The 144,179-nt window shown below is 38.0% G+C and overlaps 1 protein-coding gene across 1 annotated transcript; it reads right to left on the reverse strand.

The window, feature by feature from the left end:
• Positions 1-395: 395 nt before the first annotated feature.
• Positions 396-96,204, reverse strand: CFAP46 (cilia and flagella associated protein 46). The gene is made up of 60 exons (XM_063306572.1): positions 96,156-96,204; positions 94,862-94,986; positions 94,640-94,771; positions 93,631-93,695; positions 92,926-93,090; positions 90,801-90,924; positions 89,543-89,637; positions 88,208-88,309; positions 86,143-86,242; positions 83,754-83,852; positions 83,208-83,398; positions 81,131-81,359; positions 78,656-78,776; positions 76,053-76,176; positions 75,233-75,363; positions 72,518-72,660; positions 71,271-71,410; positions 69,396-69,608; positions 66,174-66,393; positions 65,422-65,571; positions 64,350-64,457; positions 63,254-63,435; positions 59,604-59,735; positions 57,349-57,517; positions 56,911-56,995; positions 56,637-56,775; positions 54,759-54,942; positions 53,620-53,779; positions 53,044-53,204; positions 51,855-51,956; positions 50,524-50,598; positions 50,275-50,439; positions 48,316-48,464; positions 43,146-43,244; positions 42,499-42,628; positions 42,090-42,236; positions 40,100-40,300; positions 37,455-37,561; positions 35,135-35,317; positions 34,151-34,286; positions 32,194-32,382; positions 30,777-30,965; positions 28,960-29,100; positions 27,541-27,720; positions 26,092-26,259; positions 25,454-25,551; positions 21,606-21,775; positions 20,657-20,817; positions 17,322-17,434; positions 14,974-15,119; positions 13,773-13,934; positions 11,718-11,773; positions 9,898-9,958; positions 8,848-8,883; positions 8,086-8,185; positions 6,604-6,716; positions 5,623-5,704; positions 4,472-4,608; positions 2,297-2,380; positions 396-792 (listed from the first exon to the last, which is right to left on the reverse strand). The coding sequence occupies exons 1-60, from the start codon at positions 96,202-96,204 to the stop codon at positions 659-661; spliced, it is 8,052 nt and encodes a 2,683-aa protein (XP_063162642.1). The 3' UTR covers positions 396-658.
• Positions 96,205-144,179: the final 47,975 nt, after the last annotated feature.

Here is a 144,179-nt window from a genome sequence, read left to right on the forward strand (position 1 = left end):
TTTCCTGCAAATTTGCAAGGCCTTGAGGTAAAGAAAAGGAAGAGATGGTGGTGATGGTGGTTGCAGCTGGACCTGTATGAAGTGGTTGTGGATGGATCGTTGACCTGCTGAAAATTTGGTCTGACCAATTAGAATAGTAGATGGAATTTTGAGAAGAACCATGACTTGAACAGATGTAGTAGGTATGGTTTCATCAGGCACACCAAGTGATTTTGTTTACTTAAGTAATGGGCTTATGTTTTAAACAACCATCTTGTATTTTTATTTTTTAAAAATATACTAAATACTAAATCTGTGTTTCAGTGTACTGTTACTATCACTAACTATTTTCACCATTTATGCTACTTGAGCAATTAACCCTGCAAATCTTTATCTCAAGGCCCTACTACAACAACCTTGTCTCAATCACCCGGTGTAAAAAAAATCAGGCCCCCATATATCACAACCTAATATTAAAACAATAAATCCTGTAACTGAAACATCTGATGCAAATTAGAGTAAGAGAAATATCAAGTTAAAAAAGAAAAGAGTTTAAAGTGAATGTCATTGTTAAACTTTAAAAGAACCATCAAGTACCAGCTTCTTAAAAACAACATCAAATGGCATGAAAACCTGTTCCCTTCACACTCCAAGCATACTTAAAGAAATATATTGCTAATCACGTAAACATCGTGTTGGGCAGCCCATATAAAACAGCATCAATAACCGAAGGGTGAACTGGAGTCTGGTTTGGCTGACTGGGACTTTTCTCAAGACTGTGGCCTTTCTCATCTCCAGGGGAACCAGGTGATGCTGCAGAAACAAAGCAAAATATTCCATCTGAGATACATACTGAAATTGCAAGATTTCAAGAGGCGTACCCTTTAAAGCCTGCCGCTTTAGGCAAGTCTTTTGAAGAACTTGATTGAGTTTTTCTACTGATATAAGACATTTCAAAATATTCGTGTTTGGTGGAATTGAGTCCAGAGTGTTTACTTTTGCTTGCTTCAACAGAGAGCCAGCGTGGTGCAGAGGTTAAGGCACTGGACTGGCGGCTGAGAGTCCCCCTTCAGCCACAGAAGCTCATGGGAGGATGTTGGGCCAGTGCTTCTCTCAGTGCTTCATATATAGCGCTATATATGCCTATGTACAGCTACAAGAGGAGGTTGTGTTATGTATGCCTCCTTGAGCTCCTGAAGGAAAGGCAGGATAGATATTGAATGAATGAATGAATGAATGAATGGTCCCATTCAAGCACTACATTATATACAAAGCCCCAATCCCCACTTCCTGTTCAGGCAATATGTGATTAATAAGCTTCATCTACCTGGGAAAGAGGTGTCATTTAAAGAACTATAGTTTTTTAGAAAATAAGGTAGTGCCTGTTTCGTTGGAAGAGGCACCCTGGTTTTTGCCATATTAGCAGGGATGTGCAGCCAATAAGGGCTCCCTGACAAGTGTACCAGCAAACGTTTGAGAGCTCACGTGTCCCGCTCACCTTTGCCATGTTTCAGTATCATGTGTGTAAAGGCACTGAACCTATTCTGATAGGCCATTGTTTCTTGGTTCAGGATTATCCAATTTGCTTTGCATTTTGGCATTTCACTGGTATTTTAGAAGTTACTGAAATCAGCAAGGACTGCATGTATTAAGCTCTAAAATCAGCTCATGGAATAACCTGGTGACCTGAAACTTTGTTAATACAAAGGTTAAAGTAGTGTCTAAATTCAATACTAAAAGCTAGGGAATATCGAAGGCCAGCTAATGGTAAGGTTACCTGTCATGAAACTCTGCCTTCTACCTGATTGCCAGAAATTGTCCCTGACAAACAGGACCTATTCTGAACTTACAGAAATCTCTGATCACTGGTGAAACAGAAACCAAGCAACATTTGTGTGACTGAATAATGCATTTCAAGCATGAAGTTTGTAATGTAAACCTAATGCTCATTTGCATTACAAATAGCTCTTACCTTTTATTTTTTCACCTGGTCAATGAGGGTAATAAAGTACCATGACTACCTTTATTTTTCACGTAAAAAAGAAATCCTACTTTCATGTGATCAGAGATACAGCAGTTAAAAGGCTCTTTGAGCTTCATGTGTGATAACAGTCAAGGACCAAAACCATCACATGGGACAGAGCTGAACTGGATTAAGAGAACAGTATTTTTTGTTCATATTATTTTATAATTAGCTTCCCTAATCCCTATCCCCAAGTTGCTACTTTCTACATGGATGAAAGTGGGTATTTTCTTCAATAGGACAAAGAGTACATTTGGGGAATGCATTTTTTAATTATAAAAATAAACATTTTACTTTTCAGTGACTCGTCTCTGAGCATCTTTTTCCTCTGAATAATACGAACAGCCTGTCCAGTTGTTCTGCCTACTTTTAAGAAACCTGTAAAAGAAGAGCAGTTACTAAAACTCACATATACATTAAAAAACATATGCAGATTAAACATACAGTCTTATATGTATAATACAGTGGAAAACCATTACAATGAATGGGTTTAGGATGCGAAACTACATGGTATGAAATTTACTATATATAAACCCCTCCCCCCAGCAAACAAGAAATAATTTCAAGCATCAATTTACAGGTAGTCCTCATTTAGCGACCACAATTGGGACCAGCAACTTGGTTGTTAAGCAAAGCAGTCACGAAGTGAAACAGTGACTCTGCTTCTATTCTCACTTCAGCTTTCCTTTGCTTTACAGACCTGCGAAGGTTGTAAATGCAAGGGTTGATTGCAAAGTTACTTTTTCATCACTGTTGTAATTGCAAATGGTCACTGTACAAGGCAGTCACTAAGTGAGGACTACCTGAATGGCAACCTTATTAGGGCAAACAGCAGTTGGGGGCAATGGTACCTTCCTTCAAAGCTAGGTCAGAGCTCTGACCTGGATTGTGACTATTCTCTGCCTTCCTTTTTAAATACAAGATAAATATTTGATACAAACATTTTTGAAAGTACAAACTTGATTGGACAAATGGCTGTCCAGAGTGTGGACATAATCAAAGAGGACCTGGACATAAAGGAACCACTTCTCGCTTGTTAGAAGCAAACCAGAACCTGAACTCATGCTGCTATTCATTATCTATTCTCTTAAGATCATGGATCTTGGATTCAAAATGGCTGCAATCAGCCTGGCCCCAGCCCACATTCACGGCAGTCGGTTCCGCCTCCCCACTCACCAACAAAAGTACAGTATAAACAACTTGTTCAAGCTTGATACTTTATATGAGCTAACAGGCCACATCTACATTCAGCCTGGACTGGTGAGGATAAGTTGATTTCTGGATTTGATTATATGTAGCAATGCTAATTTCCTAATAAGCATATTTAAGGTGGCAACCTATGTCCAGGGAAAACAAAGTAGCTTCTGGCTTGAGCTGTTAACAGAAGAGCCTCCCTACATATTTTAGCTATGTGACTAGTTAGGGATCTGAACCTTAAAGGCTTGTTATCAGAATGTTCTACAATTACCGGTAGCAACACGCTTGTCCCAGCATCCCTTTCCTTGGAAAGCTAGCATTTGGCAATGGCAGATACAACAGTAATGGCTGTTGCCTTGCACTTGTCTTTTGCAGGACCTGCTGACAATGGATTTGTTCCTGCCCTTCCAGCCTATTCAGACTTCAAGTAGACTGGAACAGGGAACCAGCCATTTATTCTTCTAGAACAGGGTTTTTCAACCTTAGCAACTTTAAGATGTGTGGATTTCAACTCCCGGAATTCCCCAGCCAGCTTGCTGTTCTAGGGATATAGGCGGAAAATAAGATGTTAAATTTCCAACTGGTTTCAAAGGCCAAAGCTTGACAAAAGGTTCTGTAGTTAGAAGGAACTCCTCTCCCACATCTTGTTCTTGGAATCTACTAAAGAACAGAGCAGCATACAATAATGCCTATGTCTTCAGTAAAAGGTGACCCCATTAATATTTTTTCACCATCTATGTAAATTAAAGGTGAATTTTTATTAAATTGATATTTAACAAAACCATCTACTACACAAAATGGTGTGGATACCTACCTATAGGACAGGAACACTGTTTACAGTTAACTCAAATCTGTGCATGCTGTTTGTATGGATCCACCAGTTTTAATAAACAAAGCATAATTGTTTGATAAGCAATGAAAAGTTATACAAACGTGTAAAGCACCATAAACACCTTGCAGTTTCTCCTCAGCTTCCATTGGATTTTATTTTTCTTGGTTCAAACAGTTCTGGAAATGTTACCGATTACATAACATTCACAGCTACTGAAAACAGTGGGTCTGCTGTTTTAGTTGTAAGTTATAGTTCTACTTGCTTAGCAGGTGCCCTGCATGGATTTAGGGAGTATCTGGACCACTTCCAGAATTCTTTGTGGCATACTGGGATCCACGGCAAATATGTAGAGTTAATATCTTAGAGATATTAATTTAATATTCAAACCAAAATGATAATGTAATAGAATCATGTTTTTCACTGAGTTTGCTTTTGCATACTTTCACAAAAACTATCTAGTCGTATTGAATTCTCTTCCAGGGTAGTGAACCATTGGTTGATTATGATGGAACGCACTCCAATAAGGCTTAGAATGATTGCAGTCTCTGTGGTCATCTCCAGAGATAAGCGTAAAGAACTAAAAAAAAAAAAAAAGCTATAAGGAACTTCAAATATAAAATTACATGAATAACCTGAATACAAAAGGCAAACACAGGTGTATTCAAATTTTGTCATTCAGCTACACTGCCAAGAGGTAACTGCAATTTTCTTATCTGTTCCTCATCAGCACATTGGGGATTAAATACGGGATGTGCAAGCTATGAAAAGCTGTAACACACTAGGCTGCCATTAGGGACACGCAGGAAACATGTAGTTTTGCTCAGGATAAAAGTGTCCCACCTGGAACGTTCCAACAGGCAAGTATTGGATCAGAACAAAATCTGGACAGCTCAAGTGCTTTTTCTGAATTCAAAACAACACTCTCAGAACATACATTCTGTTTTGCGATTGTAATACCTAAAACCAGCATGTTGAGGTTGGAGCTCCCTGTTTGGAGGCTGTTTTAACCAAAACAGTTGGAATAACTAAATTTTGTTCCAATCCTCAAAACAATCAGAACGCACACATTTTGTTTTGGGTTTGGAATGCTCAAAACTGCTATTCCAAGGTCAAAACATTTTATTTGTTCCATGTATTTTATTCCTAAGGTGTAAGAAGGTTATTATAAGAAACTCTGTTTACAGAAGATCTAGATGTGCTTAAGCCACAGATGAAAACAGTACTTTTAGTAAGTATAAACAAATGGCAGTCTGGCACCTATGACACAGCGTACTCAACTACATGTTTCCATAACTCTTCAATTCTACTCTAGATGGTAATGGATCTTCTGGGGTAAATTTGAGGATGCCCTACTAAAAGTAGCAGCTTGTTTGTATAATGTAGGATATTAGCCCTGAGATTTTAACTTTGAAAGAAAGGAGTGAGAAATTTAACTGTCGATAGAAGCAAACCTAATAGACATGTTATAAAATAGTAAAAATTTGTTGATGGATATTAAATAAATCACATCAAGTTTAAAATGAAAAGGCTTAATGTAACTTTATGTTCAGGTTTATCCTGCATTCTTTTCTTGTTGTAACATTTATTTTACCTTCTGCCTTCATCTTGATTTCTTAATCGTATAAGACTTGGTTTTGAATGCACCCGTCCTGAAAGTACAATCAACTGGCATTCTGAGGAAGAAAGAAACAGCAAAATTGATGTCATTTCAGGTGCACTTGAAGATGTGAGGGCAAACTCTACCTGCACCATTCTTAAAGATCAAGAAATCTCTAGAATCTTGTGGTATGTAATACCTGAGACATCAGAAGAAGGGAGGGCATCTTTTGGCAGAAAGTAATGGTGATGAGACTGGGCAAACAGAAGGCTATCAAGAGAAAGAAAGGAAGGAAGGAAGGAAGGAAGGAAGGAAGGAAGGAAGGAAGGAAGGAAGGAAGGAAAGAAGGAAAGAAGGAAAGAAGGAAAGAAGGAAAGAAGGAAGGAAGGAAGGAAGGAAGGAAGGAAAGAAAGAGACAGACAGACAAGGAAAAAAGAGCTAAAATAATCGTCAAAATCAAGCAACCTATGGGAAGCAATGCAATTTGGGGGCAACATTTCACAACTGTAAAGCTTGGTCAGAGCTCCAAGGACCCTTTGGTGGAATGATCACAAAAGGAAGCAGAGTATCTATTCTACTGGTGTCAGTCCTCCACTCCCCTCACCTCAGTTCAAGTGTCCCTCCATTCCCCCCACTCATGTAAAACTTCTGCCTTAATCTCTTTTTCTTCTAGTACTTGCTCTGCATTTCTGCAACTCCAGAAATTAGCAGGCAGAGGTTCCTTTTTCAGTTTGGAGAAATACAGAGAAAAGTCATCTAAAACGACAGAGGAGAGGAGATGCAGAAATGGGCAAGGCTAAGGCTAACCTGCCACAGAGAACCACAGTTCATTGCGGTGTCTCAACACAGTCAATATGGAATAGGAATATTCAAAATAAACTTGGTAATAACTTAATAATAAATTTAAATAAATAAAAAAGAAATCTATTGTACAGAGAAAAAAGGAAGGGGCTTTTTCCCGTTTCAGTGAATCACCTGGGATGTTCATAGCAACTAGCTTGTCAAGTGCTATATGGGAGAGGAATCTTGCCATTCCAGAGAAGAAAAGCATACTGCAGTTATTCAATATGTATTCCCACTCTGTATAACTGCAGGGGGAAAAAAGTCAAAATTTAATTTTAACAATATTTTCTATTTAGAGGGAAGACCACAACAAAGCATGCTAATACGACATCAAAATACAGCACAAGAATATGGAATCTACACTGCAGGTTACCTATTTTATTACTATTATGCTATGCTACTTTAAGAATTTTCTGCTGTGTGTGCGTGTGCGTGTGTGTGTGCATTTGGTGCCTTTTGCCTCCTTCCTAGGGCTGAGAGAGAGTGACTGGCCCAAGGTCACCCAGCTGGCTTCATGCCTAAGGGGGTACTAGAACTCACAATCTCCTGTCTATGCCAGATTGTTTACTCCAGCCAGTCTGGAATACTTGTAAAATTAATATGAAGTGGAAAGCAATTTATAATTCAATTTTTACAGATGTATAGGATATCAGCATTAGAGATGGATGTATACATATATACTTTAAAAAGTATTTGGATCTGTCTTTACAGTATATTATTACAGTTAGTTTCCTTAAGGTCCATTTCAGTGCTTTTGTCATGAAAGACTGCAGCACTCTGGACAAAGTACAGTATCCTAAGGTACCCTAAATCCGATTCATTTCGACATGGGTTTTTAAAAAATTTTCAATTAAAATTGATTAAAATTACTGTGACTCTATTAAAAATCCCCCCCTCCCATGTGGGGGAGATGAGCGGTGATAAAAATATGATAAATAAATAAATAAATAAATAAATAAAATAAAAAATGTACTATGTTCTTTTAAGACATTTTTTTTTTTGAGAAATCTCTTAAGAGTTCAAATATGAATTTAATTTCACATTCTAAAATCAATATATAAACTGAAACTTGGTTATCAGGCTGCATTTGTCCTTTTTCAAATATTGCAGTGCAGTTTGCCAACTAAAAATGGATAAAAGGAAAAGTCTGTTCAAAAGTGGAAATACCGGTATTGTGTTCTAACCTAACAACTGCTGGTAATGGAATCGCAGATAATGAGACTGTGAAAAATGCATTTGACACATGGGAAAAAGCCTGTACTTTATACCATTTTGTCCATTTTACCATAGATAACAAGGTCTGCTTTGAATTTATTAACCGTGGTTCCATAAAACTGTGAGCAACAGAACTACAGATAGCAAGAGCAATCTGTAGTCATGAAAATAATATGAGGCATATTATCATGGAAAATTCTTTGTAAATATATCCATGTTAGGCAAAATTGCAAACAAAAATGCATGACTGCAGAAATTTGCAGCAAAAAATACATAGTTTAATGCAAACTTTAAAAAAAAGCCCTCAGGTTTTCAACAAACCAACCTATACAGATTCACAAAAATGAAAAATGGAAAGAAACTGGAATGGATTCACCTATTCCTAATGAATGTACTTACCTTGGAAAGTGTGTGTCGCCCATCATGCCTTCCCAGTGAAAGGTAAATGGCTCATATTTTTCTAGGAATGCTCTAAAATTGTTTGCAGGATTTTCTAATTCTATATAAAGATTTTTTAAAAAAAAGTTAGATTAGCATTAGTTAGATTTTCCAGCTATAATTCTAAACAGTTGCTAATTAAAAAAATATAATAAAAGCAGGCTTGTAAATAAGCACACAAAAATTAGATCCCTGATTTTTTTTCTCTAACAGCCTGCACAAAGATTTGTAATCCTTGATTTCATACTGGATAGCAATAAACAGCAGTTGTAATCATCAATCTGCCCACATCAAAATGAGGTGACAAAATGCCAGCGTTGCTATTTATTCCTCAACAAAATGTAAGAAGCAAAATAAGCATGTTATATCTCTTCTAGCCTTATTTTTATTTTAAAAGAGCCATCTCAGATACCCAGCTACTGGGCCTAAAGTTTTGGCCCTGTCCTACTAGTCCTATTTGTTCAGTTGGGGGGAATTTGGTTACAGGGAATTGCTAATCACCTACAGGAATCAGGCAACTTATTAATGTAAGCTTGTAATATACTAGTTTTTCTTAGTATATATCATTTATACTGGGGGGGGGGCATAAAAATGACTTAATTTTTAACCTCAGTCTTAGCTTCGTTGTCTTTAAAAGTGATTTCTGTGACGTTGGAAAAGCAAACACAAAAGCAAAAAACAGGATGATTTCTCATGGTTAACAAATAATTTTACTAGCCTTACCATCTTCCCTTCCATCATTATAAGGATCCACAATATCTGAAACAAGCCATTAAGAATGTGCAAATGAGATGAGAAATGGGCCAGACTGAACTGGACTGCTCTATCAAGCTCCCTACCCACAAGATACCCCCAATCATAATATTCCCACTGAGGAAAATAGTCCGAGTTTGAACAACAGGCCAACAGTGGATAAGTGGTTCTATTTTTTTAAAAAAACCCTTTCAATGAAATATTAATATGGTACCCCAACATATTTGGCTGTGAATGTAACTTCATCAGCACCATCACACTTCTGACACTCTGCTCCTCCTATATGGCCTGAAAATCCTCTTTGTTCTTGACTGCCAGCAGCTTCCCATTCCACATGATACTGCTTGTGGCATCTGTTCTCCCACTATGAAATGGCCTCCCTTCACATTCTGGTAACAGAAATACTAACTAAATATTACTTTTCTTTTTCTATTATTCAAAGATCACACTCAATAATTCATGCCTCCTTGGCTGGAAGTACTATCAAACACTCACTTGACACTTGTATCTTCACCCTGACTCTAATTTTATCCCTGCTGAGATTCAAGAAGGAAGCTTAAAATGATCCTTCTTTTGCCAGGCTTCTGGATCTTAATCTACTGAGGGCTGCTGTTACTGTATTTTACCAGCTGGCTGGGTTTATTTGCTTTATTCTTTTACCATAGCTATGTTTTATAGTTTTGTTTTTTATTTATTGCAAGCTACCCAGAGTTGTATGATTGGTATATCACAGAAATAATATAAAATAAGAAACATACATACAATATGAGGAATATCTGTGTAGTTCTGCAATAGCCATTGGTAGGTCAGACATTTTGCTCTACTAAGGGTGTATTTTCTTAGCTCTGAAATTAATTTAATTCTTTTTTTCTTTCTATTTATTTATTTTTAAATTTTATTTAGAAGCTCAAGGTAACATACACATTACTCCCTCCTGTAGTAATCTTATTTATGGAAGTTCTTATGAAAAACTCATGGTTTAGGTATTCAATCTGGTAAACAGCTATTTTCAAAGGATACATTTCACATTGTGGACATCAATGGAAATACAATTGGGTGGCAGAATACGGTTAAGAGCCAGCTGTTTTGAAATAAGAAACAGTTTAGTGTGGCATGCAACGAACAAGCAAACAAACAAATCCCTCCAGGAAAAAAAAAACACTTCTGCAGCATACTTGAAAATTGCTTTCTCAGACAAAAACCTAAGTTTTGTATTCAAACTACGTTCAGCTCAACTGTGACTAATTTCCTAGCTCAGGACCAGAATGCTAAATCATTATTATTATGAACACATGATGCTGTTTTTCTTAAAATAATCAGGAAAATGCTACTGTAGATAACTCTTTGGGAGAATGTATTGTTCAGAAGAATACAACTACTATGGCTATGGGAAACTGATTCAAATATTTCTTGATCACTATTACTTCCTAGGTCCCAGGGCACCAAGCTGTTTTGCTGATCTAGGTGAACATAATTTTATGCTTCTCCATAGGTATTTCAATTTGTGAGAAAGAACCCAGTTTTCTTTTCTTGATAGATTTTCTCCAAAGACATCACATTTTCCTAGCGTCATTCAGCTGACAGGAGCGAAAAGGCTGAACTGGGCAAATCTCATGAGGAATATATTCCCTTAGAGCCTTGGGGTAAAAGAGTTGAGTGAGAGAAATTCTATGTTCCCCTCATATTGAATCTCCCTTTTTCTGCTCTCTATTAAGCACACATCTGCTGAAAATGTCTAATAAATTCAACTCTGAATAGGGAATTTAAAAGAAAACCACATAAAATGTTAAAAATATACTTTTCTTTTGCAATAAGAATTCAGTTGAACATCAGGGCTTCCTTCTTTTGTTTGCTACAGGTATTCCTCATCTAACAACCACTTGTTCAGCGACCATTCAAAATTACGACAGCACTGAAGAAGGGGGACTTACGAGTGGTCTTCAAAGTTGTAGCTGTCATGGCGTCCCCGCAATCACATGATTGCGATTCATATGCTTGGCAACGGGCTCGCAGTTATGACATCAGAGCATCCCATAGTCACATGATCGTCATTTGTGAACTTCACTGCTGGCTTCCGACAAGCAAAGTCAATAGGGAAGTTGGCAGGAGGTTGCAAATGGTGATCATGTGACTGCAGGATGCTGCGACCATGTGGGACGCTGCGAGGATTGTCCTAACGACAGCAACTGGGACTGCCAAAACTGCCATAAGTCAATGTGGTCATGTGACGACGTGCTTTATGACGAGTTCCTGGTCCCAATTACCGTTGGTAAGTGAGGTCTACCAGTATTTGCAACAGATGGCATATATACTACTGTATACTCCTTATCTCATTTGTATAGCTTGATTGCAAATATGGATTGGTTGGAAAGAAAGCAAATATGTTTGTGCATACATGTGCAGGTTGGAAAGAATGCAACTGACCACAGTATCTCAGACACCACTGTTGAGAGGTCTTGGGTAGAGGGAAGAATCATTTTCTTTTTTCTGGAATGTATAGATTATATTGAAACTCCTAAATTGCTACTGTTGTAAGATGTGATGTGTTTGGATGAAATGAAGTCTGCTAATCAGTTTATCAAAATAGCTTACTACTAGCTTGTACTTTTCAAAATGTAGTTATCAATAATGAGAAAAATTCTTGTGAAATTTGCAGTACATTTGCTACATAGATCTAATATAACAAAACTATGGAGCTGAGAAAACATGTGACTTTTTTATTAATAGGCATGTTCAAAATAAAAAATAAACCTATTAGAAACTGTGATTGTTTTGGATATTGACAATGGCATGAAGGTACAAGCTCAGAATTTCAGTGGAACTGAAGAATATATACTTACTGTTTTCATACTTCTTGGTTCATTTTTTGGTTTTGCACTCTTTTTTCCCTCACTTTCTATAAGCATTAAAAGCACCATGTAAATAAAACAAGATGTGTTTCCCTATAGCAGCATGCATGTTCTTTATTCTTGTACATCAACAGCACTCTTAGGTTATACTAATAAAGCAATAAATAATTAAGTTATTGACTTGTTTATTCATTTAACTTCACATAGATACTTCTTTAGGTTTTTTTTAAAGCCTAGATACAATTCTGGGCTTCTTTATCTTAGGATAGGTCTCTTGACAGAGGAATCTAAAAGGTTTGGGAAACCATCCAGATAAATATGAAGTTTATATTGCTGCCTTGGTTCCCTTATTTATTTATTTATCAAATTTATCACTGCCCATCTCCCAAAAGGGACTCTGGGTGGTTTACAATAAAACATAAATAAGAAAAAATATAAAACTATAAAATACTAGAATACATAATAAAATAAATATGATAAAAACCCCGATGGCTGGAAGTTCTCTGTGATTTGCAAGCAGAGCAGGGTCCTTCTAAGAAACTAACCATCTCCAGGAATGACTACTCTCTCTCCTGCCCCAGGCATGATAGCAGAACCAGGTCTTTAGTTGTTTGCTAAAGTCCAGGAGGGAGGGAGCCAATCTCACTTTCCAGGGAAGGATATTCCAAAGGGCAGGGGCTGTTGCAGAGAAGGCCCCTCTCCTGAACCCCGCCAGATGGAATTCTCTTACAGATGGGTCATGCCCTCTCTGCATGACCAGGAGGGACGGGTTGATATGATGGGGAGGAGACGGTCTCTTAGGTAACCTGGACCCGTGCCATGTAGGGCTTTAAAGGTGATAACCAACACCTTGAATTGGACCCAGAAGCATACTGGCAACCAATGCAGCTTGCAGAGCAAAGGGGTGACATGTGCTGATCGTGGGAAATCTAAGATCGCCCACACGGCTGCATTTTGCACCAGCTGTAGCTTCGGGATACTCTTCAAGGGTAGCCCCATATAGAGTGCATTGCAGTAGTCTATGTGGGAGATAACCAGGGCATGAGTGACTGTCCAAAGAGCCTCTTGCTCCAGGAACGGGTGTAACTGGCGCACAACACGAAGTTGCACAAAGGCCCTCCCAGCCACGGCTGCCACCTGCTCTTCGAGCAGGAGCCGTGAGTCCAGGAGGACCCCCAAGTTACGCACCAGGTCTGTCTGGGGCAATGCAACCCCATCCAGAACTAAAGATGACAATTTCCCAGAAATCGAGGAGCCATTAATCCACAGCCACTCCGTCTTCCCCGGGTTCAGCCGCAACCTGTTGTCCCCCATCCAGGCCCCCACAGCCCCCAGGCACTCAGAAAGGGTGGCCACAGCATTACTTACTTCACCCGGGATGGAGATGTATAATTGGGTATCATCTGCATATTGATGATACCTCACCCCATAGTGACGGATGATCTCACCCAGTGGTTTCATGTAGATGTTAAAAAGGAGCGGAGAGAGTACCAAACCCTGCGGCACCCCACAAAGGAGGGGCCGTGGGCCAGATCTCTCACTCCCTATCCCTTACCTTCTTTTGAGACTTAGCACATACCTTTTTAACACTGCTTCATAGATGGACTACATTTTCTACCAGCATCAGAAGAAATCAAGATCTGAAATGCTGTTAGCCTTATTTAGGTAGTATATCTTTACAGAGTATGTAAATATCTGAAAAGCATATGAGACATGAAAGAGTCCCGTGCGTATACAGTAAGTGTCTCTCAATTCTTGACTTCTCTTTGCTGAGCAGAGATTTGAAGGGAGCTGCTCCTCATGTTGTGAGTTCTACTCATATAAAAGTGAATCTCTTTTCAGACCTCGCTGCTGAATCCAGCCTTGCTGGGAAGTGGGAAGGCAAAACTGAGACACCTAAATAAGGCCAGTATGCACAAACCTAATTACACAAATTAACACAACTGGTTGTGCAGAACAACTTGAATAAGGTTTCTGTACTACCGTAATTAAACAACCACAAGAAGCTTTGATTATATTTTCAAATGTTTGTAAACATAGCTGTACCTCCTTCATCTTTACGCATCCGATTATAGACCATTTGGAGAGAAAAATCTCTGGACAGAGAACTTATTGCATCATCTTGAAAAATACCTAGAGCTTCCAAAGGTAATTCCATAAGATTTTTATCTACCAATAGTATCACACATTCTCCTATATCTTCAATACCTGATGAAAACAGGAAAAATGAGGTCAACCACTAACATACACAAAGGGATTAAGAATAAAATCTCTTCTGATATTTTCCGTCCTGTTCAGATGAACTAATTCTGTTCTCATCCCTAAATTTTTAACCCTGTCTGATAAGCTCAGGGGATATAGTATATCTTACAAGCTACAAAACCCTTTGGAGAGGATCAATAACAAATACTTAATTAACTATGTGGCAACACTTCCTTACCCACCTAAATCTAATGACTACATTCATAAACAATTGCAAACATGTTTTATTTTATTTTATGAGCATTACCAGATTTGAACACATAACCTGACTTGCAGCCTCTTCTGTCTTCACATTAATAAAGTGATTAGAAGCACATGTTCCTGATCTGAAGCATTGTGTTTTGTTTTGTTCAAACCTGTAATCTGTCTGAAAACTGGGATTAAAACACCCTTAAGGGATAGTTAATATAGTATAGTATAGAATACTTTATTGGCCAAGTATGATTAGGCATACAAGGAATTTGACTTTGGTGGAAGAGCTCTCAATATGTTTACATAACATCAAAAATAAACAATAGTAAAGTAATAATGTTATTTACTAAAACTATACAATCAAGAAAGAAAAAAAAATTGAAGGAAAATAATACTACGGCTATTAACTAACACACACTCATATTTAAAGGGAGAATTAAGGGACAATATACTGCATCTGTTGTCTAACATATGTTCACATTTAACAGAGCATTACCGGTCACATCTTAGCAGTCATGTCTTACCATGCAGTCATAATTTCTATGAACCAGAATTTTGGCTAGGACAAAAAGCAGGAATAACGTTTCTATTCTCTCTTCTCTTTACACAGATGAGTACAAAAGGACAGTAAAGATAATGAGCCTGTGGCTGCTCTTTTAAACCAAATTTCAGCCACTGAATGGTACCAAAAGAATCAATCCTAAGAAATGCAAAGGGTAAATAACATGCAAATCTGAAAATACAATCATTTTTATTCAAATTTAAGTGTTCTAAATATGCTTCGAAGATATACCTTGATTTAATATGTGTTTCTCCTTAGTTTTAGTTTTCCCTATCTCATTTGGTTTGGTTTTCCCTGAATCATCTGCCTTAGTTTTTCCTGGACTGCTTTTTCTGTTTTTTCCTGAGTCAGCTGGAGACACTGCTGGACTTTGGCGTCTGAGGAGATAAAAACAACAGAACAGATCTTTACAATATTACGGAGGACAGAATTTTTAAAGAATACTAATAGCATCCATCCATCCAGAGTTTAAATCCTAGGTTTTTCCTCCTATCTCTTCCAAGTCAATAGACATTTAGCCATTCCCTTTCCTTGGCCTTGAAAAGTGGAGGCAAGTCTTCCATGTTTACAAAACAGTTCTAGTCTCATTACTTCCCAACCTGCCAGCTTCAGCCCTTGTACCATCTTCCTGTCCATTTTCTCCATTCCCTCTCTGTTTGGACCTTGAGGTGCAAGGTGCATTTCTTCCAACTGGGCATTGTAGGAAGGAAGGGCATTATGTTTCTTCTTACATTTCTATCTACTGGGTGGGGCTCACAAAATCTCCTCCCCTTGAAGCCTTTCTACCACTCCCTCCTGCCTGGGGGAGTTTCTATTTCTTCTTCAGCAGAAGAGGTTTCCCCTATTTTTAGGCCTTCTTACTCAACTTCTTTTTGATATCAGAAGTAGAAAGCAGAGTGAGGGGGAGGTTTCCAACGTTTACTTCATCAGAGCTCCTTTTATTCCAGAAGTCTTCCTCTCAGCTTTCAGTCAAGCAGCCTCTGTCCTTCTTTCATTAGTTGTACAAACAACTTCCTCCCTTTCTCAGTTGTTGCTGGTGGGGGCCAAAGCCAGAATGCACCAAATAGGGAAATAGGCATTGGGGTTAATGGTCATTTGAGACACCTGGGTGGTGCCAAGGACCCTCCTCTACAGATGGTGGGTTGTGAATGCCTGTATGTAAAAGTGGGCTGTTCATGTGTCACCCACCTTGCTACATGGCAAGATCCCTTTTTGAGCCCCTGGATCTCACTGCAGGACTGCTGTTGGAATACTATCAGCTATTAATGCTGAGAAACTTCAGTCTCAGTGCTCTGCAGAGAGTTCTGGGAAGGCTCAGGACTTCATAGCCACCATGGCAATTATGTCCTGGTGTAGTAATATTCTGGAACATACTTAAGTTTAGTGGTGTGCGCCCATTTTCCTCTGTGCCCTAATGTAGAAAATTTCTCTTTAAAACTAAGATTCTTTTACAATAACTTTACATTTTCCATTCTCTTTTTCCTTAGAGAGCCACTTGGCTGTTTCTTATTTTGCAGTACAGTATAGCTCAGGTCAGGCTATCATCTATCTCAGAGATGATGTGACCAACTTTCAAGGCTAGCCTCCTATAAGTGGGAGGGTTTTAATACTGTTTGAAATATATGTTCGGTAGCTGATAAGTAAGTTAAGCAACAGATGGTTAATAAGTAGTACACCATGTCAATTTTGCAAGTGTTCTCAGAGATGAATTTCAGAGTAGGCAGATGCTATGTAACCACTGGGTTCCAGGATTCATCTGCTATTATCTGTGTGTGTGTGAGGGGGTGGTCCCAGCAGCAAAAGAGACTTGGGTTTTTTTTGTTAAAATTCTGTATCATTCTCTAATACATTCCTTAACTAAGAACTAAATGCCTTTTTCAGGGAAGAGGTGGTACCAACCATCTTGAAGGAGGTGGTGGCATACAACATTCTGAAGACACCTTTTCTGGATCTGGTTGTTTTTGATAGCTATCACCCACTAGCCCATCTTCTCCTTTTAGGAAAGGTCATTGAGAAGATGTTGGAACTTCAAATGCACAATGGGTTAATTAGCTCCTTTTCAGTCAGAGTTCACATCTGGGCATGAGACAAAATCACACTGGTTGCTCTATTGCATGATCTTCATCAGGTCCTGGATAAGGGAACTGCACTGTCTTGGTTTTATTAGACCTCTTAGATGGTATCCTTCTGGATCACCTGAGAGGGCTGGGAGTGGGGGGCTGTGGGAATACGCCACACATTTCTGAGTGGGAGGTTCCAATCAATGGGATTGAGGGGGTAGAAGTTGGCTCCCATGTTAAGTACCTCAGGGTTTCTCTCTTTCTCTCTCACACGCACATGCTATTTTTCAATATTTATATGAAGCTGCTGGGGGAGGTAACTCATGCCATCAGCAGCTCAAGGACAGACTACAGCAATGTGCTCTATATGCACATTGTGCTATTTTTGAATATGTGGATGCCAGCTTGGAATGGTGTTCCTTAGCAGTTATGTATTTTATTGATATTTTAATGAATTTTACTGTTATTTTGGGTATTGTAAACCATCAGGATAAACATACAAACATACACACTAGTTACCTCAGTTCAGAGAGATGAAGCTGTGACAGTACAGGCTTCAGATATTCTTCCATATCTGACAATATCGTTTGAAACATAAATTCTAAATCTGGTTCATCTTCATCTTCTACATTCTATGACAAAATATTAAGACATTTTTCAAGAATAAATGTTCAGTTTAAAAGGCCTAAGAGTAAAAAAGAAAGCCCTGTTCTGTATGAAATACAAACAGAATAATTTGGTGTTTCTAGTTTTTCTCTTGCTATTTTCTTTATTCAGTAAAAATAAAATATGCATGCATGGCATTTGATAACCATGACTCTAAGGAATATATTAATATAATTACGGTAGCTATTCTCATAAAATCCTTCTCCAGAATTGGTTACTTTCAATTTTATTTTTAGCCTCTACTTATAACCTACGCTTGTGAATGGGGACACATTTCTAATTATTTGCCATCTATTAATTCAGAGAAAGTGTTGTGACTACCCTTAAATCACTGGCTGCACTAACAGTGGTTGCTCCCAGAAAACATTCTTACTAATATTAGCAAAAACTATTCTGCAAGATATTTCAGTCTCAAAATGGATGTTCAAAGCTCTACACAAAATACATAAGTTTGAAAAGTTTTGTTCCAAGGTTTGAGTACAAACTGGCTGTTTCGACTGGTGTTGTTTTGAGTGCTCTGGTTGTTCTATGTACTGTCACTGAACTTTTATCCTGTGTCTTACAACTAAGCTTTTAAAAAATGAAAATCACAAAACATTCAGCCGTTACAGAAACTAGAACTGTCATGTTGCAGTAATTGGCTTAGATTAGATAGAGATGCTGGGTAAAAGTAAGAATAACTCAGAGGGGACAGCCATTCCAGACCTGACTCTGCTGCTGGAGAGGGAAGACCAGGATGCTGCGACAAATTCTTCTTCTTTCATATCCAGATCAAACCTTAAACTGCCAATATGACGCCACCTTCTTGGCTTTGTTGTTGGCCAAAAACAAGTCATTTTCAGTGCATGAAAAAGGTGAAAGGTCCCCCATGCAAGCACCGAGTCATGTCTGACCCTTTGGAGGGATGCCACTTTCATGACCTTTTCTTGGCAGACTATAGCGGGGTGGTTTGCCCTTGCCTTCCCCAGTCATCACCTTCCCCAGCAAGCTGGATACTCATTTTACCGACCTCGGAAGGATGGAAGGCTGAGTCAACCTGAGCCGGCTACCTGAGAATCCAGCTTCCGCTGGGATCGAACCCGGGTTGTGGGGAGAGCTTTTGGTTGCAATACTGCCGCCTACCACTCTGCGCCACAATTGGCAGGTCAGCAGGGGGGCCTAATTCTGTATCTCTCCACATTCACACAACATGTTATTATCCATCAGCAACCCCCACTTGAGCATATTAGACCACACCAGACCAAACTGTCCTAACAGCCAGAAACCACGCTGAGACAAGGAACAGGTCTCTAGTGTTTTATTACTGCTACATAACAGAAATCCTAACAAACTGAAGAAGCGTGGGAAAAACCCAGACAGATAAACCCCAAAAGTTAAGGCGGGCCCGATCTGTGTCTCTTGGAATGGCTACCTAATTCCTCAGTGCTACGCATGTGCTTTACAACCTGGATGGGAGCCCCCTGCTGGCCATCCTTACTCATGACACAAACCAATCCAAAGAAACCAAGAAATGACCTCATCAAAAAAGTCCTTGTCAAGACCAGTGTTAACAATAATCTCAATAAACGTTGAAGGGTTTTCTAGTTCTAAGAGTATTTTACTATCGCATTTGTGCAATAAATATGTGTTTTGTGAACCGGAAGTATATCACACCGTGAAATAGCAAAAAATAGACCTAAAGTGTCTGGAATGGAGTTGGTGACCAAGAGACCACACAATCAGTATGGGCGTGCAGTTTTGTTAGGCCCGGTCTCAGTATCATATCAACTGCAACAAATTGATCAAGTGGGTCTACAGCTAGTGTTGCTGAACATGACATATGTCTGGCTAGCTAGTTACATCCCCTCCATCACCCACAAAAAGTTCTCCATAGCCATCTATATGAAAATTAGTGGAGGAAATGGAAGGATATTCTGGGAAAAAGTTTGCTGGTCAAGGAGAGGGAGAGTGGCAGTCATATGGAAGCATGGTATTTCTAAAATGCCCATTCCTCCTATACCAGCAGGGGTGCTATCTGATGGCAACATGACAGAGGAGGCAGTACCTGATGCTAGAAGGGTGCACTATTCTCCTAGCAAGATTAGTGAATCTGTACAGTCAGCCTACTTTCCTTTTACTAGCCCAAGGGGCTAGGGATGATTGCTGGGGAAGGATGAGCTGGATCCACAGCTGCTGCTGACGGTGACCCAGAGGAATCCCCAGATGACCCTCCACCACCCAAGTGGCTGAAGTAAGCATAGTGTGGGAGTACTTAAAGTCTAAGCTTGAAGAAACATGCTATGCTACTTGCACCCACTACAAACCACCAATCAGCAGGGGATTGGCCACAAAATCTCCTAAATTCCTACTCAGGCATCATTCAAGCCTCCTTGCACCTACTGGCAGTAGTAAGCAACCCATGTTGCTGACTAAGCAGCAGATCCTCACATAAAAATCCCCTTTACCCCGGCCATTTGGTCCAGCTGAAATGGTCTATTCAGACCATTCACCAACAGAATTCTACCATTCAACTAAAGGAAAAAAATGGCAATGGGGATTATTTTTTAACATGGAATTGCACTTGTAGACTGAGATTTGTGCCCGCCAATGTCCTATTAACATGTTGGCTGAGTGCCTTAGGCTTCCTTCAAAGAATGAAAAAAACTTCTCTCTTGAGCAAATTGGTGCAGATTCTAAGGTTTTTTTTTAACTGGTGAAAGAAGAGATGTGCCCCAGTTGTTTCCTAAGAGATCTTTTTAAGGCTTCAAAAATATATTTAAAAATCAGCAATTTGCTTACTTCTTATGTAGGTTGGCAGACATGTAGCAATCATAATAGACTACAACACAACCTAATCTTGTGAGCCTGGGTGAAAAACAAGGGAACAAAGGGGCTTCTTCTGAATTTCCATTGTTTCTCTGGCTAGAACATTCAAACATGAATTTTGTTCCAAAGTACCTGGAACTTCGGAGTTTTATCCCACCAGAATGCAGCCAACTCAAAACAACACATTTCCCATTTTGTTCACATCCCTATTTGGAACAAAAACTTACTTTGTATAAGCAACTGTTATACTGTACATTATCTCCATTCATGAACATAGTCATAAATTATTATTCTATAATCGTTATCTTACTTGTAAAAAAGCCAACATGAACTGTAATATCTAAATTACTGAAATATCTAAGTAACTTTTAAACATTTCTTACGTTATCTAGTTTGGCAGATGATACTTGCTTTCTTTGAAACTCATTTTTTTCTATTTCTCTCAAAAGACCGTCCATCATCTCCTCTTTATAAACCTTGACTTTTTCCAATAAATTTAAAAATGTTTCAGGATCCACAGGGCTCCGGACAATTTTAGCCTGCACTGGAGTTAATTAAAATTCAAACCAATTAAATTTGTTGAAACTTCTTTAAAAACCCATTGCATTTTCCTTTTTCATATCCCCATTTATGTAGCATACAAATGTAGAAATGAATGGGTTATAGAGATGGATAAGAAAATTAGGTTTAGTTGTTACTATAATAGCTATGTTCCTATACTGCTATGCATGAGCAATTAAGTATTGCCATCACAATCCTCCTAAATGTAAAGTAATAAAAATACAAGGAATCGAAATTTATTAAGATTCAGTAAAGCCTCAGTTTAACAGAGCTCTTCATCCTTCAACCACCCAACAGAGGTAAGTATCTTACCTATCAACAGCTCTGAAGTCACCACTGCCTAAGCCCACTGTATAGGCTTCCCCACCCTGACACTTCTTCCTCTTTCTCAATTTTGCACATTCACAAAATGCAAGTTGGATTTAACTAATGCACACATTTAATAGATGCCTTCTCCTCCAAAATTATCCATTAAACTCAGGTGTTAATCTATAAGTTCTATGATTAAAAATTAAAGTGGAAATAAAACAAAGGATACTTTTGGTTGCTAGGAAAAGTATTTTATATACTAGTTGGGCTATATAGCAATGTGACATCATCACTGAAAAAAAGTCATGCCAAAGCTACTGTGGTTCAGTGGAGCACAGAAGGAGGAGGTAAACTCAGGGACATATTTTGGTCGCTAAGAAACTGTACTTTCATTTCCCAAATACTCAGTGCAGCTCTGCAGCAGAAAGTGCAATTACATTTGCACTGTTTAGAAATACTCACAAGTTGGTTGAGCAGATTTTCCTTTCTGTTGTCCACCCTTTTCCTTTTGCTGTCCACCCTTTTCCTTTCCACCCTTTTCTTTCTGCTGTCCACTCTTTTCCTTTTGTTCCTTTTGCTCTTTAAGGTTGGTTGATTTTACTTTTTCAAGTACAGCACCATACAGGAAAGATCTATCAAAAGAAACAAAAACAATAACCTTCCTTTCCTGAATACAAGTAGAACTCATTTAGTGGTTGCAATTGGCTCTGGCAAAATGGTCGTTAAGCAACACAGTCACTAAGTGAACCATGTGACTGAGAGAGAGACTGCAAAGATCGCTGGTTGCTGCAGTCTCATTTAGATTAAGATCTCTTGTACTGTGTCCTGTGCCTGACCTGTTTCCCCCACCCCCTTTTTTCCCCCTCACAGGGCAGAGAGATTGCTTAAACAAGCTCCACAGTACAGCCTGTCTCTAAAAAGTGCTAAAGGCCAGTTAACAAGCTCAGCTCTGTGACCTTAATTAGTTGATTAGAACCCTCTGGCCAGCTTTGCAGCTGCTGTCTGAAACTGACCATTCTTTGATCAGTTTCACACTGAAGGCCTTTGTTGTGGTAACTGTGGTCAGAAAATTAATTTTTTATCACCGTGTATTGCCCTGGTATTTGTGAACGGTGGCTATCTGGGGCAGCTGCTAAACAAGGACTACTTGTAATTACTTACAACCTTCCATTCAGAGTTTAATTTGTCACACTTAAAGGCCACTCAGCTCAAGAACAATTCTGGGCAGTATACAATTAAAAACAAATCCAATACATTACAAAAAAAGAAGAATGCAATAACCAGGAACTAAAATAACCAGCAGCTTAATAAAATCAGGTTCCTGGGAGTCAAGCTGCATATACATTTAATAAATAAATAAATAAAATACAATTAAGGTATATTCTCCTAGCTCAGCACTTGGGGAAAGAGTCAGGACTTTAAATGGCAGTGTTATGGTAGTTCCAACTTCAGGAGGATACAATGTGACACATTGCCTAGGTCCCATCAGATGACATTATTTTAAGGTGATCACCTGGAACATGCCCATTCTGTCTCACCTTACTGGCCAGGGAGAAATGGTGAGAGAGAGAGTCCCTCAGAGAGCCAAAACCTATGCCAGGAAGGGCTTTATAGGTCACAACCAGCATCCTGAATTGTAGTCTCAAGCTTATTGGTAGCTAGTACAGCTTATATAGCAGAGATGTAACATGAGCATAGCAAGGTGTGCCCATGTTACCCCACTTTGAACCAGTGAAGCTTCCAAGTGGTCTTCAAGTACAGCTCTGCATAGAGCACACTGCAATAGTCCACATGCAAGGTGACAGTCAGTGATTGTAAGTAGGTATTTAAGGTGCAACTGGTACACTACATAAATCTGAGCCAAAGTGCCCCCCCCCACCGGCCACAACTGTCATCTGCTGTTTGAGCAGGAGCTGTGAGTCCAGAAGGACACCCAAACAGCATACCTGTTCTGCTGAGGAGTATGGAACTAAAGGTGGAAAATCCGTGAGACCAAAAGAACTAGGAACATAACAACCATTCAGTCTTGTTAGGGTTGTCAGTACTCTGGTATCATCAAATGATTCCTGACTCTGTTGGCCTCATTCAACAGCTTCATATCGATGAGAGCATCAAGCCCTGTGGCACTCTGCTTGCCAGAGGCCTCAGGCTTCACCACCTCCCCCAACCCCCCATCAGCACTTACTGGAACTGGCCACAGAGAAAGGAGAAACACCACAACATTGCATCTCCCACACCTAATTCTCATAGTTTGTCCAGTAGGATCCATGATAAATGCTATTGAAGGCCACTGAGAGATCAAGGAGGACCAGGATAGTTACATCTTTACCACCTCAGTTCTGCTAAGGGTCACTGACAAAGGCAATCAGTGCCAGTCTGAAATATGAATGAAAAGGGTCTAGATAATCTGCTTCCTCTGAAGCTGTACCCAACCACCTTCTCAATAAGGAAGGCTGCGCAAAAATTGTCTAGCACTGTTGGGTCCAGCAATGGCTTCTTGAGGAGGGGGTATGATGTACCCCTTCACTGAAGAATGTGTTAACTACTGCATGGACTAAGCTACACATCACCTTCTGGGCAGCCTTAATTAACCAGGATGGATATGGATCTACAGGGGAGGGAGCTTGATTAACAGTTCCCAGGATGTTGTCCACTTCAGAGTTATGCATCAAATACTCCCAGTTAGAAGGAGAAGATGGTGCCTCAGGCAGGTAGCTGGGACATGCTGTCTTCCCACTGATCAAACCTGTGTAAGTTTTATAATCAGCCTAAAGACTGGGAGCTGTAAAATAGGCAACCTCTGCTCTGGTTCAGAACAGCTGGGACTTTGACAATTTTGCCAGGCATGCCTGAGAACTAACCTGAGGTTCCAGTCAGGCAAGTGACAGACATCCTTGAAATGTATTGCCTATAGCAGGTGAAGTCTTTGGTGTGGAGTTTGCTACTGAGTCACCTGTTAGCCCAGGATGGTGGGTGGAATGAAAGAGGCTAAACTGACCAGTTCAGAGAGGGACTATCAGATGTAATATGGGACAAATTCATTTTTCAAGGCAACCTAGAGATACCAAACATCTTTGGATGGGGAAGGGACAGACAGCAAACACTTTAGAGGACACTATCAAGATTCAGGAGGATTCTGACAACAGGCAGAAAGTAGCAAGATGCTAAATGCAAATTCATTTGGGTAGAAAAAATTAAGGGCATAAGTAAAGGCTTGGGAGGGAATCCTACTGGGCATACTACATGTGAAAAAGATCTGGCTGTCTTGGTGGATTACAAGCTGAACATGGGCCAACAGTGTGATCCAGTTTCAAAAAATAGCAAATGCAGTCTAGGTTGCATGAATAGAAATACAGTGCCAGGATCAAGAGAAGTTAATTGTTCTTTTTAATTCTGCACTGACTGTACCTAGAATATTGCATCCAGTCCTGGACATGACATTTTATGAAGGATATTAAGAGTTGACACTGACTTGATGGCATACCATCAATCACTCAGTTGACAAACTGGAGCATGTCCAAGGGTCAGGAACCAAAATGATAAGGGGACTGGAAGGAAAAACCTATGAGGAACAGTTAGAAGCCCTGGGTATATTTGGTTTGGAAAAGAGAAGACTGGGTGCAGCAGATACAGCAGAGAGAATTGATAAGAGCTGTTCAACAGTGGAACTGACTGCCTCAGGAGGTGTCAGACCCTCTTTCACTGAAGGTGTTTTTAAACAAAGGCTGGACAGCCATCTGTTGGGGATGATAGCAGATTCCTATACTGAGCAAGGATCTGGACTAGATGATCTCCAAGGCCCTTCTTACCCTTACATTATATTATTCTGATTCCATAAATAGAGCAAAAACTTGACTATGCACAAGTTGGGTCCTTCAGATGGGAGTAGTTTACTCCCACAGTATTGGTAGTTGTAAAACAGGGCCTTCACGCCTATACAGACTTTGCTGGCTAGTCAACACACTAGGTATTCCTGAGATACACAATACGAAAGCCAAATAAAGGTAGAAAAAAAGATGGAGTACTGAATGAGTTTCACAAGTCCATCCAATATATTACTACTGTATCAGTTGAAATGGGAGGATGGCAAGAGGGCATGCATGGCATATTATGGGAAGGGATTCCTGCCAAAAACCTCTAAGCACTGGAAGCTTCCAAACAGAACTTTTCACAAGGGCAGAATGTAAATGCATGAATTGCAGAGACTATGATGAAAAAGGAGTGATGATTAGCACTCATCATGTTTAAGTGCTATACTTGCATCAGGCCAAAGACACATCAGTCATTCATGAGCACTGTTCTATTCATACCTGTCTTCTGAATGCTGGAGAATAATTATATGAAAATTTACTGGCAATTCATTCATGATGTTAAAGTGGTGTGAAGAAATGGAGAGGCTTCCCCATGCCTACAAAAATCATAATAATTATTTTTCAAAAAAGTTAAGAATATCATTCGTAAATATTAAAGTGTAATAACAGCATTGTCAGGGAGATTTTGACTGGGTACAAGTATTTTTATTTGTAAATATTTTCATGCCAGTGATTAATATATAATAATACTTTATTGAAAAAATACAACAAACTATTTGCCGTGCTAAGAAAATGTATAAATGGTTGAACCTTTCAGTGTTGGGAAATGAAATGATTGTTTTAGTTCGTTTATCACTTGCTCAATTATGCAGTAAAACACCTGCACGGAAATAGAATTAGGCAGTCAATTGCTTACACAAAATTAGGTAAGTCAATTCCTTACATAAGAATAACTGTAATATTACTGCTCTTTTTAGAAGGAACATTTTCAGAACAACTTGAAGGAAAGGAGAGTGAAGTATCATGTACGCATCCTGACAGGTGTTTCAATTCAATCCCATTCATCCACTCAGATGGACGAAACTTCTATCTGTAACTGAGCAGGAATTACAGTTTCATTTAACTGATCAAGTTACCTTTGATATAGCAGTCAACCTCTGCTCTACATTTCTGAGGAGAGCACTTGTATCTCCTCTTTGTTGTAAGTGGTGCTGCAGATGCAGCATTGCTGCCATTTGTGAACTGCTGCTGTTCAAGGTAGCTGCTAACAGGATTTCTTTCATCATCAAGGATGCTGTACAACTCTGGAAGATTGTAATATTAGATTTAACATTAGCTAAGCAAATGTTTTTAAAAACAGACCACTTCTGAAAACCCAAGCAAGCTATTTACATCCAAATTAAAATACTGTACAAATATTTTCAACCACATTGACAATAAATATGAAGAACAGATTTCCAGCTATTTATCTTTCTTCTAAGGAATAGCCTCTCAATAAATCTTACCCATCTTCTTACCCTAAAAAAAAACTTACACAACTTTTATGTAAACACTGATTATTAAAGTTATCTTCATTCTAATTCAAGAGAATAGTCAGATGAAAAGCATTGGCATTTTTTTAGAATGGCATTTTAAATTGTTTGCTTTGCAGTGAAAGCCACTTAACTCTTGAAGGTGAATGTAAAACCTTCCTTCCATTGTGCCTTAAATCTATAGATTTCTAAATGCTAACCAGAAAAGAAGATTTGCATTGATCAAGAGAAGAGTTCTCAATTATAATTACATTATGTTCAAAATAAATATATAATTACAGTTGAAGCAAGCAAAAATAATACTTGCATTCCATAATATAATGGTCTGCATTCATGGCTACTTCATATTTTAATATTAATTTAGCTGATTATTTTTAGGAGTGTGAAAAACATTCTGATTTCAGAATGGACAATTTAGAGTTTTGTACCAAGCTTAGGATGAAAGTGGTCCAATTCTTGTTGTTTCAAGTATTCTTATATTATGGGGTTTACTTTTTAAAAATTTAAATTCCTCCAAATCATGAGGAATTGAATTATACATTAGCCAAAATGCTAGGAAGCACAGGTTTCTTTCATGCTGTCACTGGTTGGAGCTAACAAAGAAGAGGAAGGTGGGGTGAGTGAGAAAAAGTCTGTCACATACTGGAGTTGCTCTTCTTAATTTTTTTGCTATGGAAAAGATTGCAATGTAATATGCATTTGTGCTTTCTTTTTTAACCCTAACCCCTTAACCTTGCAACCAATTTACAACTCTATCCCAGGGAGGGGATCTCACCCTGCTACAACCATCCAATTTATTTTTGTGATCAGAGGATGAAAGATGAGAAAGCAAGGAGCTTGTTTCAACCTCCCATTGTTCCCTATGGGGTAATTCTTGGAACTTTTCAAGTTTTGTTCCACTAGAATACAGTATTTTCTGAACATTCCAATGGACGTTCTTGTGTTTAGCATGCAGCTTCTTTCTTGTGTTTAGCATGCAACTACAATTACTATGGTAGCTAAAATGGTAGCAGACATTGTGGTTATTGTTTTGATTTACAGTTCTTGTCTTACCTGATAAAGAGCTAAAAACTGACTTGCTGAAACTGGATCAAATTGTCCAAAGCACTCCACCATTTCCAGACTAGCAGCTACCAAGGTATCGACCATGTTATTATTAATTGCAACATTAATGCACTGCAGCAAAACCTCAGTTGACTGAAATATGTATTTTTGAGTCCAGGTCTGTCTCTTCTGTACAGTTAAAAAAAAGGATTCAATATTGCTCCAATTACTCTCATACAGAGACCAGAAACACAAAGGTATTTATTCCTTTGTGGAAGACATATGTTTGTTCTTACCTCAAATATATGTTGCTCGCCTCAAAAATCAACTGGGAATTCTGAATACTTAGCTTTCCTCTATAGTGTTAGTTTTGATTCTTTTTCCCACAAAAATTCAAACAAGGATTGCATGATTGAGTTCCTTAGTTATAAATTCTCAACCCACATCTCTCCATCTATTTCTCATTTCAGGAACTACTAATATCTGTGGTAAGCCATGTTTTCCATAGAATTCCTCTTTTCCGCGTATACCCAAACAAAATCAGGAGATCATGTGCCTATATAGAAGCCATAGGCATATGACTGACTTCCTGAAGACTGGTAAATTCTTAATAAAAAGGGCAGTCATGCTTCACTCTCACATGTTCCTCATATTGTTGAAGAATTAGCTATCCTTAAAGGATTTCTTTTTTAAATGTTTCTAAAAGACATTAATCTGTTTCTGCATGAGATCTACACCATCAGGGTTTGAGTTTGCATCAAAGCCAAACTGCTTCCTCAATATTAATAGTGCACTGTATGTGTGGATACTTGTTGTGATGTGACCTCAGATATCACATGCAACATCAGGTGGCACAGTTTATCACCAACACATACAGACCAAATCATCTTTCCTTCCATAACTCCATATCTAAATCCATCTGAATAACTTTGGGAAGAAATAGATAGTTCCACTTGGCCACCTGACCGCCCCCCCAGCAGTTACTATTGAATCTACCATTTCTTGCTGTCTCAAAGTATTTTGGAGGAAAAATACAAGCTATTCAGATTTTTGTCTCACTATTGTCTCACAAAGAACTATTTTGGCAAAGAATAGATTAAATAAACAGGGAAAGGAGCAGGAAAGGCCTAAAAGCATGTAAGAAAAGATTCCCATTTTTTTTAATAGCTTGTCTTTCTGACTGTTCAACTTCCTTTCTTTTAAATTAATTATTTTAGGTGTTTAATTTTAATTGTTACTATAAAATATTCAACAGGTTAAGTCTCCTTCCTTGAACCTGGCACACTTTAGATATAGTTGGCTGCAGCTCCCAGAACTGCAAACCAGCATAGCTGAAGAAATGCTGTGTACTGTAGTCCCAACACAGCTGAAATGTGTCATGATATGTCCCAATTTAAATTACCCTGTGCATATTATACATAAACATACCCTTAATTCACTGGCTTTTTTCCTGTAGTCATCAAGCTGTTTTTTAGTAAGTTGCAACTGAGGATTTGGTGCTTCATTATTTTCATCTGTTGTTTCTGCTTCTGGCGTTGGAGATTTCTCAGAATTAACTTTAGCCACCACCTAATTGTACATCACAATTATATAAAAGAACCACAGTCAAATGGAAATGTATTTGCTTTAGAAAAGCATGCAGCCCAATGCAAGGTTGAAAACACACAGTGCTACAAGCACAGAGTCTTTCATGAGCATTTAAATATGAGAGATGAGAAGTGAGCATACTGCATCAGTCCACACCAAATATTCTCAAAAATATACCCACAGATCATTTGCCTTAGAAAGAGGAGGGGCAGCTGATACAAACTTGGGATTGCTTGTATCAACAGCAAAGATTTCTATAATGGTAGAGTACTATTACATTTGCTTTAGCTCATATTATATCCTGAATAAATATAACAATAGAATTATTGTTCAAGCATAATGCAAACCCATAGTACTTTTGATGAATGAATGAACCCAAACATAACCACCCAGAGTCCCTCTTTTGAGGGAGATGGGCGGTGATGAAATTTGAAAAATAAATAAATAAATAATAGATGAACAATCTCTGTGTTATGTTGACCTAGGTGGCCAATTATGTTATTTTCTAGCTTTTTCTTTCTGCACATCTTTCAGAAACAATATATTTAAAAGAGGATTTAAAGCATTTCCTTATCTTTCAGCACAAGAGATCAAAACAGTGTTAAAAGAAAGGATTTGTTTCATTCTAATACTGGAGTAATTTCGTTACTCTAAATCCTTCTCTGAACAGTGCAAATTGTTCAGTAACTCTTGGCAAATAAGATTCACAACTGTAAAAATCAACAATGAAGTAAAAGCCATTTTTTCCTTCACCAGCCACAAAGCTAAGCAGATGCAAAGAGGAATAACTGAAGATGCTAATCATTGAAAATTCTGCCCCTGGAATGCCTTTGTATTACTTTTTACTTTGTCCAGCTTATCAGTTTTTCTCATTCTGTTCTCTCAAAATATACACACAGAGGTAATCAACAAGAATAATATTCAGGAGTGAAGTTTTGTTGCTCACTGCCCAAACAGAAAAGGTAGCAGTATCAGTGGACTCTAAAGAACTTTGAGACTTGCTGAAGAACAAAAAATATTTAAGGGAAAAAGAAGAAAAACTTATCCTTAAAAAACTGCCTAGAATGGACTGAGTATGCTTAGAGGCATCTGTGGGGAAGGTAGTATCAAAAAGTCAAGCTGCTGATGTGATCATGTGATCAAACCCTTGCCCCTCTGCTTTAGAAGTCAGAAGATGCTGGTTGCTGGAAAGAACAAAGCTGAGAAGATTGGATGGGACTGCTAGAATCCTGAGTATCACTGCATATGACAACATTTTGTTGTAGGTCTTACACCTGGGCTAGAAACCAGGAGTCTGTGAGTTCTAGTCCCGCCTTAGGCATGAAAGCTGGCTGGGTGACCTTGGGCCAGTCACTTTCTCCCAGCCCAACTTGATGCAATGTAGACTAGCCTCCTTGTGGTGTACCCCGGGCAACGTGACTTGTCACGGCTAAATAATCTACACATCTGGCTGCTGGACCTCACAAGGATTTCCCAGCAAGAAAAAGCAGCATGAACACCAAACTGCTATGCCATACGATTAAAAAAACAACAACAATCTATCATCATAAACCTGCACTAAAAATGGCTAATGAAATCTATTTGGAAACAATGCAACCACATAATCAAACAAGAGAGATTTAAAGAACTTTAATTAAATTGCATAAACTATGCCTTACTATTGCATTTTCACACCAGTGAATATCCAAACTAAAAGGGTCTATACGATTAGCTAGGAAATGTAGACTCCTCCCAGAGAGATAGAAGTACTTGGCTTTGATGTCAGGACAACCACAATAAAGACTCTGTAGGCTTGTAAGTTGAGCCTGGGCATTATGACCAATCGTTTGCCCAAGGATTATCCAGGCCTGTTAAGAATCCAGAGAATATAAAATAAAAGAACTGTTAAGAATGTCAAAAAAGTTAAAATCTGTTTAAAAAGTGCTTGCATTCAACAATATTACCAAAAATAGAAATAAATCAGTGCTTTAGGAACTGATTCCTGAAGTACTGCTACAAAAATTATGCAAGAGAGTCATTCCTGAAAACCTCTGGGTCCTCTTACATCAACTAGTATTTAGCACTTGCCATATACTTGTTTTCAGCAAGGAGTTTAAACTAGGATATTGTATCATGGCTAGATTATATCACATACTTGTTAACTTCAGTATAGTTCCAGCCCTGGTTTTATAAATTGCTTTGGTCACTTTGAGAGTGACCAATGCTGGGAGAAGGAACAGAGAAGTAAACTCAGTTCTCTGGTGCACCCAGCAGAGTTTGATACTGTCAACTCAGGTATGTTCCTAGACCAGCCATCCAGGATGGGAACTGGGAGTTTCCTACCCAAATAGCTATTTACTGTGGATAGTGACTACAGATTGCTGCCATACTCGATGAGCAATTATATTATGAGTTTTACATAAGATACTATTTTTATACTATCAGCCTAAAATCACTGAGTGAGGTTGTTCAGAAGTCTCCAAGGGGCATTCTGCTCTTTCAGAAATATCAGGTTGGTAGTTCTGTTTCTTGCTGGTCTTTAAAGGTTGAAGAGATTCCCGTGATACAGAGGGTTTTTTCCCCAAATAAATTGAGTGTATTTTCTGAGACAGAGATAACCTGGCCACAATTTTTCAAACTGGTAATATTTCATTTATTGCAATAAATTGTATGTAATAAATTGAATGTTTGTATGTATGTACATTAAATTAGTAATTGGCTATTTGTAACCCATCTATTACCTATTTGTAACCAATTTTGAAATAGTTACATAGACTAGGATGATATTGCAGGCTGAATAGCAAGTTCATATTTTTATCTTTTCCCACTCAATCTACCTTAGTCCTCAGAATTCCCTGAGGTACTCTTTTTAAAGGGTGGAAGGACTACTGTGGTGAGGAAGAATGGGAAAATCTATTCCTATCTGCATTATGCAGTTACCTGTATCTGGATACAACCTATTAGATTTTCCATAAAAAGTACCTAAAAGTGCTTTGCTGATGTTTTCAATGAGACTTCCATGACAATAATGATTTCTATATACAGTAGATTGTATGCAGAAGAGATTAATTATGAATGTATTGCACAAGCACACACCTGTTCAACTGAAGAAGGGTCAGGCGTAAACCTTACAAAATCCTCAATAATTTGCTCAATTTGGTCTGATCTAGCTTCTTTTTTCTTCTTTTCAATATTGATAAGAACAAAAATATCCAAAATGATTTCTATGAAGTTCACCTTCATGTTTGCAAGTCTTCTCATTAAAGGTGTATTTATATTTCTAGTCTGAAATAAAAAATAATTATACTGAAAATGGAAAAGAAACATTAAAAAACAATCTGGGTTTCAGTTTCCATAATTGCAGAAAATGTCCAGGTAAATATAGGAGAGAAATATGGGACAAAGAAAACCATGACTACCATGTCCCCTTTCAGCCACTGACTTCCTACTCTGGTTTTTGACAAGTTGGTTACCCTCATACAGTGAGAAGCACAGATCTACTAAATATAAAAAGAGAAAACAGCTGCAAAATGGAATATGGAGAACAAAGTGTACATGCTTTTAGATAGATATTTATTAACATATATTACATATACATATATAATGTTAAAATTTCTTGGAGTTTCACAAGAAGTTTGGCATGCAAATTCCAGAGTTAAAGGGCTCCCATACTGAATGTTGATAAAAGTTCACTGATGGTTGTATATATTCACTGCTTATAACCTGGGTATACTTCAGATTTAGCTGAATCCTCAACTGAATTAGACAGATTTGGATAGATTCAGGAGACAGATATATACTGAAGTAGACTAAATCAAATATGAGCTGACACACAAATTCTGTTTATGAACCTGATAGTGTTGCAGTGATACAGTACATGCTAACTCAAACAACAGAAACCATATTTTGACTTTGCACGTTGCATGAACCTGCATAGTACGTCTGTAAAAATTGATACATTTTTCTTTGGACTCTTGAGAAAGAAACTCCAGGAAGGAGAGGGAGAGGAGGCAGAATGTTTGATTGATAGCCTATATATGCACTAAAACTTTTGCAAAAATTGCACTAAAACAATTAAACTGTATGTATAATTTTTTCATCAAGGGCTCTCTATCCACAGGGCAGGATTTAATAAATTGCTGAATTCTTTTAGGGTTTAATTGTTTTAGCTTGATTTCTGTCCCAGAAGCAGGACTAATAAAAGAGGCTTGAGGGAGCTATGGAGCTTGAACAGATGTAGAATTAGGTAGTTGTTTGGAAAAATGGTAGACGTTTAAGGATTCCTGCTTTCGCCACTCTATACTTCTTCATCATCTGTGCTTTTGGTGACAACTGAGAAGAAAATCTAAAAGAAGCTTTACCTTTTTTGACTCACTGTAACTTTCTAGGCTATGTCTTCTTCTTAATGTCTTGCCATACATACATACATACACACATATATAAAATGTTTATCTATTTATCTCATACCAAAATATACCATGGGGGGAAGGGGGTGGGGGTGGAGAAGGTTAAGCAGACTTATTTCTGCAAGAATCAGTGCTGGTATTCTTTGGAAAGTCTGCATTTTTTTTAGATCCTGTTCCTTCTATGCCATCTCATTTCATAACACAGGCTTGTACAAGCAGAGAAGCAGAAACCCTGATGAATTAATTTGAAAACTAGTGACCTTGATCTTTCCAGATAAGGCAATTTGCTAATAGCCCACCTCCCAAAATCAAAATGTGGTATTTGGTTTGAAATTTCATATTAATTTCAAACAAGATGATTCTGTTTCATAAACTTCATCCAATTATGTTGAGGGGGAAAAAAGATTCTGTTTGTTGATTTCCAATTCTTATCAGGGGAAGAGTCGGATTTACGGTCAAAATTAGCATTTGGGCCTCAAATTGAATTGGGGACTGTTTCAGCTGGACTTGGGACTGAAGACCTGTCACACTTTCAGTTTATATCTGCACTGTTCTGTATTTCTGAGATAGTTTAATACTTCCATCTAACTGACAATAGTCTCCACATGGTGGATACTGACTGTAACATACATAAACATCATATTCACCTCATTAACTGGAAGTATATTATTAATATGTTGAAAAAGCTGTTCCATTTGGGATACTGCATTTTGTGCTAATTTATATGCACCCAAGTAATGACTTTGCTTGTCTGCAGCAAGTTCAGTATGTTTACCAAGTATCCTGTAAGAAAAGTAATACATATTTTAAACAGAAAGGATATTTAGCATCTGGCAATGATATAGCATTAAAAGGTTTAGGAAAAAATGTATCTTGGCCATCTTGGAGTCTCTCCGCTGTCATTTCACTGGGGATCCTGATAGCTGAAGGGAGACTGGTCATCATCTTGCTTGGTATGTTGTGCTTTTATATGTTATGCTTTTAGGTTTCTGTTTAATCTCTCTGCTAAAGTTAACAATAAAGCTTAAAATCTCCTTACTTACTGGTGTGTTCAGTGTCTCTGGATCCTAAAAAGAACCAATTGTCTGGCACCTGGCCAGCACTTGGCAATACAATGGAATACCTAAGAAATATATGTTTTAAAACAAGAAGTGAGAGACACAACAATGGATAGATGCTGAATGAATGTGCACTGAGTATAAATGTGGATGACCAGTTTGAAAGAAGTACATTGACGCACAGAGAGAGAATGAATGAGGACTGAATTATAAAACAAATACATGAAGAAAGAGTGAATGGGTCGAAAGGAAGGGGAAGATCAAGTAAACCATGACTGGATAGAATTGATAAGATCCTCAAAAAGAGAGAAATGAGAATTTTAAAGAACAGAAGGCAATGTCTGAAGTATATAAACAGAGGCAAAGACGGTTTGCAAGGATAGAAAGGCTTCAAGAAGTAACCTGAATGGTGCTTGCAGGGTTTCCCTTTCTTTTTCTTACCTCATGCCTTTAATTTCTTTGACGCTTTCCTACGCTTTCCTGCATTCTGCGTGTTGTTTATCTCAAAAAAGGAATAGCATCATGGTCTATATGCATGTAGGTAGTTACAAAACATTCTATTTGAGAACTTACCTGTGAATATTTGCACATGCCATCAGTGCTTCAGCACTGTGATCTTTATATCCATAAGAAAGGAAGACCTTCTCTATGTAAATTAATTTATCATAGGATTCCAGCAACATGCTTGACAGCTCAGCAGAAAAAAGGCTAGTATTAATGAGATATTTAACCAAATCTATCTGAATATACGCTTTCCTGCACAGAAGAGTATATGAACAACAAATGGTCAGAGATTTCCTCCAAAGTAGCATATATATTTAAGCAGTGATTCTTATTGCTATCACAAAAGCTCCTTGACTAACATTTAATTAATTAATTAGAACAACAAATTAGTAAAACAGAAAAATCTAATTTTACATTCACTGGTAAAGGATAAATTTCAGCTTGCTTGTAAAAGGTGGTGTGTGTGTGTCTGTATATATGTGGGGACTGCCAACTTCCCGCTCTTTGGTCATTTGTGAGGCCCCTGCCATAGGTTTGTTTGATATTTATTTATTAAATTTTTACACTGCCAGACTCCCAGCAACTCTGGGCAGTTCACAAACAAGAACACAGAGACTAAAACAATACAATAATAAAAACAAGGAACAAATGATGGTGAAAGCCAGGCAACAACCAAAGGCAGACCTATACTACCCAGAACGGAGCTTCAATCACCCTCTACAGAGGCCTAGGCGAAGACTCAGGTCTTCAAGGCCCTTTGAAATACCAGCAGGGTAGGGCCATCTACAGTAGATCTCAGTGGAAACCTCATTCCATGAACAATTAATTCTGCTTTCTCTGCAGCATGGCCTGTGTTGTGGAAGAAATTGTCACTGCGCCTCACAGCATCTCTGTCGTGTTCACCGTTCCGGTGTTGCTACATCGTTAACGGTTCGCTTGCCATGGTGCTGATGCGTGTGCTGGCTGGGTGGGTGCTGCTGAGAGCCTTGTACAGGAGACGTGCTGGACTGTGCCAGGGAGGAATGTGTTTCGGCTATCTCTGAAATGTCAAGGTCTTTTTGCCCGTTGATCAGCAGAGCTCGTTAGGAGCACCTGGGAATGTGGGGTGTACTGTATGCGAAGGAGGGGTGGGCTGATGTTTGTAACAATACTATTTAGTTTGAGTTTAGGCGCGCTTTCCTCATTCTCAGCTTTTTACCTGTTTGCACTCTTTTCTAAATAAACCAACAGCCTGAATCAAGATTCTGAGTCTGGGAGTTTTATTGGAATTAAGGCAATCATCACAATCTCTTGGGAGATCAAAAGAGGTAAGACAGTGGTCACGGCAGCACAGCCAAAGTCCTTCCCCTTTATACATACTGTATGTACAAAGGAGAGAGCCAGTTTGGTGTAGTGGGTAAGCCATCAGGCTGGAAATCAGGAAACCGTGAGTTCTAGCCCTGCCTTAGGCACAAAGCCAGCTGGGTGACCTCAGGCCATTCACTTTCTCTCAGGCCTAGGAAGAAGATAATGGCAAACCACTTCTGAAAACTTGCCAAGAAATTACAGGGCTTAGTCCAGACAGGCACCAGTAATTAAAAAAAACAAAACTGACTTGCAGTGTACAGAAGGGGCAGGCCTTTACTTGCACTGCTGCAACTGCCATCTTATCTTTTCCACCCACCCACCCCAGGTGCTGGTGGCTGGATTTGAAGCGAGCACCATCCTTCCTTATTATAATTTAGGAAGGGTCTAAAAAGATACTTCTTCAAACCAGATGCTACTGCTTTAAGAGTAACATGGCACTGTCTCCTTAAAGCAGTGGAATCTTTTTTCTAGACCTGTGTAGAATTCTGAAAAAGTTGGATTGCTTTAATGAAAAGCAGAGAGCTGCTCTGTTCACACAAGACCTAAAAAACTCCTGGATCATTTTCATAGTATGTATGGCCTTAGTAGGGATGCGGTGGCGCTGCGGGTTAAACCGCTGAGCTGTCGATCGGAAGGTTGGCGGTTTGAAACCGCGCGGCGGGGTGAGCTCCCGTTGTTAATCCCAGCTCCTGCTCACCTAGCAGTTCGAAAACATGCCAATGTGAGTAGATCAATAGGTACCGCTTCGGCGGGAAGGTAACGGCGTTCCGAGTCGTCATGCCGGCCACATGACCCGGAAGTGTCTATGACAAAGCCGGCTCCAAGGCTTAGAAACGGAGATGAGCACCGCCCCCTAGAGTCGGACTCGACTGGACTTTACGTCAAGGGAAACCTTTACCTTTACCTATGGCCTTATTAAACTAGATTAATAGATTAGTGAGGCTGCAATGTTATTTCTGAAGAGGCATGTGGTGGATTGTGCTATTACTTGACTATAAAAATAAACCCAAGCTACAGTACAATGTTAACTTGTGATAATTACCTAGCTTCAAAGCATGCAATTATAAACCCCACTTCAGATTCTCTGTTGGGTCTTTCCATCAATAATGGCCTCAAGATATTTATGTTTTTTTGCAGAAAATGGCAAGCCTGTATCTATGATAAAACAGATTGTCAAAAATACTAACTATGTATTTCAGGATAAACTGCATAAAAGCTATATTTTACAAAGGCTACATGAAGACTGATGGTATAAATGGATTACCCTCAATTAAGCTTATTAAATACTGTATTTACCCAATAGGAAAGTGGGTGGTAGTGTGAATCCTCTTAATCACAAACAAGAATAGAAGAAAAAAAGGAATTAGTACGAGGTGCAAACTGCTGCAGACATCACTGCTGAAAAGAACGAGTGAAGCTTATGCCGCTTCTGGATCCAGTTCAAAGTGCTGGATTTGACCTTTCAAGCCTTAAATGGCTTAGGACCAGCACCTTTTACCATATATATCTACCTAGACCTTAAGATAATCTACAGGTAGCCCTAGGGTTATGACAGCCATTGGGAACAGGACTGCTGTCGCTAAACAATGTGGTTGTAAAGAATGACATCACGTGACCACATTGCTTAGCAACAGCAATCCCAGGCAGTCCTGGCTGCCATCGTAACCCCAAGATGTGTGGGTCATTAGGTGGGAAGAGGCAGGAGTACCAGGTAAGAAGTGCAGGGGGGTGTGGGAGGCTGGGGGAGGGACTGGGAGGGCTGGCACAGGCCACAGAATGTGGGTGGGGATTGCTGCAGGTGGGAGAAAAAGCGGGACTGACTTACCAGAGCAACTTGTAACCTTCCCTGCCAGCTTCCCCATTGGCTTTGCTTGTAGGAAACTGGCAGGGAAGGTAGCAAATGGCAATCACATGATTGTGGCTCCCTGCAATGTCATAATCATGAGCCAGGCACCCAAGCACCTGGATCACAATCGCATGACCACAGGGTGCTGCGATGGCTGGAACTTTGAGGACGGGTTGTACGCCCATCTTTCTCAGTGCCATCATAACTCTGAATGGTCAATGAACAAATGGATGTAAGTGAAGGACTACCTGTAATGAGGCCCTTCCCCTCACCAAAGGGTGGGAGAGAGAATAGTTGGCATGTACATATATGGATCAATTAATTTTATTAATTGAGCACCTAATATTACAGGGAACAAAATTAGTAATATTTTTACTTTTTGTTTTTGGCACTGCCTTCTTTCTCAGGGGGAAGTATGGCTTCAAATGCACTTGTGTGCACATTTATTGGGCAAAGGACTGGTTAGGACTGGTTGCACCTGGAAATGGCAACAAGGATTTAGATTAATAAACTGGGGAAGATGGGCATTGTACGGCTTTTCTTTGTACTAATTTCCCCCCCCCCATCTACCGCTCCTTTTGGGGCAATTATCCTTAAGATAATCTTTGTTTTGGGTAAATACAGGAAATAAAATTATATGCAAAATTTTAGTAATTACATGGAAATTACACTGGGAGTCACAAATTGCAGTGTTTCAAAAAATCTAATAGATTAACAAAATCATGAAAATTATATTGATTTTTTCTTTTTTCTAACATTACCGAATATTTCTTGCTGCTGGTGGAATAAATCCTGAATTTCACTGCAATTTACACTGTTCTAAAAATATTCACTTATACAATATTGTTTGCTAGACATAAACAGAAAAAATGCAGGGAAAAATATATACAGGCAGTCCTTGTTTAGTGACAGCTTTGGACAGCAACTATTCGCAGTTACAATGGTGATGAAAAAGCAACTTCGCAACCAATGGCGGCATGTATGACTGTTGCAGCGTCTCTCTCTCTCTCTCTCTGTCACGTGTTTGCCATTACAGTCAGTGAGTATGGTATCACGTTGTCCTGTGCCTGACCTGTTTTTTTTTTCCTTTTTTACCCCCTCACAGGACGGAGAGATTGCTTAAACAAGCTATCTGTCCCTGAGCTGCTTTTCTTCACAGAGCAGAGCTTCCCCAAAAAGTGCTAACTGCAAGTTAACAAGCTCAGCTCTGTGACCTTAATTAGTGGATTAGAACCTAGCTGTCAGCTGCTGCTTATAACTGACAAGACCCTAATCAGTTTCAAGCTAAAGGCTTTTGTTTGCCTCTAAGTGGCTCCAGGGTCAAAAGCAGGGAGCGCACTAGGCAAACAGCCAGCACTAGTGCATTCCTTTCAATGTGTATTCCCCATTGTGTACCTGCTTACTCTCTTGAAATACCTTCCTCTCCAATGAATATAAATACAAACATGAATTCCCTTCTTGTTTATTATCTCAGTGCCAGAGTGAACATTCCAAAGGGCAGGGGAGTAAGGGAAAAGGTCTGTTATATTTGCTCTTTTACCCGGCTTCCTCGTGAGTTGAGTTCCCAAAACATTTCCTGCCATTTGGGCTCACCTGGCTGTTTGGGGTTGTATCCTTCTGATGCTGTTCAGCAAAGGAAAGCTGAAGTAAAATCGTAAGCACAGTTGTGGTCACATGATTTTCATTTAATGACTGCTTTGCTGGAACCAATCACAGTCGCTAAAAGAGGACTACCTGTATTGATAGCTAATATTAAAAGGGTGATCTATTCAACTATAAAATCTATATTTAATGTACTACTAGATATTTCAATTAGATAAATGAATAGACGGTTTACTTACCATTTTTTCATTTACTTCCTGGTCATCTCCTAAAATTGCATCTGTGAGAGAAAAAGTGCTATTGTGCCAAAATTGTTCATTTCCACCTATCAAGCGGGCCTTTTCAAGCAGCACCTTAGCTTGCCCATGGTTTTTTTCTAAATTAGCTAGTACAGCTAGAAGATAAAGGCATCGTGATACAGCAGATGGATCATTCATTTCCTAAAAAGAAAAGATTATGTTTTCTTAACATAAGTTGGAACATCATGATCAATAATATGCCAGAACATTCCATTCCATTCCATTCAGGCTCCTTATATACTGTAAAAAACAGATTTCAGAACATATCCTCCAAGTTTCTATTATATATGACATGGGAAAACCTTTCCAGAATAATTTCAATTAATTTAATTAGCAGGAAATGGAGAACGTTTGCTTAAGCTACTTCATCACAGAATTTGCTTTCTGAATCTTGATTCGCAAAAAGGCAAACCTCTCAAAACTGAACTTAAGCTGCAATACTTTTACCTGGAAGTAAGTCTCACTGAATTCATTGGGGCTTACCTCTGTACTGCACTATAACTACTAGATTCCCTTGCTCAATATTTTGCTTAGTTTTTAAACCGAGGGTTCACATTTGAATCATTCGAATAATAGTTGCTAAAAGTCAGGCTTGACTCAAGGGAGTCTTTACCATTTTTTATGAAAGAAGATGGCAAGTTCAGTTGCTGCAGCTTTAAGTAATCCTTTAATTCAAATGAAGTTCTTAATTTTTAATGTTTATTGAAAGATCTTAAAGATCTGAATGTTTAAAATTAGTTATGTATGTATTTCTTTATATCTAGTTAATTTGTATGGCTGCCCAATTTGCTACAGCAACTCTGAACAGTTACAAGCATACAAAAACATTAAAAAAAACCAAAGTCACAGGCTATAAAATGTGCAACCTGAGATTCATAACCTGTACCTTGCTGGTGGTATAGTCAGTGAAAAAGCTCACTTTCTTGACTAGCTTTGTTCAGTTGAACCGACATGTGTCTTTATGTGTCTTCCACAAAGCTCATTTCTGAAACCTTTTGGTCTCACTGATCTGGCAAAATGCCACCTCTGCTCCTTGCTCTATTGTTGCTGGATGACTGGGTTAAATTCCATTCATAGTGCTGCTGTGCTAGGAGCACAACTCCCTCTTGTTCTCACAGTTGCCTTTCACTGGGGAGAAAGCATTGGATGTCCTCTCCTACAGCTGCAGGAGGATTACATTGCATAATCTGTTCCAAAACGTTTTATAAGATCAGGAATGGCCTAAGTCATCCTCCTGTATCAGGAAAAAGGGGTACAGAGAACTCTGAAGTCGTTCATCTCCCAAGACCGTTCTTTTTACTCCTCTGTTGCAACTTCCAAGGTATTAGGGTCTGGGTAAACAAACAATGTTCCCTCACCTAGTTTAAGAAGCTTTTCTCAATTTAAGCAGATGGACAGGAAGAAAGATCCTAAATGGTCATTGACAGCAATACGCATAACAAAAGCTGCAACATCTCAGGGCCACACTGAAAAGCTGGCATGGTCAGAGCAAGTCAAATCTCAGGGGGTTGACACTGCTCTTTTAATAGATACATATGGGGTTTTTTTTTGGGAAATTCAAAAATGAAATTTGAATATTCTATTTACTGTAACTCATACTGTAGGTGGTTTTCTCTCAACTCAGCTCTTGATTTGGAAAGCAATGGATGCTCTGCAGATACAGCTCTATTATTTACCTTATCAAAATGATTAAAATTTAATTTTAAAAACCCTGTAATTTGATAAACTGAAAACAAGGACAGGCCACTGGGAGTCTTTGACCATTATGCTATTGCTGATCAAGAGTTGTGTACCTACTACTGCAAAACTACCCAGTTTTTTCTCTTACTGAATAGTTACAGGATATATAATATATTTTCTGGAAATGCCAAATCAAAAGAAAAAAAATTGGAGACATGCACTTTTGAGGAAAAAAAATTTATTAAGTTACCTGAGCTGCTTGGTGTGCTTCTGAGAGTAATAATCTTGCTGGTTGATATAAACATAGCTGGAGTAGGACTTCAGCTTTGTCTATCCACAAGTAGGGGAGAGAAAGTCCATTTAATTCTTTTTCAGTAACTGCATTGAGTTCCAGGATCTATAAATAATTTATTACAGAAATTATTCTTTTAAAAATGTCTACATTTGAAAATATTGATTATAAATTAACATTCATTATAATGTTAAGACTATACATCATGTACTACAAATTCAATCAAGGGTACAGAGCAAGGTATAGGTATAGTTAGTTTTACTGTTTGCCTTTTTTATTATTGAAAGCAATAAGGTCCTATACAGGCAGCAAAATGGGTTGAACTGCCTTGAAACTTTCATATATATGCAAGATGAGTATTGATTACCTTATCTTTTGCGGTAAACAGCTTCTTACTTTGATCCATATTGCCTGGTGCTGTCCAATCAAAATTTTTGTTTTCCATTTGGTTATCCTTTATGGCGTTCTCATTTTTAAATGCAATCTCTTGTCTAAATCTGAAACAGGGAAAGAAGGTTTAATCAATTTGCTAGAAAATATTAATGTAATGGGTTAACAGACAAAAAAAACCCCTTTTATTAATCTATTAACAATTATGGAGGACCCCTTCAGCTTTGTTATGCCAGCATAGCAGCCTACGTATTTATGAGACTTGTCACTGCAATTAGTTTTGGGATCACATGAAAGAGAAAGAGAAGGTACAGTTGGGTACTACACTTGTGGCTCCCCTTTCTGATACTTGTTTCCAGTGTACTGTATGCATCCATGAATACTTGTTAATTAGTTTAAACATTCTGTCACTCAGCTGCTCAGCAGGGCAACAGGAGTTTCAATTTACCTGCACCCTTCAGCTTTTTCTTCCTGAAAAACAGCTGGTCAGTGGGATTTCAACAAGTTTTGGAAAGGCACTCCGGGAACACTCTGAGTGCTCCATACAGGCTGCTTTAGACTGGGACATATAGTTATTTGGCATGTATGCAAACCTGTCACTGAATCATGTCCTTTGTTACATACCTTCCTTGTTCCTTTTCATTAATAAAGACTTCACCCACTGCCTTTTCATGGAAAGATGCTGCTTGATACATTTTTAAATCTAAACATACTTTGGCAAGCCTGTGAAAACAAATGACACATCTTTATGTAGTAATACATACATACATGCACGCACATGCAAACTCAGATCCAAACATACAGTACACACACATGTACTGACAAAGAAAAATCTGGTTCAAACCCACATGAAAGAGCAACTGATATTTGCAATCAGAACAAGTTCAGGGTAAAATGTTCTCAACTGACAGTGCTTTTAAGCAGCAGAAAGAGAAGTTGCAGAAACAGTGAGTCAGGCCTAATTGAAAAATGGATTACTCCTAGATCCATTTAGAATTGTATTTAAATTAGACTTCATATTTTTAATAGGTTGCATTGATCAACCACTGCTGTAAAAGGAGCAATATAATTTGACCTTCAATGAATTGGAAACAAGTTTGGCACAAAACTTTCAAACATTTCAACATTAGGTCATACAGCCAGAATCATATACTTAGTGATCTCTGCATGCCTGGGAAACACAGATGAAACTTCTCCAATGATATCAGGGGATACAATTGGACGGGAAGAATGGTGGCTGGAAAAGCAGATGTTTAATGCTTTTTCACCTGCTACCTCTTCCTTGGCTGGTCTCCCATCGACACTTGAGTTTCTGCATGTGCTTTTGTCACATAAAAAGCAATGGAAGATGGAAGAAGCAGCTTCCAAGTGCTCATCTCTACCGCTACACATACCATCCTTCCATCATTGCTCAGCATCCAAAGCAGAAAGGGCAGTACTTGTTAGCTACACTATAGTTCCCAAAGGAATAGGTTTGGCATACGTAAAAACCATGTATTACCTGGGAGACTCTAACCCTCACTAAGTAATCTCAAACATTATTTGTTCCACAATAAAGAGTCTAAATTAGATTAACTGTAACATCCTAACTGCAGGGATGACTCTCACTAAATGGATACATTTATCGGATGTCTTCTCAGTCTAGCATCCTCCAGATATTTGGATGAGGATACTCATAAGACACAGCAGAGCAAATAAGTGCTTTTGGAAAGATGAAACCCAGCAAATAGAAATTCCCCCACTAGAGAAGCAGATCCTCAAAAAAAGAGATGAGCCCTTCCCCATGTGAGTTGCTTATGGGTATTTTTGTGCAAGTGGGGCTTCCAACTTACTGCCTAAAGACAAAACTTACTGCCAGGTGTGCCAGTTGTTATCTCTTGTACAAGAAGGGAGCTACCAGCTGGCTAGCTGCTCATTCCACAGTAATGGAAATGTTTATTCTCAGATCATCTTGGAGATAGAAACGCTGAACTGGATGCAGCCCTAACTGGGGAACTCCTTCCATAGCCTGCTAAATGATTTCAGGAAGATCAACAATAGTTTCTTGATACAGTATCCTGAAATGCTGCCAAAATATCCTAAAAACACTCATTTTAAAATTTAGTGTTAAATATTATGCTATTATTTTACCTAAGACATGGGCATAAGGAAATTTTGAGTTGAGAGGCAATACAGTTCACTCGTCTGAGGTTGCACCTACTTTAGACATAGTCATGTATGGAAAGGCCTTGCTGACTCGTCTCAAATAAACATCAGGGATTAAGTAGCAAGTTTACCTCATGCAACTTGCTTGAGATGGCACAAATTTTGTACTTAGAATGCAGCTACTTAGTCATAAATGCTTATCTCCCTCTACAGATGTTGCTATTTCAAGTAAATTATATCTGGGATAAGCCTGAATAGTGCATCATAGATTGAAACATTGTAATATTGTAACTATATTGGTAGGCAATTTCAATTCTATAATAGGTGCCTTGGTTAATCACTTCAATAGCCAACTGCTCAATACAGATTGTGTTGCCATTATTGGTCTAAGGGTATCAGCTTTCATGGGTAGTAATTAACTCATCTTTCTAATAAGCTTGATCAAATTCTACATGAAGTGGTTGATAAGGATCAGAATGGGGACTAAGGATCCAGAATGAATATTAATGCATTGGTTATATTGTGGTTTCAAATAACCTGGTAACTGAGGTCACTTTTCTCAGTGATCACATTGTTTTGATAGCATGTTTATCTACCACTGAATAGTGATCAGATCCTAATAATTTTTTTCTGCATAGCTGCGCTGGGCCTGACAATAGTTAAGGTCAATGCAAGAGTTTTCTTTGCTATATGATCAGAGTTTATGAATTAACTTTATACCTAATTCTAGTTGTGCTTGTCCACAGTACAAGTAGTCCTTGCTTAACAACGGTAATCAGGACCAGAATTTCTGTTGCTAAGTGATGTGGTCATAAAGCGTGGTGTCATGTGACTGCATCACTTAGCAATGGCAATCCCAACAGTCCCTGTTGCTGTTGTTAAGTGAGGATTGTGGGTTGTTAAGCGAGGACCTCCTTGCAACTTCCTGTCAGTTTCCAACAAGCAAAGTCAATGGGGAAGCCGGCAGAAAGTCACAATTCCCAGAAGGCTCACAAGCAGACCGGTGGGCAGGTAAGTGGCTGCTGTGGCATGGCATGAGCGCCTCGGGGCGGGGGTGGCTCCTGACAGGGAGCGAGTGCGAGTAACTTACCGGAGCGACTTGCAGCCTTCCCTGCTGGCTTCCCCATTGATTTTGCCTGTGGGAAGCCAGCAGGGAAGGTCACAAATGGCAATCATGTGACCGTGGGACACTGTAACTGTTTTAAGTGTAAGCCGGTTGCCAAGCACCTGGATTGCGATCACGTGACTGCAGGGGTGCTGGGAGGGCCAGAACTTTGAGGACTGGCCGTAAGTACCAGTTGTTCAGCATCATCATAACTTTAAACAGTCGCTGAACAAGTGGTCATTAAACAAAGACTACCTGTAGATAAGAAGAGTTATGAGAAGGTATACATGTATATCCAGAACCAATTCCTAATATTCAGCATATGCTAGTGCTCCATTCTCAAAAGCAAGAACAGTAGCAGGACTATTATAAAATCTAATTCATGGTTTAATTGTATGAAATTCTGATTATGTCAGGATCAAAGCCAAACTAATTGCAGTATTTAAGGCCTGTTTTTTATTTATATTTATATTTATATTTACATTTACATATATCAAAGTAGGAAACACAATTATACAGCTGACAGTGATTAATTCAAATCATTAAATAGCAAAGCTCTTTGGATTTCTGGAGATTTATAGCTGAGTTCTCTAAGGGTTATCTTATGGCTAACCCCTAAAAGCTACCTAATACGGAGGGAACACTCGCACTATCTGTCTGGGAAAAGCATTTATTGAACTATTTTTGGTGATGACTCAGCTAATATATTGATCTTTGAATTAAGTCAAGAATGTATTCATGACCAGCCACTAATATCCTCCTTTGACATTTCTAAATTAATCTCGCAATTGAAAAATGGAAAGGCCATTTGGGGATATATGATTCCACTGAACTCTTGAAAATTAACATTGATTGGTAAGCCCCATGTTTGGTGACCTTATTCACTCTCCTAGACTGCTTCTTTCAGATCCCAGAGGACTGGGCTGATCTATTATTGCAAATATCTTTTTTTTTTTTGAAAAAGGGATGGATTTAATCCAATCAATTATCATTCGGTTTACAAAGTGCGATCAGTAAATTACAGGTACGTTGTGTGTATTAGAAACCATTAGATGGATTAATGCAGGAAAATGTTCTGCCAGAGGAGCAAGTAGGGTTCAGATAGATCAGTTTTAGACCAACATATTGAAGTGAAGTAAACTACTACCTCCCCATCCCTCCAGGAACCTTAGTGTTTGACTGTGGATCTTAAATCAATGTTTGATTTGATTCCTAGTGACAGCCTCTAGAAGAGTTTAACACTCTTCTCTATAGCCTGGTGATTATTACTTCTAATTAAAAAAAATCAAGATGATAGCTGGATGCAGGTCCGAAATAATGGCCAACAAATATGAATGTCTAGAGCAAGTTAAATCTTTTAAATACCTTGAGGCTACTTTTCAGTTCTCTTGTGTTGGGAGAAGCCAACAAGATTAATCTCTGATAGAATCCAGAGCAGTACTTTAAGTTTCTTTTTTTAATCAAGGTACGTTGTGATGCCACCCTGAATTTACAACATTGACATTTGCTTCCCAGATATGGAATACACAAACTTCCCAACAGCCTTCCAGAATGAGACAAGCTCTTCTCACATCAGCAGGAAAAGATTCCCTCAACTGCTGTGTTCTTCAGGTGAAGAAATGCTTTGGCTTTTAAAAATCCAAATTGGAAAATTGGAAAATTAGAAAGGAGCAAGAAGGTGTGCTGTACTGTGAGGGAGAAAGAGAGCCAAGATGCTTCTACAACTTTAATTTTAAGTTGAAATTTGCCCAAAGAAGTATTTTCCAGGGAGTAAATTGGTATGGAGATAACCTCTGCCCCAATCTATTCTCTAGAGAAATAGGAAAAAATGAACTAAGTTAGTTTGAGCTTTGTTTTATCTAGTGTATTGTACTTTATGCACAACTGTCTCGGTATTTGTTTTCTGTAAATGTTCAGTAAATAGTATGTTTCATGCAAGTTGTAATCTCTTTAGAAAATTCACATTAAAAATGCAAAGAAGAAAAAAATGAACATGTTTCATTTCACATAGATATTTCATAAATGTAGTTTTTATGTTCAGTTTCACATAAAGATGGCTTACACCACAATCCTATACAGTACATGTTTATTTCCACTATTTTCAAAGTGGCTTACTTCTAGTTAATAGCTTATAGCTGCAAGGAACTTACTACTTAATAAAGGGAACAGTTAGTGAGTTCACTGCAAGGCATAGTTTGGAAACCACTAGGAGCACCATGAACCAAGAAAGTTCTATAGGATTGTCTTAGATGCATAAAAGACAACCTATATTTTGAACAGCTTCTGGTCCTACAGAGTGATAACGGTTATAAACCATCAAAATGAGCTTATATGCTGAGTATATATTCAGCATAAAAGTTTCTAAACAAATGCAGAAATATTCTACTAGCATGCAGTTAATAATCTAAGGGGCTTTGGAACAATGTAAAACATAACATGGTCTGAGATGTTATACCATAAAAAAACCCCAGAAACGTAAATTTATCAATGGCAAGAAAGGAAATTGAAATGTTTCACCTTGACTTGAGAGTAATGAATACAAACCTAAGACGGTAGAGATCTGACAGACTTTTGCTTTCCACAACATCATGAGCAATGACTTCAGCGAAGTGAAGAACTGGAAGAGCCATGTGAATACATAACATTGACTGAAGCTCCTTAAATAAAAGATCTAAGTAGTATAAGGTGCGTGTCTAAAATTAAAAGAATAAATGACAAACAAGTTCACTATGATGGTTAACACCTGTATCTCAAGTGTATATTTTCAGCTCTTCAAAGAAAGGCCCCTGAAATAAATCCCCAGAAGGCAGATTTCTATACAGTACTACTAAGAATGTAAATGTCTGTAAGTAGCTAAGCATGAACACATACTTACATGAGTACATGTAAGGAAAATAAAATTTCATATTTTGAGCCGCTGAATAAACCATCTTTGCGGCTTCCATCTACATACAGTAACACTTTGGACTAACTTGCAGATATTAAAAAAAATACATGTAGTCCTCACTTATCAACCATTCATTCAGCAACCATTTGAAGCTACGACAGTGCTGAAAAATAACTTTATGGCCCGTTTACGACCTTTGCAGCTTCCCTTGGTCACATGATCACTATTAAGGTCAGTACATGTTGTCCTGTGCCTGACCTGTGGTTTTTTCAGTTTTTTCCCCTCCTTGCAGAACAGATTGATTGGAGAGAAAGGGATTGCAAGAAAGTAAACTGTTTCCACTTCTACACATTGAAAGCAATGCGATTGCGCCAGTAGCATGGGGGCTGGGAGCCAGGTGCGCTATGCAAATGGCTTACAGTACTCTCTTGAAATCTTTTTCTCCAATCTCTCTGCACAGGGGCGGGGGGCAAAGGGTCAGGCAATGGAGAGATTGCCTACAGAAATTGCTTGTTTTTCTCAGATTCTATGAGGAAAGTCCTGCCTCAAAGAGTAACACCTGCATCAAGGCGTTGGCCTGGTACATGGACAGGAAAACTTCCATTAGTTCAGCTTCAGTTGAATTACAATAGAATAGAAGCAACAGAAGGCAGACCAAGGAGGACAAAAAACAGCTAGGAGTAGAGTTCTTTTTGTAGCAGTACCATTATGTTGAATGAGATATGTAATACTAGGGCTAAACATTTGAATAACCAGAGGACAGCAAAGAGCTTTCTTTATCTTGGTTGTTACTATCTGGATTTTGCAGCCAGGATTTGGGAGCTGGCTGGAGGATTCTGGGAGTTGAAGTCCACACATCTTAAAGTTTCTGAGTTTGAAAAACACTGGTCTAGAGAGTAAGGAAGATAATCTTGAGGATGATATGCCAGCTTTGTTGCAACGTGACAAGGGGTAAAACATATTTTAAGTCCACAACAGCCAGATAATGTTTGGAAGCAGCTCAGACAGATTCCTCCTTAATTCACTGAACTGTAAGTAGAAGGAAGGGTACAACATAATCAGACTTGTAACATTCTGTTATTATAACCCTTCTCAATAAAAATAATTTTAGCCTTCCTGTGGATGTGATTTCTAGTCTGTTCTACCTAATGGGGCTGATAGACAGTTGATTGTTTTTTATGATTTTTACCTCCAGTTTTGATTCACTACTATGGAATAGACACTGAAAACTGAAGAGATAATAGTACAGTTCTCCAAAGGCTCAGAATCAAATTTTGGACTCCTGAAAATCCATCTAAAAGATAGACAGGTTTTACAATCTCCAACAATTTTCTGCTCAGCAATTGTTCTGACAGAGAATTTCTGACTTCTACCTGTTCATATCTGCCATTCTCATCCATCTACCAATTTTAATTATGTTGTCTATTTTTAAAATGTACAGCCTGACTTTCTGCCCATGGTACATTTGCTGCCCCCACTACATGATCCAGGAAGAGTATCATTCAGTAAAATCATCTAGTCTAAGCATACTGCCGTAGCTCTTTCAACTCCAAACTATTCCTCATATAATATACTTCAGAGAAAGCCCCATAAGTCCTATTCAAAGTGTTACTCACAGGTGCTAAAATGGTTTCCCTGTTCACAGCACAGCCGCTTGAATCCTGTTTAAAGACTTCTCTCATTTCATCAGGGCACTCATAGCTAGCCCATTCCTCCACATTTCCAGGCAAGACATCAATTGGCCCTTTCTTCTTAGCCTTCTCTTTAATGACTGACTGTACCTGAAAATTAGACTCTTATTTTCAGGAAAGTTTATTTTTCGTTAACATAAATGAAATCAAAATACTGCACTAAAGGAAATATACCTTTTTTACATCTTTTGCGGATTTTTCTTTATCTTTTTTAGGAGGGCTTGTAGGTGAACTCTGAGTAGGATCAGGCTTTAGAAAAAAAGAAATAGTGATAGATATTTCTGTAATAATATACTCAGTCCTAATAATGTTTTTTCTTAAAAATAAGTCTCAACTCTTTTCTCATGGGCTTAGTCCTGGGTTTCCAAGCAGAAATAAAGAAAAAAAACCCTGAATATAATACTATAGCTATGTGAAAATGACTTTCTTCACAGTCGTGTTTCTTCTGTACATAGACATTCCAAATTTGGGAACATTCAGGAGAACTTTTTATCCCTCAACCTAATTATAATGACGAAGGAAAGATCCACAATTGTTACATGCATCACAAATTAAGGGATGTTTAAAATCAGCAGGAAGTAGAAAACAATGAATTGCTCATCAGTTTGATTAATTTTAGACAGATTGAGTCGCTACATAAATAAGATTTTGTGAATGTATCCATCTCACCTTGTCTTACAAATGATCATTGCTACACAATTTGTAATGACTGAGCTTATCAGAGAACCAGTTTGGTCTAGTGGTTAAGGCAATGGGCTAGAAACTAGGAGACTGTGAGTTCTAGTCCTGCCTTAGGCATGAAAGCCAGCTGGGTGACCTTGGGCCAGTCACTCTCTCTCAGCCCAATTCACCTCACAGGATTGTTGTTGTGGGGAAAACAGGAGGAGGAAGGAGTATTAGGTATGTTTGCTGCCTTGAGTTATTTATAAAAATAATAAAGGCGGGATAGAAAATAAATAAATTAAATTATCCAAGTTTTGATAATTTAAAGATTGTGGCAGCATTTATGTGAGGTATAAATCTATTTCCAAGTAAAAAGTATTCATTTCACTGCTAATATGTTCTCAGATAGAAAGGTAGTAACAGAGATGTGAAAGTTTCATCTCTCTAGATATTATTAAATTATCATCCCTATGATCCTGACCACCACTTATGCTAGCTGATGTTAATACATGCTGGTAGACCAACAAATCCGGAAATCCAGAGGTTCTCTACCCATGGATTAGAAGCATTAACAGAACCCTTACTGAATAAAATAAAATTTATGGAAACTGGCAGCATTTGTAACAGGCCACATGCTTCATGATGTCATCAGAGTAACAACACAATTATGTAACTGTGTCATATCTGACACCAGCATGTCAGTTATGTCATTTGCATGATGACATTATAGCATATGTGTAATTGTTTGTTTCCCCCCCTTTATTCTCCCCACAAACTCTTAGGATGGGAGGAAATGTTTGGATATGAAGAGAAGGTAAACTTTTGAGGAAGAGGTGCATTACCTGCTTTGCATCTTTTTTGCCTTTTGATTTTGGAGTTGTTGCTTGGGTTGGTGAAACTTTGGCCTGTGCCTTTAAAATCAATCCTGCTGATGTGAATGACATCTGAAAAAAATAATTACATTTGCTTTTGGGAGGAAAAAAATCTAAGAAGTATAATTTTTAATAGTTTATGTCAACTGATGAGTTATTAATTTTATAGAAATAAAACACATCATGCTACTAAGAATAAAGCCCTTTTTACAGATTTACAGATTGCCTTTACTTTCTGTACAAGTCAGCAAGTTTATATACATAAAAGTTAATGGCTTGTATCGTAATAGAAGCTAGCTTAAGAAAATTCACAGAGAAGTAGAAGGATCTTTGCAAGCTTCTTTTTCAAAAACTTAGTTGAGCCAATGAGTACAGTGTGATCTACTTTGTGTCCCTAAATTTTAATACTTCTAAGGGGCAACTTTTTAAAAAATTCATTTCCTAGAAATGGCAGGGGAACATTAGTTTCTGTGGACAGAGGAGCCAAAAAAATAAATTCTCCCTGGCTAAAAAGCCTGGGCAAACTATGGTACCTTCCTACCTTGGCTGGGTTGAGCCAACAGGCTTGGAAGGTAACAAGCGATCCACCGCTTTCCTGCTAACCCACATCATTATGACTGTGCTCCAATTTACTCATTTTGACAGGTTTCAATCCAGGTTACATTTTTTCTAGAAAATGTGCTCAGACTGAGATCCTTAAAGCTTCATTGCCATTGGTTGCCTTAACCATAACATGCTTGTCTGATTCAGTGTAAATAGTTTTGATGTGGCAAACCTAATTGTACTTATAAAAATATCAGAGAAGTAGAGTAATTTTGTTTCCAATTAAATGCTGTTAACATTATTATGAGTTCACAATATCAGCACACAGCAGAAAACGAGATACATTTCTGTTCGGACTAATAGCATTACAGATTCTACAGTTCAGTAAAAAAGGGAATTTGTTTTGAACAAGTTTTTGGAACAGGCTTGACATCCAAGTATGTCAAGAAATCACTTGCATATAACTTATCTTCACTAAAAGCTACAATAATTCTTTTCAGAAGATCAATGTGATTGAGGTGAGTGCTTTCAATTCAAGCCATTGTTCATTAAAAAAAACCTAATAGACTTGCACAATGCATTTAGCAGCCTTCTAGCCACCTTTTTCTTATCTCACCTGCCACATGCGCATCACAAAAGTATATGCCATCAAACAGTGCTGCTCATAAGAAGTTGAATCATGGCCAGAAATGGCTGCCATTATTGTATACGCTCTAAATAAAGCTTCTAACTGTTTTATGCTTCTTAATTCTTCAATGCAAAATTGGCTTCTTAATTCTATAAAGAAAAATATGAAGAATCAGTCAATATTGTTGAAAATGTTTTATAGAACAATATAAACATTGTTGATACGTTGTATATAGCGGACATATTTTATATAATTTGCAACCCTCCAGCCATAGTTGAATAATAGTTCCTGGTAATCCAGCAAAGTCTCAAGCATTAATTTTACTCCCCCCTCCTTAGTTTAAAAAGTAGAAATTATGCCCCAGCAGCCATAAAAAAATGTTTTGTTTAAATTAAAAAGAGGAAAAATATCACCTAAAGAAGGCCACAGAAAGAAATCTAAATGTTTTTAATGTCAAAGGAAGAACTCTATTATGTCACAGCACCACCACCCCCATGCTAAAAAGAAAGGAGTGATTATTATTTTATTTAGAGCCATATTTGGAAGATATCTAGAAAAACAAACCTTCTTCCTCAGGGCTTTTTCGGAGAGGTCTGAGGTACAATAATATATTTATTGCCCATTCCAGGTGTTTAATAGCATCACTAAGAGGAAACTGGTTGCAATATAGCCATTCTGCAAATCCTAAGATATTATCCACTTTCTTTAATTCAGATTCCTTTTTCTACATAAGAACAATGAGCACACATTTAGACTAGTTCTTGATGCACATTCCCTTTCAGAGGAAAAAAAAGCAATTTAAATATCCAAAAAGCCCACATTGCTTTTAGGCAAACTGCAACTTCTAATCAGAGAGTCCAAAAGAATTATGGAGTTGGAAGGGATCACCAAATTGATCTAATCCAACCCCCTGCAACATGCAATTAATTAAATTAAACCCTTCTTGAGGGGCAGCTGCCTTGCCTTGCCTTGCCTTGCCGGCCCAGTCCCAAAGCTACGGCAAAGAAACCGGTGCTGGCATGTGCAACCCTCCCACTACAAAGAAGAGTTAGAGGAAAGAGACTTCGCTCCTGGGTGACTGCAAAGTAGCACGAGTTTGTGGCTGTTTGCAATATGCCATATCTAGATTATTGGCTGCTGTACGCACGCACCGGGGAAGCGGGAGGTGTCCTCTACATCTGTCAGGACCGAAAGCCTTGATTAAGTTGTGTAGCCACAGGCATATAAGCCTAACTTTGAAATATCTCTACAAGACACTCTAGTTTTTTTCCAATTCAGAGATAGTACTAGGAATTTATAGGAAAGGAAAACTATTTATGAATAACAAGTTCAATATCAAAAGCAAGATTTTGAAATTGGAACATTCACTTGAACTGTCCATTTCAGATGCCTCTAACATCTGATACTCCAAAGGTGTCTCCAGGACAGCTACTTAAGGCCAAGAAATACTGAAAATCACTAACCATATTAATTCAATCTCAGGCTCCCTAGATATTTGGGTGTGGGATCACAGAAGGCTATTAATCTTCTCGAAAGGAAGATAGGACAGTCTCTGGACAAAGATCTTTCTGTTAGTTCACTGTACCCAAAACAAGGGTTAGGAATCACATAAAGCTCATATTCTTTCCATTACTGTCAGGGATTGATTCTTCACCAAGAACTGCAGACTCATAGCATCTTTTAAAAAGAAGATACATACAAACCTGTAAAACTTCAATTGCATTTTGGTAGCAAGTCAATTGTCCCACAATATCCAAGGAAACAGATGCCAAACGATGCCACATATGTGACATGTAGTCTTCAGTTTCATCACGGAATTTCTGAATTTCCAGTATATAATTACGTCCTAGTCTTGCCTTCACCATGACCATATGTTTAAAAATTGGGCTATGAAGGAGAATTTTATTTAGTCAGTATTTGTGAATGATTTAATAAGTTGTCAAAGTGGTACTTCTACACTTTTTTGTAATAAAGTACAGCATGTTGGAATCAGAAGTCACTATTTGAATTACAGGCATATCTATCTCCATGATGGAATGCAATTCATTCCTATTCAAACTTTCACATGATAGTACGTAAGGCATCTTTATATATCGGTTTTATTCAGAGTTACACAGAGCAGAATTCCAACACTGGGATGAATACAAACTAATTTAATATTCTACAGAGGCTAACAAAGGCTGCCTCCAAATGTACTCATTTGTAGATTGTAGTGATACTACTGAGTAACATCCACCTTGAGGAAAAATGCAGCTGTGACCACCAACCCAGCAGAAAGAACTGGAGTGTGTTCTGGAATGTTTTAGGCAAGTGTAGAGCCACAAATGCTTGCTGAAATGCAACTAGAAGTCATTTTTACCCCAAGACATTGGAGTGAAAAGGAAATAAAGAGTTAATGTGTCTGAAGGATTGTGTGTGCCCATTATAGACTGTGACTGCACTGCACACATTCAGCTTGCACAAAGCTATCTGCTCAAAGCAGAAAGTGTTATTGAGAAATATGGTGCTTTGATATGAAGGAGCAATTATTACAGAGAATTACTTTTTACTTTTTACTTATACAAAGTCAGTCATGGAGTGTGTACTATAGGTGGATATCCACTGGCTGATTTAATTGCCATGAAGAAGGCCAACTTGAAGGAAAATTCTTAACAATGTGGACTGTATCATTTCAAACGGAAACCTTCTCAGCTCCATAAGAACTGTTTGGATGAATTCTAGAAAGAGGATGTGTGCAGTGGAGGGACCCACAACGGTCCCTTGATGTAGAAGTGCAAGTCAGTATCGTATTTTGAATGAAAATAAAAGGAAGACCAAAGCCTGCTTATGTAAAGCGCTAGGCTTAATCTCTGGGTTGCGACCAGTGGTGTGCTGCTAAATGTTTAAGATCTGGCTCTGTCAGCTCCATTGCTGTCACCCCATACTGCCAGCTGTGGAACAGCTGCTGGTGCGCTAGGCATTGAGGCTGTCCTCTGCTATCAACCGGCTCACAAGATTTCAGAAAATTTAACAATAAGCTCTCACAAGCTGGTGCAAGCTGGCTCCAGCATACTACTGGTTGCAACTCACTATTAGGAACTGGTGAAGCTTGTTAATGATCTTGTGCCACACATGTCTAATGAATGTCTTCTGTATTTCCCCATATACTTGCAATTATTATTAGTATTCTGGAAGACACCTCTTCTAAGCATCTCAGTTTGAAAAGGCTGTCCCTTTCATTCAAATGCTAGGTACTGTCCCTGAGGAACAGGGTAAATTAGACGATCTTAAGAAAGAAATATTGGAGCCTCTTTGGCTAGTGGGTTATTAGGGCATTTATAGACTGTGTATTACATACTGAATAAGAACACTGGAGGGAAAAAAGCAGAGTTGGAGAAGGAATAGATCAGCAGAAAATCAGTTGTTCCTTATTATCAAAAGTTGTGGTTTGGAGGTAAAGGACAACCATCTGAGTGGAAAATTTCTCTCTGTGCTAATTCTGGCATTTCAGAACTTTGGATGGTACTGTGTTACTTAAGATAACCACAGCCATAGCATTGCATGTTCATTGAAATACTATGCAAACTATCCAAATAACTTACAGTCGGTGCTTTGTGCGAGGGAGAATCTGAACAGCTTCATCTAAAACTTTAAGGCCTGTCTCCCAATCATTTTTATCAGCATGTGCTTGGAACAGTAACACATACAAAAATGTTCTTAAAGTCAAATCTTCCTCAGCACCTTTGAAATACATTAACACATTTCACATATTACAAAATCAATTCAGATAGAACATCAGCAAACATAAGTAGAAAGAGAGAGAGACCAAGAGAGAGGCGTGTTTCAAAGGTGAAAAATGAAATGATAAAAACTCACCAGGATAAAAATGCCCATCTGACGGACTGCTGCTCTGAAAATCTACTGTATGCCACTGATGCAGATGTAATATATTTTCTGCTTCCTAAAAAAATGAGGGGCTGATTGTAGTGGAGGAGATGTCATCGACATTTGAATTGTAGCAAAATAAACTTCTAAAGTAAAAGTGGGGGGAAAAAACTTGGGACAGTAGGATCTATTATTTAATGGCAGAAAACAGTGAACCATCAAGAAGAGTGGGATGTGAGAGGCTGCAATCCTTTCCAAAATTGCCCGCTGTGCTGGGCAACTCAGGCTGTCTAAAGATATTTACACAATTACACTACTTAAGTAGACAGCTCTTCCACTTCAGGTTTCAGTTCTGTTTCGTATGTTGGAAGTCAGTCATGCCAGCCATGGAATAGCAATGGATCCACTATGAAAAGCACTATTTCTTACCTGCTTATTTTTGGCCTCAGATGCTTTAATGATGCTCTTGAGAATGACCTCAGTGGGTGCTTTGAGATTCTGCCTGTCTGCTGAAGAACCAATGAAAGGTAAGCATGCATTCCAGAAGTGTCGAGCTGCTACCATGGCAAGACGAAGATTTCCCGCTTCTCCTGCATATCTAAGAAAGTGGAAAAATTTACTATCCTGTGGACATCTTTCAAGGTTAAGACACTGAATTTCTTGAATTAAAGGGTTTATCCATTAAAAGCTGTATTCCTTTAGTGTGAATGAAAAAAAATCTATGGAAAAAGTTTCTCTCTCCCCACCCCCCATTCTCTAAATAAATCATACAACAGGTAATTAGTAATTTGACCATTCCTGAGATTTTGTCCTCTAAAATAATTTGCTACTGTCTCAATAAAAAAAAAAATTTACTATGACTACACTCACATAATATTTCCTGTAAATAATAATTTAATGCCAATATTCTCCAATGAATTAAATGTAAGGTTAATGTTCTAATGTTTCGGTTGTTCAAACAGTTAGTAATTATTAATTAATTATCTTACTGATTATGCTTATTTCCTTTGCTCATTTTTAAATAATATGCTTATTAAGCATATTCATAATTCCATCTCATTTCTTAGTTCCCTCCAGAATTTGATATTTGTTGGATGTTGAATAGCAATTATCAAGATTATTTATAGGTTTTACACGTCAATACAAATAGTAAAGCTTTCATTCTCTTTCTTTCTTTTCATTACCTTAATAAATATTTGATAATATTATGTGATCCTTTTCTTCCCAAAGAATCAAGTTCCTCATAATTAGAATCAGTTCCCATTATTCTTTTATATTCTACAACAGGAGATTCTACATGCTAATAAATTACAGTTTATTATGCTTATTATGGCATCTGCTCTTCATTTCATATGTTTCCCCTTAGATAAATATAATGTAAAAAAAAAAGTAACATTACCAGATGTTTTCCCATATGTCAAAATTTATGGGATGACCTACATCTTGCACTCCATTTATCATTATTTTACTCTGAATTGCAGCATTATTTCAACAGCACTTCAAAGATTTCTGAAACTAAATGTTTCTTATCAACAAACATTAAGTTTGTGTCTGTTTCTTGAAATGAAAATGTCTGGTGCAATAGTTAAGGTGCTGGACTAGAAACCAGGATATTGAGAGTTCTAGTCTTCCTGTAGTCATGAAAGCTAACCAGGTGATTTTGAGCCGGTCACTTTGTCTCAGCCCAACCCACCTCACAGGGTTGCTGTTGTGGGGAAAAGAAGAGATGGGAACATTGTGTACAATTTTAGGAACTCTGCATTGGCTAAGCCAATTATTTTTCATATTTTCTATTGCAAATGCAAAAAATATTTTAACTATCTCCTCTTGCCAAGTAGCTATTAAACTTTATCCATGACTTTATCCATGACACATATGTCCTAAATATATTTTTATATTTCATTTTAAATATTTTTAATATTTAATCTTCCTTTGACTTTGTATTTTGTCAAAAGTGAGAAGTTTTAACTTCATCAAAAGTTATCAAAAGTCATAGGCAAAATTTCATCCAGGACGGTCTCAGATTCTTAGCTAGGTACTATGCAAAAAATTTCAGTTTCTTGAAAATTAATCTGGAAATTATGATTATTATTATGAATCTAAGAATGAAACCTAGAGCTAATACACAAAGCTACTGATCTCTCCTTTTTTAAAAACAACCAAATGGCTCTCCATAATCAATTAAATATCCAGAGACAGGAATCAAATGGTGCCAAGGCTACATTTGGCCCTTGGCCTAATTTTATGCAGCTCTTGCTTTAATTTAAAACAAAAATCAGTATAACATCTTTCATGCAACCTGCTGAGGCTTCAGAGACAGAGGGTACCAGAAAGATAAAGTAAGGGGGAAAAAAAAGATAAAGGTTTCTACTCCTGAAATAGTTTGATACAGCTTACATTACGTCATTATTAATATTTAAACAAGGAAAGGCACACTATTCTTTATGGACAATACCCATGTCATTCAATATTGATGAAATTCTGAAACAGACTGCTGGATGGGGGATTTCTGGGAGTTGAAGTCCACACATCTTAAAGTTGCTGAGGTTGAGAAATACTGTGCTGATGATTCATTTCAGTGCCTTTCTATACAGTTTACTTTTTGTCTGGGATTTATACATTTGCTGGGGTAATATTCAGATTTCATCAAAATAAATCATGATGTTCCAAAAATCACAACATACCTTGCACTTTCAACAAAGGATTTTGATGCTGTAACCCGTAAATGTTTTTTGCCAGCCAGATTTTCCATTATACTCTTCCCTTGAGTACACGTAGTAATACTTAGCATTTCTTGTCTGACACTATAATCATTTCTACATAAAGAAGTCAAAAGCAAACTTAGAGATTAATAACTCATTTTTCAAGATACCTGCCAGAATAGAGTAGTCCTTTCCCTATGCAGGAATTGAGAAACATACAATCTAAACTTTCTGTTCTCCCATTTTTTGGGGGTGGGGGGAGTGTATCATATTATTGATATTATAGCCGATGCTTCCCATACCGTATCTTTAATTCATAAAATAATGAAACAAAACATGCACATATCTGTTTTCTATTTATGAGAAGTAAAACCTACTTCTCATTTTATCAGCTAATGCCGTCACATGTATTGTTTTGTCTAATTCTTAGTACAGATGAACTACTGAAGTTGAAAACAAGTGACTAAATGAGTATCATTATTACTGATATTTATTCCATCTTGATATTGCCTTCTTAAATGGCTCAGAGCAGTTTACATTAACATTTAAATTATTTTACCCTGTTAAAACAAACAAAGATTAAAATCAACATAAAATACTTTTAAAACTGTTATAAACTAGTAATATAATTAAAAATCAGGTAATGGGTTTTTAAGGTTCTTTTGAAGGCCTCTAAAGAAGATAGATCCCTGATCCTTACAGGAAACATGTTCCATAATATAGAGGCAACAACTTAGAAGCATTGGACCCAGGCTGCTACCAGACAAGCTAGTAGCACCACAAGGTGGAACTCTCCAGTCAATCTTAATGAAATGTGGTGATTATGCAGTGAGCTATTTTAATGCTTTAAATGTGATAACCAGTCATTTACATGGGCAGGCAGCACAAGTATTTAGGATCAGACACAATATGGTCTTTCTGAATATCCCCATGATCAATTTAGCCACCAGCTTTTGAACTAAAAGAAATATCTGAACTATGTGCAATGGTAGCCCTGGGTATATACAGTAATCCAGTCTGGAAGTTATCAAATGATGCATCACTGTTTGAGGTTGTTATCTTTAAGGAATGAGTGCACTAGCTGCAGCTGGTGAAAAGTGTCCTTGGTGTAGTTGCAACTGGAGATGTAAAAGACTTCCAGATTGTGTACCTGAGGGGTGTCTGCAGCAAAGCAAGGTAAGGTATGGCCAATGCCACCCCACAGTGAGGTCACTGCACAGACACTCCATGTTGCATCCAAATATATGCAACTGTTGTTTGTTTAAAAAGTAGCTTTTGAACAAGCCAAGATGTGAAAACTTATCTCATACCAGCCCATTCATGTAGTGGGATGGTGTGGACAGCCATGGAGATGACCTTGGAGAAACTATCAGAGATGGTTAGAATAGCATGTGCAAAAACATGCTTTGAGCCTGGGAAACAGGACAAGCACTAGAAAGAGACTCAGACTGGCCCCTCCTTGACTACCTGGGTGTAAGAGGGAGGGAAGGGAAACTGCAGTCAGGCTTGCAAGATTCTGTTGCAATAGCCTCTTTCAATAAAGCAGAGTTCTAGTCATTCTGTTGAGTTTGTTTTATGACCTGGTCAACCTTGAACGGTTGACAGATGGCTTGCTACATGATTCATCTACTGTATTATTGTACTAAATTGTAATTAATTACAGATGTAAACTTGCCTCCATGCTAAAGGAGAAGGTAATAGGACTGGAGGTAAGCCTTACTTGTTCTTTATAACTCACCAATGAAGGTTACAAGCACAGAGAATGCACACAGAATTCTCCATGATCTGCATTGACAGAAGCACTGTATACTTATCACAGGAGGCAATAGTTGCATTGTATTCTTCACTGTCTAGATTACACACAATAGAGTGTCTAGGTCTGGGCACTGCACCATAAAAGGGGTGTGGAGAAGCTGCAGCATGCTTAGAGGACAACTAAGGGATGAGAGGGGATCTGGAAACTAAAGCCTACGAGGAACAGTTAAAGAAGATAAGCATTGTTAGCTTGCGGAAGACTGAGAGGAGATATTTAAAAGCTGTCACATGTGCAGCTGTTCTCTGTTGAAACAAACAGAAAATAGGACAAGAACCAATAGGCTGAAGTTGAAAACAGCAGATTAAGCAATGGAAAAGTCTGCCACCTCTTGATGAAAGTTTTCAGGGGCTGGATGGCCAGCTGTCAGGAATGGTTTAATGGATTCCTGCATTGAGCAGAAAGTTGGACTTCATGGCCTATATGGTCCCTTCCAACTCAGACTTTTAATCTGAGTCTGGCTTTCATTTTAAGAAATTGCCGGTGCAAAGTTACACAACTATACAGCATGCAAAACCCGCAAAAATCTGCTTTTAACATTACATCAGGATAATGGTATAATAATCATGTCCATTAGAGGTCAGTATTGCTCTATTTAATTCCTTTCTAAAGAAAAGTCTGAAAACAGTTTTCCTCTCCAACTACTGTCATTTTAATGCAAAGATTCATAATGTATTAAAGTTAAAAACAGAATTAAAAACCCTCTTGGATTAAAAGTGGATTTTAAAAGTTATAAAGAATTGGAGGTGCTTTCCACTTGGAAATATAATTGAAAGTTCTAAAGTATTTCACACAAAACAATATTCTAAAGCAAAATATCAAAATAACACTACAGAGATTCGAGAAAAAAATGTTCACTATGAACTGCTGCACCTATAATGAGGCAGATTCAAACTAATGATAAGATGCTGGTACTGGGATGTAAGACGTCATAATTACTTTCTACATCTGACTCCATCACCACAGTAAAATCATTCTTCCTTCCTTACCTCTGGTTAGGGCTAAGATAGGCAACTAGGAGGGCCATTTGGCCATCCAGCACCCCATCTAGAGCTCCCAAAGAAGCCTGAAATCACATCACTTACAGTAAATATGGTGGCAAAGTGGTGGATTTGAACATCACAATTTTTGCTTCTTTTGGGAAGGAGGATTTTTAAGACAAGGAATAAAGCAAAGATTCTGTTATGCAGATTGTTTCCTTTCCCCCCTCCCCTCAAATCATATGAAAAATGGCCCCACTCCTCCCAGTGAGATCTTGGGTTAAAGGACATATCTGTCCTGATTACCAGGAAACACACTGAGGCGAGGACTTGGTCTCTAATATTTATTAGTAGTACTTAACAAGAATCCTAACAAACTGAGAAAGCGTGGGAAAACCCCGCCATATAAACCCCAAAGGTTAAGGCGGTCCCGATCTGTGTCTCTTTGAATGGCTGAACAGTTCCTCAGTGCTACGCATGCGCTTGACAGTCTGGGTGAGAGCCCCCTGCTCGCCATCCTTACTCATGACAATATCATCACAAACATGATAGAGAAGGCTAACCAGATTCCATACTTACTCAAGCTCCTATACCAGCTTCAAATTCTGGTCATGATTCCTTGCAGCCTAACAACCTTAATCCAATTCTTAATGTCAGTAGGGACCCATTATTCAATTATAGTTAAAAATGAAACAGGGATCACCATGAAGATTTTTTGAGGGGTGGGTGGAAGCCTGTGGCTAAAAGATCAGCCTTTTTACACCTGTATCTCCCTCTAAACAAGAATTATGCAAGTTTTTTTTAATAAATCAGTGTTTATAAGTCACTGTTCTACTTACATTCCCTTTTTCTTTGCATCTGTGTTAAATAGCACTTTATCATCTAATTCCAAAATCTTCTGAGAGCAAGCTATCACCAGTTCATGGTCATGGAGATTATGTGCATAATGCGCAAGTCTGGTCAATGTCTGAAGCTGTACAAGTGAGTCTGACCAACTGCACTCTAGAGCCATTTTTACCAACTACAAGTAAGTGGATAAAAATATATTCATGAATTGATGACATTAACATTTAGCACATCCAGTCTAAAATGTTTAATAATGACTTCTACCTTTTTGTAAAAAATGGCTTGGGAAAAGAGTTGATATTGATAAACTAAGTGTGGCTGGCTTGGAAATCTGCATTGTGGATATCTGGCAATTCCATATAGATGCGGGGTATAATTATAATAAACCAAAATATAAAATGAAGACACGGGGCCAAGTAAGTACTTGGAATATACCCCTTTGGATTTTATTAGAGTTTTTAAAAGGGGGAAACATTTTCAGTTTAAAAAAAGAGAAAAGCCTCTGTATGTTTTTTGAAGAGGTTCAAAATATTGATAAAATGTAAAGGCACATTCTTGATTATTTGAGTCATGGAAACAGGATTGTTGTTAATCCTTTTATAGAAAAGAAAGAAGGAAGGGACAACATCCCTTTTCTGCTACCTCACCTGTATGAGAGTATGTCTACAATCAGACCAAGGTTCTGATGATACCAACATTCAAGCACTGAAATCATGATAGGCATTTCATTAGAATCCTTATGGCCCAACCATATTGTCTTTTCACCCAGATCTATTTTTCTTCCTTACCCTTCCACCCCCACTCTTTGAATTCCAAGAAAGTCTGGCTAACGTGAACTACTGTATAAAGTCAGTGAAGTAGCAGTCTGATAAACTGAAGTTGAATCCTGCTTCGTGTATTTAACATGGATGTCAGTTAAGTGCATTCTGTTAGTAGGCATAGTAAATATGCAGAAGAATAATGATTGTTTTGGATGTGACACCGTGTTTTGAGTTTGATGTGGTCTTCTAACTAATCAATAAAAAGTTACTATTGCTACTACTATTACTACAGAAGGAGGAGGAGGAAGGAGCAGAAGAATATACACACCTGAGACAAATTGGGAAGTGAAAAGTCCATGAGGCCCAAGCCATTGCATGAATACATTTCCAAGCCAATAAAAACTTTTGTCATGGGACTTGACCCGTCATCATTATTCTGAACAGAAAGAAACATTGATTCCACAGATCACAAGGCATCATATTAAATAGGTACAGATATATACTTCACAGTTTTATAGAAGTCTGCAGGTTAATGACAGAAGCCAGGGTCAACCTAGCTTCTATAACATGCTTCATAGAACAATCTATCATGCAACTCCATTGCAATTTGAAATGATACTATCCAAATGAAGATTTATAAATACATTTGCCCGTTGTAAGAACTAGGCTTCAGATTCTGAAAAACAGTTCTTCTGTAATAGGGATGGGCAATCTTTTTGTGCTTTTTTAAAAATAATTTTTTCATCTGAGTCACAGGGAGCATGGCACTAATATAATAGTGCCTTGTTAGATGGGCCAGAGTGTATTTATTTTGCTTTCTTGGTAATTTGGGCGATGTGTTAAGATCAAGCAGGGTTTAAGGCATGCTATATTTCCCCAAAAGTAAGATAATTGATTTTATGGAGATCATATTGGGAAAAAGTTGAGATAAACCTGGTTGGAATCCTCAAGTTCACTGAGGTCCATATTTAGCAGGGCATATATGTGAGAGATTAGAGCCAAGCCCAAGATCTACTATCTATCTATAAAATAAAATACCCCAACTGGAGTTCTGTTTTTTAAACAGGTTCTTCCTTGTATTACAAGGATGAGCAATTTGATGCCCTCAAGCAGCATGCAATCCCCTTAATTATCAAAAATAGATGACATGGTTTCCTTCCATTCTGAAATGGGAAATCCAAAAACACAGAGTATGTCCTTAAATTAGGCTTAAGATCATTTACAATACAAAGAACCTCCCTGCAACCCAACTAAGAAAGAAAGAAAACTAGGTAAGTAAGGATTAGAAAGAAAATAAATACTGCTTCTGTCTACTGTGCATCACCATCATCTACCATCTTTATGCGACTGTCAGCCATCAAAAGGCTGCCCTTCTATGCTATAGTAGAAAGAATTGATACCTCATCCTCAGATCCATATAACCTCCCAATCTGATGCTGAAGTAATTGTTTAGCCTTTACCCAAGTTGCAATAACTTGTTGACGCATAGCAATAGGCGCTGGCTCATCAGGTGCACTTCCATTAGGCAAACGCATAGCAAATTCACAGACCTAAAAGAAATGATTCTACAAATGTCAATTCAAAAAACTAATGCAGAGGCACATTAACAAATTTAGAGGAGCACGAGGTGGAGAAGGGGGCATCTGCTCCATCAAATGGACATAAAGCTGTTCCATCAAACGGACAAGTATTGTTGGATTTTGCCAATAAGTAGCAACAATTATTCATTTATTTATGCATTTATCCAGTTTTGGGATACATATACATACAGTACATAAATACATATCCAGTTTGGCTGCCCATCTCAACAAGTGACTTTGGGCAGTGAACAGAATTAAAATATAATAAAAACAATTACAAACATTGCAAAAGTTAGCAGCTGAGAAGCATCAAACCCAAATCACTTATACAACTCTTATATTTGTAAGAAATATCTTCCTCATTTGGCCCTTTCCCCTGCTTCCAACAAAAATGCTTACTCATTCCATGAAGGAAAGAATGCACATTAACATTGTAGCCTCTAATGAACTGGCAGTCAACCATACACCTTCCTTCCACCAACACAGATTTAAGAAGGTGCCCAGTCATGTATAGCTTATTCTTATATAGACCACCACTATGATAATATATATATATATATATATATATATACCTCTACAGCTGCTTTAATATCATGGATTCCAGCTGGATCCACAGGTGTAATTAGAGCAGTGGCTGATTTATCATATGCTTTTAAGGCAGTCTTTTTACGTTTGGTGGGTCCTTCCTCAGTAACTTTCTTTTCATCAGGTTTGGAACTCATTTTTGGAATCCAAGGAAGTATCAGCCCTCTTGCCAGAGCATTACATAATGTTACCACAACAGTAGTATTCCTGAACCAAAAAAAAATGTTCAAAGTTAGCATTATAACAAACATTATAACATTAATTAGTTCCAAATTATTAAGACATGCTCTCAGTAACACTAAACAAGCAGCAGATATGCTGACAGCATTGATTTATTTTGTTTAGGTAGATCCATCCTCAAAATACAAGTCTCTTAATACTGTGTACAGTATTAATACAGACTTCCATTCCATAATTAGTGTTTATATTTTCAGTTATATGATAGTGTTCCAGCCTCACTAGGTATGCCCGACAGACCGAGTATATTACCCATAGCTACAATAGGAAAAAAGAAACTCCGTCATGCAGAAATAAGTATAGACGATTTTCAAATACAAAATAATAAAGTACAGCAAGAAGCAATTGATGAGAACATTGTTCAGCTTATTATTTCAACAAAAACTGTTCTTTCTGTATGGTTCAGAACACTTCATCAACACGGTTGTCACTGTGACAAGAATACAGCCCACCCAAAAGAGCAGATATTGCAGAGAAATTGTTGGATAAAGTATATATGGAAGAAACTAAGAATTGAGCAAATAATTTAGAGAGGAAAATTATTATATCCAGTCTTGAAGGATGGACCAATATGAACAATGATTCTATCATATATACTTGTGTATCAAGAGAAGAAGGGAGCATCTTTTTTACCAAAACACTGTATCAGAAACAGCACACACTAATAAATATTTATAAGAGACAGCAATAAACCTTTTTAACAAATTGACAAAAGAATTCAAAATTACTATCATGCAGTTTTTTCACTGATAATGCTGCAAACATATCCAGACTGAGAATAAATCAGGCAAGCGAAGAACTCTTCAAATTGTACGCTGTTGAAGAGTTCATTTAACACACCTTCTAGGAAAAAATATCGCTCCAGAAACACTGAAGTAGACATTGCAAAGAACTCTCCCAACAACCGCTCTGAAGCAGATGCTCTGAAGAAAGAATGGGGAACCAAATTGACCTTCCCGTGTGATGTCTAATAGAACACATTAAAGTGATTGTTTGAAGTCCTGTATCAAGAACTAGTCTATTCTGTGTAAACAAAACTGGGAAGAAATAGGTGGAACTATCAGAGCCCTAGTTCTCAACATGTGTCCAAAGAAAAACCTTTGATAGTAACCTAAATCCACATCTTTGGGACTGAACAAAATGCAGAGCATTAAGTGTTTTACTTCTGATGCTGTTGATGATTAGAAGGAACAGAGTGCAACACAAAAATGAAAAACAATGATAGAACTGCCAAGAACCCATGTGGTCTAGGATGTATTTATAAATTCTTGTTGAAATATGACACATACAAATTAAAATGGTAAAATGGATTGAAAATTTGAGAGAAGTAATGACAGTGGACCAGTGGAAAAAAAAAATCAATAAAATTTACCCCAAGCTACAATTTAAGGGAAAATTGATATAAAATGTTCTACAGATGGTATGTAACTCCCTCTGTGATTGCTAGGATATATAAAGCATATAACAAGAAATGTTGGAAATGCCGTAACAAAGAAGGAACATTTGACCACTAGTCATGCAAAAAAATTCAAAAGTATTGGAAATAAATACATACATTTTAAAAAATTAGAAATTGAACTGAAACCACAGACTATTAAGCATAATTTCTATTAAGCATAATTCCAGAAAACATAAATGAAAAATATTACAATTTGCTAATATGCACGTTGACTATATTCATTATTTAAATGTTTTCTCTTTATATATCTGCTGTTTGTTACGACTACTACAACATGTGATGTAAAAAATGAAAAAAAAATATTTTGTCTACATGGAGGCATGGCACTTAAAGTAATGAGCTGGAATGTAAACAGATTCAGATTGAAAATTAAAGAGGGACAAATCTGTAACAAGCTAGAAAAATTATAACCAGATATTATATTGCAAGAAACATACATTCCCTTGGCTTCTAAGGGGGCCTAAATGTCTATAAATATGGCAAATCAGCAGATGTATAAAAAGGGGGAGTCAGGAATCCAATAGTCCTTTTTTAAATTTTCCTTCTTTTTCTTTTTTTGAATTTAGTTCTTGTTAAACTTGCTCGTTTATCAATTTTTTCCTTTCATTAACAGTGTCTGTGTGTATATACATACATACAGATACATACATACAAACAATGGAGTCCTTGGTGTTCTCTGAGCTTGGTTGTTTGCTTGCAGACATTTCATTACCCAACTGAGTAACATCACCAGTGCCTGGTAACATCATTAGTAGCAAGCACTAATGATGTTACCCAGTTGGGTAACGCAACGTCTGTAAGCAAACAACCAAGCTCAGAAGCACCAAGGACTCCACAGTTCAACCCAGAGCTACATATATGCTCTTCTTTTGGAACCACGTAATAACAATACAATGGAAATTTTAATATTAAGTAATCAGTTTAAGATTGAAACCTCTATGACACAACAAATACTTTGATGTGTTTGTAATATTGACACCCTAAATTGTAACTAGTAAGAATAGTTTTCTTTCTCTTCTCTCTTCTCAATACTCTTAGCTATCTAAATAATTGAATGTTAATATCTTTAATCATATTATATAAACATCACTGCACTGAAACAATAGAATGTATCGAGATTTATAACAAGATAATAAAAAGGGAAAAAAGTACTCTAAAAATATTTATGCAAATTTATGTATTAAAATTATTTGAATCATAATCAATCAGACAACATAAAATATAGCATGAGACGTCTGAGCAACTACAGATCTACATTGTGCAGAAAAACCCAGTGTATCATCAGCCAGCAATCATAACAAATGGCATTATTTCAAAATGGAGAACTATACTGTAAAGGCTTGCCTTAGTTACAAAAAGATTGACCTGTTAATGTCATGTTTATATATCCAAAACCATACAGAGGACTTGGAACTAAAAGTTAATGTTCTATTAGATTAAAAGGCCTTTAAGGGTTTTCTTGTTATGAACCTTAAAAAGATCAAACATCCAACTAAGCTCTTATAGAACTTACCCAAAATTTCCAATATTCTTAACAGCATTGAAAAGAATTTGAAGTGACTCAACAAGTTCTCTTTGCCTTTTTGAAATAATCAGATGTTTATTGTGATTTAACACATACACCACAGTGTTATGTACAATCCAGGCTTCATTTAACTCCTCTCCAATTTTGACAGCTCGTAGAAAGTTTTCCATAGCATATTGAGACAGGTGGTTTATCCAGTTGCTTAACACACAGCAATATGAATTATGAAATTGCCAAAAAGAAAAGGAAAACAATCCATTTTATGTCTGGTCAGGAAAATATCTGGGTACAACTTAAGCAGCTGGTGCTGACCTATAAAACTCTATGTGGATTGGCACAAAGATACTAGCAGAACTGCCTGCTCCAACCAGAATCAACCCAACTGTCAGCCCTCTCAGGTAAACCCAACAAGAAACACAACCAGATGAGCTAATCCTACTTTATCGAAAGGCTACATTAACAGAAACTTGCATGTCTGAAAATACAAATCTCCTGCTTTTAACAACCTGATAAATTAGGGTGGATCCCTTTTAAGTTTCTTTGCCCATTATGCAGCCTGGTCTCCTCTCCCTGATCATCCCCTAGGCAGCATCTCTTCCCCTCATCCCTCAAAGTCATTCCCACATACCACTGCACCAACTCACTAGATCTTGTAGGGAGCAGCTGCTTGTAATCCCATACTTCCAGGGTGGAGAGAGAGAGTGTGTGTGTTGGGGGGGTGGCAGCTAAATGCTGCTTGCTCTGGAATGAGATCTTAGCATAGATCAGACTCATTCCCTTCCCTGCAGTCTTTTAGGAAACTACCAAATTAAAACTATTTCAGAGGACATTCTCTTATTTTAAGCATTGAGCTGTCTTTTATATTTTATATTTTGCTTTTGTTTGTTCTTTTTTGTCTTAGTTGAGGGTTTTAGAGTATCGTTTGTTTTTTAAACTGTACTGTGGATATTTTGACTGTTGTTATATTGCATACTCTGCAAGTGGTAGATGTTTAGTTGATTAATTATTTAATTGAAGCGGCGGTAACTTTGAATTCTGGCTTATTGGGATTGAGCAAGAATAGTGTCACAGAATGTAAGACTGCTCCTTCTACCAGCAAGAACATGTAAATTAACTAGAAAACTTAAAACAATGAACTGTTTGGCTAGTCTTATATTTGATTGCATCTGTTTGGCTCCTGCTAATGGGAGCAGCTAAACAAACCAAGGAACCTGCATAGGTGGATTGTTTAATCTTATACCCAAATCAGGATCCCTTGATCACTGCTTATTAAGCATGAATAAGAAGCTCAGGCTTGCTCTGTGCCTCTTATTCTGGACTGTTAGGAGAACTTCTTATTCTGGACTTTGGTTTGGATGTAAGGAGGGAGAATCCCCGATACGTTTTGTGGCTCTGCTAGGAAGAAAAGCCTAGTCATATGAGTTTTGTCTTCCTACTCATTAAATTCAATTTGGAAAGGAACGATTTGCAGAACATAAGCTTCACAAGTATGAGAAACCTACTGGAAAATTAGATTTAATTGGACAATTACAGTGCTTTCCTGTCTTTCATTTCACCAATTGGGGAAATGTGAAAACTACTAAATATCTAGATTAAAAAAATGTATTGTTGCTAAAATTGATTCTGAAAAATAAGAGGGGGAACAAACCTATGCAGATATTTCAGTTCAGGCACATTACCATTGCAATTCATATTCTGTATTTCAGATTTTAGTCTATACCAAAACATAGCAAACTTTAAAAGGCAAATGCAGATACATAGAATTCAGAATACCAATTATATATAAAACTGGTGTTAATTTTAAGGGATTAGTTCTCTGAAAGCATTAAAAAACCAAAGCAGGCATCAGTACTTCAAAACAACCTGTATGTTTTCCATTGTGATTCTTTTCCAGTTTGTGTTGAATGTTGGGAACTTCCTATAGTGTGTGCATTTGCATCTATAGGGAGGACAGGATAATCATTTAGCTGGACACCTTCTTGTCTTAATAACTGAATCGTAGCCTAAATATAGACATAAGGAGAAGAAAACAACTATCAATGCACTAGCATCATAAAAAAGATAAAAACCGTATAAAGTTCTTAGTGGTAGACACAGACTATTCTTTCTAAGTACAGGTTTGCTTATCCAGCTCTATGTTTTCTTATTATGCACAGGTGCCACAGCACAGCTAAAGCTGGATACTTACTTCTCTATGTTGTTGCCCATGGGAAAAGGCTTTCATGTTTATTGCTCCCAGCAATTTTAACTCTGATTCTGGAGGTTCTAGTTTATTTCATTTCAGTTAGCAAATAATTCAGGATCTACTTAATAAATCTACAAATAATTCAGGATCCATTACTTAATCTTAAACACTTGAGTTTCAACAAATCAGTTCCTCATATTCACACATCATGGAGAACCAAATTGGTTGAAAACCAAAAATGGTAAGTTATTTTAAAAAGGAAGATTTACCCATTATATTTGAATTAAGCCTATACCTATGACAAAATAAGAATTTTAGTCTTATTTCTTAGTTTAAAGCGCAACAGAAGCTTAATTTCAACTGCATCCTCCTATGGATTATGTATGAGCAGTCAAGTTGCTAGAAAAAAATATTCTGTTATAAAAGCTCTTATGTATAGACTGCATAGCAAGGAAACTTGCATCCTACAGATATTGGTATGTAACTCCCCACATCCTGTGTTGTCGGTCATGCTGAATGGGGCTTCAGAGCTGAGGTGTCACAAAATCTGATTCCATACTCCTGCTTTTCACACTGGAAGAGATTTTTCCCCATATGCAGAATGTGGAAAATTCTATGATGACTTTAACCTTTCAACTCTCCCATGCTAACGCTGAAAACAGTTTGAAAAACATGATCCCCGTGAAAGAGAAATAACGAGAAATAACAAGAAATCCAACTGGTATAATTCATTCATTTCAGAACTAGATGCATAGAGGAGAACATCAGAAGATTTTTTTTTTTACTATTGGCCAGTGTTTATTATAGCCCCTTTCCCCATAAAAAGTAGCCATATGTGAGCAAGCAAGAATAATGAAGGTTGGTATCCTATATCAAGTGCATAAAAGAATTCAGAAATGATCTCATAGCTGTAAAATTTACTAACCTCTGCATTAATACATCTTACTTCTGCTAAAGTTCTAAGTAGATCTCTTTCTAAAGAGAATACTTTAGTAGGCACAGGTGACTCTCTTAATATATTTCCTTCAGAATCTTCACTTGTTGTGGTTATACTAGGTTTCTTCTTGACTAGTAAGAGAAAAGTAAAATGCATTAGTTTAACAACATTTATGTGTGACCATTTATGTGAAACACTTACAATTTAGGGATTCTTTAGAAGTGCAAGTCTGGCTAACTAGAATTTGAAAGAGGTACTCTTCTGTTGGGTGGGGGAGAGGTTATATTGCAACATTTTGTTCAGGTCTCACCTTCAATGAAAACAAGCTAGAAGTGCAAAGGCAAATCCAATGTCTGTTAGATGAGTTCAAAGTTTCCTATACTGTATCTCTTTGCTGCAATCTAGTACTCATGTGGAATTCTGTAGCCCAGATCTGGTAGCCCTAGCATGCATTCATATTAGCAGAGCTATTCTAAGACAGCCTAAGTTGCTGACATCCCAACTAAACTATTAATCTTCAACATCACATTGGCTAAAACAAGATCATTTTGAATGTATTTCACGGGACAGTAGTGCAAAATTTTTGTCTTCCCTTGTGGCAAGAATAAACTAATGACTATAGTAAATAGCATCATAGAGATATTTTCAAGTTACGATTTTGAAAAATAGTCAGGGCAAGGTCATGGATGTAAGCCCAATAAATGAACCTCAAACCCCACCCCCCAGCTCTTTTTGTATCTACTCCTTTTTATAAAGGACTGTCAGCACAATTAAATATACCTATAAACTTCCTAACGGTGAGGAAACCTGGTAAAGTCTTTAGAAGTATCCACATGTTCTTAAATGGTGAGGACAGCACTAGGATGCATATTCTGGTCCAAACATACTTCTATTCCTTTGATTGCAAGCTATCTTCCCAGAGGTTTACTACTTTGATGTGACAGGGAGCTTAGTATCTCCAGTGCCCCTTAGAGTTATGCTGATAGAAGATGAGCTCCCAACTGGGTCATCGCTCCTGGTAAGACTGAAAGAGGAGGAGTAAAGCTAAAAGTAATCCACAACAGGACTGAAGATAAATGTGGCCCTGAAGATGTGAGGGGAACTAACCCACCTAGGAAAAGGAACTCCAAAATACACAAGACAAAGGCAATGGCAAACCAGTTCTGTATTGGTGCCAGAAAAACATAAAAACATGGCTGAAATATTGAGACCAATTTGGATGCCAGATGATGAGACAAGCAGTGTGGCTCTATGTGAATGGGATGTCTGGCACCACAAACCAGAACTTGTGTGTCATCTGATGGTAATGGTGACTAGGAACAACCACGAATCATTTGTCTAATTCAGATGTAGTTGCTCCTAGTGGTAACTCAGGAATTACAATTGAGTCTCCAACCATATCAGATGTAGCTTTCTTCTGTCTGTACCTGTGTTCCCTTCAGTGGGTAAATGTGTTCTCAAATGTTACCAGGAGCAATCTTTATAGTACAAGACAGAAATCTGGTTCTTCCTTTAATCTTTCTGGTTGTCCACTTACATTCCCCAGTATAGTCTACTGCTAAATTTGTTCAATGGAGAGGCATCACTTTTCACCATAAGATTGTTGAACTCATTTCAACTCTTTGTCCTTAACACTTCTTAAAGAAGGTTTGAAAAATCTCTATGAACATTTTGCCATGGCAAGGCAGCCCATTCCCACAGATGTCATGTATTTTATATCTTTCAAACATCTAAAAAGTAAAAAGATCCTTCCAAATCCTAGGAAGGAAGGCCATGGCAGTCATAGAGAAGTTCATGAAGAATAAGATATTTCTATGACAACAAGTTTAGAATAGTTAAAGCAATGGTTTTCCCAATGATAATGTATTACTATAAAATCTGGAAGAGTGAAAGATGATAGGCTTCTCTGAATTGTGATTTGGACAGGTACCATGGAACCCCAATCAGCCCCCAAAGAAAAAAGACTAACTGCTCCATTGAGGAGATGGTTAGCAAGCAGAAACTCACATACTTTGAGCATGTGATATAAGTAGATAATAGACTAGAAAAAACTACTACGATTGGCAAGATTGAGAAAAATAGAAGGAAAGATTATTGTTAAGGAAAATGGACAAGCTCAGGGGTATCAGTAGAATGTCCTTGGAATACAGGTAGTCCTTGACTTACAACCACAATAGGGTCTGGGAAATTTGTTCTTAAGCAGTGCGGTTGTTAAGCAAGACATCATGTGACCATGACTTCCAACCTTCCCTGCTGGCTTCCCCATTGACTTTGCTTGTCAGAAGCCAGCTGGGAAAGTTGCAAACGGCAATCACATGACTGCAGGATGCTGCAACCGTTGTAAATGCATGATGGTTGCCAAGCACCCGAATCATGATCATGTGATTGTGGGGACACTGTCGTGGTCGTAAGTGCAAGGACCAGTTGCAAGTCAGTTTTTCAGCCCCGTCCTAACTTCGAATGGTTGCTAAATGAATGGTCAAAAGTCGAAGACAAACTGTATCTGTTCCAGGTATATTGGAGAAAAGGACATTTGTCCATATAGCAACTAATTAACTAATTTGCAGATCTTAATAGTCCAAGCAATTGGGTATTTGAATGCAGTTTCCTATGAGTGAATAGGTTCTGTCCTCTCTTTTACAAAGAAAAGAGATTCTATGTATTGATTATGAAATAATGTTATACAGAAATACCAGGACTTACATTTTTTGCGTTTTGATCCCTTCATCAGTTGACTGTCATCATACAAGAGGCAGAACCTACATGCAGCCCGACAAACATCCCACACACTTTGCTTCCGTGCTGTTTTTGCTATTTCTGACCATAGTCGGATTCTGTAGCAATGATTAAAAATAAAAGTTCATTTTCTTCTAAAAGTACAGTGTATAACCTAATTCATAAACATATAACTCTTAAAATAATGTGTTGAATTTTTTTCCAATCCTTTCACTATTAGGGGCCAGAGGAGGCATCTGGGTAACAAAGTAAGAGGATGAATATACTCTGGTGGGTTTCTGCTCTCCTTTGTATTTTGCCCCTGTGTATGTCTGTGTGTCTGTGTGCACTGGGAAGTGTGGGTCGGCTGTGTTTATTACATTCTTATATACTTCTCATATGTGAGGAAAGAAGGGAAACTCAGTTATACACTGATCTGAGTCACTGCTCAACTGCATCTCCCATAGGGAGGCACTATGGGAATTTTTTCTCTGCATCCCCCAGCTGAATCCAGTCTACTGATCTTTCTTTTGTTGACTTTTCCCCACACAACAGATTTGGTCCATTCTGTTCACTTTCCAGCACACCTGCTCAGAATTCTGGGCCCCCTTTACACAATTTCTTTCCAAGGTTACATTGGTTGCAAAAATAACGAAAAACAGGAACAAAACTTATTAACAATGCTGTACTGATTTTTAAGCTGAGGGAAATTGCGGGCACCAGGGTGTAGTTTTATCAAGATAAAATATTTTTTAAGAAACAAAACAAAATAGCTTCTTTTTAAATATTTGTCTACAACTGTAATTACCTTTCTTTTTCATTTTCATGTCCGAGTCTCTTCAAATGTCCATCTGCTTTCTCTACACTTCTAGTATGGTGCTCTGCTCTTGCACAGAGATAGCTAATTTGATCTTTATGTTTAGTTGGGGGAACTAAATAGGAAGGGAGAAAATTTAACATAGTTTGGATTAGATTCATGGTATCACTATTACAGTTATTTCACAGTGACTAGCTGAGGCATTAGATGAGCGACTGTAAGTAAAAGTTCTATAGAAACTACAGTACAGGTAATCCTCGCTTAATGACGGTAATTGGGACCAGAATTTCCATTGCTAAAAGATGTGGTTGTAAAGCGTGACGGCATGTGACATGCCACTTAGCAACAGTAGTTCCAGCAGTCCCTGGTTACCACTGTTAAGCAAATCACTGCAGGTCATTAAGCAAGGACCTCACGTGACTGCGACTTCCGACCTCCTGCCGGCCTCCCTGTTGACTTTGCTTGTAGGAAGCCTCAAATTGCAATCACATGACAGTGGGATGCTGTGATGGTCGGAAATCCGAGCTGGATGCTGAATGCCCAGATTGCGATTACGTGACCGCAGGGGCGCTGTGATGGCCGGAACTTCGAGCATCAGTCATAAGTACCACTTGTTCAGGACTGTTGGAAATTTGAACAGTCACTGAATGAGTGGTCGTTAACTGAGGACCACCTGTATCTGATTTCAAGGCAGCAAATCAGTTCAGATTGAAACTAAAGACATACAAATCAAATGCACTCCTATGAAAAATATAAAGATATTATATAAGCTGCTGAGTCTAGAAGAAATAATGCTCATCACTTTTTGTAAAAAATTATCCAAATATAAAAGTAATAGTGAATTTAAGTGGAGATTAGCAAATTAGAAAAGCATAGGGAAGGAAGGACGGATTATTTTTAAGCCACAAAACATGAGGCCCAGGATATAATATAAACATATACTAATTGTATCCAATGCAAAGATATCATCACCATCATCATCATCACCACCACCACCACCACCACCATCTAGTGCAGGGTTTCTCAACCAGGGTTCTGTGGAACCCTAGGGTTCCGTGAGAGGTCATTAGGGGCTCCCTGGGAGATCACAATTTATTTAAAATTATTTCAAATTCAGGCAATTTTACATTAAAGAGGTAAGCTTCATTATATTTAGTTTAAGAACAGTGCTAATGCATATATACAGGCCTACACATGAAAGAAATATAATAATTTTGTAACTTCTGGCCTCTGTTTGAGCCTGAATGTGCAGGGGTTCCCTGAGGACTGAAAAATATTTCAAGGGCTCCTCCAGGGTCAAAAGGTTGAGAAAGGCTGATCTAGTGTATTATTGCAAGCCCTATTCATTTGACTACTTCTATACATGTGTGCATGTGTGTGTACACACACACACACACACACACTTCATCTTAGTACCTAAAAGCTAAACAATAAGTAGTTAATAATAAAAAGTGGAAATTTTGACAAAATGTTGCAAGTGTGATGTGATAAATTCAGGATTCAGATCTCTTCATCTCTCTTTCCCTTCATGGTGAAAGTAAAGCATACCAATATACCCCATATATCTATATGGGGTATATTGGCATGCTATATTCTCTGAGAATAAGTCTTAAACCTTCTTGCCTTTTGGAAAGCACTTAAAACCTGGCTGCTTGCCCAGGGATGTGAGCTGAGAAGTTCGCAAAGCCCAGGTGGTTTGTTATTACTCAAATGCCATTTATCTTTTGTTGAGATTATGCAGCACAGGTTTTTACAGATATTTATATTGTTGTTTTAATTCTTAAACTTTGTTCACTGCCCAGAGTCGCTTTGGCGAGAGTGGCGGCCATATAAATAAAATCAAATAAGTAAATAATAAACAATTCAAAGCCTAGGTGTTTTTCTAGGCTCAAAACACTGAAAAGTTTACATGTGCATACATACACAAAACTTGGATATACTTCAGAAGTCAAGGAATCTTCTGCTAAGTGGTACAGATATTTCAAGCAGCATCTTTTCAAGTCTTCCCAATCTACATTTTTACCAGCTTTCTTTAATTAAAGCTCATCTCTAATTTATACAGAAAGTCTACAAAATGTTTGCTGAAAGGCTTTGGATTTCTTATGGCTTGAGGGAACAGAGTTTTCCCTGCAGGCTGAACTACCATAAACAATTTATGTGGAATATTTTGAAAATACTTTTTTGCCCATAACAATCTTAATTAGAGTCTCAAATTAAGTTCATGACTGTGTAGGAAAAAAAACTCCTGAAAAAGTGATTTATTACCTTTGATGTTTACTTTTAACTAGAGCCGTTCTGTTCAGTGGTAAAATGGTCCAACAGAAGAGAAGGCTGGAGGCAGGGAAATGGCTCCTCTTCTCATGACGATCAGGTGGTGCAGCCTGACCCCAGAGGTGGGAGGCTGGCATTGATTATTAACGGCAGGGGAGGGGACACGGAAGAGGTCACTACTAATGGCGCTTTCTCAGAAAATAATCACCTGGCATGGACATTGTTTAATTCTTCCAATTTCAATAAGGGATCACTGAGTCCAAACCAGTTAGGCAAAGGGGGTGATAGATCTCAGTTTTGCCATCACAGAAAACTTAAATTACCTTTAGCTTCATTTTCACTATCAAGGACAATCTGAAAAGCCTCTGGTGCTAGTGCAAGGCCAGCATTCACCAACAGAGAGCGTTTTTTCCTCACATTATCATTTGAGGTTCCTTTTTTAGCCTAGAGAGAAAAGGACTAGTAAGAGGACACTGGTAAGAAATGCAATAAAATATGGTGATACGTGAAGAGGATTGCTTCTGTTCAGGATTCCAGCCCAATCAGCTACTGTATGCCCCCTCAAAGGTATTTTCCTCCTCCATCTGCTTTTTTTTTCTTTCCACACAACAGCCAGCTTTGATCTTTTGCTGCCACTGCGTCATTGTTGGCTCCTGCCAACCATCCATGGGAAGCCACAAAAGGAGGAGGCAACCACTTCTCCACCCAAGGCTTTTCTCTTTTTCTCACATGGAGTTTCTGTGATAAGCAAGGGGGGAAAGATGGCATTGGTTGGGGCATTTCTCTGTTCGGCAGGGAAGGGCAGGGGAAAGAGGCCAGGTGCCATGGACCTTGGCCTCCAGAGCCAGAGGGAGTCCCAGGGCAGGAGGAGGAAGGAGGCCAGAGTTCTTGCCAATTAGAAGATGCTCTTTCCCTCCTGCAGCTCTGGAGGAAGAAGCAGCTACTATCAGAGCGATCCAAATTGATTCACTCGCAGAAGGAACTGGCTCCAAGATACCCGGAAGCCCAGTAGCATCCTGGGGGCACATAAGGGACATGCAGATCAGCAAATCCCTTGGATGTCATTGGGGTGCAAGGGACATGCTCACTCTGGGGCATGTTCACTCCTGATGGGGTTTTCAGAGGGGGAGAGAACTTTTCCCTTTCATATCTTTCACTGACTTAGGATTCCCAAAAATCAGTATTAGCAGCTTGGATATCTAGCTACAATTAAGATATAATTTTAAAACATATGCATATCTGGGTAATCCTAAGAAGTAAGCATTACAATAATAATTTGGGTAATGAGGGAAGGAAATCACAGTTTTCTTGTAGTAACTTAAATGAAATATTCTAATTCCACACCACCTGATCCAGTAACTCCAATGCACTTGCATACCCACAAACACTTAGGTATTGCTGAACCCACTGCAGACGAAAACAAATCAGCTTACACCTGTCAATTGCATCCTGTAAATCCCTGAGATCTACAGAGATTTGGGCCTGCTCTGTGTATGTGAAAGAAGACTTCCCCTGTTTTGCAGTATAATAATTGGAAGCATTTTTCTGAAGAGCTATATTTCTGTTGTGACTGCTTCTTTATTATGTTAAAAGTTGGTACAATCGTATCAGCTAATTCCACTCCCACCAAAGATTTAGGATACATGAAGGAACCACAGTATAATTTAAGACCTTTCCTGAATACAGGAAAAGGCTAGCATTTTCTCCCTCTTATGCAACTGTCTTCTATCTTTAGGGCTTGCAGGAATAATACCATTTGCTGCCAATGTATCCATATACACCCTAATTCATACTGAATCTTCTTCATGTACTGCATATATAGTTTCTCAGATCCAGAGGGACCGTGCAACTACAGAAAATACATAAGGTCATATGTATGATCACAAAAGTATTCCTAAACATATTGAAACACATATATCTAACAAAAACAGTTATTAACTTTATTAACTTTTCAAAGGCCATTTGAGAGAGTAATTTGGTAAGGCAAAAGTTTTTACTTAAGATCCTCTTTGGGCAAAACAAATGGGACTTCCAATCTACCATAGCACTTTTGTTTTCCTTTGTTAATATAATATGCAAATTCTGGGTTTTAATCACTTATAAAACTTTCTATCCTCAAGGTTGCAGAAATCAGCCCCAATGAAAGAGGAAAATTAGCCAAACAACTATAATTAATTCTAAATGCCTTATAATTAGGAAGGGAAATAGAAAAGAAAAATAAATTATGAGCTTCCAGTTCACTGGTTTCTGAAAGACTCCCTTTAGAATTTTTTGTGATAGCTAGTAATTTCAGAATACATACATAAAAGGGGAAAAGTAGAATCATCATCACCTGACTATGAGCACTCATTGTTCAAACTCAGTTTGATTCCCCCAAAATATACATATGTTGGCCTCAACCCTTTTTGTTAAATAACACCTTTTCTGCTGAAGAAGAATAACTAGTGGGCTGAATCATATTTGGATATATAGTATGCCAGATCAAAACAGCTTTTTTGTTATCAGATATACTATAATATTGAAATATGCAAAGGTTTTCAAGTTGAGGACTACACCCCAGGAAGTATAAGAAAGTAGAACAAAATTTTGATTTCATTTATATAAAACTTAATTAAAATAAATACATTACATATAGTTGCTATGATTGCTCCCCAACTATTAAATAGTTTATCTCTTAATATACCAACTACAATTTGTAACAACTGAGAGGGGCCCTCCAATGGCTTGAAATGAATTTTTCTTGGGACATACAGAGTCCTGTTTCTTCAAACTGTACTGATGCTATATCCAACAGTTACCTGTTCAATCATCAAACTTGCTTGATCTTCTAGACGCTCCAGTGACTTATATAGCATGGTGTTTAAGCTAAGCCGATGGAAAGCCATTTTGAGGTATTCATGGTACTGTCCATTGTTATCGAGGTTGATGGCCTTCTCTAAATGCTCCATTGCAGCCTCTACTCTGTCTGCTTTTTCTTCAAGGCGAGCAATTTCCATATGTACTTGACAACGCAATAAAATCAACATGCTAGGAAATAACCACAATTATTTTCAATTACACAGATTAAGATATTCTATATAAACTTTCTCCTTATGCAATGCTTATGTATTACAATTAGGGGTGTTTTTTAAATTATTATTATTATTATTATTATTATTCCATTCGTATTAAGGATGGCAATCAAGAATTATCTAAATTTGTACATTACTTTTGCCTCCCAGCCTGATGCCCTCCAGGTATAATCTTCACTAGTCTGGAGGGTACAAGATGAAAAAGGATGCTATACAGTAGTTGCTTCTTGAAGAATAGCAATAGCACAGGTTTTTGAGGATCCATCTACATTGTTTAACCTATATGACAAATGTTATTTTAAAGGTGAATTAGGCCAGTCTCAGATAGTCTAATGTTAGGAAAGGTGATCAAGCAAGTGGTGTCCTTGCAGTTCCAAACATATCTGAATGATACTGATTATTTGGATCATTTCAATTTCATTTCAGCCAGGATATGGTACAGAAATTGCTTTAGTTAATTTGATAGATTTATTTAAATTATTTTTATGCCACCTACTTCAGTCACTCTGAACCTATTCTGAGAAAAGGATGGGGAGAGTGTAGCTCTATTAGTTCTCCTGGACTTCTCAGTGGTTTTCAGTACCACCAACCAAAGCCTGATATGAATAGTTCTTTGGGCACTGGTCCTACCTGTTTGGTGTTCACCAGAAAGTGATGCTGGGGGATTACTGATGTTTATTCTGTGACTTGATAGTATCCTACAGGTTTTTATCCTATCCACCATACTGTTTAATACCTATATTAAACTGCTGGAGGAATGAGTTTTGGAGTGTATGCAGGTCCACTTTTTCTTACCATCCACCTACAACAAAGCAATTGTTGAATATTGCTTGAATCTGATAAATGGGCTAGATGAGGGAGAACAAGCTTAAATTAGACCCAGACAAGATAAAGTGTTTTTGGTGAATATTAGACTTAGAACATTAAATTTAGCAAGTCTGCAATATTGAATACATCTTGATCCTCATCCGATTCACAATTCGTCAGCTGCAATCTTTCCTGAGCTAGCTGATATGCCATTGGTTATCCCCACCTTGGTTACATCCTGTCATGACTATTGCAATATGTTCTATGTAGGACTACCTTTGAAAGTGTCCACAAATGTGGCACAAATGTGGTAGGTATCTAAGGTAAGTCTCTCCTGTTAAAATCTATCTCCCTGAAAAGATGCAGAAAAGACCTTTCTGAAGAACCTTCTGCAGCCAGAGGACCATATTTCTGGCATGCCAGAGATGGCCTTCTCCTGCATTGACCCAGGTGATGGAATCAATTTCTTCAGGCACTGATCCTATTCTTCACCATTTGGAAAATATATAAGCATGCATCTCTTTCACCAGGCTTTTGATTGTTAAATTATTTTAGCATCAATTGTATGTTAATTTTATGTTTTTATATTCTACTTTTGTAGTAATATTTGTTAGCTGTCTTGAGTACTCGGATGCAGAAGAACATGAAGGTAAGCTTGAAGAAGATATGCAGGAGCCATTAAGGGAAAATAAATAACAACTTAGTCTTGGGAAAGGGGAAAGGTTGAGAAAAAGACTCAATAACGCCACCTTGATTCTTTTTAGTATAAGAGGGGGCAGAGGGAAATTCTGGCAGGTTTTCACTATTTTATTATTATAAACTATAACAATAAAGTAGCATTCCTATAATTTTTTCAAAATCTGTTTCTTGACATCAGACTGACATCAGGTTGACATCGGATAAATCAGATAAATCAGTAAATAAATTCATCCCATATTAAGCTAACAGATATCATGCCATATAAAACAAAATGGAGGGTAGACCAACACCAATTTACCTGTCAATCTTCTCTAGCACTTCAGCAATCGCTAACAGTGGTTTTCGTATATGATGTTGCAAATTGTGTTGCAGCAATGGTAAGCAGATATTCCATTGAGTAGTACATACTGCCTGAATAATATTAGGATCTTTCAGCCGAATTGCACGATTCAAAATTAAATCAAGTTTTTGTATAACTTTTAACTGAGCCTGTAGGAATAAAAATATAGTTTGCATTCATTATGGAAGCAATGTTTTTTGCTAAAAGCTCTAAACTAAAAGCTCCCTCATAATTGGGATAGCATATTGACTGGATCTGTTAACACTATTCAATTTTTTCACTTTCATAGTATGTGCCTTTTTATTGGGGTAGTCCATACTATTCATCTGGAAACACAATTTATGATTTGCACAAACCACAACTGATTCCTGAAGTAACAGACTATTCTCTTGCTTTCTAACTTGGTTCCCTTACTTTAAAGAGAGACAGATATTGAAACTATAAATCTAAAGTGGAGGATGCAGCCGCCTTTACAAAATAATATTAATTAAGGAATAAACATACCTCGACAACACATTTAGCATAAGTTTCGATTTTAGGTCCAAGTGTTTGGACTTCACAGGAACATTCCAAGCAATCTAATTCAATTTCTCTTCCTGGATCCTATTAATATAAGCATAATTTAATTGAAGAATACAAATAATCAGGAATAATCTTTGTTGCTTTCAAATGTTTCATTACAATGTTCAGGTTTTGTGCTTGTAGATATACAGTAGGCCTAATTTACACATAACATCGAGCCATAATGTGATTTGGTTGTTGGATTTTGGTTGTTGTTGTTGTTTGGTATACCATGATATGTGAAATATTTATTTATTTATTTGACTTATATGGCTGTCCATCTGGCAAAACACAACTCTGGATGGCTCACAACAATAATAAAGCCAAAAACAAGAAAAAACAAAAAAATAGGCTCCTGACCCACAATCTCCAATCCATCAATCTATACAGTTATGATTTTGTTCAACAAAGTATAACTAAAATATATTGACTTAGGGTTATGTGTGATGTGATATTCATAAGTATCATCATACAAATTCTAGAAAGTTAACTCCCTCATGAGGAATTCTATGCAAACCTACTTAGAAGCTAACATCATTGGATTTACTGAGACACAGGCCACTTCCCCACTAATGAATTGTACCATCTTAGAGCTTTACCCAGCCATCAGTTAGGCAATATAAAGTCTGTCCTCATTTCTCATATGTTGGCCCACTGAGGGCTGGAGGACTCTAGAAGATGCAGGTAGTCCTTGTTTAGCAATTGCCTCGTACAGTGACCATTTGCAGTTACGATGGTGATGAAAAAGTAACTTTGCGACCAATCCTCGCATTTATGACCTTCACAGGTCTGTAAAGCAAAGGAAAGCTGAAATAAGATCATCAGCACAGTTGTGGTTTCACTTAGTGACCACTTCACTTAACGACCAAGTTGCAGGTCCCAATTGTGGTTGCTAAATGAGGACTACCTGTACTATTATTCAGTAGTGGTGAAGTGGCCATAATTCCAGATAAGCAAGTACAGAATTGCAGTAATACATTTACTACAAAAAAAAACGTGAAATTTTATGGGCCTTAAAAATGAACATATTTTCTGTAATAATAAGTTTTTGTGACTTTATCTGATGCATGAGGTGTTATCTTTAATTGACAGTTGAAATATGCCAGACTATAATTTTTGGTTTTCATGTCCTACTTTTTTCTCTACATCCATAAATCTGTCAACTTATGGATAATAATATTCCATTCATCTGATGCTGAAGACAATAGTTCACAAAAATTACATTAAAACCAACTATAAAACTTTAAATTGCTACAAGATTTTCTGTTGACACACAGAGTCTTCATGGATTAAACATGAGTTTTGGCTAGCCCACACAAAGTGACATTAGGCAGATATTTTCATACTGTGTTTTAAGCTGCTGTTCTATGAAGACATCTTGGGAGAACCTCTGAGCACTGTTGTGTGATCATACTGCTGTTAGGTGCAGTTGGTCTAGTACATGTTACCTTAACAGGTAACAGTATGGAAACTGGATAAGCTAAAAACGTATAAAGTATGAGCACACACACAGAGCCCATTTGGGATAGTGCTTAAAGGCACTTGTCTAGAACCATGGAGAATGTGAGTTCTAGTCCCTTAGGCACGGAAGCTAACTGGGTGTCTTTGAGCCAGCCATTATCTCTCTGCCCTAGGAAGAAGCAAGGGCAAGCCACTTCTGAAAATGTTGCCAAGAAAACTGAACCGTTAGGTTTTTCATTACTTGAAAATGTGTCACTTTATTTATACTGTAAAATATTAGGAATATAATATTAGAGTGCCTTCCAAAGCACTCACACAAACCTAACAAATATTTATTAGAAAATGCATATCCTTTAAAAGAGGACTGTGCAGGCGGCCATACGAGGACCTTTTTAAGCAGCTGGCAGCTTTTATTATTTTAAGATTCATCAGAAATCTTCACACACGCTCATATACATTCCAAACCACTCTTTGAAAAGATTTGCATACCCTAATAAAAATTTAAAAATCTTACCCAGCTGAGAATAGCACACACAACCAAACAAGCTCTGAGATAACTTCCTATTTTTATGGACATTACATAATGTGATGTGTCTAGGTTTCCAATAATACATTCCCCTATACTGTATGCTATTTGCAATTATTGTTTTAAGGGAACGATCATGCTTTTAGGGAACAATGAGTCTCCTTGTCTTTGATCATTTTTATCTTTTAACTAAGTAGGTTTGAAATGATGTTTTATTTGTTTGTTTTGTTTATATGGCATCTTCCTACTGAAAATACATTCATAAACAAGTAGAAAACCCAGCAATCTCCTGTAATAAGGATGTTTCATGACAGTATAATTCAGGTAGGGTTTCTTAACACTCACATGAATTTTACAATCCTTCAACTCTTTTAAACATAACATGGCAATATTTATGCAATTTAATCTCAAAGAAAGTCGTGCCAATTCCAGCAGCAAAGAAATTCTGCAAAAGTGAAAAAACAGAATCAGAATAAAACTAGCAAGTGACAGTGAATTTTATGTAGGAAAGACTAACAGGGAAATCTTGTTACCTTGCGTACTCAGAAGTAATTTCAGCTGAGTTATGCACAGAAATACAAGAGAGGGTTTGCAAGTTTAGTATCCCAATTGGTTTATTTATTATAAGGCAGAAGTACAGAAAACAATAATATAAATAAAATCTGACAAGACTTCTAAACAATTCACTTAGAAAGTTGGAACAATCATCTGTCTACTGCTTTTGCTAAGTGGCATGCCAAGCTGTTGCAGCAACTAAGGCAGGTGTAACCTGAGAGAGAAGGGATGGAAGGAATCACATCTTCCTCTTTTCCCACTATATTACTTTTAAATAAATAGATCTAGGATTCAAGCCCGCAACTAAAATCTTGTTATAAGCAACTGGGTTAGGCATCACCTGCCACATGAGGAGGATTAGCTGCCCTAATACGGGAAGCCACAGGGAAATAAACCTTGCTCTTCCACCAGGCTTCTTTCCCTAATATTTATGCTATGAAACAGCAACAGAATTTGTGGATATTTGTCTCCATGGTGCTCATTATTTGGAAGAGGTAAATCTCCTTCAGTCACGAACTTATTTCAAAATGTTTTGAAGACTGTGTTAGGAAAGGAGTAAATCAGAATCGTAACAAGGAGTTGATTTATAGGATAAATAAACATACAGAGAATTACCATCTGTTCTGTGGGGAAGTCATTTGCTATCGGGGAGATAAATTGTTCACACCGAGCAAGGAAGGCATTACATTTACTTGGATTCTCATCGTTGTTAGGCAGGGAAGAGAATATTCAGTGCAGGATGGTTCTTGTGTGTAGCTGAACCAACAGTGGTGGCCAGGTCAGTCTGACCCCTACTTGGAGGGGCTTTCCTGTGGTAACTGATTCTGTCCTACGTGCCGGGCTACTTGGTCCATCATCTAGCGTAGCTGCTCATCTGAGTAGCCACTTAGTTTTGATATCGGAGTGAAGCACTGGACAGTTTTTTGACAATCAATGAAGGAGCCAGTCTGCCAGTAGGCATTAGGTGAATCCTTAATCTCTAGGTCAGTGTTTCCCAACCTCAACAATATTAAGATGGTGGACTTCAGCTCCCAGAATTCCCCAGCTATATTTTTTGTCTTCTAAAGGATCGTTTGTTGTGGGTGGGTATTCACAGAATTGTTTTATTGAGGAGATGTGGAGACATGTGTATTTATTACACATACCCAAAACTATGTAAGCAATACCCACTGTAAGCATGCAAAATATACATTCTATATTTAAAAAACAAAAGACAGAAGTCACAATCTACAGCCACAGGCCCTTAACAAGAAGAAAAATAGAACAAGTACACCAACAAACATTTCTACAAAAATCTTTTTTACTCTCTCTCTCTCTGTCATACATACACACACACACAAACATACTCACAATTCTGTTATAACCTTTTACACAGAGAGAGTCACAGTCAAAGAACACATATCATAATATGGAAAAAAAAACTGCTCCTAGAAAGACACTGGAAAACATTCCTTCACTGCTATTAGGAAGTTTGAAATATCATCTGGATACTAACATAGATGGAAAACAAACCAGAATTTAGCCAAATAACTCATGATTACTTGACTTGTTCAACAAACTTTAAAATAAATCGGGCTTAAGATTAAACACACTCTCTCTCAGCCTGACTCACCTCACAGGGTTGTTGTTGTGGAGAAAATAAGAGGAGGAAGGAGTATTAGGTATGTTCGCCACCTTGAGTTATTTATAAAAATAATAAAGGTGGGATCGAAAATAATAAAATAAAATAAAATAAAATAAAAATCTGTACAAAGTAAATACATCAACTTTATTTTTTAGATCTGGATCTAATGTAAGTAATAAATACTGACATTTTAAAAAAAGTTTCCAGAATATTGCTAAATATGAAACTCACCTTTCATTACGGTTTAGTTCCTTTCTAGATCCTTTCAAAAGTTCATATATATTATTCAAATCTGTAGGAACTTCTTCTGGAATCTGATTTTTATCTAATTGCCTGCAATTATTTTATAAGTAGATGATTAATAATATTTTGCAAATTATCTCTGTCTGTCTGTCTGTCTGTCTGTCTGTCTGTCTGTCTGTCTATCTATCTATCTATCTATCTATCTATCTAACGGACTTCCATGTCCAAATGATTAAGTCCATCTTGTCAAATCATCTAGAGGGGTCTGCTTAAATTCCTGCTCCCACAGGAAGTGAGAGGGGTTTGGGCCAGAAGACAGGCCTTTTGAGAAATACCCCCAACACTGGAATGTGCGGTCTCTGGAGATATATAATGACTTTGATTCCTAGTAAGGAAAGAAGGTGGCCATCTTATTCTTTTTTATTATTTTATTATCAATGATTTATATTCATGGACTTTGCTTATGTTGAGATTTTTCTGTACATTGCTCAGTCATTAGATTGAAATAGTCAATTATATTTCAAGCAAGAAGATACATTTTTATAAAACATAACAAATTCAGTTGAGGGTATGTAAGGAGTGAAAGGAATGTCTCTAGGTGCATATTTTTGCTTTTAGTGACAATGTGTCAGCCCTTCAAGGTAGTCCAGACCAGAAGCACCAACCATGAATACTAACACTACCTTTATTATAAGGTTACAGTAACACAATCTTGCAGTCTGAAAGTACCTCCCTGCTCCCTTACTTTTACTCGCCCAAAAACTTCCTTCTGAGACGTCTTCTCCATCCTCACCCCTCCTTTGGACTCAGATTTCATTTATCAGACTGTTGTCTAGGCTGAGGCTCTTCTTTCTGTCTCCCAAGGTCATTCACAACTACCATTGCACAATCAGTGTTAATGCTGGTTATATGGGGCACATTAATGAACAGACTGCTTTAAGGTAAAATATCTATTTGTTGCCCATCTATTACCAAACAAGCATTTGAGTAATAAGCTCCTCAGGGTATTGCTGCTGGATGTTCAAGTGTATCCCAAGAAAGAGAAAGAGTTTAGACTTAATTCCAAAATATAAGAACAGGTATGGTGCAGTGGTTAAACTGTTGGACTCTTAGCCCAACCAACATCCCAAGGTTGTAGGGAAAAATGGGAGGAAAAAATGCCACCTATGCTGCCTTAAGTTACTAACCTTAAGGGAGGATGTAAATCTAACAAATAAATTCAATTTGTCTGTGCATTTTCTTTTACTTAAGATTTCCAAGATACCTGTCCCTCTTTAGACATATGAATACCAAATAACCACATGAGTAAAAGCCAGTACTTACTCTTTGATTGTTTGGATTTTATATATGATATTCAAACTAAGAGACTTTTCAAGTTGATCTTCTATATCTGAAACTTCCACTAGTTTGTGACGCACCTATAAACAATTAAAATAACTGTATAATCAGATAATAGAAAAGAAGAAAAAAGATCCAAATTTCCAATATCGAAATTCAATGTGAATCTCTGGTATTTTCATTATAGGCTCTATATGTTAATTATGTACAGCAGAAGCTCTTCCAATTTTTAAACCCAGATTTGAATGTTCAGTGTAGTCACTCTTAAAGTACAAAACAATTAGATTTCAATCTAAACACAAATATCTTCCCAAGTGTAAAATGGTTTCTTGGGTTGAAACTATGTAGGTCATGAACAAGAAGTTATCAAATAATTTGTTATATCAAACTATCTATACCATATTCCTTTCCATAATGAATCATCAATCTACCACTCTTACATTTATTTTTCCTCTTAGAAGTACAGCATTATGCAAAGATATCATCAAATTCTTTTTAACTACTTTCAGTTTCACCTTTCCACAGAAGAATTCTTATGTAGTTTAGCACAGGACAGGACCAAATTCACAAAGGAATTCTGAAGTATTATCCTATTAGTTCTATAACTCTATAAAGCTTATAGATAGCTGGTTAACTTCAGGTTCCACTTGCTCTTTGAAGTGTTCAGGTGTTCATTTTGCATCAGCTTCCATGGCTGAGGATGGATTGGAACCTGGTCTCGGTGCTCCCAATCTAACCCCTTATCCATAACACAGCACTGGCTCTCAACCTACAGAATGGCTGTTGTGAAGAAAAGAATGGAGTTCTTTCTTGAGCTCCTGAAGGAAAGACAGGCTATAAATTTAACAGATAAATAAACTGCTATACCACACTGATGTTTTCTTCTCACATTTTTGATTTTGTTATTTGTTTTCTACTGCAATACATCCTTCTCGTCTTTTTTATGATGTGTTATAAATTACCCATATAATTAGAAGGATATAAAGCAGTGTTTTTAAACCTCGGCAACTTTAAGATGGGTGGACTTGGGAATTCTGGTTTGGGTGGTGTGCTGGCTGGGGAATTCTGGGAGTTGAAGTCCACCTGTCTTAAAGCAAGACGGATGTCATACAAGATTTTGAACTAATTCAGGATGTCATATGTGATTTTGGACTAAATCACATTTTTGTATGTATAACTTTTCTAGCATTCTGCTAGCATCAAAGGAAAGATTTAAGTTGCATGTCACATTTTCAAAAATTACCATTAGTGAAAATAAACACTTATATCTCTTTGGAACATTTTCTTTAATGAATGCAGCTGCAGTGGATGAAAAAGTTATGGCGTCTTCCATTCTGGAAGCATCCAGGAAACTTTCAAGCAATTCTCTAGGACAAAAAAGTGATTATATTAAACATCCTTTTAAAAGTATTGGTAAACAAAACTTTTACCTTATTTATCATATTTCATGACAAAAGTTCTTGAGAACTTGAAAACACTTTATTTTGTAACCTTAAGGTAGTGAAAGTGAAGACACTATTTTGAAATTCTTCTTATAACTAACACTTTGGCATCTGTATAAATAAAAAGTATCGTATTGCCAAATAATTATTTGAAAGCTATTTAAACCCATTATTTTACTAAAGGCATATTTGAAACTTATGCACGATTTTCTGATTACCTATTGTATGCAAAGTCTTTAGCTTCTATTCCAGATTTTTTAAATAGAACACCCAAGTAAAACAATCTTAATCAATAAGCCTGAAGAATTTAGCAACTATGTCTGCTGTATATATTTTATATCTTTAAAAACACACATTTTGAAGATAAGAATGTATGCTGCTTTTTAGAGAACTACAATGCACTATAAGGAATACCCCTTTTAAGAAACAAAACTACCAATATTAAACAAAATAGGAAAAGTGTTATCAAAAAATTGATAAGAAAATTGCAATCCTATCAAATGCTTTTTAAAATCACTTGAGCTATATATCAGAAAATGTTTTAGAAAAATTGGTAATCTGCCTAGTGTAGCAGAATAAAATTAAATGTGCTTTTCTTTCGTTTTCTCTTACCGAGAAATCTCTCCAATAGTCTGCATTTCTGCTAGGATAAAAAGGGTGCCCTCTCTGTCCACATATTATATTATGATTACCTAAACTTTATGACATAGATTTATAGCACTGTAGCCATTATGCAAACTTTGCATGTGTAGATATAGAACTGAAGCACATATAGGTAGTCCTCACTTAATAACTGCCCTGTTAATGACTGTTCAAAGTTACAGTGGTGCTGAAAAAGTAACTTTACAACTGGTCCTCACACGACCGTTGGAGCATCTTTGCAGTCATATGCTTGAGATTTGGGTGCTTCACAATTGGCAGGCATTTATGGTCATCACAGTGTCCTGCAGTGTCCTGCAGTCATGTGTTCGCCATTTGCACACTTCACAGCCGGATTCCGACAAGCAGAGTCAATGGAGAAGCCAGCAGTAAAATTGCAAGTCATGGTCACATAATGTCACACTTAACAACCATAGGTGACTTGCTTAATAACCATGGCAGAAGTGAGGTCGTAAGTCTGTCATGGTCACCTGATGTCTCACTTAACAACCGCATCACTTAGCAATGGAATTGCTGGTCCCAATTGTGGTTGTTAAGCAAGGACTACCTGTATTTAAGAGGTAATTTTATGAAGTGGAATAATATGTATTTGAGATGTCAAGATTCTCAAAACAGAAGCATAGCAAATTAGTTTTATATAGGAAGATATTTCTTTGTATTCCCCTGAATTGAAAATCATGTACCATGAGAAAAAATTATCACAACAAAAAAGGCTAGATCCTCAAGGTTTTTACTGTATTAATTTTAAACCAATCATATAGTGGTTAAATAAACAGTGATAAATAAATAAACTTCTATGAAGTTTTCTAAAAACCATTAGATCAGCTTCCCTAATAATTCCAAAGCTACTTTAAAACATCATGAAAGTCTCAATGTTCTTTCTTAGTTTGTATTCAGACCAATAAATTTGTGGTTGGTATTCATAAAAAATTATTCAAGAATGCTAGCAGGCAGTTTTGACCCATCCTATTGTCAAATCAAATCACCTTGTTTTCTGGTTCCAAATCTTGACATTATATAGCATTTCATTAACATTACACTACTTTAAGTTGTAGCTGCTGTTTGTTCAGTGTTAACAATAGGACATTAAGTCTACATTTGAGCCAGAATCTCATTGACTAGAAATTCTTGGACCGTTTCTTTTCTTTTCTTCCTATGGATATGTTTATAACCTAGGAAGAGCCATCATTAGTGCCACAGAAGAAATTACCATACTGATTTTGCTGACGTGGAATAATCCTGCCTCTAAATAGGAACTCAGCTTACATCATGAGTTCTGCTATCCAACCTTTGTCCTCTTCAACTGGATGTTTCAATGCAGGCACAATCTGAGAGAGACTTGGTATAAGAAAATGGCGAAACCCAGGCTTTAAAAATGGTCTTATATTTTTCCAGTAAATAACTGAAGCGTTATGTATCAAAAAATAGTATCTGGAATAAAAAATGATTACTCATTAAGATTAAATTGCCCCAAATGGAAGTAGGCAAGAAATGGATCTAGGACATTCCCCTATCAAGATTTTCCATCCTCAGTTTATTATATTGGGTTTTTTTTATTCATGTATAACCGGAAGCCTAGCTAAGTAGTATTGGCCAGTAACATATCCAACAGGAATGTGATTAAAAATCAGGCATTCAGCTTTGCCTATGTCTTCTAAAGTACTCTGGCTATTGCTCCACGGCTTATCATATAAAATATATACCCACATTAAGGCACAACACAGTAAGTGGCTAGCAGCCGGCAAACCCCACTCTCCCTCTTACTGCAGATGTTATCTAGCAGGCTAACGAAACATCTGCATGAAAACAACCAAGCCCAGAGACCACCAAGAATCCAACAAAAGGATGATACTTTTCTTGCTATGACATAGTTCTTATTTATCTAGTAAGGCACAATAACTGTTTCCAGCACATTGTGGAATGAAGTCAGGGAGATGGTCTTCAAACAGAAAGGGGTGAGGAAGATCTTACCTTGAATCACCTAATGCAAAATCAATTGCTTTCAGCAAGTTTATAATGAATTTTTCAAATTGTTCCTGAAAGGTAATAGAAGTATTTCATTTTGAAATGAAATAAAACCTCTATAATATATCACTCTTCTAGTACCAACACACCCCAAACTATTATTAATTCAGAACTCACAACTTTTACATACTTCAAAAATGTATGTATAGTTCTTCTTCTATGTATAATATTTATACATGCATATTATATTATATGAGTTGGTAGGTAATTAACTGTAAACTCTTGATTTAATGAATTAAATGGGGAAGAAGTATATGTTACAGCAGAAAGTCCATTACACCTGAATATGATCTTTTGCATGTATTATTTTATGCCTGCATGAATAGCAAATAAGATTTTATACATGTGCAGAACCTGACAATGTGTAAAACATCTGCAGTCTGCTAAACTGAGGTCTGTTAAATCAAGAGTTTATAGTAAATACCACTTAACACACTTAAGCTACCTCAATCCCATTCACAGTAGGGCTTCGCCAGGTATTTGAAAGGGACACTTTGCAAAAGATGATAGTTCAAGCAGTAAAGCAACTCTGTACTCCCAGATGCGTGGCTCCTACAAAGGCTGTCCCCGGATGTCTGTGTGTGCTGTCCATGCACAGACACTTTGCTTTATGGCCCTGAGGCCAGCACTAACATGCTTTGAAAAGGTTCCTTTCAAATGTTTTGCATTGCCCAAGTTCTCAAAAATCTAATAATGCAGAAGCATGGGCAAACAACATTGTACACTTCCTGACGTTATCACACAAATGATGAGAGAGACTTCTCAGAGATATAAGTGGTTGCAGAACAAAAAGTATAAATAAAAAACTTTTCTTTCATGAATTTCCTTGAATTAATTTATTTTAGGAACCAAGCCATTATGTTTACCATATCTATTACACCTACCATTGCCTTTAATTTCCCTTTCAAAAGAAGAGCCTTTAAATTAACAATACCAAAATCAGTCTTATACTCACCAAATTGTTAGTAGATACAGGAGTAAGTAACTGGCTCTGGCACAAATAAGCTCTACCCAAGAATTGGGTAACAGGAACTTTTCCTTTAAAATACATGTTTAGACAGTCATGGCTTATTTCAGGAAAACCCATCTAAAATTAAACATATTTCACTTTTTAAAGAAGAACTACACAATATTAATAAATGGCATGCTATCCCCCCAAAAATGAATGTGCTGTTACCTGATATGCTTGTTCTGCACATAAGACATACAAGTCAAAAGAGAAACTCTCCAAGGAATCAAGGGCAGATTTCCCATCATGTGCTGATTTGATCAACTTGTAAGTACTTTTCAAAGCATCAGCATCTTAAAAAGAATATTTAAATTAGGTGAAAAGTAATTTTTTTTTTTGCATTTAGTTATATTGAAAACAAAAATAATTTTGAGTTAGTGTAATTAGAAGCTTGAGGAATAAGCCTGAGAGATAGTTGTGCTTTGCCTTAATGACACGCTTTGAGCCACAGAAGCAGCATTATGGTTTTTATCAAGAAACAACACTGGTGAGATTTTCTTCATTAACTTTAATTTCAAAGGTTTCTTCTAGTAGCCTTCTAGGCAAGCCAGAGGACAGCCAGACACTGCACAAAGCACAGCAACAACAAGAACATTTGCTCTTTAGATGTTGCCAATCAACTTGAAAGGGTGCTTTGCTTGAAGCATCATCAAAACAAAGCACTCTTTGAAGCTTTGCATAGCCTTAATCAGTTTACACAGTTCAACCAGTTTTCAGGATTTGTACCACACACTGAAGCATAAACTAAAACTATCAGCTGAGCCTACACACCATACTGAACTAAATATGGTTGGCAAGTTACTGGTTCAGGTGTGTCATGACAAACACATACATACTTACAAGCTTCATTACAAGCCTTGTCTAATCCAAAAACTGCTATAGACATTGATCTACCTCAAGGAGAATTTGCATGACCAATGCACAGACTGAAAATAATTATTGAAAACAAGCCTAATCTTTTCTGTCAAATAGAAATGGAATTAAAGGAGTTTTCCAGGAATGCCAATGGTTGGTGGGAATCACAGCTCAGTAACAGAACCACTGCTTTGCATGCCAGAAAACTGAAAATGAGTCCGTATGTTCATCACACAACCGCCCAGAGTCCCTCTCTTCGGGGGAGATGGGCGGTGGCAAAATTTGAAAAATAGATAAATAAATATCCAGTTTCCTATGACAGGTGATCATCATCTTAACTATCAAATACTATCCTCATCCTCCACCTCCCCATATACCATATGGTTATATATTGGGGAAAGCACTATCAACTTGAACAAAAAAAGGCTGTATCCAAAGGAAGGCTGGGGGAAACCCAACCTCAACTTAAGAATAAATAAGTACCTGGATCTTACATCTCTGTAAACATGCTTTTGATTGTAGGAAAAACACCCACTTCCTTAAAGGTCTGAAAGAAAACTTTAACAGTCCACACAATAAATACTAAAAAGAATTTAAAAATATTTACTTTGGTGTTTCTCAGCATCTGACAGCTGCTGCCTAATCAGTATCTCCATCCTTTTTCAACTATTTTGTTCAGAACTTGTTCAGATCTGTTGGAAGAAAAAAACAGTCCAGGGGGAAAGCAAGTTTCCTTTACCAGGAAACTTTCAGCCAATTTGTGAGATCATTCTCTAGTAAAAAACCAAAACTAACCAACCAGCAAAAACCCTATGGCTATAAGTCTATCCACATTTATGTAGAAGTAATCTTATTGAGTATCATGGCACTCAGTTCTGAGTACAACTTTATTACTTTCACAATGAAAGATCAGCACTGATTGCCAATAGTTTTCCAGGTCCAGTTCAATGCATTGATTTAACAATTTAAAATGCTAAATGGCTTAGGATCTGGCTATTGAAGAGGCCACTTTTTTAGTATGAATCTGTTCATAATCTAAGAACTGTGAGAGAGGCCCTATCAAGGGTGCCTTTGCTTATGTAGAAGTGTGCTTGCCAGACATGTGGGCAGATGCCTAACTTGGAGTGGCAATAAGTTTATACACTCTTTTCTGAAATGGTGCCAAAACGCATCTATTTAAGTTAAGTTCATAATTATTAAGCTGTCTCACTATTGCTTATTTTAATTGTTTGTATGCTGCCTATTCAAACAACTCTGTTTTTTTTACTAACTTTATTATTTCTTTGTTTGAAATATGTATACCAACAATCCTTAGAAAGGCAGTAATTATTTTTTTTAAAAAATCAATTAATCAATTTATTTATTATGGTTGTAGACCAGTACAGAGTGCTTAGTGAATATATATAAATCTATCTTAATAGATAATAAATGAAATAAAAATTAAGACAGTTAAAATACATTTATAAAACAACCTAACATCTATGAGTGAGGTCCAGGGTGCAGTCTATATTTAAATTATAAAGTGGAAATTTGGCCCATCAGGGTCTTGCGGATCTTCTGTGGTGTTACACAAAACGAAGCCACATGAGCTGTATCAGAAGGCAGTTCTAAGATAGATTTATATCTATTCACTAAGCACTCTGCTTGTACCGGTCTATGACTGTAATAAATAAATTGATTGAAAAAATAAATCATTATTTGCTGGATGCTGCACACACACACACACACACACGTGTGTGTGTGTGTGTGTATGATATCTATATCTACATCTATATCTACGTATCTGTCTCACACACAGACGTTACCTGCTGGCCTTGATCTCACGAGCAAAACCAGACGGAAGCATCACGCTCCCAAGTCTCATCAGCTCTGCTGTCTCTCTCTTCGGTGCCTTCTTCCTTCCCACCCGCCCCCGAAGGCCATTCCAGCACCGTCTCCACTCGCTCCTGCGCCGGTACCAACCTGGTTTTCCTCCAACTCGCTTCCGAGGCGCTCCGAGACCGGCCCTCCGCTATGCCTGGAGCAGCTTCAAGCCCTACGCGCCTCCGCGTCCCTCGGTCTCTTAGCAACGCATCGCTATCAGCGATTCGCGCGCTCTGGCCCGCCCACTTCCCTACGGGATCCTTGAGAAGCCAGAATTACTTCCCAAGCGAACTTTTTTTCCCCACTGCCCTGAGATACGTCAGCAACTGCAGAGATTTACTGCGAAGAGATTCTGCTTGTTGTTGAAGGAGTTACTTTAAATGCCCGGGAGGGCTGAGAGTAAAGATAACTGACACATACAGATAGAAGCAATTTTTTTGTGAACTTGTTCCTAAGCATTTTACAAGCAGTTCGATCTATTCAGGGCAGATTGGGGATCCTGAGAGAGTGGCTTACGAAAGCTCTAAGCCGGCGTTTCTGAACTTTGGCAACTTTAAGATGCGTGGGCCGACTCCAAACATGCCAACTGGGGGATTATGGGAGTTGAAGTCCACACATCTTAAAGTTGCCAAGGTTCAGAAACATTGCTCGAAGGCTGAGGCCTCAATTCAGTGTTAATATTCTGTGTCAGGCAGTAAGAGACAAATGAAGATGGTTGGCAATTAATGATTTGATCAACCTTACACCATTATTGCAGGCTGGGATTTTTCTAAGGGAAAGAGAATTGCATACAAGAATCTTATTCTATGTACTGTAGAGTCCAATGTTAGTATTACAGGAGGCTGTTTTTGATGTCCTACTAAAAATCCCTCTTACAATCCTTTGCACAAACTTGCTTTGTCTAAAACTGAATCAGGTTTATTGACCTTCCAGCCCAATTCAGAACTCAGTTGTTCAGAGAAACCTGCTCTAGTTCTGACAATCTCACCAATTGCTCCATGGTGGGTGCCAGATCTTTCCATCTTTCTGCATATAGTAATCTCGCCGCTGTAATCATATATTGAAATAATCTTTCATAGCTTTTTTCTAGGTATCTGTCAGTTCTAAAAGGAAAAGTTCTGGCTTCAACTCAATATTAATCTTTAAAATCCTCTTTTGAGACAATTAAGATTTCTCCCCATCATTTTGTATAAGCACACTTTACCAGTAGTAATGGGTGGGCTGCACTGTTGAAACTGGTAACTAATACAGAGAATTAGATGAATCTGTGCGTGTCAAGTTCTTGAGATTAGTAAATTTCTCCTTCTCCTCTCTCTTGCAAATCATACTGTTTTAGGACTCTCCTCTCTCTGTCAGCCATGCAAGAAATGGAACTAGAGATGCCTTGTGTGAAGTGTTGGGATAGATCTCTTATCAGGTCCCTTAAACAGGCAATCGGCATTCTGATTGAAATGCATGTGGGGCTTGTATTCAATATGTATATTTATAATTCACCAAATATTACAAAAAGTAAGATATCTCTAATGTCTAATAATATTCTAATAATCTTCAGAGAATGAAAAGCAGAGTAGCTTGACTGCTGACCATATGGCCATAATAAAGATTTGATTTTGATTTTAGGTAACTTGGTGTCTGAAACTTGTTTTCTTGGAGAATTGGGGAATGAGAATAATATGTTGTTTCAAAGATAAAATCATGGCTTTATAACAGAAGCAGATTCTCTTTCAGCAAAGGCTATTTATCTAAGAATTAGTTCATTAAAAATGAGAGTGATAAATTGATAAGTTCATGAGCTATTCAGTCAACCATGTTCTCACTAGTGACTTATAGCATCTTTGTAATACTACTCAATCATCACTGAAGTGATATGCCTGTCCTCATTGTTATTTTGGCACATCAGTGGTTAGATGACCAGGAAAGAAGCCGTAACTCATTAGTTGGGAAATGACCATTAGGATAGTCATATCCAGCATCAAAGATTATCCATTTGGATAACCTTAGTAATGACATACACACACAGACACACACAGGGAGGGAGGGAGAGAGACTATTCTTAAAATTTGTCTGTATCATCCAGTCATACAGCCACTGCCTGATATAACTTCTTCTATGCTGCAGCAGGGTGCAGGCTTCTTTTAACTATAAAAACAAATGTTTCAATGCAGCATAGTTTACTAACAAGCATAGGTAAAGGTAAAGGTTTCCCTTGACATTAAGTCCAGTCATGTCTGACTCTAGGGGGCGGTGCTCATCTCCATTTCAAAGCCGAAGAGCCGGCGTTTGTCTGTAGACACTTGCATGGTCATGTGGCTGGCATGACTAAACGGAACGCCGTTACCTGCCTGCCAAAGCGGTACCTATTAATCTACTCACATTTGCATGTTTTCGAACTGCTAGGTTGGCAGGAGCTGGGACTAGCAATGGGAGCTCACCCCATCACGCAGATTCGAACCGCCGACCTTCTGATCGGCAAGCTCAGCAGCTCAGTGGTTTAACCCGCAGCGCCAAGCATACTGTGCAGTAAATATAGCATTATCAGACTGCAAGAGCGGTTTGTTAACACAATTGGTGATGAAAGCTTCGTATGGATGAGAGAATCATGCAGATGTTATCAGCACTGACATGCATCCTTGACTTCCATCCTTTCTTTATGACAGAATTATTTGAGAAGAAAGCACTGCCACCAGCAACTCTGCCTTTCGGCTGAGATCCCTTTGTAATTGCCCCAAACATCAGGATCTTATCAATAGAATCAACTGGTTATGAATGTCTTTTGAGAGCTTTGATATGTCTGTGCTCTTCTCAGTATATTACACAAGCATGTTTAGAGAAGGAGAATATTTCACAGATGAGCAGCACCAAATGAAAATCTTGTCAGAGATAGATGGGATATTGTCGAACTCTTCTGACCCTGTTTAATTCCAGCGTTCAAAGATAATGCAAACAGAAATGTGTGCTTGGGGCATTCCTATAGTTAAGCTATGATTTCTAATGCAGAAGAAATAAAGTGAAAATAAAAGCCTAGGCAGAAGCATGTTGAGAACATTCATCTTCTAAGCACTTTTGTTCCTCATGTTTGGGAAGGATGGGGACCTACCAGCATATTTACAGGAGGAGACACAGATTGTGATTGTTGTTGAGGTCACAATAGTTGGTGATTTACAGAGTTTCATGACAGTCATTGCAAGCTCTTAATTCTTAGGAGTTTCTTGTTTCACTGGCATTCAAGAAATCAAGGGAATGGGAAGGAAGATAGTGGGAGAGGCTGTGTTTGCATGACCCATTGCAGCCCAACCTAGCTAACCACACTGAACCAAACCCACGCACCAAACATATGACATACTGAGCATACCCTAGTGTATGGCTCAGTGTGTCATACGATCTGCCAAAATTAATTGAGTTGTTTTTAAGTTACTTACAGGTAAGCATGTTGTGCAAACAGCCAAAAAGAGAGCCTTGTGAAAGGTGGAATGGAATTGATGTGAGCAACATAGTTAAAATGAGTTACTTGTAAAAAGGTTAATAATCAAGTAAGTTTTGAGAAGGGACATAAAGAAGAACAGATACAGTGAAAAGCATCAATCATGACATAAAAATGGGTGGAGTCATTGTAAAAAAGTGTCAAACAGCTCTGTAAGAAGGCCTCAGATATGTTGAAGCAATGCTTATAATTGCTAATTGTGTCTCTGCCCAGCCTCCACCCCCCATGCCAATGGCTATGGCTTTTAAAAGTTGTACTTTTCTTAAATATTGTGTTTCTTTTTCTTCTTATCTATAAGTTTTTTTTTACAATCATTTCCCTTCTATTAACAAGGGGCTTGTTTTGTTTCCAATTATTCTCTTCTACCTTGTATGGGAAAATTCTTTAAATTTTCAAATAGTTAAACAGACACTGGGGCTATTTGCTCCCCACACCTTCCTCTCTCTCTTTTCAGTTTAGCTAACTTTACACAGATAGACTTGTCAGTTATTCTCTCTTCTACTGTTTTAGACCCTGAATTTCTCTATGAAATCTTCAGCCACTGGAGCCTACTTTCTGAAAATTTCTTAATCTTCCTTTCCCACTTCATTCCTTCTCTCTTCCCATCCGACAAATACACCATAGAGTCTCCTTCTTGATGAACAGCATTTTTACATTTCCCAAGAAACCTCAGCTTTCACTTCTTCTCCAAACAGCAATGGTACCATGCCTCTGTTTAAACTTCTGATCCACCCTACACCTTCTATAAAGCATGTAGTCTATGTATGGTTTAGGGCCTATCTGGCAGGGATAAACTCCTGTGACTTATGGCCTTGAGGCACCTGTCACGCTCATCCATGTGGTATGTGCAACACTGGTTATTCATGCACTGCATTTTTTTATTTTTTTCTATCAATCAGTTGAATGTTTGTTTGCTTGCTTTAATTCCTTCAGACTATGGGTTAACCAGTTGACTATGGTCATCCAGACTTGTGTAGCCACTAGATAAGTGCTATTGAGGAACTGGAATGTGAGAAAATGATTTAGCTGTAGAAATGTAGGAGCTGTAAACTATCCTATGAATATCAAGGAGAAGAAGAAGTGAAGAACAAGGGCTCCCGGGAGCAACGGCCACTGGCAAGGGCTGGACAGGTTAAAGAACTATAAGAATGAGTCCTTTCAATTACATTTACTGTATCTTAAACCAGTCACAGGCAAATCAATTTCAGGGGTTCACACTTTCTAAGTTGATGTACTGGTCCACAACCCATTTAAAAAAGAAAAAAAAAGCTGTAGAAACTGAGGTTTCAGTCTTCCTCACAGCCAAAAGAGAATTGAGGAACAGGAAAACAGACCAAATGAAATAGGTCCATCCTACAGGAAACTAGGAGAACCTTTTCAAGTCACAAGTTTCTTGACACGAAAGACGTCATTTCAGGCTGCTTCCCTCATTTGCATCAAGGCACTCTACATTGCCTATAGGCAGGATAAGAGGGAAAACAGTGCTTCCAGAATGGAGCCCCTAAAGATGTCCTTAGCAGCTAGTGGATGGTGAGATACAGAAGGTGGTATGCAGACATGTCCCCTGGAAATGGTTAGTAAAAGATTCAGAGGTTGACCTGGGAGCTTTTTATCTTTCATGGGAGATGATTTTAGACACACTCCTTGAGACCTGGAGAGCTTCTTCTCTGAATCTGAAGGACGGCTTAATCCACCATCCAGGCAGCAGAAGGTACAGATGCTCTTGGTGGCCAAGAAAAGAAGTGCCCATATTACAAACTCTTCAGGAGTAAAGAGTTATATATGAATAAGGATCTCCTTACAGGTAGAACCCTTAAGATGTGCTGACGTCCTGTAGCTCAACCTTTAACATTCTCAGTTTGAGGAGACCAGCTGTGTTGGTCTTGCTTCATTGTGAAATGGAGGCTGGTAAGAATCAGCATCAGTGTCTCGCTGACAGTACTGTAGCCTATTCTCTTCTCTTTGAACTTATGGCCACTGTATGAAAAAAATAGATAAACTCTCTTGCTCTGCTGTCATTTAGTGTTTGCCTGGATTTTTGCAGCCCAGGTATGGTAGTTGTAATGTTTGGACTCCTGGACTATCTCTGATTTTGCTCTCTGTGAACAGGATTTTTTTGCTCAGTGTGGAAGCAGTATTCACTTGGATGGACTGTCCAGTTTGCTGTGAGGCAGCTTCTTTATTTCATTTGTGCTGTAGTTCAGTACAGATTAGGGACATCCCTGTTAAAGAATAAAAAAGCAAGTGGTTTAATGGCTGCTGAACTGACTGTTTACATTGCTATAATTTACTGCAGAGAAAAATATATTGATCTTTTTTTGTGGTTAACTGTAAGTTTGGAAAGAAATATCAGGTATAATTTATGTTGATTCTGACTGCTCCAGCACTGTCAAATTATATGCTTAGATGTCTCTAGAGGGAAAAAAAGGAGCATGTAATGTACACAAATTCATCCAGGTAAGTGTTCATAGTACAAAAATGTTAAATCAATCACTTGAAACAAATTACCCTGCTTTTATGTAGTGTGCCACACAGTAACCCAGGTGACAGAGAACATTCTTGGTCTGCTTATTTCTGCCTTTAGAAGAGAGCTGGATATAATCCACTCCAAAGGCCACATAGTATTCTCTTTAATTTCAGTTGGCATTTCTGAGCTATTCTCTACCTACAACCAGAAAAAAGCCAATGAGGAGAGTGGCCAGCTGTTTGGACACTGTTGTTGGCAACTCACCAAGAAGAAAAGCTACCAGTTGGGTACTGCAGCTAACTAGTCAAGGTAGGCAACTCAAGTTGACCTTTTGATGGTTCTTGAGGATTGAGATCACAGGTATCCAAAACTTCCATAATGATTGAAAAAATGTCACTTGCACAGTGACACCACAGCGCTAACTCCACCCTTACATACCTGTGTTCCAATATCTGACATAATGAAATGGTTTGAGATATCTGGCCTCAAAAACTGAATCTCTGAAGTATATTCTCACTTTATATTATCTGCCATCTGCTTTTCCATCCAGAGGGCATTTTTGGCAGCCTAGGTAACACAATTACAACCATTTTTTTTAATAAAATACCTTTGAAAAAAAAGGTTGATAAAGAAAAAAAAACATCCAAAATCTATATTCAGGGAATACCTTTATTAGGTATTCCTAATTTTAAAGGTATTCCTATTATTAGGAAGGATTCCTAAGTGGTTGCAAAGATTTTGAGTTTTCACTTCCATAACAAAAAAAACCTCCATTAACACAATGTATTTGTTTTCAGAAATACAGATGTGGTTAGACTTATTTTGTTCTTTGAAGCAGATCATAGGTCAGACTGTGGTTAAGATAAAAACCTGAACCCTTGCTTTGTTTTATATGCCCCAATCATCTGGCCATTGCCAGAGATCATCTGGGCTGGTCAGCAACTTGGTCACCAGTGCTATGGTTAATGCTGAAGTTAGCCCAGCACATTGTGTGAAAGTGATCAGTAAGTCTGCTGTTACTGTAAATCTATCACCTATATTGGGATGATCTTTGAATGGATCTTTGAGTCTTGATCTCTATTATCCGGGAAGAAAAAATCTCAAGAAGAAGCCAAAAAGAATAAAACACATTTGAAGCAAATGTATTAGTAGCAATGCCTTAATTTCAGCCCAAGATTTTCTAGCCATCACACACTTCTATATTTAATCAAATAAAAATCTAATTCAATTGTTGCATCAGACCATTGAGCAGGCAGTGGCTATTAAAAGGGATCTTTGTGTTTGTTTTATGGATAGCAAGCATTCTAACAGCTTTGTTTATACAAAATGATCATTCTCTCAGAATGGCAGCTGAGTGTTAGCAGAGGCCATGAAAATACATACAGTAGGTGATAGAAGAGTTTTAAAAGAAGGGCAGAAAGGAGTTTGTTGGGAACATCAGAACATAGTTTTGGAAAGTGTTCAGTGTGTAGAAGTCACAGCATCAAAGCTAAAGATCTCACTCTACAGTCCAGGGTGAATATAGCAGATCCTCGCTACCCCAGCCTTTTTTGTCCTTCTCACCCCCAACCAGGGAGATAGGAGTGAGGCTAAAGCAGTGTTTTTCAAACTTGGCAACTTTAAGATGTGTGGACTTCAATTCCGAGAATTCCCCAGCCACCTGGCTGGGGAATTCTGGGAGTTGACATCCACACATCTTAAAAATTGCCATGTTTGAAAAACACTGGGCTAAAGGGATGAACTTCAGCAAAGGATTGTTACCTTGTTGTGGTGCTGGAGCTTGAGCACCTCAATGATGCCATGAGCTAAACCGTGAAGGGCCACCCAAGACGGGAAGGTCATGACAGAGAGGTCAGACTAAATGCGATCCCTGGGGAAGGTAATGGCAACCCACCCCAGTATTCTTGCCATGAAAACTAAATGGATCAGTACAACCAGAGATATGTCGGTATACCACCGGAAGATGAGACCCCCAGGTCAGAAGATGGTCAAAATGCTACTGGGGAGGAACAGAGGATGAGTTCAACTAGCCCCAGACGTGATGACGCAGCTAGCTCAAAGCCGAAAGGACGGCTAGCGGCCGATGGTGCTGGTGGTGAACGGTGAATCCGATGTTCTAAGGATCAACACACCATTGGAACCTGGAATGTAAAATCTATGAGCCAGGGCAAATTGGATGTGGTTATTGGGGAGATGTCAAGATTAAAGATAGACATTTTGGGCGTCAGTGAACTGAAACGGACTCGTCCCTGGGGGAGCTGGGGGTGTTGACGACCGACAGGAAGCTCTGGCATGGGTTGGTCCATGAAGTCACGAAGAGTCGGAAGCGACTAAATGAATAAACAACAACAAAGGGATGAAACAAAGTGTCTTCCCCTCTCTGCTAATAAAAGAAAAAACACAAGAGCAGTTTAAGCCCAGGAACAGGGAATTACAGTGGCATTCACTGTGGGGACAAGGAGTGGGAACAGAATGACTAGAATAGCCTTGCATCTCCCTGATACAAGCCCCGCCCCTTTTCATACCTGCATTGCGAACAAACTTACATACAAAAGGGGCGGAGCTTGTGATTTGATGGTGCACTACTACTTTCATCATTTTGACAAACACAGCAAGATCTTGCAGATGCCCAGGCATCGCCCCTTTTAGGGGGAGATGGGAGGTGATAGAAATGTGAAATAAATAAAAATAGTATAGATATCAAATAAAACCAGATTCTTAAAACATTGTCTTGTTAAAACATAATTAAATAAAACTTGATTAAAACAGAAAAGACATGTAAAAACTGAATTAGCTTCACTGCTAAAATGCCTGTTTAAATAAGGCATGTAGGAATCAGCACATAGGTAAACAGTATTGGTATAGTTCTAAGGAGACCCAGTTTGGTGCAGTGGGAGCGGGATTAGTGACTTGTGTACGTCTTCATGTAATATATGCATATTTCTGCATCCAAAGACTAATTTTCATGTTCAATTACACAAGAACAGCTTCTCGGAACAAACACTGTACTGAAGCACCCAACATTTCAAGTTAATCACAATTCAGGGACCTTATCTTAGATACATCTAATTTTATACCCAAATATCAAGGAACAATATTCTATCACAGAGAAGATCCTAAAGGGTATAACATTTGCTAGATGTGAAGAGAAATTATCCAGGCAGAATTTCCATATGAACAGAACTTTTTATTTATGCTTCAGCCGGCTTCCTGCATTATATTTTGGACAGACAAGATCTTGAGTACTGTAGGAAAGAAGAAAATGGCTGATTAGCATGCCAAGATCTTGTCAGTGGAATGAAAACAGTAAAACTTCAGCATCAAAAAGCATCAAATAGAAACTGGCTTGATTTGATCAATTAATTCTGTTCAGAGAATGAATTTGGGAGTTAGGCCTGCGCATTTTGTGCCATGTCTGTCTACTAGGTTTATATTACTTCTTCCTAGTTTTTAATTTGTTATTTAAAAATATTTTCTAGAATCTCCCAATATTTTTTTAAATAACTTGCTGGTAAATAAGTATTTACAAAAGTTCCATTTTCTTCTGCTCTGCTTTTAATTTAAAATTCTAGGCAAAGAAATGTAAAAACTAGATATTGATGTGTGTGAGGAAGATTAGCTATTATACTCTGTGAACATGAATTCCACAAGAAAATTGTATTTCATGCTTTAAGCAGTTATATGCATGATATTTTAGAAACGTATTTAATCCTTTGGGGATTGTATTTTTGCTCTGTCTCTTGATTGATCAAATGGGAAGCAGTAGAGAGGCTACAGCAGAACAATAGATTTCTTTAAAGGAAGCAAGAATCTTTGTCAATAGGTTACTTCAACAAGGACAATTATAATTAGTGGTGTGGATGATGATTATGATAATCAGAGATTCTATATACAATGGGAAGACTTTTATGTTTTCAGAGATAGTGAGAGTTTGGATGACAATGTTTGTCATTCAGGAGAGACCCAGAAAGCATTAAAGCAACAGTATGCTTGTTCATTTATTTGGTCTGTTTAGAAAGCTGCCCTCTCAAAAATGACTCTAGGTGGTATAGAATTAAAATAACAGAACCCTGCAAGTAAAACTAATGAAATAATAAAATTTAAACAACAAAATCTGCTGAAGGCAATCCAACAATAAGACCATCATACTGGACAGGATCACAAATCCTCCTGACCCAATGCCTGGGAGGAAAATCAGGTCTTCAAGGTCTTATGAAAGGCAAGTGGGGCCATCCCAATTCAGGGGGAATGTTATTCTATAGGGCACACACAGTGGCAGAGAAGGCACATGGGTTCCATAATATAATACTGCTTAAGAAATGGGACTGGGGCATGCAGACCCTGTCAGATATTATAAGACATTCATAGAATATAACTGCTTTTTAAAAAAAAATCAGTGTTATGGAAGGGTTCACAGAAGCCAGGGCTTAGTAAGATATTCTGTTGATGGGTTCAGGCCTCTGTTTATGCAGAAGTTTGGATTTACTGTGCCCATATTTATCTGTTCTTGGAAAGATATTCATATGCCAGGCACAAAAGGTTAGCTGAAATCGAAATGTGTCATCCTGCAGTTTTTGAATGGACTATCTACCAGTCTAAAAGAAAGACTGAACAGCATAATTCCATGGTTCAATTTGTTGTTTACAATTTGAATACTTAACAGTATATAGTATATGAGAGCCAGTCTGGTGCAGTGGTTAAGGCACCAGTGTCATGTTCTCATTTCAATGTGAGACTGAGTATTTGGGATTAGGCAATCGTTACAACCAGGCTAGAAACCAGGAGAATATTGGTCTATACCAGTGTTTCTCAGCCTTGGAAACCTTAAGATGTGTGGACTTCAACTCCCTACAGCCCACCTTCTTCTTCTTAAGGTCTCAGACAGACACATATACAGTAGATGTTATATTATTACCTCTATAACATCTATAACCTATTAAAGCTAATGTACTGCTTATACTGTAGGTAGTAAGGTCCTCAAGGCAATGCACTGGGTGAAAATAGAAAATCGCTCCCTCTCTAAAAGAAGATGTGGAAATCATGAAAAATTTCACAATATGAGGGCAAGATATCACATTTATACCTCTGTCTGAGAGCTTCAAAAAAGGAAGGTGGACTCTATGTACCATTCTAAACAGAGAAAACAGAAAGTCAAATTCAAACTCAGCATTTCGTAGTAGTGCCTTGCCTGGATGGATTTTTTTAAGTAGCAGCTGTGGGATAGGAGTGATCCCATTCGGAATTGCATTTTATTTTTCAGAGGAAAAGGCAAATCACAGGCACAAAGGCATTTGGATCAGAATCGCATGGGAAGCAAAACACATCATTATTGTAATCCATGTTCTCACCTCACCCCCGAGCCCCTTTAGGCTCACAAAGGCCAATCTTTGGTCAAGCATTATGTCTAGTTTGGCTTGAAGTCCAATGTGCATCCCTTATAAAAGTCTGGCTGTCTTCTACCTCAATGCATTGTTCTTATTTACCAATAAACCCTGAATGCCTAAAATATTGGCTCTCATGTGTTTTATTTTCCTGTTCTCTTTCATTTTAGCTAAGCACTCTTTCATTTGGAGAGGCTATGGTAGTTGCTATAGAAACATCCAAATATAAGTCGTTTCTGTCTAAGTAATTTTATTAAACTAATTTGGTACAATCAAATCAGCTCAGTCATGCATGTTGGCAGAGTGCTAGAAAGCCTTTGGCCCAGGAGAGATCAGAAAAGTCACACACCATGGCATTTCTATAAAAATAATTTTATTTACAGAAAGTAGACATATTTAAAGGCTGTTTGCTGAGAGGAGAGATTTCTCTCAGCTGCATATTCTTGGCAAGCCTACACAGAAGGGAAACTGAAACTAAAACAAGTTCAGGCAAGTTCCTCCCTTAGGCAATGCAACCATTAACATGTGAAAAGGGGACAATTAAATTCAACCTCTTCACCAAAATGATTAGTTACCATAGTAACCTTAATCTGTAGTAGAAAATATTAACACTGCATTCTGTTACAAAACGGGATGCAGGCATATAAGGGTTTTTTGCTATTGACCAAAAAGTTTTCATTGGAGAATCTCCTTTACCTTTAAAAGAATGTTTCCCTGTATCCTATTTTCATAAACTCTATGAGGTATAATGTTTTAAACTACATGATTGTTTTTCCTGGCCACAATTGTTGTATCTTATTTGTACACTGTGGGGCATCATTTCTAGACAGACATCTAGGGGATGGTTTTTCAGAAGACTCAGCTGACAGGCAGATCAAATAAATTCTTATGAAGGTATCTGTATGCTGAAATTTCAGCTGCTACCTTGAGCAGCTGAGACAAAGTCCCACTTCTCTGCTGTGCACAGTGAGCCCCTCCTGACCCTCCCAGAATCCTCCTGCAGAATGCAAATGTTCTCAGGGAGGTGGAGCCCAGGCTGCTACCTTGATCAGCCAAGACAAAGTCCCACTTCTCTGCTGTGCACAGTGAGCCCCTCCTCGCCCTCCCAGAATCCTCCTGCAGAATGCAAATGCATTCAGCTTTTGATCCATGGACTGATTCCCATGAACTCCACTAGTCCTGGACTTCTGGACCATTTTATTTTATTTTTTTTAGAAATAGATGTGACGGAAGCCTAAGGTTTGCATGCTCTCTATTCTCTTTCCTTTGATGCCTTGGTCATGATGAGATCACTGGAAGTTTAGCTTGCCTTCGCTGAACTTAACTGTAGTTTGATGACATAAGCCAGACTCATAGATGAATTCAGTTTGTTCCATCAAATAATAGCTTATTATTAAGTATCTATTTTGATTAGTGACTAATAGAAGTCAGCGTTTCCAATATCATAGTTGTACACCTTTTACACAACTGTAAAAGATACAGTGTGCCTGAGGTCTTCAGTTACTGATTCAGGAGTGATAAACCAATTTACCCAACAGTTTTGCTGGGATAACCACTGACAGAATTGTCAGCTGGTATGGAAGTTGTATTGTGACACATCTCAAAGACTCTAGCTTGGGGAAATTCTAGCTTATCATTATCCTCAATAAATTACAAGGCATATACTGTAATCCAGCTCTTTTATTTTAAGCATGTTGAAATGCCAGCACATCTTTTTTTCCTTTCCAACTAAAGCATTGCATAGCTTCTGCACAGAAACTGGGGCCAGTGAAATTTTCCAGACATTTGTATGAGAGGCATTTCAATGTCCCTTTACATACACAGGTATTATTTTATGTGCAATATATAGCACTGTCTTATAGCACTGGATGTAATGTTTAATGAGTGTTCATTCTGTATTTCTGTACGTTCAATCTCTCTCATTTAACTTAATTGATTAACCTTGTCTAGCCGGACCTTAAGATATATTTTATGAGAAAATGGTCCTGCTCATCTTGCATGATTTGGATATACAGCAAGCACTTGGTTTAATGGACCTTGGTTTAGATTAATGGGCAAAAACTTCTAGTTCCAAGCTTTGCCCAAATTTCAGGCAATAACAAACTTCCTCCCATCCAGTTGCACAAAATCTGTTGTTTGGGGAATCAGTCCAAACAATGTTCACTGCTACCTCTCAAAATGGATATTTACTGTTGTCTGTAAAATGTGTTTTCTCATGTAAACATATTGGGACTCAAAAAAATACAATCTGAGCAGACATCTGGCTTTAACAGACATTCCCTTCCTCCATTAGTCCGTTAAGTCAAGGGTTTACTGTACAGTAAAGTGAAACTATTCAAGAGTAAGAAGCTTGTTTTCTTGTTTGCTAGTTTCTAAGCAGAGCTCATTTGATTTATGGAAGATGTTTCCATAGAATCACAAAACCTTTCTTAAAATTTCTTTGAGAAAGGAAACATGAAAAAAGAAGAGAAGGAAATTAGTTGCAAAATGACAGAAATGTCATATATTAGGTGTTCCTGAAATTCTTCAGTGCTACAGTCACACATGATTTCTTTAAAGTCATTCAACAGCAGTTTCGGTTGATGTCTCTATATTATTTAATTATAAAAGAAAACACTTCAAAATATTTGGGAAACCAGCCTTTTCTATGACTTATTTTTCCAGAGGTGGTAGTGGTAGTAGTACATGTTCCCAGCATTTCAAGTGACTAGAGAAATGATGAAACACTGGAACCTTGCCATTATTATTATTATCATGGTTGGTTGCACAGTCAGCCAGATGTTTAGACTGAATTTGGCATTTTTGTCCACCTATCGAGTCCTTTCCAAGGGCCTAGGATAGGCAGATGTTGTTTAATAATATTAAAGGTGTCATCGCAGGATGTAAGCTGTTCCAAGTAAGGTAAAATAATAATAATAATAATTTCCTCAGCTAGCTAAGGAAAGCTAATTAGCTGAAGGAAAGAAAATAGTAATTTAAAAAAGAGGGGCTGTGATTGTCTAAGGGCACATCCTGTGTATCCAGCAAGACCTACCCAGAGGAGGAAAAGTGATTGGTAACTTGTTTTCCTAAAACAAAAAATGGGAGGACACAGCAGCAGGGGAATTATCTAATAGGAAAGCATGATAGCCCACAGTCTCAATGAGTATCTTGCAAGCCAAAGTTTCTCAGCCAGGACAAGCTAATGTCAGCCCTACAAGGTAGACTGGACTAAGAGACCAATGCCACAGAGGTCAGGACTACTTTCATTGTTAACAGCTATTGGAACGGAATCTTGCAAGTCTGGATGTACTTCTCCCCTTCCACACTTCAGGTTAGTGTGAACCAGGGTTTTCTCAAGTCAGTTTCTTGGCCCAGGCTCAAGGCCCACTTATCTGACTGTTGCCTTCATAGCAGCATTTCCTCCTGACCTTCAAGGCCATTCCCTCTGTCCTCTACGTCTCTTTTAGAGTTAAGTTATCTTGAGCACAGGATGATTAAATAATGTGAGGATATGTCCTAAGTCCAACTTAATTCAGGGGGTTGTAATGATGACAGTATCCAGATGGCCTTCCATGTATAGATTCAATACAACTGGAGGGCTTCAAAAGCCTGACCGAAGGTATCAGATTTTCTGCTTAACATCATCAATATGTCAAAGTAGATTGTACTTATTTTATTCTCCATTCTCCATCACAATTGATTTTGAAGATGCCTTAAGTTATGAGTATGAGTATCTCATGAGTATCTCATACAGCCAATATGTTTGAGAGCCAGTTTGGTCTAATAGTTAAGGCAACAGGCTAGAAACTAGGAGATTGAGAGTTCTAGTCCTGCCTTAGGCATGAAAGCCGGCTGGGTAACCTAGGGCCAGTCACTCTCTCTCAGCCCAACTCACCTTACAGGGTTGTTGTTGTGGGAAAAATAGGAGGAAAGAGTATTAGGTATGTTCACCGCCTTGAGTTATTTATAAAAATAATAAAGGCAGGATAGAAAATAAATACAATGTGCATCACTGTGTTCATGTGAAGATGCACACTCTAGAGCAGTGTTTCCCACTCTTGGGAACTATCAGATGTGTGAACTTTAACTCCCAAAATTCCTCAGCTAGCAAAGCGACAGATCTGGAAGTTGCCAAGATTGGGGAACACTGAAGACTTGCAGTGGAAAATTGCTCTGCACAGTTGAAATCCTAGTTCCATTCCATTAATCAGGTTCATGGATAAATTAATTATGTTGAATTGTCTCTTATGAATCACTTCTGATTTTTAAAGACATTATTTCCTCTCTGATATAATAATAGTTATTGAGTAATTCTTAAAACAGAATAATGATTATATTTTTTAAAATTGTGTTCTAATTCTAGGACAATGACAATATTTCTAAATCAACAATTGATAGATGTCTTTGGTATATAAAAAGGACTTAGGTTTGGATGGCTGCCTTACTGATGAGCTTTGGGTACTAGAGAGCTTTATAGCAGACTCAAAAAAGTCTTTCCTCCCTAATATCGCTATTAAAAATGGTCAAATAAGAACACACAATGGAACAGTTCTCTATGTCATACAGCACTTTCATCACTAAGATTGTTTTCTCAAAAGTCATTTGTTAACATGTCGGAGATAGACTGTAATGAGTAACAGATATTTGCAGTTAGTTGACTGATTCCTCTTTAACCAAATATTGGGCACCATCATTCTAATGTAATTGGGTGACAGGCCTCTTATGGGAATATTTATATTAGATTGTATGTTTTATTGCTCTGTCCAGACGTCACTGTCCTTTCTTCTTTATTATATTGTTTCCATACTATTTTTCATGTTGTATGCCCGCCAGAGTTGCTGTGGAGTCAGGTGGCCTCATAAGTTGGATGGATGGATGGATGGATGGATAGATAAATAAAGCTCTGCTAGGCATCCCTGATTTAGGTGTTGTATTCTGCATTTAGGAGCTCCATTGTGTCCATGAAAATTCCTTCTTCTGCAAGCGCAGCTCCCAAAATTTCAATTTCACATTTAAACTAATGAAGAAACTGTCTGTGTACTGTGGATGTGCCCAAGATTCACAGTATGAACATGGTAGTTCGAAACTGTCAGTATTTTCTCTGCATGATTCCAAGTTTCCTCTTTTTTGTGTTTAGGTGGTTGTTCTCTGATCAGCCAGTACTTCAATCATCTTTTTTAAAAAAAGAACTACATTGTACAAGATTTGCTAAATTCTTTTTCTCTTTATATTTTAGATGGCTGTTGAAGACATTAATATTTCTTTTTATTTTTTAATGATGCTTTGGTGATTTTCTAATGTCTATTAATGACTGCTTTTAAATTGCGCTATTATTGTATTTTATAAATTATATATTTATAATAATATTTTTGCTTTTTTACTATACTATTGTCATGAGTACTGATGGCGAGCTGGAAGGGGCCTCTATCCAGGGGGGAAAACGCATGCGTAGTACTGAGGAGTTAAGCAGCCATTCAGAGAGACACAGATCAGACCCACCTTGACTTTTGGGGTTTATCTGTCTGGGTTTTTCCCATGCTTCTTCAGTTTGTTAGGATTCTGTCTTATGTAGCAGTAATAAACACTAGAGACCTACTCCTTGTCTCAGCATGATTTCTGACTGTTAGGACATCTATATCATTCTGAATGTTCTAAAGAAATCAATTGTAGTTCTGGGTCTTTTTTTCTTTTCTGGTTTTCTTTTCATAAAAATTCCACGGAGCTTTTTCTATGCCATTTATTTAACATTTTAAAAAGAAAATAAGTAGGATAATTTGTGTCTCATTTTGGGTCTGTAATGTTATTCATAGACAATGACATGTGTGATTTGCTTTTAATAGATCTTGCAGTTAAGAGTTCCCTCTAGTATGGATTTGACTAAATATCCCATGGATAAACAGATGTATTTTTTGCAGCTGAAAACTGCAAGTGATTTAATTTTTCTGCAACACAATGAGGCAACTTACTTTGTTTGAATGAATAATTAGTGTGCTAAAAAAACTGTGCTATCTCTTCCCTTTCCCAAACTGTGTTTTTACTGGTGGAAGGAAGATGTCAGAGTTAGTGCTGTCGCTGCTACGTACACAACTCATTTGCATCTTATTTCAATAATTTAAAAACCAAAAAAAAATGGTACCAATTTTCGCTGGTATAATTTGAAGAGGGATCTAGGGCTACCCCCTCTGAAAGGGGAAGCTAGAGAATGCAGCATTACATCCAAACCAATGTATTGGTTTTTGCAGCCAGGATGGTTAATACTCATGATTGACTTTTGATGACACCCCTTCACCCCATTCTTATTGAAGGTACGTGGTAATATCATGTTTGAGTTTCTCATAAGCTCTGCCAGGGAGAGACCAATATTTACCTTGGTCAGAATAATTTATAGGGTTTTAAGTTAAGAATATGTTTCAAAAGTTGCACTCTCCCACTGGGGAGAGATTCTTTTGTGCCAAGGGATATTTTTAATTGGATCCACCAGAAGAAACGGATGCACCATCCATGTTCATGAGGCTGTGAGACTTCTTGATCTGTGCGGAATAAGAAAGAGGTATGGTCCTTCCAAGTTTTAAAATTTTACTCAGTGGAGCCTACATAAGAATGATACTTGTTTTACTGCATCTGTAATCAATCTACAGTAATTATAATTAATCAATGGCTGCTGTCTTCAAAAGAATGAAAGGTATTGAATTACCATTATATCATGTATATTATTTCCTACGCAAATCATATGGCTTGTGTTTATTCAGCTCCCTCAGGATTTCCTTGATGAAGTTAAGTAAATAAATAATCTTAATGCACCTGAAAATAAAGGGTTGCACATCAGCATCATCTGTCACTCAAAAATCAGACAAGTATCTCTTGATTGAATGAAGGGGGAAAATAATGATGCAGTCAAAAGTGCTATCATGGCACTTCTTACTTGGGAGCTGAGGAAAATCAAGATGATTCAATAGGTGTCTAATTCTTCCATGCATTTTTTTTCTCTCCCTCTTTCTCTCCCTCTGCATTTGCACATCTACATGCACACATCCACATGGGAAGTGGATGGAGGAAAACTTACTGTAGCACATCCTTTTTCCTGCCTCTGTTTCAATAGTTATTAGGTAGATAGCACTATTTCCTAAACATATGTTCTATATACTGTATGTCAACGTAAGTTTGCCAAAACATTGGAAAAGAATGAATAGACCTTATAACTTCAAAGAAATTATAATTAATTGGAAATAATATGCCCATTTAGAGGAAAACAGTATTACTGAATATAGTTATAGCAGGTATAGAGGAAAGTGTGGAAGGCCACTGATCTCCAGGAGATGGTGGACCTCTCCCATGATCAAATATGGCCCTAACTCATTTGGCATCTGTAGCTTGCTTATACATATCTTCTATTATATATTACAAAGTAAAAATTTTAACTACATATATGCTGACAAGCTACTCTGAGAAGGTCCATATAGCTCAGATGTCTTTGTGGGCAAAGGCCGCTATATGTGCTACAGATTTTCAGGAATCGAGTTGTGTAGGGATCTCAGTGACTAAAGGGTCATAAGCATTTTTTTTGGTCTGCTTTAAAAAAAATAATTAGCTAGGCTGTATCAGTTGGTTTATTGTGTTTACCAAATCCTACAAAACAGCCTGCTTGCCAAGAGACCGTAGTAACTTTCTACAGCCATGAGTTCAGGTAGATGCTTAGGATTTTAGGCTCAAATGCAATAATGGCTATTATTAAAGCTGATTTCCAAGTGGAAGAAGTAAATCTGGGCCACTTTCTATGGAAATTTTGCAAAACTGCATACTGTCCTATTACCCTTTGCTTCGTTTTTAGTCTACTTTATTTCAGGCAGCTGCTTAAAGCAGAAAGTGCCAGATCTTGTATAATTTCAGCCTTATTCTGCCCTTCTTGCTGAGTGCTCAAAGGAGATACAGAAAGTGTAGCATGACTTTTGCCCCTAAAATCCCAGAAGACAAGGCAAGTTTAAGCATTGTGACCTGGCTATCATCCTAAAGAGAATCAGTGTGTATGTGTTCAGGGAGGGGGTAGTTGGGAATGAAGGCTGAATTTCACATCCACTGATTTGTACTGTCTGGCCTGGAAGGACAGCCATCTTTTCAGTTTCTGGGACTTCACATTGTGTGTGATCTTTAAATGGCCTCTTCAGAGACTCGTTAGCAAAAATGTCAAAATCTAGCATGGCTTCTTAAAGGCCGACAAATATTTTACTGCACTTCATCAGTTAACCCTATACAGGAATATTATAGATATACACAGTTGCTGCAAGAGGGCAGCAAGAGTAGAGAAAGTGAGAATTATCTACAGAGATGGGTTCTAGACAAAACAGTTAAAAAGTGAACATAGATACTACCACATTCTGTGATACGTTTCTGTTTTTTTTATGGCTACTAACAGTTGAACATTTTTCCTGCTTTTTTTAACCTCACCTTTCTGTATATTCCCTTTTAAGGTAAAGGTAAAGGTTTCCCTTGACGTAAAGTCCAGTCGTGTCCGACTCTAGGGGGCGGTGCTCATCTCCGTTTCTAAGCCTTGGAGCCGGCGTTGTCATAGACACTTCCGGGTCTTGTGGCCAGCATGACTCACGGAACGCCGTTACCTTCCCGCCGAAGCGGTACCTATTGATCTACTCACATTTGCATGTTTTCGAACTGCTAGGTGAGTTCCCTTTTACCTCCCTCAAATAACAGCTAGGCATTTACATAGCACGCATCTGATGAAATGGACCAATATCAATCTTCACAGCATCCTCTTTGCAACTGTAGGAATTGAATTTTCCCATTTTTTAGTTTTCTAAATGAGATAGAGAGACATTTTTTACTTAAGATCCACTAGATCTAGGAATCCTAGGAGATCAGTGGAACTTAAGCAGATATAGTGACATAGCAGTAAAACAGGAAATACCATGGGGATGGGATTTGCATAGCACAAGATAGAAACACATATTGACTGTGTCCTATCATTGTGGCTGGGAAATGTACTTAAATCTGATGGAGAGCGTAAAATTCTTAGCCTCAGTTCTGCCCTTAACCTGATCTTATTTTTTCTTTGGCATATATTGTGTGATATATCTTGACTTTCCTGGGCAACTAGTAAACCATACAACATCAAGCCAATTTTCTATTTTAAAAACAATCTCGCTTTGTTCTTATCCAAATGCAGGGAGTATAATATTAATTATGTTATGATTTATTGGAGAAATGAGAATGACTCTGTTAAAGGCTTGGACAGCCTTCATTTGGCACAGTACCCAGAAGAAGACTATTATATTTCATTATCTGAAGCTATCTATTAAACAGATAATTTTGAAACAAATTTTATTCATTGCCCTTTACATTTATGAAACCCTACCAAGGACTTCTGGATCTTATTCTGTGCATGTTTTCATAAATCTGTCAAGGTATGGTCTGAGTGAATATGATGCAGCATTTTTGCTGAAATTATATAGGTCTGGGCCTGTTTAGTACTTGGATGGAAAATTGCTGCTAAGCCAATGTTTGTAACAAGAGTTGATGGTGGCAGGCAAGATATGAATCAGGAATGTAAGGGCTACAGTCTTAGCTCCACATGCAGCCTTTTAAGATGTTATGTGAAATCCTCCAAAAGACATCATCAAATTGTAATTTTTATTGTGGCTGAAAGTATTTATGAGTAAGCTTTTGAACTTTGGTGTTGGAGAAGACTCCTGAGAATACCATGGGTGGCCAAGAAAACAGATAAATGGATCATCAAACAAATTGACAGCCCTTTGCGGCAGTCCATACAAGAAGCAAAAACCATGAGTACTAACACTACCTTTATTGTACACTTACAGTAACAGAATCTTGCAAGTCTGAAGTTCCTTTCCCCTCCCTGATTATTACTTTTCCCAAAACTAGGGAGGGTCCCTTCTGAGATGCTTCTTCCACCCTCAAACTCAGATTTTGTTTATCAGACCATTGTCTAGGCTGCAGCTATTCCTCCTACCTCCCAAGGTCATTCCTACATAACATTACACAAATCAACCCAACTCATGGCACAAATGACCAGGCTCAAATCATCCTACTTTGGACACACTATGTGAAAACCTAGCTCTCTAGGTGAAAGGTCCCCTGTGCAAGCACCGAGTCATGTCTGACCCTTTGGGGGGATGCCGCTTTCACATCGTTTTCTTGGCAAACTTGGCAGACAGTGGGGTGGTTTGCCATTGCCTTCCCCAGTTGTCACCTTCCCCAGCAAGCTGGGTACTCATTTTACCAACCTCGGAAGGATGGAAGGCTGAGTCGACCTGAGCCGGCTACCCGAGAGAGAATCCAGCTTCCGCTGGGATCGAACTTGGGTTGTGGGGAGAGTTTTCGGTTGCAATACTGCCCCCTACCACTCTGCACCACTTCCTGGGAAAGGTGGAAGGAAAGGGAAGAAGAGGACAATCAGCAGCAAGGTGGATAGACTCACAGTGGATACGAATGCACCATTGGAAGACATTAAGGACCAGGTAAGGGACAGATCCTCATGGAGAAAGTCTATCTGTGTGGTTGCTAAATGTCGACACATAATCAATCAGTGATAATCATATTAAATAAACTGAGTTAAATTAAACCAATGTCAATTTGATGTATGATTGCATCTGGTGGCAGCACCAACCTGACCCTGGCTGATCTTCGAATCTAAGCCAAGGACTAACCACGAGGAATAAGAGGGCTGTTGGCTAGATTGGGAAATTTTAAAAAAATCCTGAATAAAGATGGTGGCAAGCCATTTTCATATTGCTTTGAAGGAGTTGCATGGATGCAGACACCAAGAATAAAGCAAGATTCATGTATTAGAACATCCTATATCAGCAAGTGAACTACTCAGAAACTACTTCCTGTTGACTAGTTATAAGCTACTAACTCAAGGATATTTTGTTATAATTGAGGGAAAAGTAGATGGCAATCCTCAAGTGACAGATATTACCAAAACAGGTAACTCTCTCAAGGCTACTAGGATTTGTTCCTGAATGCATATTTCAATACTTAGGATACTTCAATGCCTCCAAACAGATAACTTCCAGTAGCATCATTACAAGTCTGTGGAGGCTACCAGATGTCGTAAAAGGACAGAAGTTCTATCAGACAACCTTAAACTTCTTAAGGATTAGTCTAATTATTTTTCTAATGGATGCTGACACATTTTTTCCTGTACAAAACATCAAGAAAAATTCTTTTGCACTGTAGCTATTTAATTTGCACTTCATGATTCAAAAACCTGAGTATGTGATTTTAATTTCAAAGAATGTACAGTACTTTCTTTGGCCAAGTACAAATGAAAAAGAAAATATTATGATAGATGGCCTAAAATAATACTGAAACATCAAACACCTATTAATAGGTGTAAAATGCAGATCTGCACTAGCAGACTTCATGATTAACTGGCACCCATTTCATTTCCACACCATTTATGCTTCTGGCTAGCCATTATGCTCAAAGGAAGCTAATAATTCCATACTGCGACACTGCCTAGAGGAAACCAGGACTTGTTCATCCAGCAGAAAATACAAGTTTATACATTCTTGTTTCTGGGAGAGATAATTGAAATTACGCTAGAAAAGTACAGGGGGAGGAAGGCATTGTTCATATTTAAATGCAATTAATATTTTCTAATACTAAGTACATAGCTAACAACATACAAATGTAGGAATATCAAAATATGTTTTATTATTCATCTTGTGGCTTCCTGTGTTAACATGACTTGTTTCATAAGCTTGTTTAATAATTTGCTTCCTCAAGGGGCAAATAAAATTTTACTTTTTTGTAGATTTTATCAAACTGAAGACATTTCAGTTCATAATAACTTTATTTCATTTCAAATTCAGCTGAAATTTGTAGAGATGCAAGCCCTACTAAAGGTCCTCCAAATACATTTCTTGGGTGGTTGTTATAGTGCATGGGTACCCCATAGGGAGTGAAATGGCACTGCATATATCATGATGTCATTGCACTATTTATTTTCTATCCCGCCTTTATTATTTCTGATGATGTCATGACCCTATGGTGACTTATGGATATCTAGGGTTTAGCAACAGCTTTGACATCTGATCTTTTAAGTTTTATGCTAATCCTTTTCTTCCCTGCCTTATTGCATGAAACTCATATAGAGTATATACATACAATGAGTAAGATCTTTACAAAGTTGCAGAAAGACAGACACTGACGTTCAAAACAATATTATGAGATCATAATTCCTTTGTTTTCTACAGAGTTGGCATCAAAGTTATATGAAATACAAAACTTCAGAAAGGTAACTGCAAATAAGTCACTGTTGAATGAGAAAATGATGACATATATATCTTTGAGGGGTCGTGGTGGGTAGAAAGAGGTGTATATGTATTGGAGTTTAAGCAATTAACTAGAGCCAGTTTGGTGTAGCGGTTAAGGCATCAGAGAGTTCTAGTCCCGCCTTAGGCACGAAGCCAGCTGGGTGACCTTGGGCCAGTCACTTTCTCTCAGCCCGAGGAAGCAGGCAATGGCAAACCACTGAAGAACCTTGCCAAGAAAACTGCAGAGACTTGTCCAGGCAGTCTCAGAGAATCAGACACAATCAAGCAGATTAAAAAAAAAAGCTGATTTATCTGATAAATTGGCAGATGCCAGCAACTGTGCTTAATTCCTCCATAATTTCTCCAGAGAATATTCCTGTGTAACGATGTGCATTGGGTATGGGACAGATAAATTAAAAGATACCCACATTTTCCATGGAGACGGAAGCCCCGACATGTCATCATTGCAATATTACTGCTACCAAGATCCCTCTACTTAACTACAGTAAATATGTGAGGAAGACCCATGGGTTTAGAGCAGTTCTAAAATACCAGGGAAACTTCCATTAAAATTAAGCAGTGCCTTTCCGTATGGCTTATATTTCATGCCAACAATAGCTTACTATAAGAAGTAATCCTGCAGGGGTGGTTAATTATGAATCAGGCAGATGCGTCTCTGCCGTTTGCCTGGATAAGTCTTCAACTTTCACAAGCAGCCCTGGAAGCCTTTACCATAGGTAACATTTTGCAAAATATTCTTATGAATTTATTTATTATAGTTTATATGCACACATAAACAGAACTGAACTTCCCGTAATTAACAGCATAAATAAAACTATAAATACACACAGTAGAATTACAAAAATACAGAACAGTAAAACAATACATGACCATCAGGACCAGCACAATTTTCAGTACCTGGGAGAATTTAAGGCTTGTTTTCTCAGCCTTTCCAAATGATGCCAACCAAAGTTCTTGGAGGAAGGCTGTTCCATACAGTGAAGATCAACACAGGGAAATGCTGTTGTGTTTGTGTTTGAATATGGTTCTAATCGAAGTGAGTATTTCTAGCTCAGGGTTGAACTGTGGAGTCCTCGGTGCTCTCTGAGCCTTGTTGTTTTCTTGCAGACACTTCATTGCCAGACTAGGCAGCATCTTCAGTGCGAACAGGGAGTGGGCCTTGCTCTCAGTTTATATACCATGGCTTGCCCTGCTTGTGTTGGTAGGGGTGTTCTCCTCTCCTTGGGAGTTCTTTGATTGGGCTGTTGATTGCCTGAGTTGATCATTTCTTGATTAGGCTGTATTGTGCTGTTTGATGGTTCATCTGGTGTTGATCCTAGTGTTGATTTTTGCATATCTGAGTGTTGATGGCTGGCAAGGGAGTGTACTGGTCTTTTGGCTTTTCTATTGTCTCTTTTGAATGGTGTGTAAATGTTGTTTACCTCTATGGGTCTGTTGATGGGTGCTTTGTCTGAGTGCCAGCCTTCCAGGAATTCTCTGGCGTTTTTGGATTTGGCTTGGTCTAGGATGCTCACCGTTTCCCAGTTGAAACTATGGTTGAGTCTGAATGTGGTTCTCTTGGCTGTTCTTTATTATGACATGAATTGTAAGAGGGGAAGTCTAATTCCTTTGTGGAAATGACAACACTTTTCCTAAAAATTATCAAGCATTAGAACCTGGAGGGCTTGGAGCACCAGAAGACTTTGTCCTGCTTTCAGCTATTTAGTCCTTCCAGTCCAGAGGTAACATATCATTGCCTGATAAATGGCTTCCGTGAAGTTTGAAATACAAATAGTCCAAACCAATAAAAAGGCTGAACCAGCAAGTAGGATCTACAATCAGAATGAGTAAAGTAATAAACTCCCCTGTATTGTGGGCTACCAGAAACTCCACATGCTGCACAGCATTTTACCTGGGGATTGCTGAGAGTGAGACCCACATCTTATCTTCTAAAATATTGCTGACATTCAACTGTCTATAAATGCTAACATAGTCTTCTCCAAACTTGGTGCTGTCTAGATGTGTGAAATTTTACTGGTTATTATACCTTATTATACCTATCACATTAAGGAGGAGTAGAAACCAAGTCTTCATTCTCACACTAAAAATCTTACCTATTGTGTGATGTTCTGCTTTCTATCTTTTAAAGAAATCCTATATAACTTAGCTCAAATGCAAGTCAGCAATAATCTGTCCAAAAAGCATTTTTATATCTCCCTGTAATGGCCTGAATCATTTGCACTAGTGAACACTCAAGTTCTTGGGTTGTATACTATAAATAAAAAGCCTTTTTTATCACAAAGAATCTCTTCTACATCTTAAATGCATTTAATGTGTCTTCATCTTTCTCTACACTCCGTTTCTTTAACTTTCTACATCTTATAGCAAAACAAATAACAAAACAAACATATGGTTTGGCATATGAATCTCATATTAACATTATCCGCTTGTGGCTTTACTCTGTTATAAAATTTTGTATTTTGTAATTACAGAACTGAAAATTAGTTTATTTGGAAACTTCTTCAGGTTTTTTTTTTCCTGAGGAAACAGAAATACGTGGCTATTTATATTCCATTATTAGCTTGGTAGGTTCTGTAGAGTTCATGAACAGTGATCTAACCAGCTAGGGTTACACAGGCCTGATTTAGAGCTTAACATTAATCAACACCCTTCTACAAATGAAGAGAAATAGGACCCTCTGGCCAGCAGGAGAAATCCATTGCTTCAGGGAATATGATTTGGCCTAGGTGCAAAATAGTGACCTCATAAATGTGTGGATTTGAAGAATTTGCTCTTTAGGACCTTTTCAAATGTAAAATGTAATTGCCTCTAGCCTCTCACATCTAACAGAATTTCAGAATAGCAACTGAAGTATCTGGTAGGCCAGTTCTTTCTATGCAGAGTTTATGGACGCAACTAACTGCTTTTCTCTGCTTGCTCAGAGATGTGGTTTGCTTTAAATAGGATTGTTATATAACTTAAACCTTACATTAGGTAGGAAACACAATTTAAGAATAATAATGTGGATTGGATACTTCCCTTAAAAAATCTAGATGATCCACAAATGTGGACGATCTCTCATCCACAAAGCCTTGTCGTCATTTCAAAAGAAGAACAGCCATTATAATTAAGTGGGAAAAGAACCTTATTTTTGCCAAGAGATTGCCTGAAGGGCCATACAAGGGTGATGTAAATGCTGTTATAGACTGAAGAGTTAGTTCAGGTGGCAAGCAGGTGTCCATATCACTAAAGGACTCTCAAATTCCTTCGAAAAGTTCTATTAATATGGTGCCAGTGGTTACTTTTCAATCAATCTGAGAGCACTGTTCCTTCAATTGCATCATAGAAAGATATATTCCTTATGACTTCAGAAGATGTCTTACAAGGGTGGCAAAACAGTAAGATCCTTCCCAAGAAACTCATCTCCCTCCATTAGATTCTTTTGTTTTATTTATTATGGGTAGTATATGAGCTTAGTCATCCATACAATAGCTCCATTGATTTCTTTGCAATTACAATCAAAACATTTTCTGCAAAGAAAAATAATGTTCTTCTAATCTCCACTGTCATATAAGAATGGACTGAGATTGTATTGATATGAAATGCCTATTTAGCCTTTATTACAATATCTTGTTACTAAAATGATCATTCTGATTGTGCATTTGTAATAAATTCAATATGGAAAAATCATAGCCAAGTCTTTCCATATACTCTTTAATATGATTAAAATTCTTTATATAAAACTGTACAACTTATACTGTGAAAGCAATATGGGTGACAGGGTTACTTATTAGTATATTGTATCACAAAGTAAACTGCATAGCAGTGCCTAATATGTTGGTTCAAAGTACAAGGATGAGTTTAACTCCAGGAGACCTTTGAAGTCATCTGGTAAGGGTTCCCTTGAAGAATGTCTTGCTGTGAATCTGCTGAAATGATTAAATAGGTTGTTCCAGGAGCTAATCATTGCAATGTGGTTGATGAACATTACAGAAATAATTTTCTTGCTGAGCAATGTGGGGATAACAGTTCCTTTCCTTATCTGCAAAGACTTTATGCTGGCTCTTTTGCAGGGAATCACAATACCTTCAATGTAGAGACTGACATGGCATGTGCTGATTTTTCTTATACAAATTAGACACTGTAGGTGATAAGGTTGGCTCTGTTTCATTCCATATTTCAAAGTTACTTATGCACTGGTAACAACATTTTAGCATATTACAAAGCATTACACCACCTGCATCTGCCTTTGAGGTCTGGTTCAACCATAACATCTGTATCATTTCTAAAAAGCACCATCAGGCAAAGTACAATAACCACTGTGGCAGCCCTCCTGTTGTTCTTCCTGAGTCCCTCAGTCCCTCGGAGGACCTGAGATTACATGTGTGCTACTGTCTGTCTTGTAACTCAGTTCCAGTAGTCCTTAGTTGCGATGAAGGATTCTGTCCCATTGCTGGTGTTTGATTCCCTTGTTGATCCCAATGAATTTTGGACACAAGATGGAGAGACAGCACCACTGTATATTTTACTTTAGAGGTAAAATGTCTTCAGTGCCCTGAATATGTGAGAAAATATTTTGCAGATTTTATAATAACTACACTGATTTCTAGTATGTTCCAGAAGCAATGGAAAGTGCTGGTTTTCAAATGTCCAATATCCAGAATAGATTGTGACCAGACTAGTTTAGAGCAGTGTTTCTCAATGTTGGCAACTTGAAGATGTGTGGACTTCAACTCCCAGAATTCCCCAGCTAGCATGGCTGGCTGGAGAATTCTAGGACTTGAAGTCCACGCATCTTCAAGCTGCCAAGGTTGAGAAAAACTGGTTTAGAGATTGTCTACTGTCACATGGATCTACTAAGAAATTGAGAATAGGTTTGCAGTCCTTACTGTCTCAAGGGAATCACCATTAGAGACAGAGCCTTTTCATTTGCTGCACTCCAGTTGCTGAAATTCTTTTTCAGCCATACAATTGAAAACGTATTCATTCAGACCATCTTTTTTGGGGGGTGGGGTGGGGAGCTGCAATTTTTAATTTATCTCAGTGATCTAATTATAATTGCTGGGCTTTATGGTTTCATCCCTGAGATACTGTGACAAGTTGGCCAAAAAAACACATCCCATACTCAGAAACAATTTGCCTAGTTTACAGTAGGGCAATACAACAATACCTGAGCAGCATTATTTCAGACACGGTAGAGCTCCAATGACTGAATCACACCAGCTCCTTTACACAAAAAATTAGCCTGTTTGGAAAAAGATAGTAGCCAAAATTGGTTCTTGACACATTATCACCATCTCATTCCTCCAATTATTATTTAAATACTAACATAACATACACAATAATTGTGTCTGTAAGGTGTGTGTGAGTGTACCCATACAGCATCTCATTCTACCTGTCTTTTTAGCTAGCTAGGTACCTAGAGATTGCCACTGCAAACTGCAATACTGTATATATTAAATAGTTTTCTTGGTAATCTTAAGCTGTTATGTTTGCATTGTAAGGAATGTTATAATAAGACATGCATCTTAGCAAAGGCTTTCTTGTCCATAGCACTTGAGCTGCATGGATTTTAGCTAATACATGTAAGAATATATTTTTATTTTTGGAAAGTAGAGCAGTTTTTTTAAATGGACAAACATTTAGCTATATGAGTTCATGGATAGGATTCCTAGGGGTTTTTTTTCAGACAATTTCATTTTACTCTAAAGAACAAAAGATGGCGCTCATGTATCAACAGTTGCTATCTAAATTGTTATTTTTCTGAAGAGGTAGTTCTGCTTGTCTGTTGTGGTACCACAAAAAGTCTTGCGGCACTTTCAGTACTAGTAAATTTATGCCACATAAGAGTTCTGATGGATACAATTTTTAAAAAGGGATGGCTTAGTACATTAGCGAGCCTTTATAATGTGCTGCTGTTTTATCAAAATGTGTTCTACTTTCATCATGCTATCTTACATCTTTCTCTTTTTTGGTAACACACTAAAGATAAAGAAATGCATTGTTCTGGCATGTTGCACCCCTTGTCTCTTTCAACAATGTAAGAGAAGGATTAGAACTGACTGAATTAGTTCTGTGGCTATATGTTGTTCCTTCTGCCCTGAATAAAAATAGCTGATTTTAAACACCAAATGGATTTGTTTCTGTCCCAATCTCAACCAGTTTTTTTTTTAATTTTGCTCTTTACCCAAATTTCTTCATGCTACTTTGTATGAGAACTAATCAATCTCTGCAGAAGATTCAGAGACGTTTGTAGGTAAAGTGTATTTTTTGCAATTAGTTTTGATTTATGTTTGTGTAAGCTACAATGGACTACAGTCACAAACACCCATCTAATGATGAAACAAATAACCCAACAAAGAATAGAATAATACTATTATTTAAACAAAAAAGCATATTAAATTGCTATTGTAGAAGAGTGCAGGGATAGCCTGGCTAAAGGTATGCAAGAATCATTGTAAGTGTCAGATCTCCACCGATCAAAGGTTTTACAGAAACCCTTATCGGAGCATCTACCATCATTTCCTTCTCCAGAGAATGGAATCCGTGTCGCCAGATGGGAGGGGGTGTGAAGTTGGAGTGTGAAGTGGTTTATTATGGCTATGGAGGACGTCAAGGACACGGGGTTGAGATATGCCAGGAATACCATCTGGATGGGAGGGGGGATGACATGGTTTCATGGGAAAGGGGACTAACTAAGGGAATGTAGTTTTTAAGTAAGGTTTGAGCGGGAAATCTTTATTCGCAGCTTGCCTTCTGTACCGTTCATTACACTTCATTAAAACAGTTAAAGGAATCCCAGCCTCCTGACTGTGATTGTGCAAATGCTCGAATGATCAGGTGCTGACAATAAGAGCCATTAAGAGAAAGTAAACAACAACTCAGTCCTGGGAATGGAAGGAATGTGAGAAAGAAACTCAAAATAATCCTGTCTTGATCCTGTTTGGTATAAGAGTGGGCAGAGGGAAACACTGGCGGGCTTTCAAGATTCAGTTATACTCTATAATAATAAAGTAACATTCCTGCAGTCCTTCCAAAGCCTGTTTCCAGGCCTGGCCTGATTTGAAGGGCTAACAGCTAATATTAAAATGCTTACGGCATTCATCCAAAACAGAAGTATTCAACCTGAAGAGGCGAGTAATCCAAAAGCGTTGAGCACAATCCTGCGAAACCTTCAAAAAGAGTTACCAAATTATGATTGTTAATGTGACATAAGAAGAAAATTATTAAATGTGATTCGGGAAAAAAAAACATATAATGTTAATTAAAGGCAAATGAAATCAAATGATATCCTGGCCTTTCCAGGAAGCAGCTTCCACATATCACAACAACCAAAAGCAACTCTCAGCTTGCCCCAAGTTCTAAATCCGAATATAGAGGCTAACAAATATATAGAAGCTACTTACAGAGGTGATTTCAAAGTGTCTTATATGCTCACTTGAGATATTTGTGATAGGTGATAGGTGATGATGAGGTAGAGGTAGAGCTGGATCCTGCCTCTCTTATTCCTTCCGTATCTGTCTAACTGAAACATTACAGCAGTAGGTCATATAACCCTGTGATAGAATAGGATGGTCTTATCACTTGAATTCTTTTAAAGCATTTCTGATTCTTTTTAAAGTCTACTCTGTCCCAGAATAAATAGTGTAGTCACTCAGTACAATCTGGTACCACATTACCTCCATACACTGTTCTGGATTAAAAAAATACAAATTATGCAGCAGGAGGAGGAGGACTAATTCTGCTGTATGGTCTGGTCTGAGTTAACTTTTCAGCCAACTGATTAATTTTATATTTTCTTCTGTTGAACCAGAAAGTGACTCACTAAGACAAGGGTGTTCCATCTGAGTCCAGTGACCGGTAAGAGGCAATCATATATCGACCAGAGTCCCTTCCTCTCCTTGGGGGGAGATGGGAGGTGATAAAATTTGATAAATAAATAAAATAAATAAATAAAGTGCATGAGAAATAAACATATTAAATTTGAATAATTAATTAAAAATTACATTACTTTTCATTTTTGGTCTGGTTCCACCTATATTTTGGACTTAGGCTCCTGGCAAGTTATCCTTAGGTCCAATTGCACATCCCTGTTCAATTGTATGAGACAGGAATCTTCCAGTAGTTCTTTCTGAGTTTCTTGTCATGAAAAAAATAGCCCAGACTTTCAGGGCTACAACCCCAAAGTCCCAGGGCAGCCTTTCCTACTCTTCAAAAACAAAACCTAAACAAAATATACAGAGGTGTCACATTTTAGAAGGCAAGCTTTCACGGCAGGAAGATTTAAATCTCCTTCCCTACAACTGGAGGCTGTAATGATTGCCTATTCTAAAACACTCTCAGACTTATGAGCAGGAATTCAAAGATATCTGATTTATTAAAGAATAGTATGCAGGATCACAAAGAAAGCTGAGAATGATAAAAGTGCGCCAAACGCAAACTAAAAACCCTTGGTGCAAATGAGATCCCTCCCCCTGTAGAATCTTCCCAGGCTCACAATCCCAGGTGCTCCTAATGGCTTCTGATGGTCTGCGGGAAAAGTCCTTGAGCAGAGCACATAACCCAAACACATTCCATTGAAATGAACATAGATACAGAGCTCGGCGCAAGGTTTCACAGCAGCTCCCTTCCAAACAGAAACGCGCGTCAGCGCCATGGCATGTGAAACGTTACGATGTACAGTGCACATTGAAACAGTGAACATAACAGAGGCCCCATTTCAGATCAGAACCCATATGGCTTATTTTGGAATACATATTAATTAGAAGAGGGATTGCACACTAATGCCAGCCATCCATCTCCTTCCTAATAGGAAATGCTATATTTAGCTTCCTTTTTGAGTTGGCAACAGACTTTTCCTGATTCTGAGGTTTATTTGTTTTTTTCCCTGTATGTCCCTCACCTCTGCCTTCTGGCTTTCATTCAGCTTTACAGAGACCAAGAATTGAACTGGGATTTTGGTTTGGCATCATCTTAAAATAAAACCACTGCTGTTCCCCAATGTTGCCTGGGAAATTCAGCTAGCCTAGAGTTTAGTTATCAACTCTATTTTTTTTAGGCCCAGAAGACATCTGGCAGTATATAAGAAGAAACCCCCAAAGGGTATTTGGGTACTTCAAATTTCTAATTAATAGAGAGGTTGCAAGGTTGCCTTAGGAAGAAATTAAACATCCAAGGTAAAAAGAGAAAAATTTCTTGTAACAGTTCTTTATGGAGTAGCAAGGAAACTAACTGATTGGCTTTTATATAGTTCTCTTATTATGACTCATTAAGTGCTTAAATAGTCCTTAGCTTAGCTTACAGTTTAATTTTTTACCCCGTCACCTAAGAGAAGTCCCCATACATGTTGATCAGGATTTAATATTGCTAGTTGAAACAAATCCTTTCCCCGCTACTGAATTAAAATGTTATCCACCCACCCTTAAGTAGGCATGAAACAGTTCTGGGATAAAACTTGCTGCCCCATTGCCAATCCTTGCTATACCACCTGAGTTTCAAGTCACTGCCAAATGGTGTCCCGATCAGGGAGTATGTCACTCATCATAAACAAGGTGAATTGATGTTCACTTCTGCTTTGCTGCCATCTCCTTTCAGCATATCATTGGCTAGGAGGGAAAATATCCACCAATCAGGGCACTCTGGAAGAAATCAGTGGGGCCTGACTTCTGGGCAGTACCTGAGCTTCTCTACGTTGGTTTCTCTGCCCCCTCCTAATAAACCCCATTTGGGCATCTCCCAAGTTAAAAGAAAGAAACTTAAGAGGAGACACCATGGTTGAAATAGTCCCATAGATAAGGGTGGGAAGTCTTGCCTTGCTTAGGCAACTATCTAGATCCTGTGGGACAGATTTAGTAAAGCTGATTAGCTACTGGCCAATCAGATAGTTGGCCAGATAGTGAGAAAAGATAGAAAGTGAGAAAGATGGGAAACATGGCACAAGGAACAATAGGCAATTCCTCATTTTCTGGACACTGCAATGAAGAAAAGTGGAGCTGTTGCATCGTAAGGTAAAAGCTTAGTGCAGAATACTGTTAAAATAAATTGGAACCTGGGGAGACTGATATCAAAAGCTGGTGGAAGAAGAAGAGTTGGATATGAAAGGAATTGAGGAAATAAATTGCTAACAGAGAGGGTAAACGCTGGAAGAGAAAGAGCTGTGGTGAATGATTAGTGACCAGTCCCCTCCCCAAACACCTCTGATCACACTCCCAAAGAGATCTGCTGACCTCACCTCCAAGAGAGTGGGTGACAAAGCATGACATATTTTATTTATACTGCTTGAAGTTATGGTGAGTTAGTGTCAGCTTAAGGGGGAAAAACTAATTTAAAACTGGTTCACCTTTGACAACTCAAGGCTGTTTGCTAAGCAGCTGAGACAATATCATGTGACCAGGGACAAGATTGGGGTGATCAGAGTGCAACTGTCCCATGGTAAAATGCAAGTGGGTCTGGAACCCTAGTATCCTTTATTCATTATTTACCAGACAATAGGTGGAATAAGCCAAAATTCAACCCATCTTAATATAACCTTTTTGTTATACTCCTTCTTGCTTTTAAATAGCAGATTTTTGTGAACACTGTCAACAGATTGATCTTTAAACACTAGGTGGATAAGTGACAGGGACAGTATTACTGGCTGAATTGATTATGGTTTTAGTGCTGTAATGTGCTCAGAGCATGCACCTTCTGGACTAATTGCCTTTCTTCCAAATTCTAAATGGGTGGAAATAAATTATGGTTATACAGTTGAGATGAACTCAACCCTAATTACAGAGGCTCGGAGTTTCAGTGTTCATGGAAAGTAGGGTTTAGGAGAAAACTTTCTAAAAATGCTAACTCAAATAGGTCCTGTCAGCACTTCGACCTGTTAAAATCTACAAAATGTTGCAGTGTAAAAGTTCTTGCCCTCCCATTCTTTTTTCCCCAACGTTTCATTCTCTTTATGTCCTTCCCCATTTTCTTTTACTCTGCTCAAGGGCTTCTCTGTGCTGCCTAGCTGCTCTGTCACTAGAATGGAACAGAAACCATTTTTGGAGGACCGAAATGGACAACATCAGTCTTTACTCATGTCCCGCCCATCGCAGATTCAACCTCGGGTACTTTCCTGATGCAGCTGGAAAGTAGTCTTTTCTTCTTATGTTGCCTTAAGCAGTCTTGTCTGTTTTGGCTGGAGCACTTTACTTCCTTGCAGGTTGACCCCAGCAATTCATTGGTTACTTTGCCTCCTCAACTGAGTCAACAGTTACCCTGATCTCTAAGAGCTTCTAAAACCTCCTTAGATTAAACTAGCATAGTAGTTAAGTGCATTGCCCCATAGCAAAGGATTATTGATTCAAAACCCACCAGAGATTTTTAAAAAAACAAATATTGCTATTTTTGTTCTTTTCGGCTGTGTGAAACACTTTTACCTCAAATGACTAGAGAAATGATGAAAGAGTGCAACACTGAACTTACTGTTTTTTTAGAAAGTCTTCAACAGCTAAGGAGGGATAGCTAGCTAGCTGAAGGAAAGACAATAGTAATTTAAAACAAAAAGAATTCAGATGGGTTTAAAACTAGCACCTTATACATAGGAGGCAAAGCTCTTAGCCATTATGCTATTTTAGTTTTTAAGTGAGGTATACAAGTTATTTTATCCTAAAGCTGCTTGTTGTGTGTGCTTGGATATATTTGCATTTTGATGCTTCAATTTTTTTGAGTGTATGTACAGTTTGTATGTATGTACACATGTATCTCTCTCTCCCTCTCTGTATATATGTATGTTTGTGTGTGTGTGTGTGTGTGTGTCACAGTAGCAGGGGAACTGCCAATGGTAGTATATGATAGTCTGCAGTCCAGACGGAATGCCTTGCAAATTGCGGTTAGAATGTCTCAGCTTAGGTATGTTTTTCTAAAGCTAGTTTAGAGTTAAGCTGCTTTCAGCAGGGACTGAAGCAGCTTAAGTGGAAGTGCAGATATATCCAATCTGTTGTTGATTGTTGTATTCAGACTGTAATAAAGAAATGTACAGTATGTATGAACGATGAACCCCAGGTCAGTAAGCATTCTGTGGTTGGTTAGCATGTTTAGTCTGTTGCAGATGCTGGGAAAGCCTTTAGCCCAGGAGAGGTCAAAAAAGTCACACACCAAGCATTTCTATAAAAATAATTTATTTACAGAAAACAAAAACAAAAGCAAAACATTTAAAGGACCTAGCTCCCTTTTTGGAGCAAGCCTTGCTGAGCTACATTTCCAGCAGAGAGAAAAAGAGGAAGTGAAGAACAAGTCCGGGCAGGTCCTCCCCCCAGGCTATTTTGCATGAAGCACGTGAGAGGAGACAATCAAATGCAACCTTTCACCCGGCCAAATGATTAGGTATAATAGTAGCTTAATCTGTTAGTAGGGAAACCTTAACACTCCCCTTTTTACACTACAGATTAAGATGCAAACCAATCTTCTCTGACTTTATATGTCTTTCCATTCACATTACCATTATCTCCCCTTTGGTTTAACAGAAAGCTACCATTCTTCTTCCTGTGTTTTTCCAAACCTAGGTAATTGGTCACAACTCCAAGGTTTTTTTAATATGAAATGGCTTTTCATGCAGGCTTCAAAATCAAGCCTTTGTTTTTCTGTTGATGTGAATAGCAGCAAATCATCAACATAAATGCACAGATACATACAGCCTTGTTTGTCCTTCTTCATATATACACAGGGATCTGCTTTTCCTTTTTCAAAACCAAAATTCTGCAGTTTTTCATCTACTTTTTGGTTCCAGGATCTAGCAGCTTGTTTTAACCCATAGATTGACTTCTGCAGTTCACAGACTAGATTCTCCCCTTTTTCATAGCCAGGGGGTTGCTGCATGTATAATCTGTGGTCTAAATCACCATAGAGAAATGCAGTTTGAATGTCATAGTGGTTAACTGACATTCCCTTGAGTGCAGCAACTTTTAACAGTAATCTAATTGATTCACCTTTAGTAACTGGTGCAAAAGTCTTGTCAAAGTCTAAATCTTTCCTTTGAGTGAACCCTTTTTCAACCAACCTTGCTTTATATTTTTGGATTTTGCCATCAGCATCCCTTTTCAGTTTGAAAACCCACCTACAACCCAGACAGCGTTCATTGGGAGGTAGATTTACCAGTTTCCATGTTTTATTTTCTTTCAAGGATGCTAATTCCTGTTGCATGGCAGAATGCCAATTTTGTGCAATCTCAGGTGGTAAAGCATTCACTTGTTCTAAAGACTCAGGTTCTGTGAATATGTGAAAAGCCTTTACTGTTTCAGCCTGAAAACGTGATGGAGGAACGCCTTTATTACTCCTCTGAGATCTGCGAGGTAATACAGGGCTTAAATTTTGACTCCTATCACTTTCCTGAGAAGCATCTGTCTCATCAGACAGATCTTCAATTTGCTTTTCTGGTTTAATGTCCTCATCAGGCAAAAGATCACCATCAGCAAGTCCTTGCTGTTCTCTTGTGGTGGTCAGATCAACTGGAGAGCTAGAATTTAATCTCCCCCAGTTTTGTTCAGCAAAAGAAGCGCTTTTGCTAATTATTAATTTCTCTCCCATTATGAACCTGTAGCTCCTCTGGCTTTGTTCATAGCCAACAAAGATGGCTTTCTTTGTTGTGGGGCCTCCTTTCCTTCTCTGCTGTTTTGGAATGTGAACCCATGCAGTGCTACCAAACACTCTAAGATGGCTTACCTTTGGTTTCACACCATAAAACAAATGGAATGGAGTGTCCTGAATCATAGAGTTATACAACCTGTTCTGAACATAACAAGCAGTCGATAAAGCTTCTCCCCAGAACTTAAAACATAATCGTGAATCTTTTAACATGCATTCCATCGCATTTTGCAAGGTTCTGCCCTTTCTTTCAGCAACACCATTTTGCTGAGGGGTGTACGGGTTAGAAAGAATTTGTTCTATCCCTTTTTCCACTAGGAACCTTCTGAATTTGTGAGAAAGGTATTCTCCTCCTCTATCACATTGGAGTGCAGATACAGGCCTAGGGAATTTTCCATTTGCCTATGTCACAAAACTTTTAAATTTCTCAAATGCCTCATCTTTATGTTTTAAGATGTAGATAAATGTGTATCTTGAGAAATCATCAATGATGGTCATTGCATACCTTGCTTGTCCAAGACTTGGAGCAAAAGGACCAATAATATCAGAGTGTACAATTTCCAAAGGTCTAGTTGTAACTCTGTCACTGTGCTTACTCACAGGAGCTTTTAGTGTTTTGCATTCTTTGCAAACTACACAATCTAAGTATTTATCACAGGGTTTTATCTTTAGGTCAGCACACAGCTGTGGCATTTGTGCTATATACTTGATATTAGCATGACCAAATCTCCTGTGCATCAGGTGTACACATTGGTCATGATATGGTGTGTTGCCAACTGCAGCCTTGCAGCTTGGCTTACTTGCATTTTGCACAATGTACAAGGAGTCTTTTAACATACCAGTAGCACACAATTTCCCATTTTTACATATCTCACAACCATTTTTCTTAAATGTTATGATATACCCTGTTGCAGCCAATTGTGCCACAGATAAAAGGTTTGATTGTAAATTTGGCACATACAACACACCTTTTACAGTTTCTCCTAAGCAGGATAAATACAAGTCACCTTGTCCCATAATTTTGGTCACAGACCCATCAGCCAAAGATACACTTTGTCTTTCAGTTTTAGACAGTGACACAAAAGAGCTTTTACAATTACATAAATGACAACTGGCCCCAGAATCTAACACCCATACATCAGAATTACCCTTCTCAGCAACCTGTGCAATTTGGGTTGTCTGAAGAGCCTTCTTCTGTGTTGCCCTTGTGTTCTTCTGCTCTGTCTTTCTACTCTTGGGTCTCATGGCACAGTCTCTTTGCAAATGTCCAGCTGAACCACAAGTGAAGCATCGCTGGCTTGCTAGCACTGTGGCCTCAGGTTCCTTTCCCTTCTTTTCCCTCATTTTCTGGTCTTGCAGCTTTCCAGAAGAGATGGGGGGGGATCTTTCCTCTCTCTTCTCCCATTCAGCGAGTAAGCGCTGTGTAACATACGATGGGGTGAGGTCTGCTTCAGGCATAGCCTCCAGGGTACAAATCAGCGTGTCCCACGTTTCATTCAGTGAGGACAGGAGGATATAGGATTTTGTGAGAGGTGTAAATTCCATTCCTCTCTCCTGCAACTCAACATACAGCTGCTGAATAAAATGCAGGTGCTCAGGAAGGCTTTCTCCTTCTGCAAGGTAGGCTCTGTACAGCTTTTTCGTCAGAGTAACTTTACTCCCTGCTGTTGCCTTTACATATAAGTCTCTCAAAGCGTCCCAAAGTTGCTTTGCAGACTGCATGCCTCGCACGTGGACTAGCTGATTGTCCTCAACTCCCAAGATAATGGTGGCTCTAGCCCGCTCATCCTTTCTCAGCCATTCAGCATTGGGATTTTGGGGGGTTTGCTCACCAATTGGCAGCCAAAGATCCTCTCTGCGAAGATACATTTCCATCTTCAGGGCCCAATTCAAATAGTTGGTCTCTGATAGGCGCTCCAGAGGCATCGCTGAGGGCTGGGAGGTAGCCATGGCTTCTTCCTTCTTTTGCAAGTCACCTCAGCTAGCTTCTAAGTCCTGCAGACCGGCAGTTGCTGGAAAATCTCCAGGTGGCTCCAAAGAAAATCTTCACAGGTCTTTGCTACCTGCCTTTAAATTGTGCATGAGGTGTGGAGCTGACCTCTCTTTTCTCTCTGGGTTTTACTGCGTTGTTTACTGGGCACATAACCTGTTGCAGATGCTGGGAAAGCCTTTAGCCCAGGAGAGGTCAAAAAAGTCACACACCAAGCATTTCTATAAAAATAATTTATTTACAGAAAACAAAAACAAAAGCAAAACATTTAAAGGACCTAGCTCCCTTTTTGGAGCAAGCCTTGCTGAGCTACATTTCCAGCAGAGAGAAAAAGAGGAAGTGAAGAACAAGTCCGGGCAGGTCCTCCCCCCAGGCTATTTTGCATGAAGCACGTGAGAGGAGACAATCAAATGCAACCTCTCACCCGGCCAAATGATTAGGTATAATAGTAGCTTAATCTGTTAGTAGGGAAACCTTAACATAGTCCTCACAGGATAATTTTGGTTCCCACCCTCCATTTAAGTTTTTCATAGTATTTTTTAAACTTTGTCAAAATTTTGGGTTGCCCTGATCCTTCTGATAGCCCCTACTTGTGGTTGAATGGTGCCTTTTTGACTGGGTAAGTTAATACACTCAGGGAGACATTCACAATTAATTTATGTCTATGTATAACTCACATAAACAGCTAGAAGGTAAAATGGATTAGCCTTAAAATGCATAAAACTATGTCTAAAATATATGGACTGAATTTTAAATGTTTTCACAGCCTTAAAAGCTATCAGTTTTGCAAGTGCACCTATCACATTCTTTTCATGCTATACAACTATAGAATACATTGATAAATATCAGATTGACCAAAAAAGTCTTCAGATTATTCTGCCTTTCTTCAAACTGGTGCCTTTCGGATGGACTTGCATTCTGATTTCCAGAATTCCTAGTGTTGTACTGATTCCATTATCCTCCATGAGTATATGAATTAATATGTACTACTTACTCAATTTGCTGACATTTCTGTCCTCATACACATTTAGATTTGTTTCCTGCCAGCCTCCAGATGAGTCAGGACTACAAGTCCCAGTATTCCCTGTCAGTTTGCCCAATTATGGTGGCTGGAGATTTTGGTAGTCCCAAAGCATCTATCAATGGTACCATCTCTGGGAAACGGTGTCATTAGATCACATTCATCTACTACTATGGATAGAAATGCATAAAATGGTTGCATATTTATAGTTTTATATTTTTATCTATCTTTTATTGTAAACCGCCCAGAGTCCCTTTTGGGAGATGGGCGGTGATAGATTTGATTAATAAATTTGATTAATAAATATTTCAAATAATGAACTTGTGTTTTCCAGGGACGATATTTTCACATGCACAAATACATACTCCAGGTAGCTGATTTTTTTTTAAAATTTCAGGAGGTTGCAATCGTATCTGCTACATGCATATATCTTCACATACATAAGTTGACACTGCCTCTCCAGGCTGGTCATCAAGAGAGGTCTTGCTGAAGATCCCGTCCCCATGTGAAAGGAGAGCACTGTAGATCAGAAACCACTGTGGAACACACTGCCCCACATAGCTCCTACTCTTCTGATATTTTGGAAAGTGCTGAAGACCATTATTGCTCAGTGCACTTTTGGCCTGGGATGAAGACTTGGAGTGCCAGTCAGTTTTATTATGCTTATGCTAGTTTTTAACAGTTTCTTATTACTTTGTATACTGCCCAGAGTCTGAAGATTGGGGTGGCTTATAAAAGCTGTAAAATAAATAAACCTGCACACACACACAAACCTAGTATGTTGATATAACATACTAGCAAGCCCAGATAGTTGATATAACAATCAGACAGTTACATCAGTCTGAAACAAATGCGAATGCATGTGCAGCAGCATCTGCAACAAAACACAGTGATGCCACAATGACACCATGGATACAACATCAGACAAACCCCATCCTCACATCTCAATGTCTGACAAAAGAACGTAAGTTGTAGCATTTGTGTGATGACATAGTCAAGTATGTGCCATCAATTGCCTCCCTTTTACCCCTGTTCTCCACCAGCAAATTCAATTCATGTAATAAAACACTGCCACTTCCCCCACTTATTTTTATAAGGCTGGATAGATTAACGATCCAACAACAGCAAAAAGTGGAAACTTGCTTTAGTCTAATTATCATAAGCCTTCTGTGCAAGATCAAGTCTTACTGTTCAATGAAGTTATTTTAAAAAAAGGAAGTCGTCATTCACATATACAATTTCCAATAGAATTGACACAAAACCAAACATTATTTAGAATCAAGCAGTTGAGAGCTTAAGATATATCATAGAATTGCCTCTAGAGCACAAATTGGCAAGCAGCTCATCCAATCTTTCCATGTTCAGATCTGATCAGTCTAAATAGCATGGCCGATGGCAAACGTTTGAGGACTATGTAGTCCAAAATCTTTTAGGGCAGATGAAATTATGGTTAAATGAACTTAAATCTGCAGTAAATAAATGTCTGTATACTTGATGTGCTTTCTTAACAGAAGGAATTAGCAGCAGTACAAGTGTGTTCAGTCCTCAGGATCTCAGGTTAAGATTCAGTCTGAAAGCTCATTACAGCAGATATTATCAGGAAGTGGCCTTCTTAGGTGTTGCTGAACTGAAATTCCCAGCACGCCTAGCCCAGTATGATCAACAGTGAGAGGAATTTGGATCTGCAGCTCAGGAACTTCTGAAGGACCATATCATTCCACAGAGCCTTTGCTGGGTAATAGGGATATGTGAATCCCCCCAAAACCAATCTGAATCATCAAATTTAATTTAATTGTTGAGTAGAGTTGGTTTGATTTGAATCACCCATTTGAATCTTGAATTGAATCAATTCATTTCAAACAAACAATTTGATTCAATAAAAGGTCCAGTGAATCACCAAATTGATTCAGAGGCATCCAACTTGGCACATCAAATTAATTTGGTGATTTAAATCATATATTTGATTCAGTGATTACTTGATCAAATTTATTTATTTATTTATTACCTATATGACTGCCCGTCTCATATAATGATCCCAGGCAGCTCACATCAACTAATAAAAACAGAGATAAAAACGAAACCACCGTTCCCACCAGGCACCAGGCCAACCTGCCTCCCAGCATAACCCCCTCCTAGCCCAATGCTTGGGAGAAGAGCCAAGGCCTTTCAGAATGCTAGAAGGATAGGGAGCTTAAGGGAGAAGACCTGGAGTGCACCCACCCTATCTAACATAGTAGGATGGGCAGATACCCTCAGGAAGAGGCAGTCCCACAAATAACCAGGCCCTATACCATGTAGGGCTTTAAAGGTGATAACCAACACCTTCAACCCACAGCTTCAGTTCAAAGTTTCGCATGACCTTATCAAACAATACTCAGCTAGAAGGAATAACGAAGCCTTTCTCAACCTTTTTCTCTCCATGCATGTTCAGACCACACCTCACAGAATTCCTGTCTAGCATGGTTGTTGTAATAATATGTGGGAATGACCGTGGGAGACAGGAAGAAGAGCCGCAGACTAGACAACTGTCATGCAAAATGTATCTCAGGCCACAGAAACAGAAGGGGTTTGGAAAGTGCCTTAGAAGGGACCCTTCCTAGTTTTCTGGAAAGTAAAAGTAAAGGAAGGGAGAAATACTTTCAGACTTGCAAGATTCTGTTAATGTAACCTCACGTTAAAGGTAGTGTTAGTACCCATGGTTTGTGCTTCTTGTTTGAACTACCTTGAAGGGTGAACAGTTGTTGAATTGTAGTGCCCATACATTTGGAAGGCACAAGTCAAAAATGACTGGACTAATAATTTGAGGCAGCTACCTGAAGAAGTCTTGTTTGGGGGCTTCGATTGATATAATCTTAAATGCCAAAACACTTAAATACATCTTATTTTAAAATACTGTGCCCAATGCAGTTCAGAATGTGGTCATATTCATCTTGAACTTAAGAGTGATGTTTGTGATATCAGAGAAGAATAAGAAAAATGGAAATACATGCAGAGAGAGAGACAGAGAGAGAGAGTATAAAAACTAAAGAATTCAAGGAAACACACCAAACTCTCAAGGGTCAAGAACTGTATTTTATTTAGGTTCCAGCTGTTTTATTATGTTTTCATGACAAGTATCCCACAGCTCTGAGAATCTAGGGGAGAAGGTTGACAGAATGATGGTCCAACAGGGACTTTAGCTATATTGAGTTCTGCCATTACAGTTGGGTACATTCCTTGGTTAATGGATCATGCATTTTTAAAATGACTTCTTGCAGAAGAATGTACTATTTTCCTCTACATTTCAGTGGCTGGTTTGGGATCAGATATGTTTCAGCTTTAAAGAAATAAAGTGCAAGAAATGTTGAAAAAAGTATCCAGGGAAGCCAGGAAACCAGTTGACCTACCCATCCTGGATACAATAACCAGAGACCCGGTGTTGCCAGTTGAGAAATCCAGTGCCATTAATGTTCTCTTGCCAGTTGTACAAACTTGTCAGTGCAGGTTCAAGTGGATCCTGGCCTCATATTATTAAGAGTAAAAATGTAGAACAAAATACCAGCTGGAGTTAAATGATAGATGTTACTAAAGTTACCATGAGGCAAGTTGAGCTGAAATAAAGTGTTCAAACTATCGAACAGTGGCACTCATTTCACATGCCAGTAAGGTAATGCTCAAGATCCTGCAAGGTAGACTTCAGCAATTCATGGAGCAAGAATTGCCAGATGTACAAGCTGGGTTTAGAAAAGGCAGAGGAACTAGGGACCAAATTGCCAATATCTGCTGGATAATGGAAAAAGCCAGGGAGTTTCAGAAAAACATCTATTTCTGTTTTATTGACTATTCTAAAGCCTTTGACTGTGTGGACCATAACAAATTGTGGCAAGTTCTTAGTGGTATGGGGATACCAAGTCATCTTGTATGCCTCCTGAAGAATCTGTATAACGACCAAGTAGCAACAGTAAGAACAGACCACGGAACAACGGACTGGTTTAAGATTGGGAAAGAAGTACAGCAGGGCTGTATCCTCTCACCCTACCTATTCAACTTGTACGCAGAACACATCATGCAACATGCTGGGCTTGAGGAATCCAAGGCTGGAGTTAAAATCGCTGGAGGAAACATTAACAATCTCAGATATGCAGATGATACCACTTTGATGGCTGAAAGCAAAGAGGAACTGAGGAGCCTTATGATGAAGGTGAAAGAAGAAAGTGCAAAAGCTGGCTTGCAGCTAAACCTCAAAAAAAAAACCAAGATTATGGCAACCAGCTTGATTGATAACTGGCAAATAGAGGGAGAATGTAGAAGCAGTGAAAGACTTTGTATTTCTAGGTGCAAAGATTACTGCAGATGCTGACTGCAGTCAGGAAATCAGAAGACGCTTAATCCTTGGGAGAAGAGCAATGACAAATCTCGATAAAATAGTTAAGAGCAGAGACCTCACACTGACAACAAAGGTCCGCATAATTAAAGCAATGGTGTTCCCCGTAGTAACATATGGCTGCGAGAGCTGGACCATAAGGAAGGCTGAGAGAAGGAAGATCGATGCTTTTGAACTGTGGTGTTGGAGGAAAGTTCTGAGAGTGCCTTGGACTGCAAGAAGATCAAACCAGTCCATCCTCCAGGAAATAAAGCCAGACTGCTCACTTGAGGGAATGATATTAAAGGCAAAACTGAAATACTTTGGCCACATAATGAGAAGACAGGACACCCTGGAGAAGATGCTGATGCTAGGGAGAGTGGAGGGCAAAAGGAAGAGGGGCCAACCAAGATGGATAGATGATATTCTAGAGGTGACGGACTTGTCCCTGGGGGAGCTGGGGGTGTTGACGACGGACAGGAAGCTCTGGCGTGGGCTGGTCCATGAAGTCACAAAGAGTCAGAAGCAACTAGATGAATAACAACAAATAGAACCCAACGATTTACATGCCTAGTCCATTTTGAATTTATTTCAGTAATGCACCATTTAATACAAAGTATACCCAGGAGACTTTCCCAGCCTCATCTTTTATTGCTTTTTAATTCCTTCCGTGTGCAAATACATAGATCATGATACTGAGTGAACTACTGAGTGCATCCAACTGGTTGTAGAACACTTCCTCTGTGTCTTTCTTTAACTGGCTTTACTGCTAGCTGAAAGTAGATAATTCCACTTATTTATGTTCTGGAATGATTACTTTCATCCTTCCCTCTGTACTAAATGAGTGATCAAATTTTTATTCTGGAACACTCTGTGGCGTGTTCTTCTAATATAAAAATGTTGGGGAATTAAGACTGGAAGGTATTTAGTGTCAACAGACACTGGATGTATAAGCATTCTGGTTATCTAGATTTGTTACAAAAGTGATTGCCCCAGCATTTTTGAGAAGCACTTGTTCTTTTTCCTGCTATAAAGATTCCACCCTTACATGCATACACACACTCAAATTTATCAGTAATACTTAAAATAACTTCTTGAGAATTAGCTTATACATTTTGCAAATGCTGGGCAATTATGCAGTAACATTTGCTGCAGTGCTGGGACAACTCAGCAGTTCACTTCAAGCAGTTACAAGAATCTGTTTCAAAAATGTTACTCCCAAGGCACTGTGTTGCTGAAAACATGCACAGCCTTAATAAATTCTCAGATCTGTCTGTGATGAAGGACAGGTTTATAGTTGCAGGCCATTCTAAACTGCAATCCCATTAGAAATTACAAAAGGTAGACAACAGCCTTTTAAAATATATATACTGAATTATCTGTTGCTCTGAATAACAGCCACCCATGAGAGAATGTCAGTACAATGTAGTTTGTTGTCTCCTTAGCAGGCAATAGTCCATAGGTAAGAGTCTCACAGCCATTATTTTCTTGCCATGTTGTATTATACATAATAAAAGGAAATTTCTTTCCTTGCCTTTGAAGTATAGTTTCTCTAGCAAGGAAAGTGACAGAACTGACAACCTTAATATTGGCTGACAGCAGATTTGGAATATGGTGAGTCAACTGTATGTAGAATCGTAGGCATGTTATCTATGAGTTTCATCTTGAAGGTCACAGAACCAACCCTCTGATTCACTGAAGGTGAAAGATCAACAAGCTAAGGCTCATTAAACACAAAGGCTTGGATTCTATGGTAGAGAACTTAAGGATATTCATGGAAAGAAAATGTACTGTTCATTCTGTCTTCTAGACACTCTCATGGGAAGCCTCTCCAGAAGATCAGAACCCTTTCTGAACAGTGACAGTGTTCACACAACATGCCTAATTAGAACAATTAAAGATCTAGCATGTTGTTTGCATCCAGCAGCTGAGTCAGTTTTGAGATAGCTGAGAAGGTGAAGAAACAGTTCATAGTAAGTGCTCAAGATGAATTGCTGACTAACATATAACTATCCCAGCATCCCTGTATTGTGTCAATCCAGAAGAGAGGGCCAGAAAAAAATGGGGAAAATGATCTGTTTTATCATCCTGATCCTTAGGGATGAGTGGCAGTGAAATGGAGGCAAAAGGAGGATGGGAAGCCAAGACCTCTTTCACTACTGCTGTGGTGGTTCTGACCCAGTCCACCCACCACAGTTTTTTT

This window comes from Candoia aspera, chromosome 6, assembly GCF_035149785.1.
Source record: "Candoia aspera isolate rCanAsp1 chromosome 6, rCanAsp1.hap2, whole genome shotgun sequence".
Classification (NCBI taxonomy): Eukaryota; Metazoa; Chordata; class Lepidosauria; order Squamata; family Boidae; genus Candoia; species Candoia aspera.

Coding starts and splice junctions, on each gene's coding strand:
- CFAP46 (XM_063306572.1), bottom strand. CDS start 96,204: ATGGAGATACTGATTAGGCAGCAGCTGTCAGATGCTGAGAAACACCAA. Junction 93,696..94,639: donor CTGTATCTACTAACAATTTG/GTGAGTATAAGA, acceptor ATTACCTTTCAG/GAACAATTTGAAAAATTCAT. Junction 76,177..78,655: donor TAGTGAAAATGAAGCTAAAG/GTAATTTAAGTT, acceptor CTTCCTATTTAG/TTCCCCCAACTAAACATAAA.